Here is a 130,442-nt window from a genome sequence, read left to right as displayed (position 1 = left end):
AGAGGTGGGAGGATTGCTTGAGCCAGCTTAGGCAACATAGTCACACTCTGTGTCTACAGAAAATAGAAAAAATTACCTGGGCACGGTGGTGCATGCCTGTAGGGTGAGGAGGGAGGATCACTTGAGCCAGGGACGTTGAAGCTGCAGTGAACTGTGACCAGGCCACTGCACTCCAGCCTGGGTGACAGAGCCAGATGGTGTCTCAAAAAAAAAAAAAAAAGCTTACATGAATTTGAAGGCATATATAACATTGATCTATCCACAGGTGATAATCAATTGCATTCCAATACAACTAATTTGCATTTGTATGGACAAGAAACATTTGTATTATTTTTGGCTTTCTACAAATTATAGAGTTGTAAAATAGTTGAAATACAATAAAAAGTAGCAATATCATGGGAAGAGTATGCTATATAGAACATTCTAGAAAAGAAAATAAATCTTCAGAGAAAAAAGTAATCTTTTTTTTCCCACATTCCGAAGTCTTACACAATTTTTCTCAGCAAGAGTACATAATTGGAGCTGAAGGTGCTCCCTCAACTTTTTTGGGTCACAGAATATTTGGCAATGATGGAAACCAGGCCAAGAAAAGTGGAGGATTCTAGGAATATATCCAAGGTCATACTGCAGGCACTTCCGGTCAGGGTGCCACTGCTGCCATTGCCCTGCTAGATGCTCTCCACCAGCATTGCCAGATGACTCATGTTGCCACCTGACCCTGCATCTTTGCACTACATTCTCAAGTTTCAAAGTCTAGGAAAGGGGCATCGAGTTGACTCAGATCCCATGCCCTCACCCTAGCTGCCTAGACTGGGAAGAAGGAATATGAAACCACATGATTTCACTATGACAAACCAAGACCGACACAATGGGGATTTCTCGCCACAAAGGAAGGATACGTGATGTTGGCTAGTAAAAAAGAAAAGGCAAATATTTACTGTAAGCACTATACTAGGGATATAGAAAACCATCAGAGAGGATTTAAGCTTTTTCTGGAGAAAGATAACATAATGAAGTGGGAAGATTAAGAGCTCATCTCTACTAAAAATACAAAAATTAGCCGGGCGTGGTGGCGGGTGCCTGTAATCCCAGCTCCTCGGGAGGCTGAGGCAGGAGAATCACTTGAATCTGGGAGGCAGAGGTTGCAGTGAGCCGAGATCGCGCCACTGTACTCCAGCCAGGCAACGGAGACACCATCTAAAAAAAAAGAAAGAAAAGAAAAAAAGAGCTCTAGACTCATATATCTAGGTCTAAGCCAGGTTCCAACAGGCTGAGTTATGGTGGGAAAATTGCAAACCTCTCTGAATCCCAGTTATCTCATTTATGTTAACATTACTATCTGTCTCAAAGATGCTTACGACTGCATAATCTGGTCCATTGCTATTTCTATGACCTATCTTCTTCTATGACTTGTCTCCTTGCTGAACTCTGCTCCAGCCCTCCTAGCTTCCTTGCTGTTCTTTGAGCACACAAACATCCATCTGCTGTAGGCCCCTTGTACTTGCTTGCTCCCATGTCTGAAAAATGTTCCCCCATATGAAATTTGTTTTCTCACCTCCTTCATTCAGCTCTCTTCTTTCTCCCTCTCTTTTGAGACAGGGTCTCACTCTTGCCCAGGCTAGAGTGTTTTGGCACAATTCAGTTCACTGCAGCCTCGACCTCCGGAGCTCAGGTGATCCTCCCACCTCAGCCTCCTGAGTAGCTGGGACTACAGGTGCACGCCACCATGCCCAGCTAATTTTTTGTATTTTTTGTAGAAATAGAGTCTCACTATGTTACCCAGGCTGATCTCAAACTCCTGCGCTCAAGCAATCTGCCTGCCTCGGCCTCCCAAAACAGTGGGATTACAGGCATGAGCCACCACATTTGGTTAGCTCTACTCTCAAATGTCACCTTGGCTTTGGTAATACCTTCCCTGACAACTCTGACGAAAATTAGAACTTATTTTACCTGGCACTACCTTACTTAATTTTTCTCTATAACATTTTTTACTTGTCTGTCTCCCTTCTCTAAACTGTAAGTTCCATGAGAACAGGAAATCAAATCTGTTTTTACATGGCTGTATCTCCAGAGCCTTGAACAATGTCAGGAACATAAAAAGTGCTCAATAATATCTGTTGGATGAATGAATAATTGCAAAGTGCCTGGCGTACAGTAGACACCAAACAAATGCTGATTATTGCTATTTTTATCAGACTCTGATTTCTCTTCCCATACCCTAAGCTGACCTGCTTTCCCAGAGAACTTATGATCTAGTAATAAAATTTACCAGTGCAGGAACTCAATCTTCTAATTCAACAGAAAACAACTAGAATATTGTAGTGTTCATATTGGTGATCACTTCTGGGATTTCACACTTATTCTTTGTTTTTTAATGTGTCTGATCTATGGTGGTGCTACCAAATGATTTGTATTAGCAGCTGGAAAAATCTAATAAAATTACTTTGAAAGTGCCTTTTGGGCCAGGCGCAGTGGCTCATGCCTGTCATCCCAGCACCTTGATAGGCCGAGGCAGGAGGATTGTTTGAGTCCAGGAGTTCAAGACCAGCCTGGGCGACATAGGGAGACTCTATCTCTACAAAAAATAAATAAATTAGCTGAGCACAGTGGTGCCTTCCTGTGGTCCCAGCTACTAAGGAGGCTGAGGTTGGAGGATTGTTTGAGCCTTGGAGGCCAGGGCTGTGGTGAGCTGTGAGTGTGCTACTGCACTCCAGCCTGGGTGACAGAGTGAGACTCTATCTTAAAAAAAAAAAAAAAGAAAGAAAGAAAACGAAAAATCAAGGTGCATTTTGAAACACAGGAGAGTCAGAATTTTTTTTTTTTAAATTTTATCTCTAATAGGAAGACTATATTAGAACATAAGACTGCACATGACTGTGTCACTGTTTCAGTCAGCATTCTTTAGAGAAACATTAGTTATAAGAAGTTGGCCTAGGCAATTATGGAGGCTGGCAAATCCCAAGATCTTGGCGGGGGAGGTCAGTCAGCCAAGGTGATATCTGAGAGTAGAGGTGAATGAAGAAGGTGAGGGAGACAGTCATAAGGGAGGACATTTTTCAGACACCAAGGAGAGCCAATGCTTTAGTTTCAGCCCAAACCTAAAGTCCTGAGAACCAGGAGAGCTGATGGTGTAATTCTGATCTAAAGGTCAGCAAGCTCAACATCCAGGAGTTTGAGTTTGAGTCTTAAGGCAGGAGAAAAGCCAGTGTCAGCCAGGCATGGTGGTTTATGCCTGTAATCCCAGCACTTTGGGAGGCCAAGGCAGGCGGATCACCTGAGGTCAGGAGTTCAGGACCATCCTGGCCAGCATGGTGAAACCCCGTCTCTACTAAAAATACAAAAATTAGCTGGGCGTGGTGGTGTGCACCTGTAATCCCAGGTACTCAAGATGCTGAGGTAGGAGAATTACTTGAACCCTGGAGGCGGAGGTTGCAGTGAGTGGAGATCATGCCATTGTACTCCAGCCTAGGCGACAAGAGGGAAACTCCATCTAAAAAAAAACAAAACAAAACGGAAACAAAGCCAGTGTCCCATGTTGAAGATTGCCAGGCGGAAAGAATTATTTTACTTGCAGGAGGGTCAGCCTTCTTATTCTGATCAGGCCCTTTAACTGATTAGGTGAGGCTCACTCACATTAGGGAGGGTAATTTTTCCTTAGCCTATCAATTTAAATGTTAATCTCACCAAAAAACACTCTCACATAAACACCCAGAATAATGTTTGACCAAATATCTGGACACCCTATGACCCAGTAAAGTTGATACATAAAATTAACCATCACATTTAGGCTGGGCGCAGTGCTCACGCCTGTAATCCTAGTACCTTGGGAGGCTGAGGCAGGCAGATCACATGAGGCCAAGAGTCCAAGACCAGCCCGGCCGACATGGTGAAACCCCGTTTCTATTAAAAATAAAAAAAATTAGCCTGGCGTGTTGGTGCACGCCTGTGGTCCCAGCTGCTTGGGAGGCTGAGGCAGGAGAATTGCTTGAACCCGGGAAGTGGAGGTTACAGTGAGCTAAGATCATGCTACTACACTCCAGGCTGGGTGACAAAGTAAGACTCTGTCTCGGAAAAAAAAAAAATTAACCATCACATTCACTCTATCTTGTATATCTATCATCAATTCTTTAGTTGTCATGGAATAGTTGTTATAAAGGAAAGCTGTGGGAAACAACAATCTCTTGAGTAAAAACATGTGTAAGTCAGTTCCCACATGTAGATGGACCCATTCAGTGCATGTGTGAAGGCTTTTAATGCTTAAATTAGCATAGCGATCCCATTGACGATATAACATCAGGACTACAACAAGGTCTGGGCACTTGCATTCTAGTTCCTAGCTAGAGATTCAACTTTTAGCAATTAATTTAACCTTTTTGGATTTGGTTTTCTCTTCTGAAAGTTAGGGGGTAGGACTAGATGATTTTTTTTTCTTTTTTTTTTTTGAGATGGAGTTTTGCTCTTGTTGCCCAGGCTGGAGTGCAGTGGTGTGATTTCAGCTCACTGCAACCTCCACCTCCTGGGTTCAACCAATTCTCCTGCCTCAGCCTCCCAAGTAGCTGGGATTACGGGCACCCGCCATCACGACTGGCTAATTTTTTTGTATTTGTATTTGTATAGAGATGGGATTTCACCATGTTGGGCAGGCTGGTCTTGAACTCCTGACCTCGGGTGATCGGCCCACCTCAGCCTCCCAAAGTGCTGGGATTACAGGCGTGAGCCACTGTGCCCAGCCAACTAGATGATTTTTTAAAGATCACTTGTAGCCCTGGAATCTTTGGTTCTAGATAACAGAATAAGCTGTGAGGGAAGCCCTCTCTGCTGCTAGTAGTGTGACACACAGGGATGAAAACAACACATTTTTGGAATTATGTATGGCAGTGCTGTCTGTCTTGGCAGCTAAATGACAAAAATAATTTGGCCTGAATTTTATTTGTTCCCAGTTGGCTGAAAGTAAACGGAAGTTATTCTAGGAACAACTGTGTCTTCTTTATTCTCTATTTTTTTCTTTTTCTTTTGTTTTTTGTGTTTTGTTTTGAGATGGAGTCTTGCTCTGTTGCCCAGGCTGGAGTGCAGTGGCATGATCTCAGCTCACTGCAACCTCCACCTCCCAGGTTCAAGCGATTCTCCTGCCTCACCCTTCCGAGTAGCTGGGACTACAGGTGTGCACCACTACACCCAGCTAATTTTTGTATTTTTAGTAGAGACAGGGTTTTACTATGTTGGCCAGGCTGGTCTCAAACTCCTGACCTCAAGTGATCTGCCCACCTCGGCCTCTGAAAGTGCTGGGATTACAGGTATCAGTCACCGCACCCTGCTGTGGACTGTCTGGCTTCTCTATTCTTTTTTTATTTATTAGACAGAGGGGCTCGGGGCATTTCATGCAGTTACCAGACAGCAGTGAAGGTGCCAGGCTCCCGATCCATGAGAGCCAAGGTGTCTACTCTCAGCATCTTGCACAGTGCCTAGCACAAAGTGGCCCCCCATAAGTGAGACATTGAACAAATGTACATGTCTGGCCCCTTGACACAGCACATGAAACACCCTGGGGTACCTGACTTAGTTCGTTCGCACTGCTATAACAAACTATAGTAGACTGCATGACTTATAAACAACAGAAACTTATTTCTCACATTTCTGGAGGCTGGAAGTCTGAGGTCTGGGTGCCAGCATGGTAGGTTCTAGTGAGGGCCCTCTTCCGGGTTGAGGGCTGCTACCTTCTTCCTGTATCCTCATATGGAGGAAAGAGAGCAAGAAAGATCTCTGGGGTCCCTTTAATAGGGGCACTAATGCCATTCATGATGACTTCACACTCATGACCTAATCTCTTCTAAAAGTCCCACCTCCTAACACCATCACAGTAGGGATAAAGCTTCAACATAGGCATTTTGTGGGGACAAAAACATTCAGGCCACTGCACTGCTTGCACCACTTGGGAGATTGCAGTGGTTTGGTCAGTTGCAGCGCCTATGAAGCCCCTTTCTTCACTACTGCCCTGTGCTGTGCTTTTCTAACAGACACCAGATATATTCTACCCTCCCTTCCATCTCTGTTACTTTGAATCTCTGATATTGGTGTCAACAGCCCCCTTCCCCAGGTCCCAGGCAGGGTAGCCCAGACACTCAGTCTTCTGCTATACCTTGACTTCCCAGCCAAGATGGTGGAGGTAGGTATGAATAACTTTTATTAGTGGAGTCTTCAGCAGGAACCAGAAGAGTGGGAGTTTCTGAGGGTATTTCTTCATCCAGGCCTCTTGCCCCTTGTGGCCATTGAGAAAAGGAGAACTTTGGAAATCAAAGAGAGCCTCATGGAGGGAGTGAGAAACTGGGGGTCTAAGTATGTGGATGGAAAAAATTGCATTTTTATTTTCATTCATTTCCAACTTAAAATTAACATTTGCTTCAGTTATGAATATAAAAAACACATCACAGTGGTACTAGCAGTACCTATGACTCTCACCAATAGAAATCACAGATATATTCAAATCATATTAGTTACTGACAAATCTCACAAAATACTATCTATGCTCAGGCTGGGCGCAGTGGCTCACGCCTGTAAACCCAGCACTTCGGGAGGCCGAGGCGGGTGGATAACTTGAGGTCAGAAGTTGGAGCCCAGACTGGCCAACATGGTGAAACCCCGTCTCTTCTAAAAACACAAAAATTAGTCCGATGTGGTGGTGCACGCCTGTAATCCCACCTACTCGGGAGGCTGAGGCAGGAGAATCACTTGAACCTGGGAGGCAGAGGTTGCAGTGAGCTGAGATCGTGCCACTGCACTCCAGCCGGGGCGACAGAGCAAGACGTGGTCTCAAAAAAAAAAAAAAAAAAAAGCAAAACCCTAAAAACAAAAACCACCTATGCCCATCACTATGTGAAATTATGATAGTTAGATAACCTGCCCCTAGATTTTATTATCTGACGTGTTAATAAAGAAGACATATATTGTCTCATCACAAATTTGTTTTTTAAAAATTATTTTAATAACTATGTCTTAATATAATTGGTGTTCCTATAATTCTATGTATTAAAAAATGCATTGAAGAGATTTCTTCACTAGACTTCCAAGGGATCCATGATCCAAAAAAGATTGAGTCGCCTGTACAAGGAGAACCTTGCACTGAAAGAAATTAGTCATTGAGGTGGTATTGGTGGCATAGCATTTGCTGAACGAAATATCTTATTCAGGCATTTCATGAAATTGTTGTAATACTATTTAGCAGTATTTTGATAGCCGAATGGTTTCCGACTTATACTTAGTTCCTTATTAGGCTCAGCTAGTTTCAACATGTGAGAATCAATAAGTTAGACTATAAAACTATTTCCGACAACAAATTAAAATGTTTTCTTAGAAAAGTTTAACTAATCCATTGGCATCTTGACAGATACTTTCCCTCTTTGGTAAAGACACTAAAGACTCATTGAATGGCTTAGTATCTCACTTTGCCCTGTGTGTTGTGGGGTAGAATCATTTATTCCTTTAAATGTCATGTTATTTATTTATTTTCTCCGCATATAAACATTTCTGTTTGGAGAGCTCAGAAGATATAAATTATTATTGATTTATTTAGATAGAATGCTTTTATTTGGCTTTGTATACAAGCTAAGTGCTCACAAAAGGTATTAGATTAATGAGGCTGGAGACTAAAGTCTTCTGTTTATCTACTTATTTGGGAAGATCTCTAAGTCATTCAGTGTAAACATGCTTGCCCTATGTAGCTAATTGACTCAAAGTTGACTCAGGAAACTTTAGAGCTTCATCCAAGAAGCCATAAAACATCAGCTACCACTTTAAATCATTGTATAAGTAGCTTCTTCCTTCCCTTTCCTCTTCATCCTTTTACCTTTTCTTCTGGGATCACCGGGAAGCCACAGATTGGTATTCTAGACTTTTCCTCTCCTTTTTGGATCCAAATACTTAAGGTGCCCACAACAATCTCCTTTCTAGTCTTTCCTAAATTCATTTTATTCTTCTCTCTACCTCTTCTCTTAGCCCTGTGTACTTACTTTTCTCTGTTAGTTGTGTTTAGCAACTGCTTCCTGAATTAAACAGAAAAGTGGGTATGTGGATTTCCAGTCATATTCTGTGAAGCTCCTTACTGCATAATCTGACCCAGGAGGGGGAGCCTCTGGTCCTACCGGCCCTGTTTCTGCAAGAACAGTTTTTATCCATTATGTTTGTCTTAACACCCCTAATGAAATGTCATTTGAACAAAGGATTCTGTGGGTAAAGGGTTTGGAAATCATTGAACTAAAGAATGCTCTTGGCCTGGTTTACCATTATACTTTGGCTCTGGCACATGTTAGGAGAACACTTTGACTGTTCAGTTATCCAGTGATGTAAATCATGATAAATGTGTATAATAACAGTTATTATAACAAGATAATATATATAATAACCGTTACTCTGTTGGTCCCTGAAGCCACATTTCCATGTGGCCAAAAGGACAGAACTATGCAATTAGTTATTTGTCTTTGGAGCCTGTACTGGGTTGAATAGTGTTTCCCCAAATCCATGTCTACCAGAAACCTCAGAATGTAACTTTATTTGGAAATAGAGTCTTTGCAGATGTAATCAAGTTAAGATAAGGCCATACTGAATTAGAATGGTCCCTAATCCAATAACTGGTGCCTTAAAGGAAGATGGAAACTTGGACACAGAGACACAGACATACACAGGGAGAAGCCATGTGAAGACAGAGGCAGAGATTGAAGTGATGGATCCATAAGCCAAAGATCACCAAGGATTGCCTGCAGCCACTACAAGCTAGGAGAGGGACATGGGATAGTTTCTCCTTCAGAACTTCCAGACAGAACCTTTCATTTATCTCTCTTACTTCATTACCTGCTTCCTGAGATCATTTCCCAAATAAATTACCTGTACTTTTACTCAAGTCTGTGTCCAAGACAGTGAGTACTGGAAGTGGCTGTCAATGAGTGGTGGCGGATACCTGCAGCCATAGCTCCTTGGGAGGCTGAGGCAGGAGGATTGCTAAGGCCCAGGAGTTGAAGGCTGTAGTGAGCTATGATCACACTACTGTGCTCCAGCCTGGGCAGCAGAGCAAGACCCTGTTTCTTAAAAACAAAGAAAGACAATCAGGTTGACATTGCTCAGTGGGACTGAATCACTCAACGGCCAGATAGCAACAAGAACCCTGGTGCTGGTGGAAGTAGCATCATAATAACTAAGAGTCTCAGAGAAAGTCTTGGTTAGGCTGATGGGGAGCCCTTGGGGAAAGATTTCCCATTAGAGGAATCCTATGATGAGCAAGAATGGACCAGCTCTAGAAACTTTGCCATGTTTAGTCTTTGACCAGGACTATGTGGCCTTTGAGTGAATGCTGAGAAAGACCTCAAAGTTGAGGCAGCTGGAGGCTGTCAGATAACTACATTCCTCATGGCAATTTCTTCCTTTAAAGGAGATCTGAGTGGTACACCCCAACGGCTGGATGCCTAAGGCTCCGTTCTGTGTGGAACTGGGTTCTATAGTGTCAATTGTGATGATGGAATTCCAGAATAGCAGAGGTCAGGGTAGTAACATTTAACCATCAGCATCATGGTGGATGTAATTATCATGCCAGGTAGAAAGACCAGAGTTGCATCTGGGGCACTGAGTCCTGCACATATCTGTGGCAGTGTCTAATAGACTATATTTTCCTTGGGGCGAATGAGATAAAGAGTGAGCTAGCACATTGCTTGGCTTATACAATCAGAAAAAAAAAAAATCAAGAGTTGCTGTGAAGAAAACTGATATCAGCTACCATACTGGAAACCTGCAATCTCTGGTCCAGTTTCCAGCTTAGTTAATTCTTTTGATCAGAGACCACCAATTGGAGAGGCCGTGTCTGCCTAATGAAAGACCCCTCAATGTCACTGCAAGCATATACAATATACTTATATCAATCCTAACTCAAAGGAAACTATAGCTGTTTAACAGAGTAATTGTATGCTATAGAAAGAGGAAGACTTTTGAGAGCTTTTGGACGTAGGCTCTGAACTGATGCTGATATCAGGGGATCTGAAAATGCTTTCTTGGCTCCGTGATTACAGAGGAGACATGTGGAGTCTTGGCCTAGATCTATGTTACAATATGTAAAATGGGTCCAGAGACCCAACCTGTGATCATTTCCCCAGTCCTCTTGGGCATAACTGGGATTGATATTCTTTGCAATTGGAAGAATGCTCATATTGTTTCACTGACCTGTGAGTAAGAACCCTTATGGTAGGAAGAGCCAATTGGTTAAGGCAACTACTTGGCTTCTGCTATTCTAAAATCCTATCATCCCCGAGATTTTTTCTCCAAGCCAAGACAATAAATCAGAGCAATATTATATCCTGGGTGGAATTGCAGAAATTAATACCATTTTTCAATATTTAAAGAATGCAGGAGTGGTGGTTCCTATCATATTCCCATTCAGTTTACTGCCATCACCCCTGAAAAAAATCAGATGGATCAAGATGGGTGATGATGAACTGAGCCCAGTGGTAGCCTCCAAAGCAGTATCTTATTAGAGCATAGTATCACAGGTCCAGGTCCAGCCTCTGGCACTTGGTATGTGTTTGAGTAACTGCCCAGTGGGTTCACCTTGCCCACTCCCTAGACAGAGCTGATTTATCAAGACAGGGGAATTGTGATAGAGAAAGTAATTCACACAGAGCTGGCTGTGAGGGAGAACTGAGTTTTGTTATTACTCAGATCAGTCTCCCCGAGCATTTGAGGATCAGACGTTTTAAGGATAATTTGGTGAGTGGGTGGCAGCCAATGATTTGTGGATGCTGACTGATTTGGTCGGAGATGAAATCACAGGGAGTCGAAGCTGTCTTGCACTGAGTCGGTTCCTGGGTGAGGGCTACAAGATCAGATGAGCCAGTTTATCGATCTGAGTGGTGCCAGCTGATCCATTGAGTGCAGAGTCTGCAAAATATCTCAAACACTGATCTTAGGCTTTATAAAAGTCATGTTATCCCCAAGCGCAATTTGAGGAGATTCAGAATCTTGTAGCCTCCAGCTGTATGACTCCTAAACCATAATTTCTAATCTTTTGGCTAATTCGTTAGTCCTACAAAGGCAGTCTAGTTCCCAGGAAAGAAGGGGATTTGTTTTGGGAGAAGGCTGTTATCATCTTTGTTCTAAATTGTAAACTAAGTTTCTCCCAAAGTTAGATCAGCCTACACCCAGGAACGAACAAGGACAGCTTGGAGGTTAGAAGCAAGATGGAGTTGGTTAGGTCAGACCTCTTTCACTGTCTCAGTTATAATTTTGCAATGGCAGTTTCAGTTGTTGGTCTGGCAAATGTTTTCTTTTCCCATCTGGAAAGAGGATCAAAGCAGAGGACATTTATGCAGAAAAGATAGCAAAATATATTCCATGCTGCAAGGTTATGTTAACTCTTCAGGTTTTTGTCACAGTATAGTAGGAAGGAACTTTGTGTATCTTAACATTCCACAGAGCATCATAGTATTTATTATATTGATGACATCATGTTAATTGTGTTGGTGCAAGGAAGTGGGAAGTATTCTGGATACCTTGGCAAGACCCATGGGTCTTGAGTCATAGCCTGAGAGATAAATCCTACAATGATTTAGGGGTCTGCCATACTTATGAAGATTTTAGGGACTCAATGGTTTGGGCTATGCAGGGATATCCCTTTTAAGGTAAAGCAAATGTTTTTGTACTTCAAACTTTTCACCCCCAAAAAAGAGCACAGTAGCAATGGGCCTCTTTGGACTGTAGTGACAGTACATATTCTACTTCAGAATACTGCTTTGACTAATTTCTTAGGTAAGTTGGGAGACTATTTTGAGTGGAGCTCAAAGAAGGCTCAGAAGCAGGTGCAGCCTGTAGTGCAAGCTACTTTACTGCTTAGGCCAGAAGACCAGGCATATCCAATGGAATTAGGAGTAATCATGCTAGGTAGGGATGATGTGCAGTTTCTGGAAAGCCCCAGTAAGAGGTATGCAGTAAAGACATCTAGAATGAGCACAAATTAGCGTATCAGAGAGGTACTCACCATTTGAAAAACAGCTTCTAGAATGCTACCACAGCAGAAATTGAGTGCCTGACAATGGGAGTATCAAATAACTATGGGCTTTGTCATGAGTTAGATTCCCCAAGTCATAATGTCAGGAAGGTGAAGTTACAATCCTGTATGATAGAAATACTACATTTGGGTTTCATTCCTGTAATCCCAGCACTTTGGGAAGCAGAGGTGGGAGGGTCATTTGAGGCCAGGAGTTTGAGACCAAACTGCAACATAGCGAGACCTCGTTTCTACAAAAATGAAAAAAAACTTAGCTGGACATGGTGGCATGTGCCTGTAGTCCTAGCCACTCAGTGAGGCTAAGGTGGGAGGATTGCTTGAGCCCAGGAGTCCAAGGTTACACTGAACTATGATTGTGACACTGCACTCCAGCCTGGGTAAAAGAGTGAGACCCTGTCTCTAAAAAAAATAACTAAATAAAAGCACTTTAGGGAGCTTGTCAGGTGGCACAAATAAGTCACAAAATTCCAAGGACAAAGAGAAAAATCACAGATGTGTGAAGAAAGAATAAAAGAACATACCATTTTAAATAAAAATGTGATTGTTAAATGTCTCATCAACAAATATGGATACTGAGGACACAAGCAATACTTTCAAACTTTTGATAGAAAATGACTCTGTACCTAGAATTTGTTACCCAGCAAAACTATCAATCCAGTACAGGGAAAAAATAAAGACATTTTCCAATATTTTCAAAATAAAGTCTTTTTTTCCATTAAAAAAATTACCCAGGGATGTTTACTAGAAAAAAAATAAAGAACTTAAAAAGATACAGCATTCAGAAACAGAAATCAGGAGTTCAGTGGAAATCAGTTGCAGCCATCCTGCAGCTACATTTGGGATTCATGCCTGTAATCCCAGCACTTTGGGAGGCAGAAGTGGGAAGATCACTTGAGGCCAGGAGTCATCCTGCAACTGCTTTCCTTGAAAGCACAGAATGCGATAATAGCACATAATAGAACAGGAAGCACAGGCTCTGTAAAGAACATCTTTTAAAAAATGGTGTCCATCCCCAACTTGTGTAATTAAAAACACAGAGCATCTTAATATCCTGAAAGTGTATTTCTCTATAGTCATCAAAATAATAAAAGGAAGACAATTAGAAGGTAAAAAAAACTTTATGTCATGCATAGTCCAAATACAAAATGAAGCAAGGCCCACACTGCCCTTCTGGTTTGTACTGCAGTTTCTAGAGAGTTCTGCCTGGTCCTGTCTTGGTCAGAAGATGAGGCTTTCCCATTGTGATACTGTCATCCTGAGGCAAGAGAATAGGGCCTGGAGGCAGGGAACCTAAGGACTTCCTAGAACTAAATCAAATGAAACACTTTAGCTATGATAGGAAATATCCTCTTCATTTATATAGGGCATACACCAAGTAAATAACTTTGTAACTTCACTTTAGCTTCTTCATTTACATAGGGCACACACCAAGTAAACAGTGGAAACCTCTAGAGTGTATATAAACCCCGGAAAATTCTGTAACTGGGCTCTTGAGCTACTTGCTCAGGCCCGCTCCCATCCTGTGGAGTGTACTTTTGTTTTCAGTAAATCTTTGCTTTTGTTGCTTCATTCTTTCCATGCTTCATTTGTGCGTTTTGTTCAAGATGCCAAGAACCTGGACATCCTCCACCAGAACAATCTCACAACATGTCAAGTTTCCAGAGATTGGTGAGCATTTTCTCAAACTAAATACTCATTGACGATGGGTGGTAAATGCTCCTTGGATGTTAACGTGAGTGACAGCTTGGGTTGAGTCAGGTTCCACTCCATTCTTTTTATTGGGATGGAAAGGTCTTCCTCTACCCTTTCCTTGGGTTTTGTCCAGTTCTTCCTCACATTTCTGATAGGCCCTTCTGCTTTCTTTTACATCCTCTCCATCCCAGTCTTATCTACTTTCTGGGAGTAGAAGCATTGATACTGCAGGCACACTTCTGGATCTTTATGACTGGCATTTTGTCCAGTGGCTTCGATTTTACTCTGAGTGTTATAGACTTTGTGGCTACTTCCAAAGTGGGTAACTCATTTCTGTTATAACAAGATATACAAAGGAAATTTCCCATTGGTTCAGAATTTTAGCTAAACTCTCAAAGCAGAGGAAAATGGTTAAAGTATCCCCACATTCTTTTTTTTTTGGTGGAGTCTTCCTTTGTCGCCCAGGCTGGAGTGCAGTGGCGCGATCTCGGCTCACTGCAACTTCTGCCTCCTGGGTTCAAGTGATTCTCCTGCCTCAGCCTCCCTAGTAGCTGGGATTACAGGTGCCTGCCACCATGCCCGGCTCATTTTTTTTGTATTTTTAGTAGAGATGGTGTTTTGCCATGTTGGCCAGGCTGGTCTTGAACTCCTTGAGCTCAGGTGATCCACCCGCCTCGGCCTCCCAAAGTGCTGTGATTACAGGCACGAGCCACCGTGCCTGACCCATGTATCCCCACATTCTAAAGAGAAGTGTTAGAGATTCACTATTTGCTAAGGATTGGCTACTGGGCAGCCAGACTGGCACAGCTACCATTGCCCGCAACAGCTTACTTCACAGAAGGCTATTTGTGGAAGGACACATGACTGTGATGACGGAATCTCCAAGGGACTTCCCCTGCCATCATCAAGCCTAGAACCATCCTTGATGGATGCTCTCTGAGTTGTGGAGTCACAGCTCCATGGAACTGGAGTACAGTTTGGTGAGAGAATTATTGGGAGGGTTTTCTTCTTTAAATAGTTTAAATAAAGTTGTGGGAGTGCTTTCCTGGAGTTTGGGAGCATGCGTGACTCCAGAGACCGGTGCTTATTGGTCACCTCGATAATTTTAAAGACAAGGAGAGGCTGACTGAAGTTTCCTCTGGCAGCTGAGGGCAGCTATGAGGGAAAGCCGCATTTAGAGGACAGGGCATCAAGGGCTAAATGGATGCCAGGCAGGTGGCAAGGCTCAAGTCTGCTTGAAAGATCTTTGTCTTCCTGAGTGAGGAGGCCTTGGCAGGAAGAGGCCATGGGGTGTACTGCCAGAGGATAGAGTTGGGTGGGGGTGGCGATGAGATAACACCTGGAAGGTGATTTAAGTGCATTGTTCATGTCAGGAAAAGGTGCAATTTGGAGATCTCTGCAGCTTTGTGTGTGGCTTTTGTTCATCAATGCTGTCAATGAACACCTGCCACATTAAAGGGCCCGGGCAACTATTGTTGGCCAAAGGAGAACCACCAACATGACCTAAGTGAAAATTCCTTTGCTCCTTTCTCCTCTGATACCTCCTTTCCCTTCGTCTGCATCAGATGATCCTGCAGTAAGAAGGGAAGAAAATTGGAAAGAGCAAGATCATTCCATCTTTCTCCACTGCTGTCCTGAGTGTGGGTCAGGCCTGAACTGGAGGAAGGAAAAGAGCCTTGAAATGATGGTAGGATTTTGGTTAGACTGAACTGGACATTTTAACATCTAAGAACATGACTTTTCTAATATCTGAAAGTGGCAGCATCTGCTTGGGTTACCCTTAAAGAGTACAGAGGGTAAGTCTGATGAAGCATTTTTAAAAAAACTGTAGGTTTTATTATTATTCAGGTATGGTAAGGCCAACAGATTAGGAGATGAGGGTGATTGAGAAGATGGCTTGTTATACTCACAGATCCCAAGAGAAGAGGGCATGTCATGCCATGGGGGGGCCACCTGGGGAAGCACCAGCATTGGCCGGGAAGCTGAGAGAGGGAAGGGAAAATGGGTAGGAGCCTTCACTGTGATTTCCACAGGAAGGAATGGGTGAGGCAAGGTCAGCAGGTGTGTTTGGATTGGCTAGTTTAAATAAAGTGGTGGGCTCTGGGGCCTAGGGGCTGTCTTTGGTTGTCTGGTTTTTGGCCCTGGGGTAATTAGGGCAGAGGAATAGTGGCCCTGAGTGTGAGAGTGAAACTGCCTTTGCAAAATTATGACTGAGACAGTGACAGAGATTTAACCTAACTGACTCCATCTTGCTTCTAAACTTTAAGCTGTCCTCGTTCATTCCTGAAGGTATGCTGAACTAACTTTGGGAGGAGCTTAGTTTATAGTTTACGGTTTAAAACAAAGATGATAACAGCCGTTTCCCAAAGCAGACTTCCTTCTTGCTGGGGGACTAGATTGCCTTTGTAGGACTCCCAAGCCACAAGATTAGAAATTATGGTTTAGGAATCATGCAGCTGGAGGCTACAAGATTCTTTCCCTCCCTAAACTGCTCCTAAGATCAGTGCTTGAGAAATTTTGCAGACCCTGCACTTGACAGATCAGCTGGCACCACCCAGATCGATAAACCGGCTCATCTGATCTGTGGCCCTCACCCACTAACTGACTCAGCACAAGAAGACAGCTTCAATTCCCTAGGGTTTCATCTCTGATCCAACCAATCAGCACTCCCGACTCATTGGCCTTCCCCCACCCACCAAATTACCCTTAAAAACTCTGCTCCCCGGCCAGGTGCAGTGGCTCACACCTGTAATCCTAACAATTTGGAAGACTGAGGCGGGCGGTTCATGAAGTCAGGAGTTTGAGACCAACCTGACCAACATAGTGAAACCCTGTCTCTACTAAAAATACAAAAACTAGCCCGGCATGGTGGCGCATGCCTGTAATCCCAGCTACTCAGGAGGCTGAGGCAGGAGAATTGCTTGAACCTGAGGGTTGGAGGTTGCAGTGAGCCAAGACAGAGCCACTGCACTCCAGCCTGGGCTACAGAGTGAGACTCTGTCTCAAAAACAAACAAACAAACAAACAAACAAAAACTCTGCTCCCCAAATCCTGGGGGAGAACTGATTTTAGTAATAATAAAATTCCTGTCTCCACACAGCCCACTCTGTGTGAATTACTCTTTCTCTATTGCAATTCCCCTGTCTTGATAAATCAGCTCTGTCTAGGCAGCGGGCAAGGTGATTACAAGAGTTCAATAAAGGAAGTGATTAGGGGCAGGGGCTCTGGGTTGGTTGCATATGGAAGGCATGCTTTCAGGGAAGTTCTTTATTATCTCTAGATATGGCAAAATCTGGGAGGGGCACTCCCATCCCAGGTCAGCAAGGCCTAGATGCCAAACCTTCAAATACAGAAATGAGAGAATATGGTTATTACAGGAATGTTTGAAGGCAGTAGGAAAGGAATAAAAAGAGCTGTTCTCTGATGTTACCTAATTAGGTTCATCCTCTGTACTCTTTAAGAGTAACCCCGGCAGATCCCAACCCTTTCCTGCCACTTTCAGGTATTAGAAAATCATGTTCCTGGATGCTAAAATGTCCAGTTTAGTCTAACCCCAAACCTAACTGATCATCATTTCAAGGTTTTTGTCTCTTCCTCCAGTTCAGTTTAGTAAAATGATTAATTCATATGGTGGGCCAGAGTTGGGGAGGGAAGACAGACTTTAATTTTTCCTTTTATAAAATATATATACATATTTTTACCATGTTTATGCATTCCTTTTATAGACAACATGTACCATTTCAAAAAAACTCTTACAAAAGAAACATAAAAAATTGTTTTTAGAATCTATATTTTTGAATTTCCCATTACAAAAAAACTCTATAAAAATGCTACTGGTTGTATTTGATAAAAATTTTGCACTTGATTTTCCACTATTTAATTTAGTATTGATCAAACTCTTTGAAGGTGGCAAAGAGTGTTTTTCTTTCTTTCCATTTTCAGCTACTGCCTTCTTAAGCAGATTTTCAATGACCTAAGTTCCACTGGAAGTAGACCTAACATAACTAGGATGAACAGGAAACCTCTGAATGTGAAAGTGAACACTATTAATACTTACATGAAGGCAACAGGCATGAACTGGAACAACCTTGGCCATGCTGGGACGTATGTTCACCCTAAGCAAAGGTCTTCTTCATTGGATTCTGTTTGCTTTATGGATAAACTTCAAACTCTTTAGAAAAGCACACAGCCCTGTATAATTTGGCCCTAGCCTCTCTCATGCTACTCCATGCTTCCATTTTATGCTTGGGCAGAGTGTAACTGCTTGTAGAGCTATCCCTGACCCACCGGCAAGCTATGCTTAACCCTCTGCTTGTTTCTGGAAGTTGGCCCATTCTGCACCCCACCTGATTGACCTCTCTCTTCACAGGGATGATGCTTATCCCTACTCAACAATTTTGTTAATTTCCTGCAGAAGAGCCTTGAGGGGGCAGCCTGTGCTACCATGTGCTTATTTGTTTATTCATTTATTTACTTTGAGATAGGGTCTTACTCTGTTGCCCAGGCTGGAGTACAGTGGTTTGATCATGGCTCACTGCAGCCTCAAGGTGCTGGGTTCAAGATATTCTCCCATCTCAGCCACCCAAGTAACTGGGACTATAGGCACCACCATGCCCAAATAATTTTTGTATTTTTCATAGAGATGGGTTTCACTACGTTGCCCAAGCTGGTCTCGAACTCCTGGGCTCAAGCAATCTGCTCACCTTGGCCTCCCAAAGTGCTGGGATTACAGGTGTGAGCCATCGCACCCAGCTTATGTGCTTATTTTTATTATTCTCTGCCACATTGTTTATACTTGTCTTAGTAACTTACTTACTTAGGTCTTGGTCCCTCCACTAGAGTCTGAACTCCTCCATGGTGACAGCTGCCTCAGTCTGTTTTTAATCATTGGCCCTGACATTTAAATATTTGTTGAATGAATGAGTGAATTAATGAATAACACACTTCAAATCCATTTTCTTAAAAAGCCTACAGTCTTTAGAAGGCAGAATGACTTATTCTTGGACAGAAATTCATGGATGTATCTATCTAGAACACCCATGAATTTGATCTTGATATCATTAATGTAAAACTTGCTTATCAGATTAAATGATTACTTTGAGAGGATGGATATTAAATGCATTGAGATTTTAGACCTGTTTTGAAGATCAGTTCTTTCTTTTATATATTTGTATTCTTTACTTATTTAACTTTTTATGAAACTCCATCAGACAGGATGACTCAGGGCTGGAGCTCTGAGTTTTAATTTATTATTTTTTCCCTGACATCCTGCAGTTTGAAGTATAGTCCGCTACCCAGATAACTGTAGATAAATATGAAGACTTACCTGGATTTAAAAGAACTAAGATGATCTGTAACGCCTTATGGAAGATGTAAACACAAGAAAGGGACTATCATAAGGATGGTGGAAATGTTTTTTTTGGTTTAGAGTACAGGATGTTGCTACATAGCCTGGCCTCTGTTTTTATGACTCAAAGAGAACTCAGAACTCTTTGATCTCAATAGAGCACATAGTATCTGGAAAAGGAAATAATCTAAATATCCATTAGTAAGGCACTAGTCAAATAAATTATAGTAAATCCATACAGTGGAATATTAGGCAGCCATTAAAGTCAGTGAGGCAGCCGCTGAAGTCAATTTCTTTTTTGTTTTTTTTTTTGAGACAGAGTCTTGTTCTGTTGCCCAGGCTGGAGTGCAATGGTGCAATCTCGGATCACTGCAACCTCCGCCTCCCGGGTTCAAGCGATTCTCCTGCCTCAGACTCCTGAGTAGCTGGATTATAGGCACACACCACCACACCTGGCTAATTTTTGTATTTTTAGTTGAGATGGAGTTTCACCATGTTGGCCAGGCTGGTCTCGAACTCCTGACCTCAGGTTATGTGCCCGCCTCGGCCTTCCAAAGTGCTGGGATTACAGGCATAAGCCACTGTGCCCGGCCTGAAGTCAATCTAAGTGTGGTCAGTACTTAGATGTATAAGTACGTGTATAGGATGTATAAGATGTATACTTAAATGAGGGCAACAGGCTTATACAACATTTAGATGTATAAGTGCTGACAACATTCCATATATTAAGTGGAAAAGATAGAATAATACATAAAGAATAATACCATTTTTGTTAAATATATGCTAATGTGACAAGATACAAACATTAAACTATTCAAATTTTTTGTAACTTTTAGTTTTGAGATAATTGTAGATTTTCATGCAGTTGTAAGAAATAATACAGAGATTCCATATGCCCTGCACACAGTTTCCCCAGTCTTCTACACTATTGTACAGTATCACAACCATGAAATTGACATTAATACACTTCATCAACCTTAATAAGATGAAGCTATTTTTAATTAATTTTTATTTTTATGAAAATTAAAATTACCAAAGTGCAGTGGTGTGCACCTGTGGTCTCAGCTATCTGTGAAGCTGAGGAAGGAGGAGCGTTTGAACTCAGGAGGTCGAGGTTGCAGTGAGCTGTGATTGTGCCACTGCATTCCAGCCTGGGCAACAGAGCAAGACTCTATCTCAGAAAACATTTATACATGTACATAGTTCAAAATTAGTGATGAAGACTTATTACTACTAAGTATGAACAGACTAATGTCTCAATTGTCTATTGCTGCATGGCAAACCACCCTGATATGCACTGGGTGAAACCAACAACAATTTTATTATACCTCATGATTTTACAGATCAGGAATTCAGGCAGGGCTTGGCTGAGTGACTTCTCTGTTCCACATGGCATTGACACGGTATGTTTCAGCTGGTGGCTGGCCTGGTCTGGTGGGTCCAAGGTAGCTTTGTTCACATGCCTGCTGTCTTGGTGAGGTGGCCAGAAGTTTGGGCTGAGCTAGTTCTATCTCTCTTTTTCTGCAGTCTCAGGGCCTCTCCATGTGTTTTCTCGAGCAATGTGTTTGGTCTTCTGGAATTATGATTCATGGATTCAAGAGACCACGGTAGAAGGTTCTAATCCTCTTAAAAAGCAAGACTGATCATGGGAAACTGTCCTGTCCACTAGTACATTATTTGTAAGTAGTAGAGGCCAGCCCAAATTCTTGGGGAGGGAAGATGAGCTCCATCTCTCCATGTGAAGGGTGTCATTTGTGGCCATCTTTAATCTTCCACAGCTTAAATGAAAAACAGAAGCCCTCGCTCATCCTTCACTTCTCCTGATGCCTGCTCCCCTGAGGCAACCACTTTCAGCTGTCCAACTGCTTATGTTGGTGTTTAACGCCATGTTTTTGAACAACATGTCTATGCTGCCATTTCCCTGGATTTATCAATTTCAGACACTAGCTTCTTTTCAGAGTAGATGGGGTCTTACCTCAATCTTTCTCCTTCTCTCTATTGTCTCTCTCTGTATGTCTCTTTCTTGCCCCCTTACACACACACACACACACACACACACACACACTCTCACGTAGACACACACAGAGATACACACATACACAGACACACACACTTTCCCTTCTCTGATTACCGCAAATACAGCAATGTCATAATTTGGACAATATTATGTAATCTACTAATTCTATTTCCTCCTGGAGACCAAACCTCTCTTCCAGAGCTTTCTGCCCTCCTGCTGCAGTCTAGACTGGGTTCTCTAGGCCTGTGGCTGTCAGCTATCATGCCGGGCCTTCTCTTCATTCTTATTCTGGGAAGTCTCTTTGTCTCTTTCCTGGGTTGGGGCCCCTGTTTGTCTGAATGCCTTATTTTCTCTTTTTTGGTTAACTACCTTGTTTTACTGGAGATAATCTATTTTGGCCCCCAAACTCATCTTGGGTTTGTCTCCTTCCTTCCTTCCTTCCTTCCTTCCCTCCTCCTCCTCCTTCTTTTCTTTCTTTTTTCTCTTTCTTTCTTTTCCTTCCTTCCTTTCTTTCTTTCTTTCCCTCTCTTTTTTCTCTTTCTTTCTTTTCCTTCCTTCCTTCCTTTCTTTCTTTCTCTCTCTTTTTTCTTTCTCTCTTTGTCTTCCCTTCTTTCTTTTATTCCTTCCTTTCTTTCTTTCTCTCTCTTTTTTCTTTCTCTCTTTGTCTTCCCTTCTTTCTTTTATTCCTTCCTTTCTTTCTTTCTCTCTCTTTTTTCTTTCTCTCTTTGTCTTCCCTTCTTTCTTTTCTTCCTTCCTTTCCCTCCCTCCCTCCCTTCCTTCCTTCCTCCTTCCTTCCTTCCTTCCTTCCTCCTTCCTTCAAGCTTGCTTTCTTTATCTTTCTTTCTTCTTTCTCTCTCTCTCTGTCTCTCTGGAAGTCATTTGTCTTGTTGCGCATAGGAGGACGGTAGTAGTGAATGTTTGGCAACCTTCTTTAGCATGGAAAGCAAACCTCTCCCTTCTCTTTCAGAAATGGGAGATCTGGAAATACTGTTTCTGGAGAAAGCTCTTCCTGACCTTGAGGAAAGGAATCAATGCTCTGGGGTCCAGGTTTAATGGATTATCATTCCTGTTAGCCATTAATAGCTACTGTGTCAAAAAAAGAGAAAATAGAATTTTTCTGCAGCGGCAACAGGAGAAAGGGGACGTAGGTTAAATTGGCTGAGGAAGCGGGGAGAAGTGTATGTGTGGAAGTGAACACAAGGGCTAGCAGGGAGGTCACTGCCAGAGAAGTTCCACGACCCACCCTGATGGTCCTGGTCTGTATTGGGAGCTTCGGTGCTGGCCTTAAGCGTCCTGCAGGTGAACAACAGCCACTGTGGGTGCCCAGCTGAGTCCTCTTTCCTTTACTCTGCAGCAATCAGAGGAAGCTACACTCAGATTTGTAACCTACTTCGGTCTCCAGGACAACCATAAGACCAAAGGACTCCTTAGACACCTAGTCAGGAGGGTGGTGAGTTGAACTGAGCAAGCTTGAGCATCTCAAACTGAAGTGGACACTTGCGTTTTATACAGAGTAGAAGTATAAAGACACTTGCGCTTTATACAGAGTAAGGCCCAAATTGAATTAACCTGGAGTGAGTCTGCAACAAGCCTAGTGTCTGCATTTCTATAACTGACCTCAGCTAACACTGGAGCTACTTAAATTCCCAATGATTTTAGAAAACTATTTTTTTTAAAGTGTGTGATTTGAAGGTAAATGAACCTATTCCAATTTAACTGCTTTATTTTTGTGGTTGCATATATAATCATATTTAAGCAATTTAAAATCCAAACTCCCTTTTGGAGCTGTTTTATTTTCTGAAGGGTCTTCCTTCCTTTTTCTTATGCCCAAGATGGTGTCTGGGTGCAGAAGGAAGCTTATTTACCTTCCGGCTTTGGGGAAGGGCTCCTTACCCAAGTGATGTGGTTCTCTCGTTTCCCTGTTGATCACCAGCTAAGATATGTACTCACCTCACTTGACTTCTATCCTCACTGTGTCTGCTGATAAAATGTCAGTTTTGTCCTCCATTAGCTTTCTGGCCTACCTGTGTAACCCAAGGCCTTCAGTGTCATCTCATCTCTCTCTGCAGTGACCCAAAGGCAAGTTCATAGATTCCTGACTCTTGGCTAGCTTCTATGACTTTCTCTAGGAACAAGTAGGAGCTTCTAGCTCTTTTCTATACTGCAAGGGAAAGTGTAGTAAACTTGAGGATGGCTAATACAGTCCCCTCTAACAACTCATGCTTCTTTCTCCTCCACTGCAAACACACATGCTGGTTTAGGCCAGCAGGCACTATGTGTGGTGTGGTGGTCTGCCCTCTGTCCCAGACAGGAATTGCAGTGCCTGAGGGCCTTTTTCCACCCAGGGCACAACTCGCCAGTTTGAGGTTTCTAGCTTATCTCTCTTCTCTGCCTCATTTCTGGCTCCACATTCAACCCCTCCACTGGCTAAATCTTAGGGGTCCAGAGTGGGACCACTGAGATCCTAAAGAATACAGGCAGGGCGTGCACTTTGCTCCCTGCTAAGCTCTCCTGCTGCTCAGGAGGGGTGTGTGCCCTCTCCTCAATCTGGTAGATACTTCTTTCATCATTGGTTTTGAAATCCTCCACTGACGACTTTGTTGTTCTGGGTGTTTCCTCTGCCCTCTCCTCTCAAATCTTAATGGTGGATAGGGTTTTAGGGATTAAAAAATCTCTGGATTACTGAAAGGAAAAATGTTTAGAGAGGCATTTAAGATGATTTTTCTTATTATCACTTTTAAACCCACACTGAAGGTCTAGGTCCTATACCTGTTCTGTTGGAATCTTGGCCAATCTCACAGTTTTTCTGGTCATTCTTAGAATAGTTATAATGGCCTTTGTTTAAAAAACAATTTCATATGAAAACTAAAATATGCAGGTCAGCATAATAATCAAACCCTTATACTCTTACCTAAATGTCATTACATAGGTTTCCCCCAAACATCACCTCCTCAGGGAGGCTTTCTCTGACCATTAAATGTAGCCTCATGGAAGTTCTAGGCAACCTTTGCCATTTCCTATTGTAACACCTTGATTTAGTTCACCTAACGTATACATATTGGGGGCTTACTACGTGGCATCCAGAATTATTCTAGGCACTAGGAATATCACAATAAATAAGATAGAGCCGGTCCTTTACCTAGTGGAAGGACACAAGCACTAGACAAACAATTAAATGAGCAAGAAAAATATCATTTAGCAGCATGTGCTATGCAGATAATTTTTTTTTTTGAGACAGAGTCTCACTGTGTCACCCAGGCTGGAGTGCAGTGGTGCAATCTTGGCTCACTGCAACCTCCGCCTCCCAGTTTCAAGTGCTTCTCCTGCCTCAGCCTCCCAAGTAGCTGGGACTACAGGCACCTGCCACCACACCAGGCTAATTTTTTTTTTTGTATTTTTAGTAGAGATGGGGTTTCACTATGTTGGCTAGGCTGGTCTTGAACTCCTGACCTCGTGATCCACCCACCTTGGCCTCCCAAAGTGCTGGGATTACAGGTGTAAGCCACCACGCTCAGCCTATGCAGAGAATTTAAACAGAGTGGTATGATAGGGTGACTCGGTGGCTAGTTTAGATTGTAGGGTCAAATAAGATCTCTCCAAGGAGAGAGCTGAAATCAGGACAACCACCTTTAACTTGTTGCATACTGTGTGATCGACAGAGGCAAAATCTTGTAGGATTGTACACCATGCAGCGTAATTTCTGGATGAGAGTTCATGAGCATAACCAGAGAATAGTCTTTGGAGTATTCTGCAACAACCTGGTGAAATGACGAGTGATCTCACGCGTGGTCAGAGGTAATGCCATTATTTTGCCTCAACCAATTCATGGTTCAGTAGAGTATTAAGCTCCCATGATCCTTCTATATTTTGATTGAAAAAGACCTGAAATTCTGGGCTGATTACAAAAATGAGTGGCTATACCACCTAACCAAGTCCAAGGAGTTTTGCAATTCATATTGTAATTGTTGGATATTTAAAATGATACTGGATCTGAGAAATAGGGGGACAATGTAGAGAAAGTGGTGAACTCAGAATCCCTTCTGCCTGATGAATATTGAGGCCAAGTATATTTGGAATCTAGCACTTGGTGGAGGTGTGTGGGAGGGGAAGGAAGGAGTTAGAAAACAGTCTACTATTTTTTTTTTTTTTGAAACAGGGTCTCTCTCTGTCACCTAGCTGGAGTGCAAGTGGCACGATCTTGGCTCACTGCAACCTCTGCCTCCAGGGTTCAAGCAATCCTCCAACCTCAGCCGCCTGAGTAGCTGAGACTGCAGGCATGCATGAACATGTCAGGCTAATTTTTATATTTTTTTGGTAGAGGTGGGTTTCACCATGTTGCCCAGGCTGGGACAAGCTACTATTTTATAGATTTTCCGTAGACATACACAGGAGTGGAAGATAGGCACGTTAGACTGCCCTGGGGCTTCATCTCCTGCAGCAACCCTAACTGATAGATTTGGAACACTTAGAAAGACTCTTTAATGTGGAACAGCTTTGAGATTAGGACATATCTGTCAAATAAAAGATTAAGGGATATATGCAGATAGTATACACCTTCAGCTTCTTGGAAATGTATTTTCTCTGATTGGTTCTCTAAGAAAGCATACATATATAAAGAAAAGATTTTGATTTAACTTGGGTATATAGTGTATAGTCAACTGTTAAACTGAGGAAGTTTAAACATCATTATCATAAAAAATTATATATATATATATACACATATATATGTATATAAAGTGTGTGTGTGTGTATTTGACTGCCAGAGCAATGAATATTCCTTATAGAAAAAATCTGCACAGTTATGTTTCCACTGGTACACAAAAATAGCCTTGAGCATGACTGAGATGCCTTCTGACTCCAGCCCTAGGTGAGTCTTCCCCTAGTTCCCCTGGCTAGATGGTGGCCAAGGTAAAGTGTTCATACTGGTGCATTGGATGGTTATCTTTCCAGGATGCTCCTATAAGGCACTATTTAAAAAGGCACTGATATAGTTTAGATATTTGTCTGTGCCCAAATCTCATGCTGAATTGTAATTCCCAATTGTATTAGTCCATTTTCATACTGCTATGAAGAAATATCTGAGACTGGGTATAAAGAAAAAGAGGTTGAACGGACTCATGGTTCCACATGGTTGGGGAAGTCTCACAATCATGGCCGAAGGCAAGGGAGGAGCAAAAGCACATCTTACATGGTGGCAGGCAAGAGAGCATGTGCGGGGGAACTGCCCTTTATAAAACCATCAGATCTCATAAGCCTTATGAACTATCACGAGAATAGCAAGGGAAAAACCTGCCCCCATGATTTGATTACCTCCCACCAGGTCCTGCCCACGACATGTGGGGATTATGAGGGCTACAGTTCAAGATGAGATTTTGGTGGGGCAGACCCAAACCATATCATTCTACCCTGGGACCCTCCAAAATCTCATGTCCTCAAATTTTAAAACTGATTATGTCTTTTCAACAGTCCCCCAAAGTCTTAACTCATTTCAGCATTAACTCAAAAGTCCACAGTCCAAAGTCTCATCTGAGACAATGCAAGTCCCTTCTGCCTAAGAGCCTGTAAAATCAAAAGCAAGTTAGTTACTTCCTAGATACAGTGGGGTACAGGCATTGGGTAAATACACTCGTTCCAAACAGGAGAAATTGGCAAAAACAAAGGGGCTAAGTCCGAAATCCAGTGGGGCAGTCAAATCTTAAAGCTCCAAATGATCTCCTTTGACTTCATGTCTCACATCCAGGCCATGCTGATGCAAGAGGTGGATTCCCATGGTCTCAGGCAGCTCTGCCACTGTGGCTTTGCAGAGTATAGCCCCTCTCCTGGCTGCTGGCATTGAATGTCTGCAGCTTTTCCAGGTGCACAGTGCAAGCTGTTGGTGGATCTACCATTCTGGGGACTGGAGGCTAGTTGCCCTCTTCTCACAGCTCCACTAGACAGTGCTCCAGTGAGGACTCTGTGTGGGGGCTCCCACCCCACATTTCCCTTCCCCACTGCCCTAGCAGAGGTTCTCCATGAGGGCTCTGCCCCAGCAGCACACCTCTGCCAGAACATCCAGGAGTTCCATACATCCTCTGAAATCTAGGTGGAGGTTCTCAAACCTCAGTTCTTGACCTGTGCTCACCTGCAGGCCTGATACCATGTGTAAGCTGTCAAGGCTTGGGGCTTGCACCCTCTGAAGCAATGACTTGAACTGTACGTTGGCCCCTTTTATCCACAGCTGGGACACAGGGCATCAAGTCCCAAGACTGCACAAAACAGCAAGGCCTTAGGCCCAGCACAGAAAACTATTTTTTCCTCTTAGGCCTCCCTGCTTGTATTGGGAGGGGCTGCCGTGAAGACCTCAGACATGCCTGGGAGACATTTTCCCCATTGTCCTGTAATTAACACTTGGGTCCTTGATACTTATGTAAATTTCTGCAGCAGGCTTGAATTTCTCCTCAGAAAATGGGTTTTTCTTTTCTATTGCATCATTAGGCTGCAAATTTTCCAAGCTTTTATCCTCTGCTTCCCTTTTAAACACAAGTTCCAATTCCAAACCATATCTTTGTGAATACATAAAACTGAATGCATTTAGTAACACCCAAGTCACCTCTTGAACACTTTGTTGCTTAGAAATTTCTTCCACCAGATACCCTAAATCATCTCTCTCAAGTTGAAAGTTCCACAGATCTCTAGGGCAGGGGCAAAATACTGCCAGTCTCTTTGCCAAAACATAGCAAGAGTCAACTTTGCTCCAGTTCCCAACAATCCTCATCTCCATCTGAGACCACCTCAGCCAGGACCTTATAGTCCATTTCACTATCAGCATTTTGGTCAAAGCCATTCAACAAATCTCTAGGAAGTTCCAAACTTTCCCACATCTTCTTGTCTTCTGAGCCCTCCAAGTCTCTAGGAAGTTCCAAACTTTCCCATATTTTTCCGTCTTCTTCTGAGCCCTCCAAACTGTTCCAACCTCTGCCTGTTACCCAGCTCCAAAGTCACTTCCACATTTTCAGGTATTCTTATAGCAGTACCCCACTCTACCAGTACCAATTTATTGTATTAGTTCATTTTCATACTGCTATGAAGAAAAACCTGAGACTGGGTAATTTATAAAGAAAAAGAGGTTTAATGGACTCAGAGTTCCACATGGCTGAGGAGGACTCACAATCATGGCAGAAGGCAAAGGAGGAACAAAGGCACATCTTACATGGTGGCAGGCAAGAGAGCATGTGCAAGGGAGCTGCCCTTTATAAAGCCATCAGATCTCATGAGACTTATTCACTGTCACGAGAATAGCCTGGGAAAAACCTGACCCCATGATTCAATTACCTCCCACCAGGTCCTTCCCACAACAAGTGGGGATTATGGGAGCTACAGTTCAAGATGAGATTTGGGTGGGGACACAGCCAAACCATATCACCAATGTTGGAAGTGAGAACTGGTGAGAGGTGTTTGGTACATGGAGGCAGATCCCTCATGGTTTAGTGCTGTTTTCATGATAGTGAGTTATCACAAAATCTGATTGTTTAAAAGTATTGGAGATGAGTGAAGAGAGCTTCCCCCCACTGTCTCTCCCTTGCCCCTGCTTTTGCCATGTGACATACCTGCTCCCCCTCCACCTTCCACCCTGATTGTAAGCTTCCCAAGGCCTCCCTAGAAGCTGAGCAGATGCCAGCACCATGTTATCTCCTGTAAAGCCTACAGAACCAGGAGGCAATTAAACCTCTTTTCTTTATAAATTACCCAGTCTCAGGTATTTTTATAGTGATGTGAGAACGGCCTAATACAGGCACTTTTCTATGTATGGCACAAATAGGCCTTTGTCCTTAAGCCTAACATACAGACAGAGGACATGGAACTCATAGGAAATCCTATGCCTGGAGACATAGGCACCTTTGATCATCAGTGAAGACCTTCTTCCTTTCCAAGACTGCCATTTCCTCCCCCTCTCACCTTCTCTGGGAACTTCACCTATCAAGTATCTTTTTATTTTCATCCCTACACAATTTTTTCCTTTCACTGGTGTCAATTCTTCTGTCCTAAAAACGCTGAGGTTGTATTTTTCTTGAATATACATACACCTTTCCTTTGCCCCTGCTGTTTCCTCTGACTGCTGCCCGAGTTCCCAAGTGTTCTCACAGTCACACTCCTTGGACGAGCAGCCTGTGTTTGCTGCCTGCACTTTCCCGCCCACCCTGACTTAATCTTGTTACCTCTCTTACTGGTTTGCAGCTTCATAAATGACTCAAATTTTCACGTGACAGCTATTTGAGAGGGGCGTGTTCTGTAAAGGGCAATTGCAGCTGCTTTCTGGCATGAGTAACATTTGGAGACACAGAAACACCTAACAGTCATACCCGCTGAGAGTCTGAAATGGATTCCTACAGGGGTCGACGTGACTATCCCACAGAAAAGCCATGCTCTTTGACAGCAGCTGGGACTGCAGCTGTGGGGGAGGAAGCTTGGATTGTCAATTAGGAGAGATTTTAGTATATTACACTAAGATGGCCCAGTAAAGAAAGTGAAAGTAGTTTTAAATAGGAGCCCAAATTTAGTATGTTGAAGAATCTAACATGATCAATGTCTGGAATTTGTCATTTATGTTCAGCAGTGAAATAGAAATGTGTGTCTTTGCCCAGATTCTTCCTGAAGCTGACCTTGAACCAAGGATTTGGGTGTAAGTGGTTTGTTAAGGCACAGCTTCCAGAGGAAATTAGTAAGGGAGTGGAAGAAGTAGGCTGCGGGAAGGAAAGAGAGAAACTAAGTAAAGTTGAGATGTCAGGTGAAGTCCCAGACTCAGCCTGATCTCCAGGGTGCAAGGTGTTTACCCCACCTTGAGATACAAGAGCTGGTGTAAGTCCACACCAGTAAGTCATTGGCTATAGGTCGTGGTGGGGGTGGAGGAGGACATACAATTCCCAGGCAGTTCTTCTTACAGTCTAGGTGGGCTCCAGTGTCCAAGGGCGAGCCACCGAATGTTGCAGGTGTAAATATTAAGCAGTAGAAACACTGCTGAGCCCAGGAGTTCGAGACCAGCCTGGGTAACATAGCGAGACCCCCCTCTCTACTAAAAACAAAAAGTAAAAAAATAAAAGAAAGTCAGGTGTGGTGGCATGCACCTGTACTCCCAGCTACTCAGGAGGCTGGGGTGGGAGGATTTCTAGAGCCCAGGAGGTCGAGGCTGTAGTGAGCTGTGATCATACCACTGCACTCCAGCCTGGGTGAAAGAGTGAGACACTGTTTCAAAAACAAACAAAATCCAACAAAAAAACCCCAAAACATTGAAGCTGGAGATGAGTGAAGAGAGCTGGTAAAATGGATGCAAGGGGGTCCGGTCTGGTCTTTGACAGTGTCTGCTTACGTGTCCCTAACAGTGTATGCTCCTCCATCGTGATGGTTCCAGTGTAAAGTGGGGCAATTTCATGGCATCTGGAGCTGCTGAACTCTTCAATGATGGATCAACCCAGGACTAGTTTGGCCATTCTGGAGACATCCTGGCTGTAACTGGTGATATTAACTATGCACAAACCTTATGATCCAGCAGCAGTCCTGCTTACATCTCCCAGAGAAATCATGCAAATCCCCCTGGAGACTTGACAATGATGTACAGCACTGTCTTGTTTAGGGTAGCAAAGGACTGGATAAGTCAGATATATATCCCCATATGTATTAGTCCGTTTTCAAGCTGCTGATAAAGACATACCCGAGACTGGGCAATTTACAAAAGAAAGAGGTTTATTGGACTTACAGTTTTATGTGTCTGGGAAGGCCTCACAATCATGGCAGAAGGTGAAAGGCATGTCTCACATGGCGGCAGACAAGAGAAGAGAGCTTGTGGAGGGAAACTCCCCTTTTAAAAACCATCAGATCTCATGAGACTTATGCACTATCACAAGAATAGCATGGGAAAGACCTGCCCCCATGATTCAATCATCTCCTATTGGGTCTCTCCCACAGCATGTGGGAATTATGGGAGCTACAAGATGAGATATGGGTGAGGACACAGAGCCAAACCATATCACCATATATAGGGTTTCCCTCCATATATACATGGATTGTTCATTAATTATTGTTCTGTAAGAGTTTTAAAGACATTATTGACATATTTGATATATTCTTTTTATAATTTGAAAGGGAAAATTATTTTTAAAAACTAATAACAATTGATGAATGAACTGAGCTAAGTATGTCAAAAAGGAGCTGAAATAAGGAGTAGCAAGATATATAGACAAGTCTCCTTTCTTTTTTTTTTTTTTTTTTTTGAGACAGAGTCTTGCTCTGTCACCCAGGCTGGCATGCAGTGGAGTGATCTCGGCTCACTGCAACCTCCACCTCCTGGGTTCAACCAATTCTCCTCCCTCAGCCTCCCGAGTAACTGGGATTACAGGCACCTACCACCATGCTTAGCTAACTTTTGTAATATTAGTGGAGATGGGCTTTAGCAATGTTGGCCAGGCTGGTCTTGAACTCTTGACCTCAGGTGATCCACCCACCTTGGCTTCCCAAAGTGTTGGGATTACAGGTGTGAGCCACTGCGTCCGGCCAATTCTCCTTTCTTTGGGAAATCACCCTTCTACCCCCAGCTCCAGGGGTTGGCTCTGCTTGCTAGATGTAAGTTGGTCAGCAGAATTCCATTTGTCCCAATGGAATTTTGACTGAGAGTGAGGGAGAGTAATCCAGGCCTATCCCTATCAGGTTTCATAACATAGAGAAAAAGTTGGACCTATGACATTAATTTTTCATTAGGCACAAATGTATTCCCTTTACTTGCTCACACTTAGATGTTCTCATTTTAGGATATTTTAAAAGCACAAGCACTTAATTGAAGTTAACACTAAAAGTCATACTTTGAGAGAAATAGAGAGCTATAGTTCATGGAGAAATGGCATTATTCTGAAAAAAGCATGCACAAATGGAGTGAGTAAGAGGACGAGTGGGGTGGCTCACGCCTGTAATCCCAGCCCGTTGGGAGGCTGAGGTGGGTGGATTCCTTGAGCCCAGGAGTTTGAGACCTCCCTGGGCAACATGGTGAAACCCCGTCTCTACTAAAAATACAAAAAGTAGCGAAGTATGGTGACATGTGTCTGTAGTGCCAGCTACTGGGGAAGCTGAGATGGGAGGATTGCTTGAGCCCAGGAGGTCAAGGCTGCAGTGAACCGAGGTTGCACCACTCCACTCCAACCTGTGCAATAGAGTGAGATCCTGTCTCAAAACAGAACAAAACAAACCACCCACCCTGCAAAAAAAAAAAAAAAAAAAGAAAAAAATGCAGTGAGTCAGAGCTGTGCTCTGTGTGCTCTGGAGGTGCCTTGGGCCTGTGATTTGGCTGACAATGTGGTAGTATGCAGACCGCACAGGGTCATTACTCCCACCTGGGACAAATCTATCACACAACATCAAGTATACAGTTGTATCTACCTTCATAGAATCAAATTCAAGTAAAAGATGATCAGTTCCATTTAGATAAACTAGATAAAGGGCCTGTGGTTTAGGACTAAAAGGGAAAAATTTGTGGAATTCTCTATATTCCTCTAGGAAGATTCCATGACTCTTCCGATTCTAACTAGGGTTGGCATTGCTGTTCCTAATTTATTACCACCCCCAAAGAAATACAGCTGGTAGAATCTACTGAATAATATTGATGCTAAAAGCTTGGGAAAGTAGGAGATACAATGAGTTCTGGCTTCATCAAATCAAAAGTGAACTATTCTAGCATGCCTCATAGGGAAAGCCCAGTTTTGCAGTTACAATGCTATTTTCAATCTTTGATTCTTTCCTGATTCTAGGAACCCAAGTCTGTCCCCTTTCAGTTTTAAAAACAAAAAAGTCAAAATACATCAGTGCTGACCAAATATAGACCTTGGTTTGTCTTTGTTACTATTTAGAGAAAAGTATGGCAGAAACTTCTTCAAATGTAGGATTATTAAAAAAAAAACAAAAAACCACTGGGTTTTAATTGTGAAGACCCCATTGGAATTTCAGAAACATTCAACTGCATATGGTGAACTTGCACTCTGATTTAACTTTGCTTTGAAGTATGGAGTAAAATCAATAAATACAGGGCTGTACTCTATTATTTTACAAATAAAGAAATAGAAGACTCAGAATCATGAGCTTGCAGTGGTTTGGGAAGGCTGGCAGTACATTTCCCTTCACTCTACACATAAAAGGTTTTCCATGCTATCTCATGGACTAGTGATACTCCTAAGAATAACAATAGAGGTAATAGATTAGTCAAAGATTGACATTTGTCTCAGGTATTTCCTAATTATATCTAGGAATTGTGTTTCATTATTTTGATAATTTTAAATTACTTTTGAATGGAAAATAATATGTATTTACTGACTTTATAAAAACTCACAATGTAGAGACAATACTATATTGCTTATTCTTATGCCATTTTCCTAGAGGTGACATAATGTTCATGCAAAGTAAAATGAGAGTTGTGGAAGCAAAGGCCCTCATACTTGTCTGCTGATGCTCACCAACTGAAGTTAAAAGAATTTTGACTACTCTTTCCTTTGTGCCTTTACCAGCCTCTATGCTGACGTCTGTTGAGTCACCACAAAGCTCGTCACTGCATTTATTTATTTATTCATCTGATTTCCTGTTCCCAGCTATTAGCACAATGTAATATGATGGTTGTTCATAGTATTTGTGTTGAGTGAACAGATAAATCAAGAAGGGGATGGAGGGATGGATGAAATGATGCAGCACAGGGATTTTTAGGGCAGTGGGGCTCTTCTGAATGATACTGTAATGGTGGATATGTGATATTATACATTTGTCCAAAGCCATAGAATGTCGAGCACAGAGTGAACCTTAATGTAAACTATAGTCTTTAGTTAATAATATTGCATCCATATTGGTTCGTTTACTGTAACAAATGTGCCACACTAATACAAGGTGTAAAAAATAGGGGGAAACTGTGTGGAGAAGGGGGGAGAAAGGAGGGCATGTAGGAATTTTCTGTAATTTTGGATCAATTTTTCTGTAAACCTAGAACAGCTCTAAAAAACATAAAGTCTATTAAGTTAACGACAACAAAAGATAACTCAAGATAACTTAGATGAGATGGTCTTAGAATGTGCATATTGCAAGCAACAGAAAACCAGATTTAACTAGTGTAGGTGAAAAGGTAAATGTGTTGGTTTGTTTACTGAAGCCATAAGAAAGCATCAAGGAGAGCTAGAACTGGGGACTTTGATGCTCTTCTTCATCTTCATGACACTCTAGATTGACTTTCTTCATAATGCTCAACCACAGCGTCCAGCCACGCCCAGGCTCACAACCTCCCAGCCCTGCTTTAGTAGGAAAATAGCTCTATCTGACTTAGTTCTTACTGAGAAACTCCCAGAGGATGCTGGTCAGCCTCGCCTAACCTAATCACTTATGGGAGAGGAGAGACTGGCTCCAACTGGAATACAGCTGTTTATAAGGCTGGAAATGAGTAGGCATGTCAGGAGCCTATTGTGGTTATCCTGGCAAGAGAAGATGGTGCTCAGACTAGGGAGGTAGAGGCAGAGACAGAGAAGTGGTCAGGTTCTGGATATATTCTGAAGATAGAGCTCTCAGGACTTATGGAGATGTTGGCTAAAAGGTGTGAGGAAAAGGAATGAGCAATGACTTCAAAGTTTTTATCCTGAACAACTCCTAAAAAATTGGACTGTCTATAACTGAGCAGAGGAATATTAGGCAGGGTAAGCTGGAAAATATCAGGAGCTTCATTCCGCATATATTATGGTGTACTAGCCATCCAACTGTGGATGTCAAGTAAACAGTTGGATATATATGAATCTTTTCCTCCAGGTATCTACCTGACATATTGCTTATTGACTGTAATTGTTTATTGCCTAGAATGCAAGCTCCGTGGGATCAGGAACTTTGTCTGTTTTGTTTACTATGTCCCCAATATCTGGAAGAATGCCTGGTGCATAGTAGATGCCCAATTAAACTTACTGAAAAGGTAAATGAAGGAATGAATGACAGAGTTAAATGCTCAGTACAACAAAATAGGTTGGTTGAGAATAGAGGTAGGAAGTACCTGTTTGATAGTAAACTGCTTTCCAGGATATTACTAAGGAGAGGTTTGCAACAGGCATTATGTAACAAACATTTTCTATGGAAAACTATGTAAAAATGAAGAGACACTTGCAAGGTTTCTGTAAACTTTTATTTTATACTTATGGGCCACTGCCAACTCAGGGCCTTGGCTTCTGGCTCATTTCTACAAAGTTACTTGTTGAAAAGATGTAGTAAAGGTAGAAATTGGAAATATTCCTACTAGTAAACCACAGTTACTTACCAGTCCATAAATAAAATGCACGTTGAAGCCTTCAGAAATCTATGACTTTTTGAATTTATAAAATGCATTTTTTTCATATGAAAGAAACAAAGCATCTTGAAAAAAAGACAATTGTCTAAACAAAATGGTGTGAACCTATGGCTTATATTATAGGCATATATCACTGCATATGATGTGCCAGTGGAATAATAGATTTGACTGCTAACACACAAAAGGGCAGTACTTCTTAGCCTTGCAATTTAAGCAACTGGAACCTGATGTTATTTTACCTGTCCTAAAATATGGCCCAACAAATTATCTTACCTAATTTATTATCAGCAATCTGTCTGGTGAAGTCTGAAAGAAACATCAGACAACCTGGCAATTTCATCACCACATTGAATTGAGGATAAGAACAATATAATACTTCAAAGTGTAATGACTTTTGCTCCAGCACAGGAAACAATACGACCCCAAATACTGCTTTATCAAACCAACCAACCAAACAAAACCCTATATTGCTAGTCCACAGCTCATCTGCTTTCACGCTGCCTCTTATATCCCATTTGTAATGGTAACATGATTACAAGATTTATGAATGCAGAAGGTTGTTACAGGTTAAGATGGACTGAGGCAGGTTGTCATGATGAACAATCACCTAGATTTTACTCAGACTATGCACTTTGGCACAACTGCGGGGCACAATTATTAGATTAGATTAAATCCATACATACCATCACACACATGCATATATCACACACACAAATACATTCCACAGAGAGAGTCTAGAAAAATGGGCTAAAAGAAATTTACAATTGTTTATATATATACACACACACTAGTAAAAGATTTTCTGCTGTACTCACAGTCTGTAAACATCTGGGAAAATGCCCAGCAAAAGTCACTGTGGGCCCTTTGAAATGGTGACAATGTGGGAGGGAGATGTTGGGGTGGGGAGTTAGGTTCATACTGAAAACCCCAAGAAGTGAAGAATCATAAGTTCTGGTGGCATTTGTGGGTAATTATTTTTCACTGACATGATAAACTCATCTGGCCACTTCAAAATTATGTTTCCTATATGGAAAAGGGAATGATCAAAAAAGACTTACTGCCAGTTAACATTTTAAGAAAAATTAAGAGAATAGGAGGTGATATGTATATACATATATATGTCACTATTACAAATACCTGAATGAAAATTTCCAAATCATCTGAAAAATTCGATCTTTTTCTCTTAGGTGTGCTTTAGACTTCTATATACAGTGCACTGAAAGTCTCAGGCAGAGTTAAATGACACATACATTAACATTTTGGTACTTGACATTGATTTTTCATACAAAATTTACATGAAAAACAGATTGAACTTGTGAAAAAGAACTATCTGATTGAAGCATTACTTTTGAATTTAACATACAAAACATGTTCAAGGTCCCTTGTAATAAAACACCATTTAAAAAATAAAATACAGTTTTAAAAAAATTCTTTGAGTAACATCTATTAAACTGCCAAATGTGTCATCAGACTGTGCTTTAAGGGCCTGTAGTATTTGTTGTAGCTTTAGAATTTGTGTTTTAAAAAAATAAACAGTGACGTGGAAAATACTAATCTAATTGCTCACCTGAATACTATTTTTGTCTTTTTTTTTTCAAACTATGTGTAAATAAGTTCAAATAATCATGTTAGGCTATTATGCAGTTAAAAAATACTGGCACCAAATGACATTTCAAATAAAAGTGACTTGAGCCCATATTGTGTTTGGCTGAAGGACAAAAAAATCACTTAAAAAAAGTAGAAAATCTTGTCATAATCTCTAAAGTTTCATGGTGACCAGTTCCCATTGAACATTCACCAGAACTGCCATAAAAGCTAGCCATGTACTTGAAAGCTCTATTTTCATGCAAAAGTAGTAAATATCCTTCTGGTTTCATTTAACAGTCTTCATTCTCCCCCAGCTCCCACCATTTTTTAGTGCTGAATACAACACGCAGAATATGTAAATTAGATCAATTAAAGAAGTACGATTCGTAGATGTTGTGGGTGGATAAACCAGTCTACCCTTGCGGTTTTGGAAAGCATTTCTTCTTGGGTGTGGGAGTGAATTAAGGAAGAAGGATCAGAGAAGAGATTCCCGGAGTCACAGTTGCCTTGTGATTTTTTCTCCGAGAGGATTATGGGAGTACCGAGGAGTGCTTCTAAGGGTGGTCAGTTCATGCTATCCTTATGGCTGCTCCGGTCTGTGTTGTGGTTGTTTTGATCGTGGTTCTTCCACTGGATGCTTGTTCCGTTCATGGGGACCGAGGTCATCAGACTTTTGGACTGGTAACAGCAGCAGCAGAGGCATGACTGGGGGAAGGAACAGACTCGAAGTAAGGTGAGCCTACCAGCCCATTCCCGGCCAAACACAGCGGCCCTGGGCCATGCTAATGAGGGGCAAATGTCCATTCGCATTCGAGGGAAGTGAACCTTGACAGTAACCTAGAGTGGAGAGCCTGTTATCACCAGGCAGGAGTTACACTGTCCATTCCAGTGCAGAGAAATAGAACCCTTGTTTCTCTTTTTAATTTTATTACCAAGTGCAAGAGAAAGGGAAGGCACTGTAGGTGAGAGGAAGGGCTCTCCACAGCTTGGGGCAGGCATGGGTAGGGCTGGGCTGGTGGGGGCGTCCTAGCATTTCTTCAGTGTGCACCACCTGTGTGGCTCTCCACACCAGGTACCTTATCAGATCCTCACAACAGCCTTGGATGTTCTCCCATTTTATGCTATTCCCCCACTTTATGAATGAAGACAGTGAGGTCCAGAGAGGATAATGAGAGTTAGAACTGGAATTAGAACCCAGGACTCTCTAGATTTGGGCTCTTTCTCTTGGATATACTGCCTTTTTAGGAAGATTCATCAAAAAGTGAGGTTAATTTCTGATAATTTTTACCTTGATTTTCCCTCCCCCAATGAATATGTAAATTAATGAGTAAGTAATAATGAATTTCAGCTTATATAATGTACTAATTTTAACCTGCATGTTAGTCAATCCATTTTGGGCCGAGTGTTTTGTGACTGGCAAACATTTCCAAGAAGACCTCAGAAATACGGCCCCAAACTTCCATACCGAGTTTCATCTGTTTGTGTGATTCCTTGGTTAATATATGTCTGCCTCTGTTTAGACTGTAAGTTCCATGCAGGTCGTTACTGTGTTTTTCCTCTCTACTCTGTCCCTAATAGTAATCAACTCATATTGAGCACTTATTATTTCAAGCATTTTACATATATTACCCTCCTTATGAGAGAGATACTGTGATCATCCAATTTTATAGGTGAGGAAACTGAAAAAGCAAGAGAGGCACTAACCAGACCTGGGGTAGATAGTTAGCAAGCGCAGGGCTGTAATGTCCATCGAGGCTCTTTGCTTCCAGAGCCTGCATTCTTGACCTCTACCGCACTCTGCCTCATATGTACCATAAGCTAAAGTTAAACAGCCTGGTCCAAGATAACAAAATCCAGTGAGGATTAAGCCTATGCTAAAATGACTTCAGGAACCAGAAAATTACACATCAATAAGACAGGCTTAGAGCTTCTGAAGGACATGGGTGGCTGAGCTGGCTGGAGGTTTGAAAGCAGAAGGAAACTGATTTTGAATAAAATTATATTTGTTCAGATTCCCACAGCAATAAGCATTTACTTTCCTTGAAGATTCTATTACTAAGTACACAATTAAATAGCATTTAGTGAGACCTTTCTTTTTTTTTTTTTTTTTTTTGAGACTGAGTCTGGCTCTGTCGCCCAGGCTGGAGTGCAGTGGCGCTATCTCGGCTCACTGCAAGCTCCACCTCTTGGGTTCATGCCATTCTCTGAGTAGCTGGGACTGCAGGTGCCCGCCACCATGCCCAGCTAATTTTTGTATTTTTAGTAGAGACAGGGTTTCACCATGTTGGCCAGGATGGTCTCGATCAGTGAGAGCTTTCTTAACAATAGAGCTTATATTTTGTCAAGACTTTGGTTCAAGTCTAAGACAATGTAAGGTATGAATAGGTCTTATGTACTCTCTGTGGCCTGGAGCATACATTGAAACATTTCTCTCTAAAGGAGGGTTCTAAACTGGCATGCGATTTAGTCCTTTTGATTTTAACCTCTTTGTATGTGGTTGTCTAAATAGGAACTGCTTTTCTGTTATGCCGACAATCTGACTCTCTTTCTGGGTAATAAAACATGATTTTCACTTCACTGCTAAAAAGTAGTATAGCTGATCAAAGTAATATTACAACTGGAATTGGCTGTGTCTGTTGACTGTTTAATATACTCATTTTGTTGTCTTTAAAAAATACTTGAAAAATCATCTTACCTGGAAACAATTTTTAAATTTCTTGCTCACAAAATACAGAGCTATGGGGTTTATACATGAATTCATGGTTGCCAAGTTAATACCGATGTAATCCATGAGCAGTAAGAAACTAGAGCAAAAGAAAATGGTGTAGAATAATTAGAATATATTGTTTTAAAATCTGCTCACTAGCATTTCTTCCTAGAATAAGCATTTTTCTTGCCCAGAAGCCATTTCTTATGGGTGGCAGTTAGAATTTTGTAAAAAGTGCTTGTTTAAATGGCAGTTTCAGTTTTGCAGGACAGTTACAGATACATCACTAGTTGGTTAGCTCAAACCCTTATGCACAGCCTCAGGAGGGGAGGGGCAAGATAACAGATGTGGCTTGCACACATTTTGGGATCAGTTATAGGCTATGTCAGCTAAAGAAAAAAATCAACTTTGCAGTTTTAATTTTCAGGGCTAACGGGCATGTAGAGTAGCTGGTTTTGTAAAAGTATTATAAATATGAAAATCTGAGAAACTCCAATTTTCTAGCGAGTACACAGGATCATACCTAAGTAATTCACATCGGTTCTTGTCCATCTCATTATACACAGTTTTCTTCAATATACGGCTTAAATGAAGAGGGAACCAGCAAAGAGCAAAAATTACAACCAAGCAGAAAACTGTTTTTGCCACTTCTCGACGCTAAAGGAAAGTGAGAAAAAAATAGGACAACAAATTTAGTGTTTTTATACTAGATGCAAGAACTACAGTACCAAGAAGTAGCAGACACCAGAGAAAGAATAATTCAAAGAAGAGCCAGGAGAACAGCCTGGCTTACATTGCCTCTACCTCTTCAAGATTCTAAGGTCAGTGTTCTAACCAAGGAATTGCTAATGATGCTTCTGGGCAGCTTCCAGGAAGGATGGGGGCCTCAGGTTGGTTATTAGGGCCAGGACAGAGGTTATATGCCAGGAGAGAGGTGGAAACTGGCTGGAGGCGAGCCAGCTGAGTCTGCAGCTGTGTGTGTGTAGGTGGCTGAGTCTGCCTGTGTGTGTGTGTAGAGGGGTGGAGTGTGACTGCATGGGGGAAAGGGTTAGCTAATGACTCTTAATAACAGGTAACTAATTAGCATTAATGATGGCATGGAAGGCAAGGAGACTGAACATCACATGATATTGCATGGACAAATCAACAAAGACCTGGAGAAAACAAAATAGGAGTGGGGAGTAGAAAAGGAAAAGTCATAGCACTATGTTTTTTCCTTTTCCTGATCTTGAACATAGCTATTATTGGGATTTTTTGCTCTTTAAATTCTTTTCTTAATGACATGTAGTTTCTTAATGACATATAAAAATATTATATGTTGTTTGCAAGCAGAAGGATGAGGGTAAAGGATTATCAGCAGTGATGACTAGAAAATCTGAAACATGCTGACCTTGGACGGACTTCATGGAAGGTTTGCATGCCTTTCAGTCTGCTCAGGATCAGAAAATCTATAAATTAGGAATTATCTGCAACCATTCATTGGTGTGCATTATTTGAGTATTATATTGCATGCATTTAGAAGCCTGACTAGGAACACAAAATGCAACTTGTCTGTAACTGGGATCAGTTAATGTCAAAATAAAACTGATTAAAAACAGGGTCTGGAAGGGTAATGCTGGCTCAACCTGAAACATATAACATTAAGTCTGGGAAGCCTACAATAAACTCACATGATTGGCTGAGCCATTCAAAATATTCTGGGGCAGTTTTCATAACTCGCTACTCTAGCTAAAGGAACTGGGAGTTCTTTAACCTCTCATAGTTATTGGGCTAGCTGGGATATGGCTTTGGAGTAATGACTGAGGGAAGAAATAAAATATTCAAATCTTCAGGAATGGGGGCTCTTTTTAAAAGGGTCATTTTGTGTGTCCAGAAAGACACTGTGCCCAGAAAAATAGAAAAGCAGTGTATTAGGGGAGAGGTTACCTTTCCTGAGTGCATACTCAAAGACGATAACGCTTTTAAAAGCAGTATTAGTACACTGCCATGATAGTCTGATATTTGCTTAACCAATATCCATTCTCCTGTCTTCCTTACCATCACTCTGGTCTTGATTTGTTAAGGCAGCTGGGGAACCTGGCCTAATTATCTACATGGCCACTTGGCAGGGTTTTGACCCGTTAGATGAAATAGAAACCATTGCATGGGTTTCCGGAAGAGCTACTGAGAAGTATAGGGACACTCCTTTGATGCACACCCATGATGGGTTGTTTTCTGTTCTTCCCCTCTTGCTGCTTGGAAATCAGATATAAAAGTAGAGCTGCTGCTACTGTCTTCTGAGACTGAAGCAAAGATCAGCAAAACAGTAGACACCTGGCCTCTAACTTGGCTTGACCACTAAATCTTGATGTCTGAACTTTTTGCTATGGGAGAAAGATAAACTCCTTCTTGGTCAACTAACAGTTATTTTGGGTTTTGTGTTCCCAGCATCCGAACACAACCCCTACTTGATAAAACTGTCATCATTATGATGAGGAGAAATTAGAGACAACCAAGCAAGAAGCAAAACTATGAGCCCCACAGAGTATTAGTCAAGATGGCAAGGTTTTGTGCTCTATGCTGTTTCTCCCACAGTCCCATCTGCAGGACTTTCAGCCACACTTGCTCTTCTGTACTTAGGATTTGCTACAGATTTGAGTGGCACCAAAAGGAACGTTAACTGCATGAGGACAAAATCTTGGGTTCTAATCTCCATTTGGTTGAGCAAACCTCTAAATCACCTGTATAATAAAGAATATATAGCCTACTGATCTCAGAGGGTGCTTGGAGGAATCAAATAAGAAAAAGACATGGAAATGGAAATGCACTTTAAAAACTTAAAAAATGCTGTGTAAACATGAAGCAGCATATGACAATTATTTGTTTCCACAATTAAATAATTAATATTATTCCAAAATTAAATAATTAACTATTTAATTATTTCCACAGCAAATACCACTCATAGCTTAAACAGGCTCAATCATGGTGCGAATGCAAAAATCCATATTTTAAAACACTGTTTTTCACAAACCCATACTAACTACCTCCATTCCAAGAATGAGAGGAAATAATTGTAAACATATTAAGCAATTGGAGTATTAGAAACTTTCATGCCTGAACAAAGTCATACTAAGATTTCTCAATGTAATCTTCTTGCTAAATGTCAATGAAAGATAATAGCTACCATTTGTATGGCATGTTATATTTTATAAAGTACATGCATACACATTCATCCTTTTGATCCTCATAATACTATTGATTCATATATGATGCCCAATTTACAGATGAAAAGCTGAAGCTCAGAAAAATCAGTATAGTAGCTGAAGAGTTGCTGATGAGGAACTATGCTTGCACATGGTAATTATATAGAACAGATTTACAGACTCCATCAACAACTCACATTAACTTTTGGTGTAGTTGGCCACCATTATATACTTTTCTGTTGCAACAGGGAACTTACCTGAAGTCCTAGGTTTCCTCTTAGAATTAATGTAAATTAACATTTGCTTAATACCTACTAGGAGCTGGGTACTATTAGGCACCTTACATGTCTCAGGTAATCCCCATGATATATTATTACATACATATTATGAGAAACTAGAAGTTCAGAGAGATTAAGCAATTTGCCCAAGGTCAGAGAGCCAAGTATGAGTCTAGTTTTGCCCTTGAAAGCCCACAGCTTTATCTGTTCTAATTTCACCCAGGAGGGACCAACATTAGCCTCCTATTGACATGTTCAAATTCCTTCTAGAACTTTGGGTCCTCCAACACTTTACCTCTTCTAATGTACATGATCCCATTTCCTAGCATAAGTCTCACATTAGACATTGCTCTAGAGAGGTTCATCTCCTTTTTCCCATTCCCCAAATGCGTGGTTCCTATTCCACGTTCTAACTAGACTCCTGTTCTTCCACCTGAAATGCTCTCTGTCAACTTCTTCCCCATCAAATCCCACTTATCCTCCAAGGTCTGGTTCAATCCCCCTCATCCATGAACAGCTTCCCCATGACTCTATCTCATACCCTTCCTGGCTTTCCATAGCACAGGCTACTTTTACCACACCTGTGGTTCTATATTCCAGTTGTTTTGCATGCGTATTTTATTTCTACAACAAGACTGTAAATCTGCATGGGGAGAAAGTCACATGCTTCTTTGTGTCCTGGTACAGTTTCAAGCCCAACTGAATGCACGAACTCACATACACACATGCTCAGTACACTCTTGGCAAAATAGAGGGATAGTTCTTCTCTATTTGGGCCCAGCCTTCAGGACCACTTGTTTTACAAGCAGGTTTCCCATTTTTACAAAAGAAATTTCTAACACTATTACTATAAAGAAAACAGTTACAGGATACTATTTTTAATTTAGGAAGTCAGGCTAATTCTACTAAAGATGGTATTTGCAGGCCTGCTGCTGTCAAGGACTAACCAGTCCTGGCCAGATTTTCATGATGTTATGGGATTTACCTGCTTAAGATGTTCACTGAGGGCAATTCTCAAGCTGCCATTCCTTCTGTTCAACATCTCACAAGTCATGAGGGTGTAGAAGATCGCAGTGCACACCAAGGGCATACAGAAATAGAACCCGAAGAGCCACCAGTCCTTTACATCTTGGTAGAACTTCAAAGTGAAAAAAAAAAAAAGAGAAAAGGAGGAGCAGAGTCATGTCAATTAACCATGCTGTGCCTCTGGTAGCTTTAAGGTCTTTAAACTTGCAGATACATCTGTAAAATCATGCTCTCTGGTTGCAGTGATGGGTTTGGGAGTGGTCCTGAAAACTCAATTCAGTTGGAAGCTTCAGAAATTATCCTGGCTTTAAACAGCACATAAAGAAACTGCACTTACAAAAATTATCTTGACAAGGATACTTGATACTTTTCATAGATTGAAGGTTTCAACTACACAATGGAAGAGCCCTAATCAATAAAAATAATGTCCTTCTAAAGCTCATAAAACATGATTTTGAGACAAAAGAATATACATGTTTATCTTTATTTCTTGATGAACCTCAAAATTTTGTTAGCGCCTGCTTTACTTTTGACTATTGTGGTGAAAGTGTATTTAACCTGAAACAGTGAAGGTTATGAATGGCTTATCTGTGTAGCTTTGGTTAATAGGGGTTAACCCTCTGCCTGGTATGCCTGCTATGTGACCTTAAAGCCAGCCGCTTTGAACTTCAATAGCTATACTCTTCTCTCTCCTTTAATACTTACCACCTGGAAACTATTGAGGCAGCATATCTCAACTGAAGGCATATCTGGTATTATCTAACTGGGCAGGATTTATAAATACCAAGATTATTCGGTTTTACTTCTGCTTAAAGAGGAAAACTTAATACCCTATAAAAATGGAAAATGAAAAATGATATCTAAATTCTTCTTCCCACAAAATTAATCACCAACTTGGGACGAAATGCTTTTTCTTTCCTTATAGTGCTTCTTCAGATTGTTAATTTACTAAGGACAATGCAGTTCCCACAGTAAAAAAATAATCATGTTGCTCTGTAAAAAATGGGACAGTTTCTGAATATAGAAAGAGGCTAAGAGGGCTGCATTTATAACATGTCTATTAAAATAATCTAAAAATGGTTCCTAAAGACAAAAAATTTGGGGCAGGAGTTCTTGACTATTTTTATGCCGCAGACCCTTTTGGAAGTCTGGTAAAGACTATAATCCCTTCTGAGAATAATACTTTTACATGCATAAAATAAAATACATAAGATTGCAATGGAAACCAATTACATTGAAGCACAGCTATCAAAATATTAGAAATTAAATTTAGATATAGTAATATTGTGTTTATTCACAAATAACAAACCTAATGATGGTTCTAATAACTACCGAACTGTTGAAGTGTTGAAGTTCTGAAGAGCATAAATAATATTTTGAGATTATACAAGTGTTATATCATATGAAAATGTCTGCTATTTTTATTACTGAAAAAGTCATGATACTGGTAAACACTATGGTGATTTGTTGGGTACATTCATAATAGAAGGACATGATAAATTCAGTTAGAAGTTAGTGAAAATAAACATGTTGTTTCTTTTCCAACCAAGTTCACAGATCCCTGAATTCTATCCTCAGGTTAAGTGCAAACTCCCAAAGGAGTTGGTTTATTCTAAACTGCTTACACAAACATTTCCCTGTTCCCAACATACTGTAGAAAGATTTCAGTCCTGAACTTAAAAAAAGTCAGAAGCACTCTCTCTCTCTCTTTTGAAGTGCAACACAAACACTCCTTTGAGCACCCATTCTCCCTTCTTTTGTATCCTCTTTTTCCGGGTGCATTTGCTGGCTGGGTATAAATGATGCAGAAGCAGCTGCAGAGGGTCTGGAGGCTGACCCTTGAGAGGGCTGAATGGAGTCCCCTGCCCCCTCCATGGCAAAGGCCCACAGAGAAATGGATAATGCATCTCTTTGGAACTGACGTCATCAACATGGGTAGAGAGGGGCCTACCATCAGTCTAGGGTAAAGTTGAAGAGCAAGAATGGAAAAAAATAGGGGAAATAAATTTAGAAAAAGAGAACAGGACTTCAGACTTGAAATGAACTCTAAAAAATTATCTGTTCAACTCATACCCTTTACTGCAACCGTCTAGCCCGCCCATGCCTGAAGGGTAGCTACCCTTTACTTGAAAACGTCTAGATAGGAGACAGTCTTTATGAAACAGCCCATTTCATTTTGTCTGGCTCTAAGGATTAGTAAGCTCCTTCTTATAGTGAACCTCTTTTCTCTAATGTTTGCATCTGGAATATCTAGATTGCTTATTCACACTGCCCAAATTCTGACAATCTCCTACTGTCTACTTTGTTTTTCACTTTGAAGACTAACCCAGTAAGAAACTTCAATTTTAAGTTGTTAGTTTGGCAGTTTTCATGAGCACTTTTAATTTTAAAACAAGAATTTCCAAGCAGGATAACTGGTCAACTGTAAAACCATGAATTCTGTGAATTTTCCAAGTTGGGAAAGCATACCTTGAGATGTCTGTAAATAATTACATGTGGAATGTGACCTACATGAAACTTACATCAAAGCACTAAATTATACTGATTTAAGAGAAATAGTTATCCTTTTGGTTTTCCTCCTCAGTCCACATGTAACTAGTTTTGCAAAGAAAAGATGCATTTTAAATAGGTTTCCCAAAACAGTCATGTGATTAAGCTTTTCAGAAAAACATTAATATGGTCAGGTGTACTAAAAAAAGCAACAACTGAATTTGTTAAACCAAAATATTCTTTTAAAAAGTTCTACAATTTTATATTATTTGTATATTAGACATAGAAACCGTACTAATATAAGTACATGTAAGTACTACTCTCTACTTTGAATTAGTAAATCCATCTTTAAAGAATGTGAGAAATGTGCTTCTCCCCAAGTGACATAAGATAAACATCAGCACGTCTTCCAGATGGAAATTGTTGTGTTGTATTCATTATTATAAAAACAAATAACATATGTGTGTATATATATATACACACACACACACACATACACACACATACACACACACACACACATCTAGTCCCTCTTAGTAAATTTGCTTTGGTATTCTTAGTGGTTTGGTGCAGAATAACAGATGTGTCTACCATTGTGGTATAATACAAGAGTGAAAGCCAACATAACTGTTCTATTCAAGAATCTAGACACAGGTTTAACATCTGCTTTTCATGCAACTGAGGAATATTTGACAGAAGAAAGCACACTTGGCATTGTGGCGATGTCATCGAGTCTCAAGGTGGTGAAGTCTAACGGAGGCCCTCCTCCCTTCCCCAGTTAATTCCTTTGAAACGTTTAGTACCTCCATGAATTTTGATGTGGCATTGAGCATACAGGTTTTATGCTGTTCACCCCTATATTCAAAGGGTACCATGACGAAGCCAATCGCTTCAGGAATGGCCAGGATGAAGGACAGGATCCAGATGGAGACAATTTCAATGGCAGTTACCAAAGGAATCCCAATTCCCTGAACACGACTCCAGGAGGCAACTGCTCTGTACCTGAAAAAAAGGGTAATGGAACCAAGTTGTTAGGAAAATTTAAATGTATTTCAATTAAACAAAAATTGTAAGTGCTGGGAAGTTCCTCCCCATTGCCAATACCAGTAATTGTCTTTTTAGGAATTTTCTGAGTCTTGGTATGAAAACCAAGTGGGTTTTTTTTTTTTTTTTTTTTTTGAGGCAAAGTCTCGCTCTGTCTCTCAGGCTGGAGTGCAGTGGTGCCATCTCGGCTCACTGCAAGCTCTGCCTCCTGGGTTCACGCCATTCTCCTGCCTCAGCCTCCCGAGTAGCTGGGACTACAGGCACCTGCCACCACGCCCGGCTAATTATTTGTATTTTTTTTTTTAGTAGAGACGGGGTTTCACCATGCTAGCCAGGATGGTCTCGATCTCCTGACCTCGTGATCCGTCCGCCTTGGCCTCCCAAAGTGCTGGGATTACAGGAGTGAGCCACTGTGCCTGGCCGTTTTTTTTTTTTTTTTTTGAGACGGAGTCTTGCTCTGTCACCCAGGCTGCCAGGCTGGAGTTCAGCGGCAGGATCTCAGCTCACTGCAAGCTCTGCCTCCTGGGTTCACGCCATTCTGCCGCCTCAGCCTCCCGAGTAGCTGGGACTACAGGCGCCCGCCACCACACCCGGCTAATTTTGCTTTTGTATTTTTAGTAGAGATGGGGTTTCATTGTGTTAGCCAGGATGGTCTCGATCTCCTGATCTCGTGATCTGACCGCCTTGGCCTCCCAAAGTGTTGGGATTACAGGCGTGAGCCACCACACCCGGCCACAAGTGGGGCTTTTAAGAGTTCCACCCATTTGGAAATCAACTGCGTGGCAGGCCTGAGTCTGAGGTCTTTATCTGGTCTAGTGAAATCTTAGGAGAGTTTAGAATGTGGCGGTAACAGACAGTTGTGCCTATGTTTTTTAAGCTGGGAGAGAAATTGGATGGATGGGAGGGATCATGAAAGCTGCTGGTACTTGTTATAGTAATATGTTATTCCTCTTTATAAAATAAAAAAAGAAATCTTAAAGCATTATCTATGAAGTGGGCCTAGATATCCTTGAGTGAATAACCACCACAGATATTCCATTATTTCCTCCCTTCTTATATGAGCACAGTGGGCTTGTACCAGGTGGCAGTTTTAGTAAATACCTATTTGTGGTAAATGTCAAAGAGGGATTATATCACTCCCATTATGGCCCTGTGCTAGAGCAGATAAAACTTATTTAAAGATACTTTGGTTCCTAATCTTTAGGGTTTACAATCTAACAGAAAAGAATGGTTCATACAGAGTATATAACATAAATGTGACTGAATGATTATGTCAATCAAAAAACTGATAATAAGAAATTATGCTCACCCTATTTTTTACTTCACTATTTTAGTGATAATAATCACATTTAAATGTTATGTCTAGGGAAGGTTTGGTTTAGAAATTCTATGTTCTTTGACCTGATGTGAAGGTCTAATGCTAACTGCTTTTAGACTTACTATTAAGAAGAGACCTGTGACATGGTATGGTATTTTTGTGGCCTCATTCCTGAAATTTTTGTTGCTGCCGTAATGGAAAAGAAACATTTTCTTTTTATAGTTTTCATTAGATAGTGCCAGAAGGCTGTAAAACAGACCGAATGCATTGGAGACAGGTGCTCATGGGTTTGCAGGACATGCAAAGTAATGTAGAAGATTAATCAATAAAGCCAAGGCAACATACAAGCTACCCATATCCACCAAGACAAGCCCCCATCAGTTATATTTAGTGTACTGTCTCAGTACATTTACACAGTACATCTGTGAAAACACAACTCTTAGAATTATGTTGACTGTTTCTTCACCAGAATTCCCTAGAGATGAGCATGTACAGATTTGGGTATTTTACGATGATGCCACATGGCATATTATATAGCACAATTTACTGGAGAAATGTTTTATAAAATATTTTTAGGGTAAATAAGATTTGTGCACAATACAAATCTCAAAAAAGTCCAGATTATTTCAAAATGGGATAAAATACAGCTAGGCAAACAGACCAAGAAAATCCTTTTATGATATAATCAAGATTGAATTTTAAAATTTATGGTTATTTCCATAAATTGTCCAGTGGGATAAAAATCATTGTTTATTTTTCTTTGTTCCCTTGTTAAACTGGCAGCCTGATACCCAGTAAAGCTAAGAGGAATGGAGACAGGATGTCTATATCCCAAGGCTTTCAATGGAGTTACATCTATTTCTTCTTCCCTTCTTCCCTTCTCTCAAGTTGTTTACCAGGGAAGGTGATTTAAATAAAACACCCTATTTCATTAGAGAGTAAGAAAACCTGATTTCCTTGCCAGGATTTGGGGTGAAAAGTGGCTTAAGGAATAAAATATGGTCAACATGTTCTTATGATGAACATGTTCACAGACCAACTTCATTTTTATAAAGCGCCATGAGTTCCCAGAATATTACACATCCATAATCCAATGTAAATTCAACATTCACAAATAAGTAGAAGTCATTTTTAGAGTCTAGTTTAGCAAATAATTCATGATCAGTCTGCTCCTTCATTAACCCACTCACTGAAAATTAGAATATTTTCCATTTATAATCACACAGATCTCGATAACATCTCCATGAGATAAGGGGAAAACAACCATAAGAACAATTAGAAACAATCATTTGTGATAATGGAGGTGGGGAAAAGTATGGAAACCATGAAACACTGGATGTTTCAAAACTGATTTCTATTTGGAATATAATGGCACAACACACTGACACACAAATATGCTTTTCTCATGAGGTGCGATTATAAACAGCCTTCCATCTAGTCAGTATGTATATACATCTCTCTCTGTATATCCATGACATCTTCAGTTGTCATGGAAAATCTGCAAGTGTAGATTCCACCACTGACAACTGCTGTTCCAGAAAGAATCCCTCCTCTCTGAAATGCTTTCTTCACTTGGTTTCCACCACAATCTCCCAGTTTTCCTTCTGACTTACTGGCCATTCCTTCTCATTTACCTGGCTGGACCCCGCTTTCTCCACAAATTCTTAGTATTGGATTTGTCTGAGGGCTTAGTGCTCAGACGTTTTTTCTATCTATGCGCTCTCCTTTGGTGATCTCATCTAGTCTCGTGGCTTTAGTGTCATTTAACTATCCATCTAGCGGTAATTCCTAAATTTATACCTCTAGCCTGGTGCCTCACCTTTAACTCTAGACTTGTACCTCCAACTGCCTACTTGCGAGCTCCACTAGGACACCTAACAGGCATCTAAACACTCCCAAATCAGACTCCTTGTCTTCCTTGCGGCTAAACCTTTCTGCAGTTTTTCCCGTCTCTGGCCCCAAACATTGGGTTAGATTTCACTCCTCTTCCACCACACATCCAATCCTTCAGCAAATCTTGCAACAACTTCCTTCAAGATATATCCAAATGCAACCACTTTTCACCATCGTACCTGTTATCGCAGTGCCTTGATGATTGCCATAGCTTCCTAACTGATCTTCCTATGTCCACCTTGCTTTGCCACAGCCTCGTCTGAACATAGCAACTGGAGTGAGGCTGTTACGTCAGACCATAGCACCCTCTGCTCCAAACCCCCCAGTGGCTTCCCACCCCTGTGAGAATGCCTACAGGTGTCCTCAGAGCTGCTTCCTCACTTCCTTCCGATCTTTACTCAATTGCAGTTTTTCACAGAAGCCTTCCCTGGAGACCCTACTTAAGTTTGCCAACTCCCCCTCCAGAATTGTCTCTCTCACCCTGATTCATTTTTCCCCATAGCACTACAATGTGACCAACAATGTTCTATTTATTTATTTGGTTTATCATCTATGCTTTCCCCTCTCCTTTAGAATATAAGTTCCCAGCCGGGTACGATGGTTTATGCCTGCAATCCCAGCACTTTGGAAGGCTGAGGGGGGTGATCGCTTGACACCCTGGGCAACATGGTGAAATTCCATCTCTACAAAAATACGAAAATTAGCCAGGCATGGTGGTGCATGCCTATAGTCCCAGCTACTTGGGAGGCTGGGGTGGGAGGATCCCCTGAGCCCAGGGAGGTTGAGCCTGCAGCGATCCCTGATCATGGCACTGCACTCCAGCCTGGGTGACAGAGTAAGACCCTGTCTGAAAAAAAAAAAAAAAAAAAGAAAGAAAGAAAGAAAAGAAAAAAGTGAAGAAAAGCATATAAGCTTCATAAAGGCTGACATTTTGTATGTTGGTCACAATACCTAGAACAAGTGCCAAATAAATACCTGTTGAATGAAGTGTCTTTTTGTTGGCGTTTTCATGCCTGTTACCACGCATGTACCTTACCTCACCTTAATTGGCCAGGGAATTCTTAATCTCTAGGGAATTCTGGTGAAGAATCAGTCAGCATAATTCTAAGAGTTATGTTTACACAGATGTACTGTGTAACCTTACCTTACCTTAATTGGCTAAAGCTAATAGCACACTACATTCTGATCATTTTCCTATTTTTCAAGCTAGCCATGAATTAGGCCACAGATTAAAAGCTAATACTTTTAGAGGACCAGATTCAATAATTTAAAGGAGGGATCTATGGGCTGATCTTTCTGCCCCATATGTTCCAGTTGGGAACCTGAGAGCTGGCATCTTGTCGCATCCTCTGCCTGGTCTCCAGTGAACCTGGGGCGTCTGGACCATGGCTCAGGGCTGCCAACTCCCGGTAGAGCCTTTTCGCATTATATCACCTTGTACCCTGTCATGTGATAGGCCAAAATAAAAGTATAAAATATATATTTTATTCATGTAAAGATGTTTGTTAGTGCGTGTGCCTATAAATAGATTTTTACATGTTATTAGGGCCAGAGGCATTTAATGCATGTTTATTGAATCTTGAAGGTGTGGTCTGGGATAGTCATTAAGTTTAAAAATGTTTATTCGTGAAAGAACTTTAAAACATTATAAAATAAAACAAATTAAAAAGATACCACTTCGACAAAATCTATTTTTTTATTCTTTTCTTGTTTTGATTCTCACAGGCATAGTTTGAATAGACTATAATCATATGACTCACAATTTTTAAATTTTAGCTTTATTTACATTAAAAATACTCTCCTATGTTTCTACATGGGTATGGCCCTTATCGATTTAATGGCTACACAGTATAACAAGATTTTGATATAATTTACTGGAATCTTTTTTCTATGTTCACATCATTTCTAGTGTTTCACAGCTGTGAATAAGACACCTATAAGCTTGTTTGTACACATAATTTTTTTTCTCTTTCTGAATGATTTTTCTGGATTAATTATCTTGAGTGGGATTACTGGATCAGGGAATAAATAGGTGGCTGAAGTGCCTTAAGAAAGAAGTTTCTACCAAGTGCCTGTTAATGAATGCTTGCCTGTGTTAGAATTTATTATTTATTCTTATTTACCACTTCCATAAGGTACAGTGCCGCCCCTATCTTTACCTCTGCACATCTTTAATTAACAGCAAACTTGATCATTTGTAATGGTTGTTAATGATTTATATCTCTCATACCATATGGAGGTTTGGAAGCTAAATGCTAGCAGGAAGAATTCTTTTTTAGAGATAGGGTCTTACTCTGTCATCCAGGCTGAAGTGCAGTGGCACAATCATAGCTGCAGCCTCCAGAACCTGTGCTCCCTTAAGGGATCCTCCTATCTCAGGCTCCCTAGTAGCTGGGACTATTGGTGCCCACCACCATGCCAGGCTAATTTTTAAAAATATTTTTTGTAGGGACAAGGATCTCGCTATGTTGCCCAGGGTAGTCTTGAATTCCTGACTTCAAGCCATCCTCCTGCTTCGGCCTCCTAAGGCTGAGCCACTGCAACTGCTTGGCCAATTCCAATTTAGAAGAGAATCAGGTGTGGTGAATTAAAAGACAGCTGCAAATGCTTTACCACTTCTTCAGTTGAGTTCTTAAATTGAGCTGGCCTGTGACTACTTTGATCAATTGAGTGTGGCTAGAATGATGTTTTGCAGTTCCAGGTCTCGCCTCTGAAAGGAGCCTTGAGCCTGCTGGAGCAAAAACAGAGAGGACCCTGAGACTACGTGGAGGGGGAGATGGGCTCTGCTGAGCTCAGACATCCAGCCGTCCCTGCCAAGGTGCCAGGCATGTGAGTGTTGGACCTCTGACACAAGCTCAGAGTCAGCTGAAGTCCACCAACCCCAGGTGAAGTGACAAGGAGCAGAAGAATTGCCCAAATTCCTGACCTTCAACATGGTGAGATATGATAAAACGGTTGTTGTTCTGAATTGCTAAGTTTTGAGGTAGTTATCAAAGAGAAATGGGGTAGCAAAATTAACCAGTTGCCTGATCTTGACAATAGAATAAGACAAAAGAACAAATAACTCAGTACGATAGTGAACAGACTCCCAAATAAGATCCTATTGCCCTAGCCAGCCTTGGACTTTGTCCAGTTCCCTGCTCATGTCTTCTGGCTCAGACCCTTCCTCTGTGTCTTCACTATTGTCATAGTGCAATAGAAAACCATAACACCAGGAAAATAAGGAGAAACCAAGTCCAACTCAAACAAAGAGGTTTTTCTGAAAACCACCTTCATGTTTATTGAGTTAGGATATACCTTTGAGAATATCACAGAGACCACTGAGCAATTATTTGAAATGATGGGTTCAAGAACTGACATCAGCTTTTCAGCCATATAAAACAAAGCTGCCTCATTAATGGATCTTTGCAACTTTTCCAAGTATCTAATAACACATCACTCTGGAACAGTTGTTAAAAGAGTTTTATCTTTTTATAGCCTTCTTCCCCAGGCAACTTTTAACAAGTTGGATCTGTACCCAGACCTTTTTACTGGTCTGACCCCATCATCATCATCTTCCACTTTAACACGACTTTGCAAAGAACAACAGTGATCCCTCCTACCCCCCTCCTGCTGCTGCTTTTTTTTTTTTTGGCCTCCAAACAAACTCAAAGTAATATATAAAACTTGTCACTTTCAGCATGTAAAAATACCTATTTTGATAGCTGGTAATGGCTGGTTATTCATTTTTGTTGGGAAAAGTTTATTCATTATAGAAGTATACTGCCTTAGAATTAAAAAGATAATTCAACAAGAAAGCTGGATAGGGGTCAAAATTTGTTTCTGAACTTCTTCAGTTCCTGATTTGTCTTTTTCTCAAATGACCAAAGATGTGAAACTAGATTTGCGGAGGAATTATTCAAAAGGTTAAACTGAGACAAGTCCGTAGTTGAAATTAGCAATGAAAGCCTATCCATTCTGGCAGAAATCATGTGCTTTCTCTCAGTCCTGTTTACCTTATTCAGATTAAAAGCTGATAGTGAGAAAGCTAGATCTTTTCTTTGATCTTACATCATTCTGTAATCATTGATTAATGAAGTAATAAAGAAATCCTATAGAACTTGGATGTAAGGTTTCTCTCATTTTCTTTCAAACAACTCTGAAATGTGAGATAATTATGTTTTTAAAATACTGTGTAAAAAAATCATGGGAACTCTTTGTCCTGGGCCATAATTTATTCAGCTCATAAAATGAAAGCAGGGATTCACAAACTGCAACAGGTTCCAAACTCCCTTTTCATTCCTTGTTTCATTTTAAAAAGTGTTTTTTATTTTTTATTCTTATTTTTTTTGTAGTAGTAGAATATAATGCAACCAAATTAAGAGTTAAAGCAAATGGAATCTTATCTTCAGGAATTAAGTGTGAATGATTCATTCTCTCGTGTGAAAGCTTTTGAAATAGAAATGTCAAATAGATTCCCTACATACAAGTCCTGAAGCTGAGGGTCAATACCAAATGAAATGTAAAAATAGTAAAGTGTGTGTCTAGGGAACAAAGAATGATTAGTTTATTTTCAAGGAAAAACCTTTTGGATTAAGGCTGATTTTTGTGAGAGTGGAATTTTAAAATAGTTCATCTCCTTGATCTACAATTCAGATCAAATCTTAATGAGATAGATTCTTGGCATCATGTTTTCTTACTTTCTTTTCTTTTTTTTCTTTTCCTTCCCTTCCTTCCTTCAGTCCTTCCTTTCTTTTTAACTAAGAATGACTCACATTTCATTTGATACACAACTATTTATCGTGATGGAACATCTTATTTCTTTTTCTTCATGCATGAGATGAAGAGAGGAGGTGGTATGGGTGAGGTGACCCGACACTAGATATAGGAATCTATGACCTAACTTTCCCACTATCTCCCCGACTCAACACTGGGCATGATTGAAGCTCCGCATGATGCTCCGAGATCCCCCCAAGGAAGAAAGAGGAGGCAGAACAAAAAAGTGAGGAGGAACCAGCTCTGCCCCCTGGGCCTGTGGGAGGAGTGACAATTTTTCCCAGCTTATTACTTTTTTTTTTTAAGTTTTATGAATGTTTAATCCGAAGGTTTTAAAATACTATATCTTAAAATACATTTATAATTTTATCCAGCATTTCTACCATTCTTTTAAAGTTCAGAAGGGTCTTCCTTCCCTTTCCAGAGATCAAAAAGATAGTCTATTTTCTTCTGCTCCTTTATGGTATAAACAAAAATAAAATTCTAAGCCCCTCAAATGACTGAATGGACCCCTCCTCTTGGCCAAGGGGATTTCAAAGAAACCTAAAATACGAGTTCAGGCCATGATGGGAAGGGGATGTCGGACCTGCCTCTTCATACTTTCCTCTCTTTGGAATTTAGGCACAACAGGCCAGCATTAACGTTAGAACAGATCTTAAGACTAACAAAACAGGACGGGCGCGGTGGCTCATGCCTGTAATCCCAGCACTTTGGGAGGCCGAGGCGGGTGGATCAGGAGATCAGGAGATCGAAACCATCCTGGCTAACACGGTGAAACCCCGTCTCTACTAAAAATACAAAAAATAAGCCAGGCGTGGTGGTGGGCACCTGTAGTCCCAGCTACTCCGGAAGCTGAGGCAGGAGAATGGCGAGAACCTGGGAGGCGGAGCTTGCAGTGAGCCGAGATCAAGCCACTGCACTCTAGCCTGGGCCACAGAGCAAGACTCCATCTCAAAAAAAAAAAAAAAAACCTAACAAAACAGACTCTCTGTAGCAGTGACATACCAAATCCCAAGCACACTCTAGTATAGCATCACATGACAGAGAGAAGGCCCTGAAAGAAATAGAAGTATTTCACTCCAAAATATATTTCTTTGACTTATTTTGAAATGGCCCTGTATAGGCATCTCTTGTGGAGAAAATTTACATTCTGTAGATAATTCCTTTCCATTTCCAGGTCTTTTCCTGATCCAGGAGAGATTTAACTAAGAGTCTGGCACCTTTTAAGATCTGATAAGAGGCATTTACTATCTATTCTCATACTACCTGGAGGCTTCATCTACATAGAACCTTGGCTTCCACAACCCCCTTATCCTAACCCCAAGCACTTCTTGTCAGCATTTGCTGACTTCAAATCTTTAGACAAAACTTAACTCTTTCAACTAAATGCCAGTCAGGAAATCTTTGAATCCACCTGTGACCTGGAAGCACCACCCTGCCCTCCTCACCCAACCTCCATTTCAAGATGTCCCATGTTTCCAGGCCAAACCACTGTAAACCTTACATGTATGGGTTTATGTTTTTGCCTGTAACTTCTGTCTCCCTAAAATGTATAAAATTAAACTGTAACTCAACAACCTTGGGCACAGGTTCTCGGGACTTCCTGAGGCTGTGTCACGGGTCATGGTCTTCACATTTGGTTCAGAATACATCTCTTCAACTATTGTTCAGAGTTTGGCTTTCTTCATCAACAATGGTTTGAGTTTTTATGTGCTTGAGTATAGTGGTTAAGAATGCAGACTACCAACATTTGATTAGTGGCTCCAGCACTTAGTAGCCATGCTGACTTGGTTAATCTCTTTCAACCTCAGCTTCCCTATCTGTAAAGTGGAGATAACACACCAACTATCACAGTTACATAAACAAATTTTTTTTTTTTTTTTTTGAGACAGAGTCTCACTCCATCCCCCAGCCTGGAGTGCAGCTGCTGTTGTCTAATCTCGGCTCACTGCAACTTCCACCTCCCGGGTTCAGTGATTCTTGTGCCTTAGCCTCCCAAGCAGCTGGGACTATAGATGCCTACCAGCATGGCTGGCTAATTTTTGTATTATTTGTAGAGATGGGGTTTCACCTGTTGGGCAGCCTGGTCTTGACCTCCTGGCTTCAAGTGATCTGCCCACCTTGGCCTCACAAAGTGCTGGGATTACAGGCATGAGCCACCTCACCCAGCCCTAAACTAATTTTTGTAAAGTATTTTCAATAGGGCCTAACACTTAGTAATATTCAATAAATGGTAATAATTATAAATATTATTATTGATACGTACAGAAGACTTTAACATGCTTTTTCCCTCAGATGGCTAAATAGCATAATTTATTGATAAATCTTTCCTCCCCCGATTATATTCAAAGTGATTTCAGCCTATATTATTAATACATTCTTGTGTATTCCAGCACCTGAGTCGAGTTTTCCCACTGATTCGTCAGTGTGTTCATGGGTTTGCATTACATTGTTTAAAACATTGTAGCTTTATAGCATTTAAAATGACCATATAGGCCACTGCATTCTAGTCCGGGTGACAGAGCAAGACCCTGTATTTTAATAAAAAGAAAAATCATATAGGAAGAACATGTGTGTAGGACACATTGTTCTTTTTTCAAAATGTCATGATTATTTTCCCATTTCTTTTCTCTACATGAATTTTAGAGTTATAACTAAAAAATTTAATTAGATATTATAATGAAAATACATGGTTACATCTCTGAAAGAAATGTAACTTGATATGCAGCTTGATGAATACAGGAAAAATTTTACTTGTATTAGCAATGTAATAGGTGCAATTTAATGCTTTTAATTTTTAGATAACATAACATTTTGAATGAAAGAAGAAATGATGTTGGGATGCTGGCAGTGGGAACATCAGAGTGAGAATTTATTAGTGAATCAAATCCACATCATAAGTGTTTATTCAGCTTTTTATGGTCTAAGGTACCATGATCTCGAGATTATACAGTGGCCACCTATGGTATGTAAGTGTTTTTATGCAGCAGCCTTTAACATCTAATATAATGTAAGTGTAACCCAAAGAGACCCTAGACTTTCCTACAAATCACTGAAGGGTCTTATTAATAGATGATAAAATTATTTCTGATCTTTGTGTTTACCATTGCAATGGGAACATTTTTGTCAAAGGTATGATTGTGTTTTAAATTACTAATGAAATTATTTTTTGTGTTTTATTTTTAATAATACATTTTTATTTTGTGTTTCACAGTTATAGTCATTTATTTATTTATTTATTCCTGGGCTCAGGTGATTCTCCCACCTTAGCCTCCTGAATAGCTGGGACTACAGGCATGCATCACCATGTCCAGCTAATTTTTTGTATTTTTGGTAGAGATGGGGTTTTCCTATGTTACTCAGACTAGTTTCAAACTCCTGGGCTCAAGAAGTCAGCCCACCTTGGCCTCCTAAAGTGCTAGGATTACAGGTGTGAGCCACCGTGCCCAGCTGACATAAATTTATATCAAGGATACCATTCTAATTTTCTAATTGCTGATTGAATGCACATTTTTATGTTTTAACAGTAACAATTTTTGTCCTAACAATAATTATAAATGTAAAATAACAGAATATCTGTAAACTCTTTAATGTTCTTTAGAAGAGTGAGACTTTTATTTCTATAATGAGGAGACTCAGGTTCCCTGATAAAGTGATTGTCAGGGAATGAGTTAGAATGAAAACCTCTTCTAAATTGTATGTAGGCTAATTAAATAGGCCATTATACACCACTTGTGTGAGATTATAGTAAATATAACAGAGTGCCACAGAATATGTTATAAAGTTCCTAATTTCATTCTTATAATTGCTGCTATGAAAACCAGAAGGTAAAGAAAATACCATCTAGAAGTTCACAGAATTCAGAAGGGCTTCTTTAGAGAACGCTTAACAATCATGCATGCGGATTCTGGAAAGACTTCGGGACATTTGATGGAGTTTTCAGAATTGGATAAAGGGATGCTTCTGGTGTTGCACTCTTTTTAAAACTTATGAAACATTTCAGTCTTTCAAAAAGGCAGGGTGAAGAACATAGCAATATGGTGCACTTACCTCTCACTCAATTAATTAAACATTACAGATATAATTGAACAGTATCTTTTTTTATGATAAATTTACCAGGTGAAATATAGGATTTGCATATCCTGGAATCTCCTTTTCACAAAGTTTATTCCATCTAATATGTTAATTTTCACTTTATTGCCAAAAGGGCGTCAAATGGGTATTCTTGATAAAATGCTCTAGGTACATGATTGTCTGAGCCAAAGATGGCTAATAATCAGCAAATGTGGAAGGCAATTCTAAACAGCAAAGGCAAGATGGTTAATGCTTTAATTCACTTGAAGCTAATCAACAGCTGTCCTGGGCACCAATTCTCTTGACTTTTCTTCTTTTTGAGAAAAATGCTTTTCTAAGCCCAGCCAAAGAGCAAAGGGAAAGAACCACATTACCTGTCAACACTAAGAGCGCAGAGGTTGAGGACGGTGATCCCCACCGAGGACTTCTGCAAAAAGGGGAACAGCTTGCAAAGAAATACGCCAAAGTCATTGTGATCAAAAGGCCAGCGCCCAGCCAGCAGCTGAAAGAAGGAGACACAGTAGTAAGAAATGGTAGAGCTGGCACGGAGCATGTGGGCACTTACAGTTTTAGTTATGCGTCCCAACTTCTAAATTTTATTCACAGTGCTTTTCAGTTAGCACTGTAGCAAAAGAGTATTACAATTGTTATTTTTTTCTTTTGTATTTTAAAGCCTCAGCAATTTTTAGTCTGGAAAGATATAGAGATATAATTTATTATTATTAATATGTAGTAACATGAATATATTGTGATATATATTTAATACATAAAATTAATATAGTGTATTAATATAATACATACTTATATATTAAATATATTATAGTTATATAATACAATTTAATAACAGAAGAGATGTGCCTTTGATCTCACATCAACTAGTCATGCTGCCTACTTTTCAAACAGTAGTAAAAGTTTGGGATTTTGGGAGACAGCTCAACCGAGAAGCAGACAGTGGTTTTTTATCTGTGCTTACTAAACCATGAGTAAAGCAAATAATTTCAACTACTGGAATTGGCAGATTATATTGTCGCTGAAATTAAGAATGAAAGGTTAGGGAGAATACTGGAAAAAAACAAAGTGGTGTAGAAGCTACTAATTTTGGCAGCTAGCTAACACCTAAAGCCACTTTGAACTTACATTTTCCTCTGTGCTTAAGGGGCTGACTCTGCTTCAGTAGATGTGATGTAAGTGGCTTTTCTCTATTTAGGCTCAAACTTCCCCTTACTATACAGAAAAATGTGGTTACCTTGATCTGTTGGTATCACATGCAGAAAAATCTGTTCTTCCATGTTGACAATTTCCAACCTTGTTTGCAAGGCAAGAGTGGACACCCTCTAGTGGCTGTGCTGGGTAGCAGACACATAACAATAGCTACCAGTACTCTGTATTTGTCTAATTAGGTATTATACTAGGAGCATGGGCTTAAATAATAGCGCAGCTACCTAAAAGGGGGAAGGAAGTTCCTGCTGAACATATGATGCCTTTTCAAGTGTGAAAATGGTATTGATTTCCTTTCTAATTTTTTGCTTAGTGACTCAATTTAAACTTACTCAACTCACTAGGAAACAGTATCCTACTAACTTGACAAACTCCTTTTTCTTTTTTTTGAAAAGTTCTTTTTGCCATAGTAACTCTAAGCTAAGCTTTGAATTTCTTTTCTACTATTTCCAAAAGGTGATGTGAGGTTTAATTCCATGGTCAGTGTGATCCATAACACGAGTCCTTTGAAAGAGTTTGGGAAACCAGTACCCCGTAGATAAAGAATGAGAACTTGGTTACACAGGGCAGTCTCTCACTCTGTGATTTTTGGCTAAGACCCTATAAAACTTCATTATAGAAGTTTTCTCTCTTTAGTTTTCATGATTACTTCCTTTCTACTAAATAGTTTTCGAAAAGAACCTTTTTCTTCAATCCAATAGTGCCTCTGGTTTCTTCTTCATCTCACTATAAACAGTCTCGATTGGTGTCTTCTCAAAATTTCCTCATAAACTTTTGTCCAAGGACAACCACAAAACTCTTTGCACAAACACTGCCTTCATTTCTTATGGTTTTCATGAAGCTGACAAATAATTATGCCATTGCTGACTGCTGGTTATTAATGCTTGGTGCAAGTAAAGACATAAAACACTATTTCTGGGATGAATCACCCTATAAAAACAAGAAAACCTGAAAACTACTTTTTATAGCATAAGAATGTAGAATTCTGGCTCAGAATTATAATTCTTCAAAGACCACAGATATGTAATTAAAACAGTGTAGGCACGGTTATGGGATATACTCTGGAACAGCTGAATTGTTTGTTTGTTCATTCCCGGAGATTAAGAGGACCCTGATAATCCACATGAATGGATTTCCCAATTCACACATCTAACAATGAAAGAAAAGAAAAAGATGTTCTTGCTTAATAAGGGAGACTCTGAAATCCTGTGAAGGTCTCAGTGGCAAGTGCTAAGAAAATGATCCAGAAAAACCACAAATGAACATGGATTCTCTCAGATTCTTCCAATCTCAATTACATTTTTTCCTTTTACATGCTTCCTTAAACTTTTAACTAGGATTAGGTTAGGGTTAGGCATAAAGAAGGACAGAGAGGAAAGACATCATGGAATCAGTGGGAAGCAAAAAAGATCATGGAATTGTCTTTCTTTGAGACAAATAGGTGTCGTGTTGGTGGTGGTGTTCTTTTTCCTTTTCCTAGGAGTGAGCATTGATTCTTCTTGGGAATTATAGATAAAGGGGAAGGAAAGAAATCACTGGAGAAAATTATTAGGTGTAGTCACTGTGTAGACTTCCCTAACTTGTATCTCCTTCATTCTGAAAGGATGTATGGGTAGTAAGTGTCCAATGCTGCTAGGAGGAAATTAGGTCCCTGCCTGTAGGCAACGTCCCCCTCTTTTCCTTTTCCTCTCTGGTTCCATGTGGCTTCCTCTAAGAGGCCCTCATTAACTATCTAACCTCAAGTAGAACCTGCTTGTTAATCTCTTCCATGGAACCAGTGTTGGAGCAGTCCTACATTCAAAGTCTCCTTTCAGCTTGCTCTGCTGGAGCAGGAGCAGGAGCAGGAGTCCTCATGGAGGCAAACAGTGGGGCTCACCGGTTTTCTCTTATTTAGCAGAAGCACTTGGAGCTTCTGAAGGACTACTGGGAATGCATCCTGTTATTTACTAGCACTTAAAATTAAAAATATAATACATAAGATGGTAAAAATTAAGCTGTATAAAAGCTTATATAATGCAAAGTTAAGTCTCCCTTCCAGTCAAGGCCCCCAAACTCCCTGCCCAAAGGCAACCACTGTTAATTGCTAAGTGTGTTTTCTTCCAGAAAACATCCTATGTACATAGAAGCATATGCTTTTTTTTTTTTTACAAAAAGAAAACAAGTGGGAACATATGGAAATAATATATTTTAGTACTCCATTATGATCTTTTTTTCCCGGAGTAATTTTCTGGAGAGCAATTCTATTGCTTAATCAAAAAGTTTTGATTTTTAAAAGCATGTTAATGAAATAGACTAGGAGAGGAATAAATAAGTAACTGTTTAAGAGAATACATCCTAGACCATGGCAAAGAACTCACTGATTTCACTAATGTTAACAAGCTACTGTCAATTCAATGAAAAAAACAAAAAAAACAAGACAAAACAAAACCCAAAAGAGTCTGACAAGCTGACGAGTCGTATTGGTTCAAAGGGTTAATCAGGCACCTCAGATCAGTCATAGCTTATTTTTGCTACAAAAGAGTCTATGTACCCTAATATTTATAATTTGCCACCCTCATATTTATAATTTCCAAGGACATTACACAGTACCTAGCACATAGTAGGTGCTGGATGAATGGATGATGCCAACTCATTAAATCAGATCATATTTTCATAGTTTGAAATGAGACAGTACCAATTTTGCCCTGAAAACACATTCACTTTGAAATTTATTTTCTATTTGAAAGTTGTTTATCAGTGTCTCAAAGTAGTGCTCCCACTCTTTATGTTGAAAGAAACCTGCCATTGAGTTGTTTGAGGAAGTGGGAGAATACTGTGCTATTTAAGAGTCTAGGCTGAAGAGAGGCTGCCATTTACTCTTTGCTTGGAGACATCTCACTTTGGGCTGTGATGAGACTGCCCACCTTCCTAAGAGCTGCAGGGCAGGCCCTTGGAGGTGAGGCACATCCCATGGTCTAAATGTACATCATGTTCTCCTCTTCTCAAGCAGATCACAGAAGAACACCACAGAAAGAATCGTGGAGACACAGAAGGCAATCTGCTGGGCCAGGATTTTACATGCCTTTGTTCTAACTCAGGGAATTTTTCTATAATTGAAATATAGTTAAAGCCCCTGATCCCCACCTGAAAATGAAAGCACTTCTAAACGGCACAGATTAATATAGGAATTTTGCATTTGTGTGGTTGATTTGGATAGTATCAAAATCAACACCATAAAATTGACAAGCTGCATGTTTTAACCCATCAAAAACAGATTTAGGGAAGAACTTGTACCATATGATACACTGATATGCACCCTGTTTGTAGAATGGATAGAGCCAAATGCAGGATGTACATTCACCACTATATTTAGTGCAATGCAAGATCTCATTTGGTTGGGACCTCTTAAGTATGGGGAACATATCTGTTTACATTAGTTTTCTGGAACACACCTGACAACCAGAAAGTAAACAAAAATGTAAGGAGCCAAAAAGTTGTGAAATTTATGCCCTAAAGCTCATGTGCATTAGTCCTCAGCAAACTGCCTGAGTCTTCACCACAGGGGGACTGATTCTCACTCTACACCCAGTGGTGTAAAGCTTAGCTCTTATTGTGCTCTAGCCCATTGCACATCCAGAGCTGTTCATTAACAGAGACTCTCCAGAGGCATAGTTCTCAGTGTTGCCTGTATATTAGAATGATTTTGGGAGCTCTTCCATATCCCAGTGCCTTGGCCATCACCCTAGGCCAGTGCTTATCAACCAGGGGACAATTTTGCCATCCCCCTTCCCCCCACCACCGCAGGGAACACTTGGCAATGTCTGAGATATTTTTAGTTATTACAGCTGGGGGTGGGTGTGCTACTCGCATCTAGGGGTAGAGGCTTGGGGTGCTGCTAAGCATTTTGCAATGTACAGGACAGACAACCCCAACAAATAATCATCCCCCCACCCAAATATCACTGGTGCTGAGGTTAAAAAACTGTGTCCTAGACCAACAAAATTAGAATCTTCGGAGTTCGGACATAAGCATTAGTAGTCTTTAAGGGTCCCAGGGGATTCCCAAGGACAGCCAAGGTTGTGAATAGTTGCTGTGGAGCAGCAGCTCCCAAGACTTAGCAGCTGCAGAATCACCTGGAGGGCTCATTGAAACACAGATGGCTGGGCCCCATCCCCAGAGTTCCTGATTCAGTAGGTCTGGGGCAGGGCCTGAGAATTTGCATTTCTAGCAAGTTCTCAGGTGATGCTGATGCTGCTGGCTCACCAACCATACTTTGAGGATCACTGCTCTAGAGGTGCCATGGTCAGCAAAAATGACAGCTGACGGTCAAATGGAACAGGAGGAGCAGAAAAAGGTATAAAATACAGTCACAAGAAATAAAAAATCTTGGGCTGGGTGCAGTGGCTCACACCTGTAATCCCTGCACTTTGGGAGGGTGAGGTGGATTGATCACTTGAGGCCAGGAGTTCGAGACCAGCCTGGCCAACGTGGTGAAACCCTGTCTCTATTAAAAATACAAAAATTAGCCAGGTGTGGTGGCACGTGCCTATAATCCCAGCTACTTGGGAGGCTGAGGCAGGAGAATCACTCGAACCCGGGAGGCAAAGGTTGCAGTGAGCCGAGATCATGCCATTGTATTCCAGCCTGGGCAACGAGAGTGAAACTCCGTCTCAAAAAAACAAAGAAAAAGAAAAAGAAAAAGAAAAAGAAAAAGAAAAAATCGTAATGTTTGGGGCCATGTAGCCTGCATCCCCTTACACTCTTACCCAAAGACAATAGTCCCTAAAGACATCAGCACATAAAGTCACAGTACAATAACAGATGTTCTACTGCCCCAGGCCTCACCAGCTTAGCACTACAAAATAAGGCTGTTCTCCCCTATATTCAAGATGGGTTGTGAACCTATAAGATTTAGGTTCAAGTACGAGATTGACCTGTTGCTAACTGTGTGACCTTGGGTAAGCCAGTTCCCCGTTGTAAGTCTGTGTTTCTGTATTTGTTAAATGGGGGTAGTTCTCATACCTGCCACAAGGATATGATGCTCATTTGGGGTGCTCAAATGGCTTAATGCATATGAAAGAATCCTGCAAACTGAACATATAACACGCAAATGTTATTTTGAATTGCTATAATTTGTAATCATAAACTGAAACGTACCATTTATGCACAACCATGAAAATATAAATGAACTTATGCCTCTTTATCCATTCCAGATGTTAATATCCCCTGCTACTTAATCCTATTACTTGTACATTATTTTTTTTTATTTTTTTTTTAAAAAGACATTTATTCAGCGTCACGATCAGACTATTACATTTAGCAATCAACAGCATGGGGTGCAAAAAAAAAAATCTACATTAAAACCCTTTGTTGGAATGCTTTACACTTTCCACAGAACAGAAACTAAAATAACCTGTTATACAATTAGTCACAAATACAGTCCTCGAGTTTTTTGCCCATACACATGAGTATTTGTCTAAAACATGTCTTCTTTGTAGCAGCTAGGCCCTGCCACCACTGTGCTTGGCTGAGTTCACAAATCTGTTGTAACCTGTAGCTTCCCTGTCACTTCTCTGGCTCTCCTCTCCTGCTAAGCTTTGTTTCCTAATTAAAATCTTCTGCCACTGCCATAGCTACTGCTGCTGCTGGAACCGCCATAGCCACCTTGGTTTCGCGGTTTTGCAAAGTATTGGCCTCCACCGCCATAGGGGCCAGAGCTTCTGCCTCCAAAATTTCCTCCCTTCATGGGTCCAAAATTTGAAGACTGATTGTTGTAATTGCCAAAATCATTGTAGCTTCCACCACCTCCAAAATTGCTTCCACTACCACCGCCAAAGCCGCCTCCGCCTCCGTTGTTATAGCTGTCATAGCTGCCACTCCCGCCATAGCCACTGCCCTGGTTTCCATAACCCTGTCCACCACTTCCATAGCCTCTGCTTCCTCCAGAGTAACCAGGGCCGCCTCCTCCATAACCACCATCATTACCAAATCCATTATAGCCATCCCCACTGCCACCATATCCACCACCACCACGGCTGCCACCAAAGCCACCACAACCACTGAAGTTTCCTCCACGACCGAAGTTGTCATTCCCACCGAAACCACCTCCACGACCGCCACCAAAGTTTCCAGAACCACTTCGACCTCTTTGGCTGGATGAAGCACTAGCCATCTCTTGCTTTGACAGGGCTTTTCTAACTTCACAGTTGTGGCCATTCACAGTATGGTATTTCTGAATGACAATCTTATCCACGGAGTCATGGTCGTCGAAGGTTACAAAGGCAAAGCCCCTTTTCTTGCCACTGCCTCGGTCAGTCATGATTTCAATCACTTCAATTTTTCCATACTGTTCAAAATAATCTCTTAGGTGATGTTCTTCAGTGTCTTCTTTAATGCCACCAACAAATATCTTTTTCACAGTTAAGTGGGCACCTGGTCTTTGAGAATCTTCTCTGGAGACAGCTCTCTTTGGTTCCACAACTCTTCCATCCACCTTGTGTGGCCTTGCATTCATAGCTGCATCCACCTCCTCCACAGTGGCATATGTGACAAACCCAAAGCCCCTGGAGCGCTTGGTGTTTGGATCTCTCATTACCACACAGTCCGTGAGCGTTCCCCATTGCTCAAAATGGCTCCTCAGGCTCTCATCAGTTGTTTCAAAGCTCAACCCTCCAATGAAGAGCTTCCTCAGCTGTTCGGGCTCTTTAGGAGACTCTGACTTAGACATGACGGCAGGGTGAAGAGAGACTTTAACGATGCTTCTTCGGCGGCGTCCACGGGCAGAAAGGCACTTGTACATTATTTTTGTTATTGTCATGGCATCTTAAAATGGTACAAATAAAACTAGTGGCATATTTTTCTTTGTGTTAATTTTCCTTTCACCCCATGCTGTGAGGCTGAAGGGTTCTTCTCCTCTCCTTCATCTCCTGTCTGTCCTAGATAGGAATGAGGGATTTACAAATACAGTCTGTAATAGCTGCAAACCTCAAAGCAAGGAAAACCTTCTCTTCCCTTCAATATGAATTATTATAGGGTCACTTAGAATTGGACATGACTGACCAGGTATCAGGCTTTAAAAACTGAGGTTCTGAGGTTTTTCTTTCTTTCTGGGGGAGGGACTGGGATGTAAAAGTTGGTACATAGTTGACTCAGTAGCAAACAAAAACATCTTCCAACAGCACAGACTGAGATGATTATAAAGCTTGTGATGCCCAGGACAGGCCATTTATGAGAACGTGCTCTCTGGACACTGCAGATCTCAAATCAGATACTACGAAATAAGTCACTGTGTGTGACCAAGAATAGATTTTGTTCTTCTGTTATGCATTAATTGCTTCAGGATTGAGACAGAGCATTCATACAAATGTCATAAAAGCTATGGCCTCTCCCTATCCCCTATCCATACACTTTTTCCTTTGAACAGGCTTTTCTTGCCTCCTGACCTGTCCAAGAATTCAGGATGTATGACAAATGCAGAGTAGAGCAGAAATTCCATATATGGTTTTGACTCTGGCCTTAGGTGCCCTCCCTGAGCTGGGGGGATGGAGAAGCCCTCCTTTTAATCAAGGCAGCTGGCTTGGCATAGTAGCTCAGAGCGTGGGCCCTGAAGCTGGATTCCTTGGGGCAGACTGACCCCAAGTTCTGCTGTCTTCCTGATCTTGTGACATTGGCATGCTCGTTAACCTTTGTGCCTGTTAGTTTTCTCTTCTATAAAATGAAGATCATTCTGGTAGCTACCACAGAGGATTACTGTGGGCCAGCGAAGAGAGAATCCAGAGGAAGGGCTTGGCAGAAGTCAGAATATGGAAGTGTGAGCCATAACTATTGATGATTCATGGTTATGGTCACCCATGGTCCAGGTCACCAGGTGCAGGGTGGTGGCAGGCCACACAAGAACAAAAGACCCCACCAGAAGATAAGCAGAAATAACAGCTTCTCAAGAAGCTCTAAGCAATCTTCCCTGGGAGCTCCACAGAAGAAGAGGGTGGTGTGACCTAACAGTAAAGAGAACAGGCTCGGGTGACTTTGTCCCCTGGTGTGACTTAGACATGTTAACTGTTCCTCATGGAAAACTGCAGATAAAGAGAGTGCCCATGCATATGGTTGATGTATTAAATGGGTTCATACATGAAAAGCACTTACAGCAGGGCCTGATCTATAGCAAATCATAAATGTTAGTTCCCATAGGAGATGGATTCTGAGGAACTGCTTCTTGCTAAACTGCATTTAGATGGAAAGAGATGGAATTGTTGCTACTCACTAACCATATCTTTCACTATTGAATATTCGGTGTTTCAGTCTCTGCTGAGGTCTTCACTTTTTAGAATCTGAAATACATAGATGTTAATAACAACAAGGTGGATGAAAGGAAACAAGGAGAAAGAGAACTTTTTAAAGCCAGAGTTCCAGAGCCATGAAGATTTTTTCCTTTGAGGACAGATTATTCACCCAAGATATGGGCTTATCACCCCTGAGAATCTCAGTCACCTGAAGCCTGGGAATCAAGAGGAATATCTCTTTTTAATAACTCTCTTTGCTGTAAGAGTACCAATCCAAAAGTGAGGGACTTGAGGCTTTTACTTATTTTGTAAGCATATGACCAAAGGATCATTGGATAGAGAAGAATGGAACTTTAGAGAAGAAAAATTAGAGAGCTTCAATATTGAAATTGCAAGGTTTGTGCTGATTGTGTGTGTCAATACTTTAAGGTTTAATTCATAATGGAGAGGAGATTCATGCTAGAAAGAAAGACCCTGGTTTTCCTGGAATGGAGAAAAGATTTTCCATGTGTTGTGAGTGGAGCCCTACATCTTGTCATAAAAACATACAAGCACAGTTTTGGGCCTTATTGTGTGTCTGGGTCAGAGCTCCCATCATAGAAATGGGGTGCTCTGACCCGGACAGACAATAAGTCCCAAAACCTAATGGAAAAGTTTTATAGTTGATTTTAATCATCAGTCTCTATGGTCAGACATGCTAGTGCCTATTTAAAAGAAACAGGCAGGCAAAACCAAAGCAGAACAAAACAAGATAAAACAGAATAGCAGAGATCCCCACATACAGATTTAGGTAGTGGATCCCAAAATCTTATCAGTGATGTAGGTGATGATGAATAGGAAAAAGGGAAAACAAATGGCATATTTGAAAGTATGCAGCTGATTTAATGATCTAATTTATAAGTTCTGAAGAAACTTAAGTTCTTTATTGTAAAATATGTCATGTGGTCACAATTATCCCGAGTGTAGATGGAAACAATGAGCCAACAAAGATATGGTATGCAGCATGAGCAAAATAATACCATATGTGTGTTTCGGGAAAAAAAGAATAAAGTAGAATAAAGTTGATGCTCTCACTGACTTGATAGTGAATAAGACTGAGGTGATTTTGAATATTTAACAACAGAAATTCATTAGAAAATAAAACTTCCCAATTACTCATAATTGAGGCATAAAGCAAAATAGAAGACAAAGTCAGGATGGCTGGCTTACTAATCATATTATGAAACTTCAGATAAGAATGGCATACATTTGAATAATTCACTATAAAGTTTTAGAAGCCAGGCTGTCTTCTAGGGAAATGCAATTTGTGGTGTCGAGAGTATTAAAACCACAAGAGTTCTATTGAATGCAGAGATGGAAGGATGGAACATACTAAAGGAGAAGTTAGAAATGCTGGCTTCCAGTCTAGCTCTGTCAAAAATCTAGAAGATTTAGCTCCCTCCTCTGCCAAACAAGAAATGTTAGGCTAGAACTAGATACTCTCTGAATTCTCTACCAGCTCTGAAATTGTACATTATTTTCATATCAGAACTCTAGTCTGTAACTAGTTTATCTGAAACTCTTATTAACTCCATTTATCTCTAAACTAACCTGCACCCTTCCCTGTACTGTATATGATTAATTTTGCTTTCTCAATTTCTTTTCATTCTTCCCGTGAAAGAGTGCTTCAGTCCCTTTTTTTCTACCTAAAAAGATTAAGGATGTCAGAACTTGGAGAATCCCACATATTGAAGCCTTGAGACTATTTATTTACCTTGAATATATGAACACGATTTCATTACTCTCAAAGGAAAAGCTAAAATGTATAGTAAATTTGCCCAGTGAGCTGTAAGCATCATATTGTATACACAATTTGAATTACATATAAAATGTAGAAAAAATATCAGTTAAGTGGAGATTTTAAACTTCCAACCACGGGTCTGTTATAAACAATAATGTAAAATTAAAGCTTTTTGAAAAAGTTGTAAAAATTAGTTTGATGTTACTTTATGTCTTATGGTCATTTGGAAATGAGATAACATTAGGTTGTACTAGCCTAGAATGATAGATTTTTACCTAGTTTTACTTCTAGTCTTGAAGTTTGATATATGTTGTATCTCCACTATAAGCATTTTGTTTATTTTTAGTAGAACAAAAAATATACAAATTTGAGGTCTAATACAATCAGCCTACAGTGACACTGGGTTCCTTTCCTAGACACCTGCAAACCCAGAGAGCCTTCTTTTGCCATTTTCTTGAGATTAGGACCAGTGTTCTATTTCCTTTCCATCTCTCTCAAAGGACTAGATACATTGTTCCACATGCAGCAATTGCCTAAGAAATATTGACTGCCAAGAAAACCAGCCATTTAAGTAAATTTTGTAAAGTCAAATCTGATCAACACTGTTCATCTTAGGTTTTAAAAATTATAGCATTTTACACTTGGATGGGAGCTTAGAGACCATCTAGATCAGCGGTCCCCAACCTTTTTGGTACCAGGGACTCGTTTTGTGGAAGACAATTTTTACATGGACCTGGCAGCGGGGGCAGGATGGTTTTGGGATGACTCAAGCCTATTACATTTATTGTGCACTTTATCTCTATTATGATTACATTGCAATATATAATAAAATAATTATACAACTCACCATAATGTAAAATCAGTGGGAGCCCTCAGCTTGTTTTCCTGCAACTAGATGGTCCCATCTAGGGTTAATGGGAGACAGTGACAGATCATTAGGCGTTAGATTCTCATAAGGAATGCACAATCTAGATCCCTTGTGTGTGCAGTTCACAAAAGGGTTCATACTCCTATGAGAATCTGATGCTGCTGCTGATCTGACAGGAGGCAAAGCTCAGGAGGTAATGCGAGTGATGGGGAGCAGCTGGAAATACAGAGGAAGCTTCACTCGCTTGCCTGCCACTCACCTCCTGCTGTGTGGCCGATTCCTAACAGGCCATGAACTGGTACTAGTCTGCAGCCTGGGGGGTTGAGGACCCCTGATCTAGATCACTGGTTCTCTCAGTGTTGTATGCAGACCACTGGGGAACCCTGGGAACCTTCCTTGAGGTCTGCAAAATCAAAATAACACTCAGAGATTATTGCCTTTTTTCACTGGTTGACATTTGCACTGTTAGTACAAAAGCAATGGTAGGTAAACTGCTGGTGCCTTCGCATGAATCATGACAGTGGCACCAAACTACCTAAAGGTCATTGTACTCTTCACCATCACACATTCGCAGGAAGAAAGCTGATGCTGCAAAAGGAATAGAACTTGAACAAAGTCATAGGATACAAGATCAATATGCAGAAAACAACTGCATTTCTGCATACTAGCCATGAAAAATCTAAAAAAAAAAAAGAAAAATTCCATTCAAAACTGTACCAAAAAAGAATAAAATAGTTGAGAATACATATAACAAAAGAAGAATTGATATTATTAAGATGGCAATTCTCCCCAAATTCACCTAAAGGGTCAATGCAATTCCTATCCAAATCCAAGGAAACTAACAAATTCATCTTAAAATTTACATAAAAATATAAGGGATCTAGAATAGCCAAAACAATTCTGACAAAATGCAAAGTAGGAGAACCTATAGTACTTATTTATTATATAAGTAGTTATATACTAATAAGTAATTATACACTAATTTATTAACAGTAAATTAATATAAAGCTCCAGTAATTAAGACAGGATGGTATTGGCATAACAATAGAACACAGGTCACTGGACCAGAAAGAAGGTCCAGATACAAGCTCTTATATTTATTGTCAATTGAGTTTTAATAAAGGTCCAAGGCAATTCAATGAGAATAGTCTTCAAAGAATGGTGTTGAAAAACTGAGTATCCATATGCAAAAAAAAACTTAGATGCCTGCCTCATATCATACACAAAAATTTAACCAGAAAAGATTACACAACTGAATGTAAGAGCTAAGCCTCTAAAACTGTTCAAAGAAAACATAGGAGAAATTCTTTGTGATCTTGGGTTAGGCAAAAATTTCACAGATAGGACACTAGGGCATGATCCATAGAAGAAAAATTTGATAAACCGGATTTGATCAAAATAAGAATTTTTGCTCTTCAGGCTGGGCATGGTGGCTCACGCCTGTAATCCCAGAGCTTTGGGAGGCCTCAGTGGGTGGATCACCTGAGGTCAGGGGTTTGAGACCAGCCTGGACAACATGGCGAAACCCCGTCTCTACTAAAAATACAAAAATTAGCCAGGCGTGGTGGCGCATGCCCGTAATCCCAGCTACTCTGGAGGCTGAGGCATGAGAATCGCTTGAACCCGGGAGGCGGAGGTTGCAGTGAGTGGAGATTGCCCCACTGCACTTCAGCCTGGGTGACAGAGCGAGACTCCATTTCAAACAAAAAATAAATAAATAAAATAAAGAATTTTTGCTCTTCAAAAGACATGAAGAAAATAAAAACAAATCCGCTAACTGGGAAAAATATTTGCAAATCATACATCTGATGAAGGACTTCTGTCTAGAATCTATAAAGAACTCCTACAACTAAAATAAAATAAATACTTAATTAAAAATGTGCAAAGATTTAAGTGAACATTTCACCAAAGCAGATACATAAGTAGGTAAGGACATAGAAAATGCTCAACATCCTTAGCCATTAAGGAAATGCTAGTTAAAACCACCATGGGATACCACTATACACTATTAGAATGGCTGTAATGAAAAAGACTGACAATAGTAAGTGTTGGGGTGAGGATGTGGAGAAATTAAAACCTTCATATAAAGCTGGTGGGAATGCGAAACGGCACAATTTCTTTGATGTTGATATAATCTACCAATATTATTTTATTTCCCCAGTTTCACATATACTAATTTGTGTGCATTTAGCTCTATGCAATTGAGTAACATGTGTAGGTTTGTGTATTTATCACCAGTCAAGATACAGAACAGGTTTATCACCGCAAGGATCCCTTTTGATGTCCTCTTCTACCCATATTTCCCTTCTCTCCCCTTCCCATTCCTAACCCCTGGCAACCATTAATCTGTTATCCATCTCTATAACTCTATCATTTCAAGAATGTTATATAAATGGAGGAATATAGTATGCAATCTTTTGAGATTGACTTTTTTTCACTTAGCACGGTTCTCCGGAGATTCACCCAGATGGTTGTGTGTATCAATGACTTGTTTCCTTTCATGCTGAGTAGTAGTCTCTGGTATGGATGTACCATGGTTGGTTTGACCACTCACATTGAAGAACATCTGAGTTGTCTTCAGGGTTTGGCTATTACAGGGGAAACTACTGTGAGTGTTAATGTACAGGGTTTTTTTTTTCCCCCCTCAAAATAAGGAACTTTGGGTTTTTATTCCTTTTAAGAATTTCTGTAGTTGACTGTTTTTTTCTTGCTATATTATTCTCTTTGATTCTGTACTACCTCAGCTCCTCAGAGATACAGCAAGGGCAGAGAGTCCTCATTTAAAAACCGTTTCCTAATTTTACATGCTAAAAGCTAATATTTAAGAGAAATCCTCTTAATCCTCCAACCCTTATTCCCATTGTGAATAGCCTGGTTTAATACAAGTTAAGTCTATAAATAAATTTGTTCTTTCTCCTCAAAAAACACTGAAGAAACTTTACAATAGTTATAGGTTTAGAAAATTTACCGAGAGAAAGGAAAGTATTGCCACTTAGCCCCTATTAACATACGGTGTTCAAGCCTTCCAGTATCAATGCGTTTTGCTTAGCATCACGGTTGTTTCACTAACATGCTGGCTAGGAGCCATCTTAATCACTCATTTCTTCTCCTTGGTGATGTCTGTACTCTGGTTTCAGCTCCCACGTGTTTTTGTGGATCTCTTTTACATTCTGAAGACCAATTTCTTTTAAGAGTTCCCTCAGGTATACCACAGGTTGTTTTGTGATGTCCACCAAGTCCTTAAGATGATAATATTGATATTTCTAAAGGCTGAAAATAGCATGTCTGAAACGTGTCGTTTATTAGCTGGAGCTTATTTTCCATCTGCTTTCTCTTTCCTTTCACATTCAGTATTGTATTGATTAGCAACAGGTTCAAAACTGGCTGTTACAACTTTGTCCAGTTGTTGTGATAGCCTTACAGGTTTGGAAGATTCCTCTATTTGCAATCTTTTTAATCTCATGTACTTTTCACTGGCAGTCTGTTGGCATTCAGTTCTTTGTACCACTATTCCTTCCGAAGACAGCTTATCTGATGAGCTCTCAGTAAATATTGTTCATATATGGCCTCCAACATTTTGCAAGACAAATGGATGTTCTTTATGAGCACTGACTGAAGCTGCTTTTCGGCCAATATCATGAATATTTGCAAGATCTTCATTCAAAGTAAATGACACCTCAGTCCTTCCTTGAGTCTTGGCAATCCACAGTTTCCCAACTTCACCTCTTCCAGGGGCTTTAGCTCATTGCTGTGACAAATATTCAGGAACCTGCCAGGATACTGGGAACCCAGGGAAAGAGCAATGTACAGGTTTTTGCATGAACATAATTTTCACTTCTCTGGGATACATGCTCAAGAGTGCAACTGCTGGGTCTTATGGTAATGGCATATTTAGTTTTATAAGAAACTGCCGGCCGGGCGCGGTCACTCACGTCTGTAATCCTAGCACTTTGGGAGGCCAAGGCGGGCGGATCTCCTGGTCAGGAGATTGAGATCATCCTGGCTGACACGGTGAAACCCCGTCTCTACTAAGAATGCAAAAAATTAGCTGGGCATGGTGGCGGGCACCTGTGGTCCCAGCTACTCGGGAGGCTGAGGCAGGAGAATGGCGTGAACCCGGGAGGTGGAGCTTGCAGTGAGCCGAGATCGCGCCACTGCACTCCAGCCTGGGCGACAGACTGAGACTCTGTCTCAAAAAAAAAAAAAAAAAAGAAACTGCCGGCGGGGCAGGGTGGCTCACGCCTGTAATCACAGCACTATCGGAGGCTGAGGTGGGTGGATCGCCTGACGCCTGGGGTTCGAGACCAGCCTAACCAACATGGTGAAACCCCATCTCTACTAAAAATACAAAAATTAGCAGGGCATGGTGTTGCACACCTGCAATCCTAGTTACTCAGGAGGCTGAGGCAGGAGAGACTTGCTTGAACCTGGGAGGCGGAGGTTGCAGTGAGCTTAGATCATGCCATTGCACTCCAGCCTGGGCAACAAGAGCGCAACTCCACCTCCAAAAAAAAAAAAAGAAAAAAGAAACTGCCAAACTCTCTTATAGAGTGGCTCTACATTCCGTTTCCACCAGCAGTTTCTCTTCATCCATGACAGAATTAGATGTTGTCTCTCTCTCTCTCTCTCTCTTTTTTTTTTTTTTTTTTTTTTTTTTTACATTTTAGCCATTCAGATAGGGTGTAGTGATATCTCACTGCGGTTTGACTTGCATTTCCCTAATGGCTAATGATATTGAACATCTTTTCATGTGCCTATCTGTCATCTGCATATACCCTTCAGTAAAATTTCTGTACATGTCTTTTGTCCATTTTCTATTTGGATTATTCATTTTTTTACCATTGAGTTTTGAGAATTCTGTGTATATTCTAGATATGAATCCTTTTTTTTTTTTTTTTTGAGACAGGGTCTCACTTTGTTGCCCAGGCTGGTATGCAGTGGTGCAATCTCGGCTCACTGCAACCTCTGCCTCCCAGGTTTAAGTGATTCTACAGCCTCAGCCTCCAGAGTAGCTGGGACCACAGGTGCATGCCACCATGCCTGGCTAATTTTTGTATCTTTTTTTTTGTAGAGATGGAGTTTTGCCATGTTGCCTAGGCTGGTCCTTAACTCCTGAGCTCAAAGTAATCTGCCTGCCTTGGCCTCCCAAAGTGCTGGGATTACAGGCGTGAACCACCGCACCCGGCTGTTGTCTTTTCATCCTCTTAACAGGGTCTTTTGCAGAGTAAAAGTTTTTAATTTTGATAAGGTCCAATTTTTTTCTTTATGGATCATGTTTCATGAGTTTCCCTTAAGATATCCCTGTTGAAGCAGCAGAGAAATTATAAATTTTTAATATATCTTGAGCTTAGGTACATGTCTTTTTAATATTCCATGTGACAAAGGATTGGTGGTGATATTAACGAATGTAGTTTTTTGATATTATATAATTAAATAAGGCAACATTGAAAAGATCCTTATAATTGGTAAACTAGTAATTCCTAACGGCCAATATCTGATGTTGCAAAACCATGCTTATGTAAACGATCTATGCAAAGTACAAGAGAGACAACATATTTTAATGTAATAGTGTCTGAAAAGTATATTAATATGGTTTCACATTACACATTGCAACTAATCTTTACAGAACTGCCAATGGGAGAGTTTTGATGTAGTATCAAAGAATATTCGCAATTATCTGAAAAGACGATGAAAATTCTCATCCTTTTTTAAACTACATTTTTTTCTGTGAGGCTAGAGTTTTTTCATATGCTTCAATCAAAACAACATAGTACAACAGATTGCAGAAGCTGATATGAGTTTTAGCTGTCTTCTATTAAGCCAGACATTAAATAAACAGATTTGTAAAAATGTAAAACAATGCCATTTTTCTCACTAAATAATTTTTTTGTTTTGGAAAATATAATTTTTTTTCATAAAAATATATCGTTTATGTTAACATTTAATGGGGTTATGTTCATGAAAATTAATAAATATTTTTTATAAAATGATCAGTTTTAACTTGTAACATCATAAATATCCATCAACATACATGAAGAAAAATTTGTTGTCCTCAATGATTTTTCAGAGTATAAAGCGGTGCTGAGAACAAAAATTCGGAGAAACACTGATCTAGATTAATACTCTGTTTTGACGATGAAACTCTGAAGGTCACATATCTTGTCAGAAGCATCTTTATAATATTTTTAATGTTTAATTTTCTTTGCTGGTATAGCAAAAAATTACAATCTGTATTTCTCTTCCTTTCAAAATTTTGGTAATCACTTTTTTGAAAGAGGTGGTTGCAATTTCTAATCGACTGCAACTTATAATGATTTCTATCTACAATGAAAAATATAGTGGCAGGCATCAGTATGGTTCAATACAGAGGCAGCTGAGCATTTGTTTCTACACACGGGAACTAAAGGATCTTTTCCTGCTCTTTCCTGCTTCCTGTTCCCTGTGATTTCTGCTTGTCCTGGGAGCTCTGCCTAGATGCTGGAAGCTCAGTAGATTGAGAGTCTTGTCACTTAGCTCGGTCAGGACAGGACTTGCAACCAAGGTATTCATCCAGTTGAGTAGATTATGTATTACCTACATTAATTTAGAATTGGCTTTCTATTAATTTCTGCTAAAAAGAAGTGTGTGTGTATGATGAATTCAACAAAGTGAAGCCTCATATCTATAAATATTTTGTACAAAATAAATTTTAAAATGTACCTGAAAAAATATAATGGTGTTTTACAATTCTCCCAAATTTTAAAATGACATTTCTCTTTTTTATCCAAACTAAAGCTCTCAAAACAAACTCAAGGCTGAACAAAAGAAAATGTAAAAAGATTATTTTATTTACTGGAAAGCCATTGTTTTCTTAAAAAAACCAAACCTATGAATTTAGGTACAAAATTTAAATGTCAATTTCAGGCTGAATTCATACTACATGAAGTTATAAACTAAATAAATGAAAAAAAGCAATCATATCAGTCCTAAAAATATAAAGTATTTCAGCAATTAGGCTAAATACATATTTTTGAAGAGATACCTCCCACTCTATCATCCTAGATTATTTCCAAAAAAGCTACAGACATGTTATCACATGACATTAACAGTCAGTTGTCACCGTAAAGTTGTCATTCAGAACGTCTGTCTCAGTCCTCAACTACTGCCTGAACAGTGGAAAGGTCTGGGGTAAAGTTTGGATATTGGCTTCTAGGTTTTTCATTCTGATCTGTGTCAAAAAAATGGGAGTTGAAGCTGGATGGAACTTAGCTACTTCAATTCATAAATTAGTTTTCAAAACTGTAATATTTGGAAAAAGTGCAGTTCTTCAGACTCAATGCACAGGCTTATCTTGGTTTCAACCTGAAATATCAAAAAGCTGTTCAAGTTGAAGACGAAAATAATTGGTTCCATTATGAGTACTTTTTTGATATATAAATGACTGGGAAAAAGTGGCACAAATGCTTCACAAATCCTTCTTCTAAATATCAGTAATTTAATAATTAGAGTTTATATATTTGACAATTTTCAGGTGTATGAATTCTGAAATAATTTAGTGTATAGAATCCACTGACAATCAGTGATTGCTTCAGAGTAGAAAAAATATCTAATTTTCTATGATACTTTCTTGAATTAGTGTCCTCTTCATTATGGGTAAAAATGTATACTTTTGCAAAATAAATGACACATTAAATTATCACTGGGCATTTGATTCAGTGACCCAATACATTTTCCAAAATTAGTTTCCTATTTTTTCACCATTTTTTATAGGCAATCTTAGCGTATAGGAACAAAGAAAGACTTCCTCCCTGACATTTTCTATTTAAGATAATCCAAAGGAAAGAGAAATGCCTAATCTAAAAATATGTTTAGGCAATGGGGAAATAGGAACTCCTACATTGCTAATGAGAGTGCAAGACAGCACAACTATTATGGGGGACAATTTGGCAATTTATATCAAAGTAATACAGACACTTGACCTATGGCACAGGAATCCTATGTGTGGGAATTTGTCATATAGCTGTACCCACAGATATAAACATGACATGCATATGGTTACAATTGTAGCATAGTCTGCAAAAACAAAAGATTGGATCAATTGATTATATAACCTATGGCACTCTCCCACAATGGGATACTATGAAACTATTTAAAAAATGAGGCAGCTTTTCATACATTGATATTCAGAGATCTCCAGGATATACTGTCAATTGAAAAAAGCAATGTACAGAACATTGTATAATAAACAGGGGAGAGAACAGAAATATATATTTGGATTTTCTTATATTTGCATGAAGAAACACTGGAAAGATACAGAAGAATCTTTTAAAGGTGATTCGCTATAGAGGGTGGGAGTGGGGAAATTTGGTGATCAGGACTGGTCTAAGAGGAAGACTTCTCAATGTGTACCTTTTTCTACTTTCTTGATTTTTGATCCATTTGAATATATTCCCTATTCAAAACATGAAAAATTAGGATTTTCTCTAATTTATACAAAGGCATAAATGTGTGAGACTGTACCTCCTACTAGTGTGGGAACTGCCCCTGCACGGGCATGTTCTTAGCAGAGAAGAGGTAGTCTAAACAGAATATGGCATGTATCAAGGATCACAACCTAAAAAGTAATTGAAGGACAAATATTGAGCCCTCAGGCACTTACTTTTCTCCACTCATTCATTTATCCAAAATTTCTGAATAAGAAAAATATACTTCATTAGACATCTTTGGTTCTAATACCAGCTTTTTCTTCTGGGCCATTTCCACAAATAAACTAAATGTTTATCACTTCATGAGGGTTCACTGGAGCTACTGCAAACAAGTAAAGAATTTCAAAACCACAAGAGAGATGGGCTTTGGTGTAGATACTGAGAGGCTCTTACACCAGCCTGTTTGGAGGGCCAATTCAAATGAGTGCCTCTGCAAAAATCATGAATAGGTCAATGCTCTGGTTCTTCAAGCTGCTTTCACATAGTTGGAAATACATATTTTGACTCCTCACATTTTGAGAGTCCATGCTCCCTCCCTTTCTTCCTCAAATATATGAAATGTCACCTGGGTGCTGGCAGAATGACATGGTTGAGTCCTAAGGATGGGTCTCCACTACCCAACTCTGCTTTTTTTTTTTTTTACCTCCATCCCCTGTGGCTCCCCTGTCCTTTCCTCCCAACATTTTTTTTTTTCCTTCCAAGCTGCAGTGCAGTGGGAGCAATCATGGCTCAGAAGCCTCGACCTGGGCTCAAGTGATTCTCCCACTTCAGCCTTCCAGTAGCTGGGACTGCAGGCATGTGCCACCACACTCAGCCAATTTTTGTATTTTTTGTAGCAATGGGGTTTCATCATGTTACTCTGGCTAGTCTCGAACTTCTGGGCTCAAATGAGCCTCTGGCCTTGGCCTCCCAATGTGCTGGGATTACAGGTGTGAATCACCACACCTGACCGCTAACAGTTTGGAAAAATCTAATGTAAACAGAGAACATCTGTGTCACAAAAAATAACATGTATGCATACACACACACCTAATGTTAAAAAATGGAACATGAGATATTTCTTATCTTATCCCCCACTTTCCCCTTTGTCTAAGACATGGCCTTTCTGTCCATTATTAAAGAAATAGTCCCTGATTTTTATAGCATAGAGGTAAGAAAATTCATCTGTTTTTAGTTATGATCGTGTAACTCAATTGGTCCATCCAAAGAAATATAAAGTGTTGTGATTTTCTGACTGAGTAACTTCAAGTATGTAAAGCTTTATCTTTAAGACTTTTAGAGGCTGGGTGTGGTGTCTCACACTCGTAATCCCAGCACTTTGGGAGGCTGAGGCGGGCAGACCACCTGAGATCAGGAGTTCGAGATCAGCCTGGCCAACACGGTGAAACCCCATCTCTACTAAAAATACAAAAATTAGCTGGGTGTGGTGGTGGGCACCTGTAATCCCAGCTACTCAGGAGGCTGAGGTAGGAGAATCGCTTGAACTCGGGAGGCGGAGTTTGCAGTAAGCCAAGATTGCATCACTGCACTCCAGCCTGGATGACAGAGTGAGACTCCGTCTCAAAAAAAAAAAAAAAAAAAAAAAAAAAAGACTTTTAGAGAGTAACTATATTTTCATGTGAAATTTCTCTAAAATAAATGAAAAATCTTCATCATCTCCTTTTCCTTTTTCTTTTTCTTAACTGAAACATAAATGGCTACCCAAAAATCTAGCCACCTGGCTTAGTGCTGCTTTTAATTACCCAAAAGACGATGTATTGAATATTTCTAAGTGTGTGACAAAGAGTTTAAAAATTGTTTAATTTTGATTAGAAAACATGTGAATTGTGGTTGCCAAGACCTCTCATGAGACCAAAGTTCTGATGCTTACTAACATAAATCGAGACAACGAAGAGACAATAGACCTTGGTTGTTGTAACTGATTTGGCTGTCAGCTTAGGAATAAGCCTACTTTATGTCATTATGCCTAGCGGGATACCATGAAATGGTCCCTTCATTATATATTTTTTTCAAATATAAAATAATGACTTCAGGCTGGGCATGGTGGCTCACACCTATAATCCCAGCACTTTGTGAAGCAGGAGGATCACTTGAGTCCAAAAATTTGAGACCAGCCTGGGCAACATAATGAGACCCCATCTTTACAAAAATTCAAAAAATTAGATGGGCATGGTGGCATGTGCCTGTAGTCCCAGCCACTTGGGAGGCTTAGGTGGGAGGATTGCTTGGGCTCAGGAGCTTGAGGCAGCAGAGAGCTGTGGTTATGCTGCTGAACTCCAGACTGGGTGGTAGAGTGAGGCCCTTTCTCGAAAAAAGAAGAAAAAGAAAAAGAATGACTTGGGAGGTCAAGTGATTTATTCAAGATCAGTGACAAACCATTTTAAAAAATAAAACATATTTTGATTTCTTGAGATTATGCCCATTTACTTCTTGGGGTTAAGGCATTAGGCACTTAAAAATATCAAAGGTTATGAAGTGTCTGGAAGCAGTGGCTCATGCCTGTAATCCCAGTATTTTGGGAGGTTGAGGTAAGAGAATTGCTTGAGTTTAAGAGTTCAAGATCAGCCTGAGAAACAGTGAAACCCCATCTCTATTAAAAAGAGAAAAAGGTTATGAAGCCTTATTCACATTTCTGAAGTTCAGATCTTGGGCTTTGACTGCCTGTGGGTCCAAATGGAGGTAGATGAGAGCCAGGGATGAGAGGAAGGGGCAGGGCAGTTGGTGAGATGCCACCAGGCTTGACAAACTTTTTCCATAAATGGCCAGATAGTAAATATTTTAGGCTTTCTGGGCCATATGGTGTCTGTTGAAACTACTCTCAAAAGCTGCCATAGAAAATACGTAAGCAATAGGTATGGCTGTGTTCCAATAAAACTTCATTTACAAAAACAGGCGGTGGGCCAGATTTGGCTCACTAGCTGTAGTTTGCTGGGCCCTGGGTGAGCGAATCAAGCAGGAGAAAGCAGCAGTGCTTGAAAGTGGGCTCTGGACGGTCACCTTAGTGCATACCACTCCCTCTGGGTTGACTTCCTTTATGATGGTACAGGAGCTGGAGATGATTCTGAAGTCACTCCATACAATTAATGAAAATATTACCGTGAAGCTATTTCCCCAGAACAAAAAGCAGGAAAAGTGTCAATGACTCAGATTTAAACTCTTATTCATAAGATTGCAAAAATGCAGTGCTCAGACATTTCACAGAGTTCTGAATGACTTCCTGGGAGTGTTTACATTGTAAGATGATTCCATTTCATATGTGGTCAGTGGGTTTTCATAAATAAAATTTCTTTTTGGGATGTTGCAAATGCAAATTTTGCTGATGATATTAAGATAAATTTTTCTTTTAGTTCTGTCTTCATGTGTTCCAATTTGGTAAATTTCTATGACAACCATCCCTACCCTGGCAATCTTGTATTAAGATGCCAATCTTTCTACTTTCAATGAACATTTTTAGAGGTATTTCACATTAAAAATAGTATCTTTGTGTTCTTTGGTTTCAAAAAGTCCGAGAGAGGCTGGGCGCGGTGGCTCAGGCCTGTAATCCCAGCACTTTGGAGGCCGAGGTGGGTGGATCACGAGGTCAGGAGATGCAGACCGTCCTGGCTAACACGGTGAAACCTCGTCTCTACTAAAAATACAAATAACTTAGCCAGGCTTGGTGGCGGGCACCTGTAGTCCCAGCTACTCGGGAGGCTGAGGCAGGAGAATGGTGTGAACCTGGGAGGTGGAGCTTGTAGTGAGCCAAGATCGCGCCACTGCACTCCAGCCTGGGCGACAGAGCGAGACTCCATCTCAAAAAAAAAACGTCCAAGAAAATACTTGAGTATAAAACTCCGCTGGTATCCAGGCTAACTTTATTGGCTATTTGCTTGTATCCTCAAATAGAACGTCAGCAACTTGAAGGCACGGCTAGCCTAGATTCCTCTGTGTTTTCTACAGGTACTTAGTCAATGTGTGAGTTGATCTGGGAATTATCCATTATGAAGGCAGATAACAGATTTTCTTGAAAGGCAAATAATTATCATGGACCAAATTCATACACAGGCCACACAAGACTTAAAGCTTTTAGAATTAGAAAAGAATTCTGGGCCAGGCATGGTGGCTCATGCCTGTAATCCCAGCAATTTGGGAGGCTGAGATGAGAGGATTACTTGAAGCCAGGAGTTTGAAACCAGCCTGGGCAACAAAGCAAGACCCCATCTCTAAACAAAAAAAAAAAAAAAAAGAAGAATTCTATTGCCTAGTTCTTAATTCTGTACCTTAACCTAGTGTAATTCTCCAACATTACTGAATAGTAAAATATAAAAGGTTATGATCAAGAAAAATTAAATAAGAAGTATATATTTAGATATATTTAGTATGCAGCTATCTATGTTGATACATAAATATGACAGATATCATTATGTACACAGCTATAGGTTTTTATATCTATATACTTACATATTCAACATATATATGCACCAAAAAGATGCATAGGAGAATGTCCACAGCTGCACTATTCAAAATAGCCCAAAACTAGAAACTACTTAATAATGCCCATCTTTAGTAGAATTGAGAAAGTGCGATATTCACACAGTGAAGTGCTATACAATAATGAGAATGACTGAACTACAACTGAATGCAACAATATGGATGACTCTCACAAACATAATGTTGAGTAAGACAAGCCAGACACAAAACAATACCTACAGGCATCATAGGATTCCATATGCTAGAAACACAAAAACAGGCAAGCAAATTCATGCTGTTAGAAGTCAGGAAAGTGAGTGGCTTAGGGGTTAGGATAGTGACTAGGAGACTTCAGGGTGCTGATAATGCTCTGTTTGTTGATCCTGGTTACACATGTGTTCATTTTGTGAAAATTAACAGAGCCGATGCTTAGGCACATTATTCTATGTGTATGCTACATTTCAATAACATATTTAAAAGTTTAAAAAGTATTATGACTGTTAAATGATATAACATAACCCTAATTTTCATAGATTTCACTTCTTTAAGCAAGTAAAATTTATGGAAACAATGAAAATATGCAGAGAAATACCCATACTTATGACATCAATGACACCATTTTAAAAGAGAAACTTTGCTGTATTCTAGATATTTCTATTTGGTGAAAACTGAAATTTAAATATTCTTTCAAACTAAAAGTTCACAGTAGTTAGAGATTTTTTTTTGTACAGACATTTTGCAGAATTACTTTTGTGGCATAAAACTTACGTGGGATGCAGTGTAATGTGTTATTCAATATTTTGTTAAGAAACGTGTATCCATTACCTTTCATATTTTGATAAGCAATATTTTGGACATTGAAAAAATGTTCAATAATGTTTCCTTTATTTGTTGCTTTTAAAATTAGGAATTAATAATGAAGTTCCTTATGCATTAGATTTAATGGAAAGGTTTCACAAAAGGTATGTTTTATATGCAAATCTTTAAAAATTGAGGATTGCTGGCATCTTTTTAATGATCAGTTTAGACATATCCACAAATGTCATCTGTTATGCTTCCACATCCTCCTTTTAACTCCTGTGCATCTGGTAAACCCCCAAGGAGAAAAGTCTAGAAAAGCAACCTCTAGCTTTATCAGTCAAGCCTGATGTTTCTAACCCAGCTGAAACTATGGGCTAGCCATAGACATTCATTCTTCTGTATCCTGTCCACAGACAAATTGCCTCGCCTTTCAAGTGATAACTAGACGAGCCATTCGTTTGGCAAAATGCATTTCTCTGAGCAGAGGTGTCGAGGCAATCAGTCCATCAAATAACTCAATCTTTCCTCTCAGTTTATTTATTTTTTATTTTCTGGCTCTCCTTCTGTCAGTTGACCTCACTGACATGACAATGAACATAGGCTACACAAATCCTGTTCACCAGATGTCCCAAGGCCATCTGCAAGACTTACAACATAGATGCTATTTTGGAGTGCAATCTATTGTACATTTTCTTTACAATGTGTTACTTCTGTCTTAAAGAAGGAACTAATGAAGCTGTTAGATTTAGTGGAGAAGATAAAGGAAATGATTTTCTTCTTTGAACAGTCTTTGAAAATCTATTTGTGTTAGGGATGACATTTTGGTAATGATAAGGTTTGTCTTACGAGGTGTGTGGAAGAACAGTACGGCAGGCTGGCTAACAGCACAGCCTCTGGGATCAGGCTGGATCCAAATCCTGGACCTGCCATTTCTAGCTGTGTGACTTTGAGGAAGTTACTTAACAGTCTGGGACTCACTTTTTTCATATTATCATTCAGGCAACAGTAGCATGTCATAGATTTGTTGAGAGGGTCATACGACTTAGCTTGGCATAGAGTAAACGCTACACTTTAGGTAATATTCTCATGTTATATATTAGTATATATAACATATTTTAAGATTGCATATTTTCCCTTCATTGATTTAGGAAATACTTTTCAACATAGCAGCCAACGCCTAGGCTCAAGCTATCCTCCCACCTCTGCCTCCCTAGGTGTTGGGATTACAAGCATGAGCCACTGTGCCTGGCCAGAATGTTCCTGTTAAAATGTAAACAAGTTCATGTCACTCATCTGGACATAACTTTCCAAAAACTTCCCATCTCATTCAGAGAAAAAAGCCAAAGACTTTTAAAGGTGTATAGGTTTTCCTTGTTTACCCAGGACAGTCCTGGTTTATGCCTATTGTCCTGACATAATAGTGTCTCCCTTCACTCTCAAAATTGTCCTGTTTGGACAATAGATGATATAGTCACCATACTATCAGGCCCTATGTGCTCTACCTCTCCCCTACTCTTGCTCCACCCTCATATCCTTGTGATCTCATTTGCCACGACTCTCTCTCTCCCACTCAACCACCATGGCCTCCTTGCTCTTCCTTTAACCCTCCAGGCACATTCCTGCCACAGGGCCTTTGCACTTGATGTTTCCTCTAATGGAATGCTCTTACCTTACATAGTGGCATTGTTTGCTCCTTCATCCCTTCTTTTACTCAACTGTCACCTTGTATTGAGGTCACCCACTCAATATCTCTCTTCTTTCCACTCTCTTTCCCCATTGTACTTATCTACTTAGCACTTATCTTACATACTATGTATTTACTTACTTATTTCCCTTTTTGTCTTGCTCTTCTACCAGAATCCACAAGGGCAAGGATATCTATCTGTTTTGTTTGCTGCTATTTACCCAATGTCTTTATTGAATAAATGAAGAGCAGCTAGAGAATAAATACCTTATATTACTGAGTAAACAAGTGGTGAATGAGTTGTCATCTTTATTGCCTTCTAGAATAAGTTTGATCTAAAATAACAGGAGTCTCATGTTTAGGGCAAGTATGAGATGCAAGATTTGACTTGCTTCCTCTCTTGGTACTAGTCTCCAAGGAAGTTGTTTTAAAAGTTAGAATGTCAATAAAACTCTTAGAGGTGTTTAAGTTCTGAGAAGCGACCTCTAAATGTGCACAACCTAAAATAATATTAAGTCTTTCTGAGGGCACATTTGATTTTAGGCTCCTGAGCCCCAGAACATTGAAGGCTTCAAACCTTCCAAATTTATTTATTTAATTTTTTTCCAGGTTGCTCTTCTGCGAAAATGTACCAAATTTAAATAGATGCTTCAGAGCATGCAGTTTTGCATAATATTTGATGTTCAAATATTATGTTTCAAATTGAAACATAAGGCTACCAAAAATTAATGCTGAATGACACATTCAGTTTTATTATTAAATTTAATTTCAACTATTAACTTTTAATCTTAGGACAGTTTTTCCAATAAAAACTAGACCTAGTTAAAAATAAAATTGTAGCTATAGAAAGCAGTAGTTCTAACTCCCAAGAGAATGTGGTAGATCCAGAAGGCAGTTGTAGAATTTCTGGCAGTATATCAAATTTATTTTGATGGAATTTCTTAGAACAGCCTTTATTTAACCACTCCAGTCTCAAAATCAACTTCAGAGGCAACACACTTGATTCCTCAGCCCCCTTCATTTTAGTTTGCACACTCTTTATACTAACTGTGTATACTTTGTATAATAATCAAGCAACTCATAAGACTACCCTATAGAAATACTTCAGGATAAAATGGCCTGAACTTCTGCTTTTATTGATCAGAATGCTGGAACCAGAGCAACATTTACACACACACACAAGCACACACACGCATACACAATGTATCATGTGAAAATTATTTTCTTAAACCTAAAACTTTCCTGCATCATTATTTTATGTTAAATTTAGAATATAGCAAACTCTTCCTATGAGCTAAATGAACTCTTTGATGGGGGAACATCATTAGCCATGAATCTATTTACATCTCAATACGTTACTAACAAGAACAGGACTGAAACCATCTCTCCCTCCTCAGCCATGGGAACAGTCTTGCAGTGATGGACGGTTTCCATCCCCCATCACTGACGCGGGAATAACTGTGCTGTGAGCCAAATGCCGAGGGTTAGCAGAGTAACCTCACATGAGAATAATTACTTAACATGACCATGAGAGAAGGCAATGAGGTTCCCAGACACAGGAAACGAAAAGTCAGAAGGGGAGGTAGAGCTGGACAGGGTTCTGAAGCCTTTCCAGACAGCAACTTCCTTATAACAAACAGCAAATTGGCTAATAAATTTGTCACTCTGTCATTTTATATGTACGTATATTCTTAAGCTAGCTAGTTAGCATAATGTTTTGCAATGTACATATATCTTAGTAATGGCAGAAAAATCAACCTATTTTGTATTCTCTCAAGAGCAAAAAAAAAAAAACTTCTGTGATATGAATGTTTATTTTGATATTCCAAATCACTTATAGGTTAATCTTTCAATCAAAACTACAGTTACAACTATGCTTAAAGAATGCACAGAAAGAGTTAACACAATGCCTGAACCACGAGACAAGAACTCTTGACCCCTAGAGACAAAAGGAAGGGGAAAATCATCTTGCTGTTATGTGCTGCTCTGCTTCCCACGAGTTTCTCACAGATTTATGGACCCTGAGATATTCTGATTTTCAGAAAAAAAGGTAGAAATTCAATAAACTCAATAAGAAGGTCTGCTTGTAGATCTGGAATTGCATGGGAGAAAAACATTCTAATAGGGGCAACTATAGTACATTTTCTTTTTTCACTCATTTACCTAATATTTTTAAAGCTGGGCACAGGAGATACAGTGATAAATGAGAATGATGGCAGCATGCCTCAAGGAACTTGCAGACAGGCCAAGGAGCTGGCAAATACAATGGAGTATGTTTTAAGTGCCAGTACAGGGTTAATAAAGGGGGTCTTGGGAGTGGCACTAACCCAGTTTGGATCATGGATACTTGCCAAAGAGATGATTAAGCTGAGATCCAAGGAATAAAGTGGAAGAAGCCAGAGAAGGCCTGAGGAAAAAATATTCCAGGTAGAAGGACCATATTCCAGGTAGAAGGACTCAGATAGATAGACCAGGTTAGCTGGAGTATAGAGAGGTAGCGGAAAAGCATGGAAAGAGAGGTGCTCGCAGAGGAGGCAGCATCAGAGCTACCCTATGGGAAAACATCTAGCTGGAATACAATGCACCAGTGAGGAATAGAGATCTTGGTCAAGGGACACATTTTCTCTCTTAAAATTTAGAGAATGCAGTTTCTATAGCTAATTTTATGATGATAGCATGATTCTTGGAGTACATGAGAAAAGTGTGTTTTTATTTGCTTGATGATGCGGTAAAAGGGAAATATGCTTATCACATGCGGAATTTGGTGGGTAACTTGACTAAGTTGGGGAATAGTATATGCATACCACTGATAATGTCTTCTGCCTTGTCTATAAATGAAGAATCCCTTTGACAAATCATCATCATCATCATCACCACCACCACCCCCACCTTCATCATCATTTTAATTTGAATATCTCAGATTAATCTGATTTGAAGTTAATTTAAGAGTGAAGGCCCTTATCAAATCAAATCATAACAACAACCATTACTGAACATCTACTATGCTTGAGGCATCTAATCTGTAAGTTGTGACAATTTATTTTTAAGACACAATTTGCTGTGGTGATTTGATATGTCAAGAAGCAACTTTTGTAAAGCTGCCCCAGAAGGATGGATCCCAGTTGCACAAGATGTCAAAGGCTGTGTGAACATGGAGATAACTGGCTCTATGTGGATGTCTCTCATTTCCACATTGTTCAGATCCTCTGCCAGAGCAACATATTGAGAGTCTTGACTTTTCATTGCAAAATATTCGTGGTAATTTCATGCAGAAATAAGATGTGTTTATTTTTCATTGTTGTCCTCAATAAGGGGTGGTTGCTTAGGGTAGACAAAATTAGTAATCAACAGAGTTACCGGCTTCTATCACTGTTGTTCTCACAGATCTGCTTTGTGCCACATGCTAAGTGGAGACGTGATTTACGTGGCATATTATCCACGGCATCAACTCCCTGCTATGCACATCAAAAGCGTCTATGGCAAGCCATTGGACTGTACCTCTTACTTCTTGCCCTTACTCCATCTCTCTCATACATACATCTCCCTGCATTCTTGTTTCTGCTTAAGAGATGAGGTACAGTGATATATGGAAATGTCTGTGTGTGCATAATGGTGGAGCTGTTATCCTGAAGCTACATGGTGCCAAGCCTTGGCTCAGGCACAAATATCACTTTTAGGGCTTCCACTCTGTTCAAAATTATAACCCATCTCCCTACAGACAACACTCTATGGCATACATGTAATCTCATGAATCATTAAATAATATAATTATTAAATTCTATACTTATCTATTTTGTCATCTAGTAATCAGGGGTTATTTTCGGTCTCCCAACATGGAGACAATGTTTTAACTATTTTGCCATTCTAACAAATGTAAATATCCTATGTACAGATTAATTTACTTGGCTAAGTTTTTGTTTTTCTTGAAAATTTAGGATATCAGATAATGTAATTTATTGACAAGAATGAATCCACCAGCAGTATGGGTTATAAGCTTGGGTATATGAAAAAATCTGCTAACTCCTTTCCCTTCCTCCTTCCTGCTTTTGTCAATCTTCTACTGCAATTAGTAATATTATCCTTATTTTGAACAACTAAAAATCAGTTATCCTTTGATAATCTTAGAAATAGTTTTTTCTTCAACATTAGCATTTGCAAGGCCCTTGTGTTTGAAAACCAAGAAGGCAACTGGCATTCATTGGCTTGCCTTGGTTCCTTCTGCCTTGCGGATTTTACTTTCTTAGATTGCTGAGTTTCTTTTATCATCAGGTTGTGTGTGTGTGTGTGTGTGTGTGTGTGTGTGAGTGTATGTAAGCAAGGGCTATAGGAACTTCTTTTCATCTTTTGGGTTATTTCTGTTTGATGCAACACATATAATTCTAGGCCTAACTCATTTTTCAAACTAGGATCTGTAAATGCTTCAGCAGCAGCAATTCGGTGATTACATTCAGTCTCTCTGAGAATGTTATTTAGGGCAAAGTATGTTCCTTGGGGGTAGTGATAGCGTTTTGACAGAGCTGAGCCATGCATTTTGGGAATTAGTAGGAAGGAGGTGAAGTATGGCCAAAGTGTGGAGGGCCTTGATTGCTAAACATGGGGGAAAAGGGGGACAGGTGGGAGCTCCTGGGTGCTTTTGTAGAAGCAGTGGCACTTGACAGATGGAAGCAAAGTCCCGGATATGTTATGGGGAAGAAGCTCTGAAGATAGGGAGATCAATTAAGAAATTAAGAAATTTCTGAAAATTTAGGGGTGGAATGACCCCATCCCACCTTCCATGCCACAGGCCATCCAGAGCCACCAAGCAACAGCTACACAGGTTAATGACATCCGAAACAGCCCAGCTGTTTGATACCTGTTATGTTAGTTTTCAGTTGTGTTTTATATCACATTGATCTATGAAACCGTTTCAGTACAATCTTTTTCAAAGTGAGAGAAAGGGAATAAAACGTTAATAGGAAGAATACTTTATAGTGCCTTCTTCTTCTTCTTGTAACATTATTACAGTCTTATCAGCAATTCTAGCTTGCCTCAGATATTAATACAATCTTTAAATAGTCTACTTCCACTTATGCTGACTCTGATATGACTCAAAGCAATGTTGTCTGTCTGCAGACACCTTAGAACTGAGCATAAAAGCAACTAAGAGTGGATGATGAGAAATTTCAAAGTGGGTACAACGTATATTATTCTTGTGATGGATACCCTAAAAGCCTTGACTTCACCACTATGCAATATATACACGTAACAAAACTACACTTGCACCCCATAAATTTATACAAATTAAAAAAGAAAAGCAATTAATATAATTGTTAAACACAAAAATAGGTGTGATTCAAAACTCATCTTTCTTTGAAGAGCATATTAGATACTTTCAACTTTTTATTCTTCTTTCAACCTAATCCTTCTAATAGGGAAATAAAGAAGGCTCACATATCCCTTTAACTGAATATTCTCCAATTGTATGCATTATTTTCATAGCTACATAAATGTAATGGTAAAGTGAGATGGACAGCTGCTACCTTGCCCTGCAATACAGAGGTAGTGAACTTGATATGGTTAGAGGAATCTATAGGTTTAATATGTGACAGACTCCCACAGAATTTTACTATGGGAGGCAGCTATGGGGGAAAGGGATGGGGGCCTGTGACTCACACTGCTTGGAAGGATCTCTTGAGTAACCTGCTTAGAAGTCAGAAGAACAGCAACATGTATGATCTCATGACCTAGAGAAGAGGATGACAGAAAGATGTGGCGATTGCTCCTAAATACTGTGAGCCTTTTTAGCACACTCCAGTGCTTTTTTCTCTTTTCCTCTGGAAAAAGATTGAAATAACTAAAGAGTATTTTTTTTTTTAGCCGAAAGGTTTACTTTCTAAAATTAATGATAGTTAAATGACTCATTACATGAGTTTTGGAAAAACAGGAATTACACAAATGTACTCCTACCTATGATGTAAAAGTACCAGTCAAACTGTCCACATTATTTAGAACTACAGTAAGGTATACAAAGTATTGGATTCCCAGGAGGGGAGAACAATATGGTCAAATAAGAATATGTTAATTTTTATTCATTGCTAGGTGAATGTAAAGCAAAGTTTTATTTGCATTTTTACCAAATCTGGAGACATCCCAGATGGTCTGACTTAAAACGTTGCCATGGAATAGAAATGATGTTTAGTCTGGTGATTGGCAGTAGCACCGCAAAGAGATAAGCAGGTATCCTTGCCAGCAGTTGTGGATATTGATTGGCTAAGAAGCTGCTTTGCACATGGCAAGTCTACATAGTGTGCTTCAGGGTGAACAGCAGCAGGGAGTTATTAATGCAGAGATGGTTAATTATTTTCTTGAGCCATGATGGGTTGGTTCACTAGTTCGTAAGTTTGAATAATCAATGTTTGATACTCCACACTCTGATGGCTGAAGAGTCAAAATTTGAATTTTCCAATTTATCATTAAGGAGAAATGTCAGGAGAAAGTCAAGTGGTTGTGAGCACATAGTATATCATAAAGAGAAAACTTTTTAAAAGAAAAGATTAAAGTTATGTAGCATATGCTAAACATTTTAAATCAATTACACATTTTCAATTTTGCATCATAGTTTAGTTCTAAATTCCTATTTTAAGCTCTAATAGAAAACACATGTATTTATGCTATCCTGTGGAAAGAGATGGTAATTTTTTGATTGTTCTCTAATCTCTTCAATTTTGGAAACAGTGTACTGGTGTAATTTTGGGAAGTTTTTATTTGCAATGTCAAAATTGTAACCATTGTTTTCATCTATATTATCAGACCACTGATTTTTCTGCTAGGGTAATATAATTTAACCACAGCTTAAGTGTACTTATTGGAAACTGTGAGATTACTGTTTTACTTAAAATGTGTTGTATCTTCAATTGACAAAACTTGCCATTTAAAGTAATATTTCAGAATATTACCTCTTAGAATAGTTGCTTTCTATGCATAATACATAGAAGGAAAAAACAAGGCTGAGGAAAATACTCTTCTTGGGTTTAGAATAAACACATTTCATAAAATCTGGCATAGATCAGGCCATTTCATTTGAATTTTAGTATATCTGAATTCTTGCAGCAATTTTTCCCTCACAACAACTAGACCAAATATGGAATATGTAATTCCTTCGGCTTTAGTTTGTTTTGGGTCTAAGTAGTCTCTGATATAGTTTGGATGTTTGTCCCCTCCAAATCTCATGTTGAAATGTAATCCCCAATGTTGGAGGTAGGAACTGGTGGGAGGTGTCTGGCTCATGGGGGCAGATCTCCCATGAATGGCTTGGTGCTGTCCTTGCATTAGTGAGTGATTCTCGAGACATCTGGTGGTTTGCAAGTGTGGTGCCTTGCCCCCTTCTGTCTTGCTCCTGCTCTTGCCATGTTACGTGCCTGCACCCCTTCTCCCTCTGCCATATTTGGAAGCTTCCTGAGGCCCTCACCAGAAGCAGATGCTGGAGCCATGCATGTACAGCCTACAGAGCCGTGAGCCAATCAAATCTCTTTTCTTTATAAATTACCCAGCCGTTTTTTTTTTTTTAATAGCAATGTAGAAATGGCCTAATACAGTCTGTAAGCAAGGTTAGTTATCTTCCTCTCACACTGAGGCACTGACTTTGTTGTGTTTCTTTTTGGTTCCTTACTGCCTAGCTCAGGGGTGGGCACACAGTGGGTGCTCAATAAATGCAGACTGAAGAAATGAAGGAGACCACAGTAAAGCAGGCCAATTTTAAGTGGTATTAGTTAGTAATGCTGCTCAGCAAGGTCAACAGTGGCCTGCTATCATGTGGACCCCATTATCTCTAAGTCACCCATATCACTGAGAAAAGCCAGGATGCCCTTTAGCTTTAATCATTAATCTAGACAGTCAAAATAAAATAAATACAATTCATTTCAAGCTGGACTGTAGATATCTGGCTTCTGAACAGCATCATATTCAACGGTAACTAAACTCAAGGATATGTTTGTTTCAAGTATTTTCTGGGCCCAGTAGCTCTCACTCTGGAAATTGCATTTCATAAAAATCCAGGGATCTTGCCAAGACAGCCTATCCAACCAGCAAGCCCAGGGGTGGCATGAGAATCCAAGTCATGAAACACCATGATTTTGAACCATCATCCCTGAAATACTATTTTGTTACAATTAAGGTAGAAACTAAGTGTAACATAAGACAGATAATAAAATTTGTAAATCTTAAAACTAGTAGTTAGAAGACAGCAGAAATAGCTCTCAGTAAAAACACAGATAAAATTCCAAAGGTCAGAAAAGTCTGCAGCAACTCTCCACATGGAATCAGAGCATGGGTTTAAATTTGCAAATACATTTGTGGTTACTTCCTACCTTAAATACATTGATAGGGAGATCAATGACCACATAGATAAGGTCTCCAAGGGCAAGACTGGCTATCAGCGCGTTGGGGCCATTCCTCATACATTTGTTCTGGTAAATGATCCTGAGCAGAGTTGCATTCCCCACCATTCCCACGATGAAAATAGTACAAGATATCACAGTGTTAATGTATTTGAAAGCTGAAGTAATTTTAGTCTGCTGTGGGCAATAGTTGTGCATTGAGCCATTGCTGGGTAGGACCAAATTAGTGGGTTGATGAGTGGTAACCAGGAAGCTGAGCTCTGTGCCACGAAAAGTGGTGGAATCATCCACATGATTGCTTAGATTTGTGCTGTATCTCTCAGGATTATCACTGATTACACATCCAACCAGTGCCAGCCAAAAGGATGCCCTGAGGCAAAGGGTTTCCATCTTGAGGCAAATTTGAGGAAGTATCTCTTATTGCACTTGTGCTGCTTTTACACCTTCACTTTTTTTTCACCTGAAACAAAAGGAAAAATAATTTTTGTTCCAAAACCCAGTTGCCAAAAAGATCATAGTCAATGATTATTTATTGATTCAATTAAAATGCAGGATATATTTGGTGATTAGATAAGATATATGTATATCAGGTTACCCTATGACAGAGCAAAACCAGAAAAAAACTGAAGCTCTATTAGGGCAAGCTCTATCTCCTCTATGTCAGTCTCCATCTCCATCTCCATCATCTCCATCATCTCTGTCATCTCCGTCTCCGTCTGTCTCCGTCTCCATTTCCGTCTCTATCGCTATCTATCTCTGTCTCTATTTCCATCTCTAGCTCTATCTCCATCTCCCTATCTCTCTAGCTTTGTCTCTCTCACTGATCTCTATACATAACTATACTTATATCTACATCATAATATGGATGAGGCTATGTCAGTTTTTCCTTTAAGTAGTAGTTACTTCTTTCTCTACATTCAGGCTGATAAGAACCTGAATTACAAAAATCTTCAAGAGTTGAGATACAAACATATTTTTTAATGAAAGAGAAAAGGCATTATATGCTGAGTAGAGGGTACAGAGTATTGAGGCATAAAATAAAATTATCGAATGTAAAAATTGAATCTTCTAAAATGTGTGCTGTCTTGCATATGATAAATAATGAACATAGGGATGAAGTGCAGCACAGGTAGCCATCTAAAGTGTTATGAAATGTTAATGAGAACTCTGGTTAACACCATTAACACATCTAACAATTTTAGTTTCAATTAAGAATGAAATAATTGATAAAAACATTTGTTTTGAAAACCTTGATGATTAATGTATAAAATCTAAATTTTTTACAGGAGTTTTTTTGCTTTTTCATTTCTCAGAAATTATCATCACAATACGGTATTTGCCGATGAATGAAATGGGAGTAATGAACTTTCCCAGGCTAGTCATAGTATTTTGGTTTCCAAGGGACACCTGTCCCCATGCTATCTTTTAACCATCCTATATAGCTACATTTATTTTATGCCAGTCACTGTACTCAGTACTATATGTGCATGATGCCCTGTAATCCATACAATGGTCCTGTGGGGTAGATCCACGGTTCAGTTTTGAAGATAGGGAAACAGAGGCCCAGGAGGGTGAAGAAGCTTGTCAAGGCCACAGGTGATGGGTGGCAACACTGCGATTCTAAGGCAGGTCAGTCCAACTCTGAGCCGGAGCTGTTAACCACTAAACCATCCTGTCTCTCATTCTTGTGCTTTATTTGTATGTAAAATATTTTAAAGAAGTCTCCAGAGTTTAGATGAAGCAATAGACTCAGGAGGGTGGTTAGACATTTTCAAAGACCATCTGGTGTGGTTTATTTATTTATTTATTTATTTATTTATTTATTTATTTTTAAGTCACTTGCAGAGAGCAAGTGGTCCTTCCTGTCCAGGAAGTCTAGGAGACCTTAATAAGGAATAATCAAAGATAATTAAAAATAGCTCATCCTATTTCAATATTTTATATATTTCCTTTTCTGTAGGCTTTTATGAATCTTCAAATGAAGACATAATCTGATTTATGCAGTGGTGTGTGTACGTGTCTGTGATGTATATACCCAGGTCATAATTTAATCTTAAAAAAATTGAGTTCTGGTTGGGTGTGGTGGCTCATGTCTATAATCTCAGCACTTTGGGAGGCCAAAGCAAGAGGATCACTTGAGCCCAGGAGTTTGAAACTAGCCTGGGCAACTTAGTGAGACCCTGTCTTTACAAAACATAAAAAAGATTAGACAGGCATGGTGGCGTGTGCCTGTAGTCTCAGCTACTTGGGAGGCTGAGGTGGGAGAATCACTTGAGTCCAGGAGGTTAAGGCTGCAGGGAGCTATGATCGAGTCACTGCACTCCATCCTGAGCAGCAGAGTGAGACCCTGTCACCAAAAAAAAAAAAAAAAAAAAAAAATTAAATAAATAAAAAGTAAAAAAAAAATTGAATCCTTTTTCTGAGTGTATTCAAGGTTGATATTAACCACTTTTAGGAATTTTGACAATTATCTTGGGAAATCAGTAAAGCTTAGGTTTGGCCAATATGTGGATAAAATAAGATTTATTCAAGTTGCATAGAAAGTATAGGGTATATATAAAGTGCGAGTATTGGATACTTTTGCCTTCCCCAGAGATTTCCCCCTGAACTCTGAAATAATAATAGTATTTACATATAGTAACTTATTATATATGTATCTGTTATCTGCCTTGAGCTTTACGACTCTAGGTAGGCAGGAGCAATATCTCCATTTTACTTATAAGGAAACCAGAGTCTTGAAGAAGTATTTAGGTCAAGGTTTCAAAGCCAAGAAATGGCAGGACACATAATTTTGCTTATAGGACTTGACTCACTCTGATTAAATGGGAAAAATATCAATTTTTCAAGGCTAGAGGCAGGCCATGTATTTGTCAGCTCTGACTAGACTTAATTATAAACAGTTTGCAGTTTTTTCCTGCTTCTTATAATCTGGAGTGAGTATCTGGCCAAAAATTGATAGACCTATGAAATGACACCATTTCCATTCCAAAGGGAACACCAGGACTCCAAGAGAAAAGCTTCTTGTCATCCTCCTTTTTGGATCACAGATACAGGGGGGAGAAGAAATACTTTCATATCTTGTGCTGTTTCGTGACTAACGTCTTCCAGCTTCCCAAATGAAAGGGAACCTTCAATAACAGCTTTCTTAAAAATGAGAGAGAGAAGGCCTTTGCAGAAATGGAATGGCTCTCTGCCGGTTACAGTCGGCTGGGAACTGACCTGTGAACTGACCTGGCTACGGTGGGTACTGCTCTACTCATCAGAGGTCCTGTGGTGCTTTGAACGTTAGCATGCTGGTCTGCTTGGTTAGCTGATTATGCCAGGAGGTAAGGCCAACGCTGTGGGTTCTTAAGGCATGAGAGCCAGCTATCATTAAAACCCCCTTCCTTCCTCCTCCAACAATGACACCACTACAGAAATCATTTCTGATGACTTCTCTATCAGCTCTCCACACATGTTAAGCTGCAAAACTAAGGGATACTTGGCAAAGGCCTGTGGATGTCATATTATCATTGGCTGAAAAGTACAAAACCAAATGAAAGAAGCCCCTCAACTGCAGGTTCTTCCAAGGTGGGTCTGTAGCTCATTTCCAGGAATCTGAGTCAGGCTGTGCTTTGAATCATCAGTCATAATCAGTCATAGCGCTAGTGAAGCATCTCAGGTTCAGACCTGAAGGACATGGTCTATAGATTCAGCATTCTTCCTGTTTGGAATCTGAGAGTTTGGGGAGTGCAAAAACTATTATTAAGAAAGAGGACTGAATCCTTACGCTTACACTTTAACCATTTAACATATGAGACTCTCAGGATCAAAGTTCACCTGTAATTGGTAATTTGGAAATTCAGACCTTATCAAAATGGCATGAGTTTAGAGCATTCAATTTACATGAAATGACTGCCAAGGTGTTTCTCAATTAGCTAACACATAGACAACTACAGGTGGAGGAAAACACAAGTAAAAGTAGGAACTTTTTACAAGTTTTCTGAGGTTTTGCTCTCTGGTTAAGAAATGAGCAACTCTCCTTAGAGACAACGCCTGAGTTTAATATGCCTCCCACCCCCAACTCTATCAGGGGAAAGCCATTAGGATGATGTAAACAGAGGGTGATTATCTAGAAGCAGCCCTTGTTTTCTGCACGTGAGAAGCAACAAGTGTCCTTTAAAGGCGAGCACAGAACAAAACGCCCAGACCTCCACAGGCAGGTTTCCAAAACTAGCTACACAGGGGGTTTCCCCAAACACCTCAGTCCCTCACACCGAGTGCCCTTGGCTACCCTTGGCATACCCAGACCCAGATGTGGGGGAGGAAAAGCAAGCCAGTAAGAAAAGGCTGTGGAGCCAACTTCACAAGTAGGCGCTGGAGCAAGCCACAGAGCTTGGCGTTCCTCAAAGTTCTTGCATGCCTGGGGAAAAGGGGTCACCCAGGGAAAACTATTGGGCTTCCTCTTCCTAAAACTCCGAATCCTAAACCCTAACGTGGAGAGGTGAAGTTCCCCGAACCCTACACGTTTCCGCAGCGCACCCCTCACGGAAGGCGCCCGCCTCCCCGCGCGCCCTGGGGCAAGTGGGTGCCAGCCCCTGCTGTGACGGGTCGCCCAAGCTGCAGGGCGGTCGGGCCAGAACGTTCCCAGCTCTCGTCTTCTCCCGACCGAGGGGCCCAGGCAGCGTCTCCGCCATCCCCGCACCCGCCCCAGTCCCAGTCCCCGATAAGAAAGACTTGCACCGACCGTGGAGCTCGGCGTGCGCAGACAGCTGCCGGGTCCGCGCGGCGCCTGGGCCAGAGGAAGCCGGAGCCGGCGAGGGTGGGTGGCGCGGAGGGTGGCCGGTGTCCCGGGCTCCGGCGCGGCGGCGGCTCCGGCTGCACAGCTACCCCGGCTTCAGAAAACTTCCTGGGCACTGCTTCTCCCGGGGAGGTCTCGCTGGGACCCCAATCCCCGGCGACGACCGGGTGGGATGGATGAAGCCTCTCCACCGCCTTTCCACAATCGTCAGACCAGCGGGATGACTGTACGCGCGCTAGGGCTCGCACGAAAAAGAAAACTCCGGAGGAACACGCCTCCAGTCTGTCCTCCCCGTCTCCTCCCAAAGCTCCAGACCTTCCACTCCACTCTGGGACCGCAAGAGCGTCCTAACCTTCCAGCTATCCTGGGACGCGGCCACTAAAAAGCACAAAGCTGCCGCCCCCTTCCAGGCCCTGAAGGGCAGGAGTCTTTTTTAACTATTTCCTTCCTGAAAGAAGAGGTGGGGGATGTGGAGGAGAGAGGGTAGAGTTTGACAGACAAGACTCAGAATTCCGAAAGGCCTTGCAGAGGAACCCATCCTCTTAGTGCAGGCAGATTTGATCTGTGATGGAACAACTGGACACAGAGCCAGGGCCCACGAGTGGTTTCTTCTCCGTCTTCCCTGCCGGCTTTGCTTGGCTTGCGTGCTCCCTCTTAAGCTTAGAGGCCGTTGAGGAGCCGAAGTGGACAGCAGTTTACTGGATCAGGTGGTTTGCTTCTATCTTGTCCCTTGTAGCCAGCATCCCATGGCTACAGACCTCCAGCCCAGGGCAAAGAAGGACCCTCAGGAGAGACTATGGAAGGTTCCAGCGCGTGGCTCCGTGAAACCTCAAGAAATTCAAACAATGAGGAAGCAGACCTTACAGAAAGTGGGTCTCAACGTCTTTATCACGGCAGATACTTTATCCTAAATTGGGGGTGGGAGAGGAGATGAGGGACAAAGGCCACTGCCTGTGACATGTGAGTAAAAACTGGGGTCTCCTCAGGGAAGGCCTGCCTTGGAGTCCTTCAGGGCACTGCTAGAGTCAGCACATTGTAGAAGTGTGAGGTTGGAGCACTGGTCATGTTATATCCCATGCTGTTCCGGTTATCTGTTGCAGCTAAACAAATTACTATAAAACGTAGTGGCTTAAAACAACAACACTCATTTACTCTGCTTATCAGTCTGCAGTTTGGGCAGAGCTTGTCTGGGACAGCTCGTTTTTGCTCCATGTAGCAGGGGCTGGAGGATCCACTTCCAAGACAGTTCACTTGCTTGGTGTTGAGCGTTAGTTTTTCTCCACGTGCGTCTCTCCACAAAGACTTGTGGAGACTTGTGGTTTGGGCTTCCTCACAGCATGGTGGCGGGGATCCAAGAGTGAATGTCCCCAGAGACAGAAAGTGGAAGCTGCCAGTTTCTTAAGGGCTGGGCCCAGAAACTGGCACCGTGTCATTTCTGCTCCATTCTATTAGTCAAGCCGTCACAAATCCCAGATTGAAGGTGAGGGTATATAGAGCCCAACCCTTAGTGTGAGGAGTGTCAAAGAATTTAGGGACTATTTTGTAAAACCATCGAAGAGATCTACAGAAAACCACCATTGAAAGAGGCCTTAATAGTCATCTAGTAGGGTTAGACTAGGTATTACCCTGTGCACTAATCTTACAGCTTCTCTATGAGGGAGAATCAGCCAACCAGAATAACTAATAGCTTTTATAAGTGCCATTGTTTACATTAAAAAAAGGTGACCCTTTGGGCATGTGGCTTGGCAAGCTGACAATATTTTCGGGAAAGAAAAACTTACTGCTTCCTCCCAAAAGAGGCAGTTCACATCTTGGCCCGTGAAACATGTGCTGGATTTCAGCCCTTATTCACTCTGTGGCCAGACACACTTGGACAGTGCATCACCTGCATATCTGAATGTGTCAGTCTGTCCAGTCTTTGCTAGAACACATCCATCAGGACCTACCTATTGAGACAGCTGATCTCACTGTGGTGTAGGACTAGTTACTAAAAATTCTTCCTTCACACCTATTAGGATAGCCATTATAGTAAAACAAAAGCAAAAACAGCAAAGAACAAGTGTTGGCAAGAATGTTGAGAAATTGGAACCCTTGTGCATTGCCAGTCTGAATGTAAAATGTAGTGTAGCAGCTGTGGAAAACAGCATGGCAGCCCTCCAAAAATTAAACATAAAATTACCCTATGATCCAGCAATTCTACTTTTTGGTATTTACCTAAATAATTGAAAACAGAGTCTCAAACAGATATTTGTACACCCATATTCATAGCAGCATTATTCAGAAAAGCCGAAAGGTGAAAACTAGCCAAAAGATGGAAACAATCCAAATATCCATCAGGGGAAGAATGGATAAACAAAATGTGGTATATACATGTATGTATATGTGTATAAATACATGTACATAACACAGAACATTATTCAGCTTTAAAAAAGAATGATATATGCTACCACATGGATGAACGTTTAAGATATTATGTTAAGTGAAATAAGCCAGACATAAAAGGAAAGATAGATATTTTATTATCCCACTTAGATGAGGTACCTAGAATAGTTAAATTCATAGACACAGAAGGTAGAATAGTGATTACCAGGGGCTTGGAGGTGCCGAGGGGAGAATGGGGACTTACTGTTTCATACGTTTCAGAGATTTAGTTTGGGATGATGAAAAAGTTCCAGTGACGGATGGTGATGAGGGTTGCACAACAATGTGAATGTACTTAATGCCAATGAACTGTACACTTTGAAATGGTTAAAATGGTAAATTTATGTTATGTATCTTTTACCATAATAAATTCTTCCTGACATCAAAATGAAATCTGCCTCTATACATTACCTGTTGATCTGCCCTCTAAATTCGTAAAATGAGTTTACTGTCTCTTTTAAGATCTTTAAACATAAGTAAGTGTATTTATGTGAATCATCAGCATAGATCTGCCTTTGTAAGAGAATATGATTGCCTCATTCTAGATGAGAACAACATAAATGTTCTTTAGCTGTTGGAGATTTATATCCTCATTTTCTCAGCTTTACTTGGGGAAAATGACTTCAGGGGACTCGAACCAGTTTTTAGTCAAGTTAACTTTACCTCCAGTTACCCTTCTCCCCATAGATAATACTTTATATACTTGCCCCAACTCTATATTCCATGCTTTTTACTTTCAAAGAACATATAATTAATATATTTGACTAAGCTTTTCAACTTGACTTCCAAAAGTTATTTCTTTCCCCTGGAAAGTGGGTTGGATGCAGATTTGCAGGTTTTCTGGGTTTTGGGGAAAGTATCCTGATCACACTTGACTTCTGGTTCAAGTAGCTCACTAAGTGGAGGATTACTGTAATGAACTTATCTTGGCATCATGTTAGTATTGTATTGATTTCATGAACAAAAAGTGCTGAAGATTAAGAAGTACTCAATATAGCACTTAAAAAACCATTTTTTCATGTGTCCTTGGGGCAAATGTTCTTCTGAATTTAAGTTTCTTGATTTAAATTTGTAAATCCATTTCACAGTTGCTAACTCCCAAGATCCTCAAACTTGAAATGCAGTAGTGGTTTTGAGTCTCACAGTATTTGCTAGAGATGTGTTCATGGTTAAGCTCTCTAGGAGAAATGAAACCTGAAGTTTTCAGAGAAGAACCACAAAGACTGGTTGTGAGAGTAAAGGCAGAGAAATTGGGGAAATGTATGTCAGAGACCTGAAACTGTCACTACAGCCTTCTCATTGGTTAGTGCTGTGGCCAAGACTATTGGCAGCAAACACACCTGTCTGGAGATGAAAAGACAAGCCCTATTAGTTGAAGATCCATTTTTAATTAAAACTGACTAGTGGCAATTTGTTTTTGAGGTAAACACAGTCATATGCCACATAACATTTTGGTCAATGGCAGACCACACGTGGTCCCATAGGATTATAATACCTAAGTTGCAAGAGATTTGAGAAATATGCTTTTAAAAGAAAAGAAGAAAAAAGACTGTAATACTATATTTTTTTTACCATACCTTTTCTATGTTTAGATATGTTTGGATACACAAGTACCATTGTGTTACAACTGCCTACAATATTTAGTACAGTAACTTGCTGTACAAGTTTGTAGCCTATGAGTAATAGGCTATACCATATAGCTTAGATGTGTAGCAGGCTCTATCATCTAGTTTGTGTAAGTACACTCTATTATGTTTGCACAACGATGAAACCACATTTCTCAAAACATATCTCCATCATGAAGACACATGACTGTACTCCAAAATTAGTCTATAGATGAGCTGCTGGAGATTCTAAAGTGCTTATGCATTGCAACAATGTTGCACATGGTGGTTTAGACCAGGTTATCCCATTAAAATATATTTAATATATCAAGTAGCCCAAAGATTTTTTTAAATTGCTGGTGGCCCCATTGGAGAGCTAAGAAATCAATAAATCTTAGTATTACTAAAGATAGGGTAACCAGATATTAAGTGTCCACTGATCATATATTCCATCCATTTAAAAATGTTTCAGTTGAATATAATCAGGTCTTCAGCTGTAACTTCCAGTTTCCAACAAAGATGGGAATAGATGAACAAGGTAAACAAATACCATGAGGATGCAAATAAACAAATCTGGAAGTTACAACATTTTACAGGGCAATTAACCTGTCTATTCAACAAGCCAAGCAATGAAAAGATGATTATCTTTTTCTAGGTTGAAAGAGATTTAAAGGAACACAACATCCAGTTGTGCTGTTCTGGACTGGATCCTGGTTTGGCTAAAACAACTATAAAGCTCATTTTTTTGTGGAGGCAGCTGAGAGCTGAGAATACTTGGATTTAGACTAGGTGCTAGATGCTATTAAGGAATTATTAATTGTATTAAATGTGAAAATATTATTTTGGATATATAGAAGAATGGTCTTATATCTTAGAGATTCTTTTAGGGGGAGATATAACATACTTTTAACTACCAAGGCACAAGCAAACAAGGTACATGTGTCTTAATGATGGAGATATGTTTTGAGAAATGTGGTTTCATTGTTAACATGACATGAGTTTTAAAAAAAAGTGAAAAGTACAATGAAATACAGTGGTGGACAGGCATAAGACAGACATTCTCATTCCAAAGGGAGACATAGGCAGGACCATAGGGCTATTCAGCTGCAAACGTGCGTGGGTTATTCTTTAAGGAAAGGGAAGAATGGCCCCAAAGGTGATTCAGAGATCATCAGGGCTGCCACTCCACCCGTGGGCCTGGGATCAAGGCTGTTTCCATCTCACTTTCAAAGGGTGGGATTGCCTCTTGGTTTCAGCAGGCCAGGATGGCACCTTCCAGTGCCTCAGGAGCAGGGTTGCCCCACAGAGCAACAGGGTGACATTTTCATCCCAACATGCCTGAAGGGCAGAGTATGGAACTAAAGAGGATTATTCTCCAGTCTTAAGATCTGGTGGGATTTTCCCTGCTAGGTTTTGAATTTGCTTGGGAGCTATCACTCCTTCCTATCTTCTGATTTCTCCCTTTTGGAATGAGAATGTCTATCCTCTGCCTGTCCACCACTGTATTTTGGAAGTATGTAATTGCGTGGTTTCATAGGCACACACACACAGAGAAATTTTGCTTCAGCATGAATTGTACCTTGAACCTCTCCCATATGTGATTTAGATGATTTTTAAAGACTTTGGACCTTCCACTTTAGAGTTGAAGCTGAAATGAGTTAAAACTTTGGGGCTGCTGGGGTGGAATGAATGCATTTTGCAGGTGAGAAGGACATGAATTGTGAGGGGCCAAAAATAACAAAAATGAATGTCATTTTTGTATCCTCCCAAATTCATATGTTGAAGCCCAAGCCTCCATTGTGATGCTGTTTGGAAATAGAGCCTTTTGAAGGCAATTAGCGTTAGATGAGGTCGTGAGAATGGGGCCGTCATGATGGGATTAGTGCCCTCATAAGAAGATACACCAGAAGGCTTGCTTTCTCTTCCTCTGCTATGTGAGGATCCAGTGAGAAGGCAGCAGAAAGAGACCCCTGAACAGAACCAGTCCTTGCTGGCACCCTGATTGTGGGCTTCCAGATTCCAGAATTGTGAGAAAATAAACTTCTGTTGTTTAAATTGCCTGGTATAAGGTATTTTGTTATGGCAACTGACTAAGACACCAATTTTGCTTCTATTCGTAAATTTATTTCAATGTTTCTGATTGCTTATATGCATGTGGGTTTATTGAATTTTCTTTTGAACTTTTAGTGGAAATGTTCCCTATGGCCATATTTCTTCTACAGACAGTATTATTTAGTTAGAAGTCCTTTTCCTTATCTGGATAGTTGCCAAAACATAACAATGCCAGTAGAATGATCCCTTTAAAATAATAATAATAAACACTGTTTTTACATTTACCACATGCAAACATGGTGTTGAGTGCTTTGTATGTGTTATTTCATGTAATTAATACAACAGTACCACAAATTACTGTTTTGATTCCCAGTTTACAGAAAAGAAAACTGAAGCCTAAAAAGGTTAGTTGACTTGCCCAAGGTTATAAACTTAGTGCCATGGTTTGAATGTGTCCCCTACAAAATTCATGTTGAAACTTAATCCCCACTGTGGTGGTATTAAAAGGTGAGGTATTCTGGGAAGTGATTTGGTCACGAGGGCTCTACTTTAATGAATGGATTAGTATTCTTCTAAAAGAGGTCAGAGTCAACTAGCCACAGCCCTTTTTAGCCCCTCCATCCCTTCTGCCATGTGAGGACAGAGCATTCATCTCCTCCAGGAAGATGCAGCAACAAGGCATCATCTTGGACACAGAGAGCAAGCCCTCCCTCTTGGATTTCTCAGCCTCCAGAACTGTGAGAAGTAAATTTCAGTTCTTTATGAATTGCCTAGTCTCATGTATTTTGTTATAGCAGCCAAATGGACTAAAACATTTACTAAGTAGCAGACAGGTGGAAATGATGTTTTTGGGCTGGAATGAACCTTAGCAATCATCTATACCAACTCCCTCATATTATGGAGAGGGACAGAGTGTAAGTGGATTAAGTTTCCCAGTGATGGCAATGGTTGCTTAGTAATTAAGGTTCCTAATATCTGGCAAGTACTCTAATAGTCCACTAACAAAACATCATGGAAAGTTATTGTGTTGCCTCCAGTTGCAGTAAATTTTCCATTGTATCATATTTAATTGACTCCTACCTACATTTGCCATTAGTCTCTTTTCCCATGCCACTTACTGCTGCCTCTTTGCTATCTTTTATTATGCTCCCAGGAAACTTCATCTGTTAATTCCATCTGCATTAGTCCATGTTAACCAAAGAGTGGAAATCTCATTTTCCTTCATTTTGTAGGCATATATTGTAATTCTTGCTCTTTTGAAGCTTCAAAATCTTCCTGCTGTGATGGCAGTAAATCTTTGAGCAGCAAGAAACTTAAAAATCTACAGACAGCTTACATTCTTTTTCTTTGGAAATAAAACATAAAGTAGTATCTGTGGCTAGCAGAAAGGCTTTATTATAAAATTAATTGCTCCATTTCAATTAATAGAAAAGATAAGAGAGGTTTTGTCTAGACATAGAGAAAATGAAATCCAATTAAATACATTAAGAAAATTATGTAGACACAAAAGATAAGTATAAGTGAAGGGAAAGAAAAGTCTCCAGGCAAAAAAAATCCAACTCTTTGATGTGTATTTTGCTGTTATTGATAGTGTCTGTGGCTGTTAAATTGATTACAGCATGACCAGAGTGGGGTCATTCATGAGTCTGAGCCCTAGAGAGCCTATTAAACTTGTCTTTGTCATTGTTCTGGAGTTATATTGGCAAATGTTTTTTGGAAAGGACTGGATGTTAAGTATTTTTGGCTTTGAGGGCCATATGGTCTCTGTTGCAATGACCGAACATTGCCTTTGTACTCAAAAGCAGCAATAGAAAATATGCAAACAAATGACCATGGCTATGTTTCAATAATACTTTATTTATAAAAAACAGATGACTGGCTGAGTTTGATCCATGTACTGTAGTTTGATGACCCCTAATAGTAAGGATCAAATATTAGTGGGCTAGCTTGCAGATAGACAACATCACTAAGAAAAACAAAAAGCCATTTATAATGTTCTTTGTGCTTCCTCTTGGGTGATGGTGGTGGTAGCAGTAGTGAATTCTTGTCTCACCAAAAAAAATTTTACAGGTAGTGCATAGATATATTGTCACTTCAAACGATACAGTAGTATATAAAGATATTGTCTCTTAAAAAGCCTAAAAAATACAGAAATATATAAAGTAAAACATAAAAGGGCTTCCCCATCATATTCTTTGATTTTACCCCCCTCTCTTCAGGTTGTAGCTTTTAACCATTTAGCACTTATTCTTCCAATCCTTCTTCTACTAATTTAGAAATATACATACACACATCTTTATACCTACACATATATACACATATACTTTTTCACTTTTTTGTTTGCTTATTTTACATAAATGGGATAATATTATATCTTATGTAATGCAGTATGTGAATTGCTTTTCTATATAACTATATATCTTAGCAATTTTTTTATTTCACAGATACATAATTCTATTAAACAGTACTTTGTATTATAGATGTACCATAGTTTGTTTAATCTATCCCCTGCTCATGGATGTTTAGGTTCTTTACAGTTTTTTCCTTTTATAAACAGGGTTTTAATGAACAACTCTGTATATTTCTTACTGTAAAAGAATATACAGTGGTACGTTTGTATATTATGTGTAGGTTATTCCTCTAGGATTGCTAGTTTTGAGTGGCAGTTGCTGTCTTCAAAGAAGGAATGACTGACTCACCTTAGAAAATGGTAAGCTCTAGATACGAGATAACAGCTGACAGGATTCAGAGGTGAGACTGAAGATAAAACTTCTCACCATCATGGTGAGAAGCCCCTGTTCCAAATGAACACTGTCTGTGGCTATAACTTTTAAAGTAATGGAGAATCTGGTCTTCTAATGTAGGAGTCCATTCAATAAGAAAAAGTTTTTTTTATAAGTGTTTATAGCATATCACAATTAAAAGAGAACTAGAATGAAAATTAGGGAATTCAAATTCTAGTTCACTCCTACTGTTAAGTAGCTGTGTAATCTCTGGCAAGTTCCTTTGACTTTTTGAGTCTCAGTTTCATCACATGTAAGGGGAATTTGTAAGATTAAATGAACTAAAAGCATTTTCATGATTTGTGATTTTATGGTTTATTTCTCATGGCAGTTCTCTTACAATGGTTTTAAGATCAAAGTAAATGTTTTGAATATAAAAATAGGCATTTAGGATATAAAATTGACTTTATATTTAGAAAATAAAATACCATTGCTTATCATTGATCAGGATGTGGTGAAAGAAAAGTTTTAGGATGATTAATTTGGCAGAAGTGTTTTATACACCTGAATAGAAGTTAGAGGTAAGGGTGGAGCCAAGATGGCCGAATAGGAACAGCTCCAGTCTACAGCTCCCAGCATGAGCGACGCAGAAGACAGGTGATTTCTGCATTTCCAGCTGAGGTACTGGGTTCATCTCACTGGGGAGTGCTGGACAGTGGGTGCAGGACACTGGGTGCAGCGCACCACGCGTGAGCCGAAGCAGGACAAGGCATCGCCTCACCCGGGAAGCGCAAGGGGTCAGGGAATTCCCTTTCCTAGTCAAAGAAAGAAGTGACCCAATGGAAAATCGGGTCACTCCCACCCGAATACTGTGCTTTTCCAATGGGCTTAACAAACGGCACACCAGGAGATTATATCCCGTGCATGGCTTTGGAGGGTCCTAAGCCCATGAAGCCTCGCTCATTGCTAGCACACCACTCTGAGATCAAACTGCAAGGCGGCAGTGAGGCTGGGGGAGGGGCGCCCGCCATTGCCGAGGCTTGAGTAGGTAAACAAAGTGGCCAGGAAGCTTGAACTGGGTGGAGCCCACCACAGCTCAAGGAGGCCTGCCTGCCTCTGTAGGCTCCACTTCTGGGGGGAGGGCACAGACAAACAAAAGGCAGCAGTAACCTCTGCAGACTTAAATGTCCCTGTCTGACAGCTTTGAAGAGAGTAGTGGTTCTCACAGCACGCAGCTTGAGATCTGAGAATGGGCAGACTGCCTCCACAAGTGGGTCCCTGACCCCCGAGTAGCCTAACTGGGAGGCACCCCCCAGCAGGGGCGGACTGACACCTCACATGGCTGGGTACCCCTCTGAGACAAAACTTCCAGAGGAACGATCAGGCAGCAGCATTTGCGGTTCACCAATATCCGCTGTTCTGCAGCCACCGCTGCTGATACCCAGGCAAACAGCGTCTGGAATGGACCTCCAGCAAACTCCAGCAGACCTGCAGCTGAGGGTCCTGACTGTTAGAAGGAAAACTAACAAACAGAAAGGACATCCACACCAAAACCCCATCTGTATGTCACCATCATCAAAGACCAAATGTAGATAAAACCACAAAGATGGGGAAAAAACAGAACAGAAAAAACGGAAACTCTAAAAATGAGAGCACCTCTTCTCCTCCAAAGGAATGCAGCTCCTCACAAGCAACGGAACAAAGCTGGATGGAGAATGACTTTGATGAGTTGAGAGAAGAAGGCTTCAGAAGATCAAACTACTCTGAGCTAAAGGAGGAAGTTCGAACCAATGGCAAAGAACTTAAAAACGTTGAAAAAAATTAGGCGAACGGCTAACTAGAATAACCAATGCAGAGAAGTCCTTAAAGGACCTGATGGACATGAAAATCACGGCACGAGAACTACGTGAAGAATGCAGAAGCCTCAGTAGCCGATGCGATCAACTGGAAGAAAGGGTATCAGTGATGGAAGACGAAATGAGTGAAATGAAGCGAGAAGAGAAGTTTAGAGAAAAAAGAATAAAAAGAAACGAACAAAGCCTCCAAGAAATATGGGACTATGTGAAAAGACCAAATCTACGTCTGATTGGTGTACCTGAAAGTGACAGGGAGAATGGAACCAAGTTGGAAAACACTCTGCAGGATATTATCTAGGAGAACTTCCCCAATCTAGCATGGCAGGACAACATTGAAATTCAGGAAATACAGAGAACGCCACAAAGATACTCCTGAGAAGAGCAACTCCAAGACACATACTCGTCAGATTCACCAAAGTTGAAATGAAGGAAAAAATGTTAAGGGCAGCCAGAGAGAAAGGTCAGGTTACCCACAAAGGGAAGCCCATCAGACTAACAGCTGATCTCTCAGCAGAAACTCTACAAGTCAGAAGAGAGTGGGGGCCAATATTCAACATTCTTAAAGAATTTTCAACCCAGAATTTCATATCCAGCCAAACTAAGCATCATAAGTGAAGGAGAAATAAAATACTTTACAGACAAGCAAATGCTGAGAGATTTTGTCACCACCAGGCCTGCCCTAAAAGAGCACATGAAGGAAGCACTAAACATGGAAAGGAACAACTGGTACCAGCCACTGCAAATACATGCCAAATTGTAAAGACCATCAAGGCTAGGAAGAAACTGCATTAATTAATGAGCAAAATAACCACCTAACATCATAATGAGAGGATCAAATTCACACATAACAATATTAACCTTAAATGTAAATGGGCTAAATGCTCCAATTAAAAGACACAGACTGGCAAATTGGATAAAGAGTCAAGACCCATCAGTGTGCTATATTTAGGAAACCCATCTCATGTGCAGAGACACACATAGGCTCAAAATAAAGGGATGGAGGAAGATCTACCAAGCAAATGGAAAACAAAAAAAGGTAGGGGTTGCAATCCTAGTCTCTGATAAAACAGACTGTAAACCAACAAAGATCAAAAGAGACAAAGAAGGCCATTACATAATGGTAAAGGGATCAATTCAATAAGAAGAGCTAACTATCCTAAATATATATGCACCCAATACAGGAGCATCCAGATTCATAAAGCAAGTCCTTAGTGACCTAGAAAGAAACTTAGACTCCCACACAATAATAATGGGAGACTTTAACACCCCACTGTCAACATTAGACAGATCAACGAGACAGAAAGTTAACAAGGATATCCAGGAATTCAACTCAGCTCTGCACCAAGCAGACCTAATAGACATCTACAGAACTGTCCACCCCAAATCAACAGAATATACATTCTTTTCAGCACCACACCACACCTATTCCAAAATTGACCGCATAGTTGGAAGTAAAGCACTCCTCAGCAAATGTAAAAGAACAGAAATTATACCAAACTTTCAGACCACAGTGCAATCAAACTAGGACTCAGGATTAAGAAAGTCACTCAAAAGACTGCTCAACTACATGGAAACTGAACAACCTGCTCCTGAATGACTACTGGGTACATAGCGAAATGAAGGCAGAAATAAAGATGTTCTTTGAAACCAATGAGAACAAAGACATAACATACCAGAATCTCTGGGACACATTCAAAGTAGTGTGTAGAGGGAAATTTATAGCACTAAATGCTCACAAGAGAAAGCAGGAAAGATCTAAAATTGACACCCTAACATCACAATTAAAAGAACTAGAGAAGCAAGAGCAAACACATTCAAAAGCTAGCAGAAGGCAAGAAATAACTAAGATCAGAACAGAACTGAAGGAAATAGAGACACAAAAAACCCTTCAAAAAATCAGTGAATCCAGGAGCTGGTTTTTTGAAAAGATCAACAAAATTGATAGACTGCTAGCAAGACTAATAAAGAAATCTAGAAGAAATGGATAAATTCCTCGACACATACACCCTCCCAAGACTAAACCAGGAAAAAGTTGAATCTCTGAAAAGACCAATAACAGGCTCTTAAATTGAGGCAATATTTAATAGCTTACCAACCAAAAAAAGTCCAGGACCAGATGGATTCACAGCCAAATTCTACCAGAGGTACAAGGAGGAACTGGTACCATTCCTTCTGAAACTATTCCAATCAATAGAAAAAGAGGCAATCCTCCCTAACTCATTTTATGAGGCCAGCATCATCCTGATACCAAAGCTGGGCAGAGACACAACAAAAAAAGAGAATTTTAGACCAATATCCTTGATGAACATTGATGCAAAAATCCTCAATAAAATACTGGCAAACCGAATCGAGCAGCACATCAAAAAGCTTATCCACCATGATCAAGTGGGCTTCATCCCTGGGATGCAAGGCTGGTTCAACATAAGCAAATCAATAAATGTAATCCAGCATATAAACAGAACGAAAGACAAAAACCACATGATTATCTCAATAGATGCAGAAGAGGCCTTTGACAAAATTCAACAATGCTTCATGCTAAAAATTCTCAATAAATTAGTCATTGATGGGATGTATCTCAAAATAATAAGAGCTGTCTATGACAAACCCACAGCCAATATCATACTGAATGGACAAAAACTGGAAGCATTCCCTTTGAAAACTGGCACAAGACAGGGATGCCCTCTCTCACCACTCCTATTCAACATAGTGTTGGAAGTTCTGGCCAGGGCAATCAGGCAGGAGAAGGAAATAAAGGGCATTCGATTAGGAAAAGAGGAAGTCAAATTGTCCCTGTTTCCAGATGACATGTTTGTATATCTAGAAAACCCCATCATCTCAGCCCAAAATCTCCTTAAGCTGATAAGCAACTTCAGCAAAGTCTCAGGATACAAAATCAATGTACAAAAATCACAAGCATTCTTATACAACAATAACAGACAAACAGAGAGCCAAATCATGAGTGAACTCTCATTCACAATTGCTTCAAAGAGAATAACATACCTAGGAATCCAACTTACAAGGGATGTGAAGGACCTCTTCAAGGAGAACTACAAATCACTGTTCAATGAAATAAAAGAGGATACAAACAAATGGAAGAACATTCCATGCTCATGGGTGGGAAGAATCAATATCGTGAAAATGGCCATCATGCCCAAGGCAATTTATAGATTCAATGCCATCCCCTTCAAGCTACCAATGACTTTCTTCACAGAATTGGAAAAAACTACTTTAAAGTTCATATGGAACCAAAAAAGAGCCTGCATCACCAAGTTGACCCTAAGCCAAAAGAACAAAGCTGGAGGCATCATGCTACCTGACTTCAAACTATACTACAAGGCTACAGTAACCAAAACAGCATGGTACTGGTACCAAAACAGAGATATAGATCAATGGAACAGAACAGAGCCCTCAGAAATAATGCCACATATCTACAACTATCTGATCTTTGACAAACCTGAGAAAAATAAGCAATGGGGAAAGGATTCCCTATTTAATAAATGGCGCTGGGAAAACTGGCTAGCCATATGTAGAAAGCTGAAACTGGATCCCTTCCTTACACCTTATACAAAAATTAATTCAAGATGGATTAAAGACTTACATGTTAGACCTAAAACCATAAAAACCCTGGAAGGAAACCTAGGCAATACCATTCAGGACACAGGCATGGGCAAGGACTTCATGTCTAAAACACCAAAAGCAATGGCAACAGAAGCCAAAATTGACAAATGGGATCTAATTAAACTAAAGAGCTTCTGCACAGCAAAAGAAACTACCATCAGAGTGAACAGGCAACTTACAAAATGGGAGAAAATTTTTGCAACCTACTTATCTGACAAAGGGCTAATATCCAGAATCTACAATGAACTCAAACAAATTTACAAGAAAAAAACAAACAACCCCATCAAAAAGTGTGCGAAGGATATGAACAGACACTTCTCAAAAGAAGACATTTATGCAGCCAAAAAACACATGAAAAAATGCTCACCATCACTGGCCATCAGAGAAATGCAAATCAAAACCACAATGAGATACCATCTCACACCAGTTAGAATGGCAATCATTAAAAAGTCAGGAAACAACAGGTGCTGGAGAGGATGTGGAGAAATAGGAACACGTTTACACTGTTGGTGGGACTGTAAACTAGTTCCACCATTGTGGAAGTCAGTGTGGCCATTCCTCAGGGATCTAGAACTAGAAATACCATTTGACCCAGCCATCCCATTACTGGGTATATACCCAAAGGATTATAAATCATGCTGCTATAAAGACACATGCACACATATGTTTATTGTGGCACTGTTCACAATAGCAAAGACTTGGAACCAACCCAAATGTCCAACAATGATAGACTGGATTAAGAAAATGTGGCACATATACACCATGGAATACTATGCAGCCATAAAAAATGATGAGTTCCTGTCCTTTGTAGGGACATGGATGAAGCTGGAAACCATCATTCTCAGCAAACTATCGCAAGGACAAAAAACCAAACACCGCATGTTCTTACTCATAGGTGGGAATTGAACAATGAGAACACATGGACACATTACACACCGGGGACTGTTGTGGGGTGGGGGGAGGGGGGAGGAATAGCATAAGCGGATATACCTAATGTAAATGACGAGTTAATGGGTACAGCACACCAACATGGCACATGTATACATATGTAACAAACCTACACATTGTGCACATGTACCCTAAAATTTAAAGTATAATAATAATAAAAAAATAAAAAAAAGAAGTTAGAGGTAAAAAGACAAGTTGGTGAGTTATTGTAATATGGAGCATAAGGGTGGAGGATAATGTGATGATGCATACTGCTTTAGTGGTTGGGGTAAAGTTTAAGGTACAAATCCTAAAGATGTTTATAATGAAGAAGATCAATGTAGCAGCTAGCCTATGCTGTATAACAACCCCCCACACCCCCCAAAATATTGGCTTAAAACAGCAATGGTTTATTAGCTCATGATTTTATGGGTGAATGATTTGGGCTAGGCTCAGCTAGGTGGTTTTTTGCTGGTCTTAGCTGGACTCATTCATGCAGTGAGGTTTCCTTATGTACTTGCAATCAGCTAGCATTTGATGGCTTCACTCATTTCTCTGGCTCTTGGCTAGAGTAGGGGAGTAACTGGGAAATGTATCTTTCATTATTCAGCAGGCTAGCTTGGCTCTTTCACCTGGTGGCACCAGAGTTCCACATGCAGCAAGAGAGGTCAAGTTCCAGTGTTCACATACCCTTCAAATGTCTGAATGCATCTTATTTGCCATTATTCCATTGGCCAAAGCAAGCAACATGTTGAAGTCCAAAAACAGTATTGGAGGGCACTAAACAAGGACAGAGAGAGAGGCAATTATTGCAGCCATTTTTGCAAATGATCTAATGCAACAAATAATTTTTTTAGGGGGGCAGGTTGAACCTAGGGGATATAGTGAGAAGAGTCAAAAGATGACTCTAAAATTTCCTAGAGGGAGTTCAAAATAGTTCAAAATTCCTTGAGTAAATACTGTGTACCAGGCACTGTGCTAGGTATAGAAATAAAAAAAAAGACTAAGACTTGACCCTATTCTAAAGAAGCATAGAGTCTAATGGGGGAAAGACGTGTGAACTGCTTAAAAACAAATTACTAAATGTTAGCATAGAGTTGTCTGCTAGATAGGAGGTGAGAAAATATTTTCTGTAAAGGACTGTCTAGTAAATATTTTTGTCTTTGTATATCATCCAGTCTTTGTCAAAACTACTGTACTGTGCTGTCATAGCACAAAAGGAGTCATAGACAATATGTAAAAAAGTGGCTGGGTAAGAAAAATGGACAGCAAAGGAGGTTTGAAAGGAAGCCAGATTTGGAAGGAGTGCAAAAGGGGTTTATGTGGGAAGGAGAGCAATTCAATTCTGAAGCCGTTTGAAAACATTCCAGTGGAGATGGCTGATATCTGATGGCATATGGCACTGTAGGCCTAGGTGAAGACTTCAGGTTTGAAATATGAGAGTGTAGTAATTAGTAACTGCAGCCAGGAGTTGGATGCATTTGATTTAGGGACAGAATCTGAAAAAGAAAAGGTCAAAGAGACCAGGACAAATCTCATACAAGGCATGCAGTTAGGATAAGCAATGACTAGAAGCTTATCAAAAAGAGATGGAAACGTCAGAGAAAGAGTCAGGGAAGGGTAATGTCTGCATCACTAATAAAGAGGAGAGTCTCAGGAATGAATGGGTGGCCGGGAGAGGGCAAAGGTCACGAAGAGTGAGGACAGGCCATGGAGGGGCGATGAAGGGTATTGTTCTAAGGGTGACAAGCCTCGCCTTTAGGCAAATTCTCCTTTCTGACACACATTGAAAACAACTTAGTAATTAGAAACAGTGCAAAAAACATGCAGAAACATTGCTTATCAGTGAGAATAACTCTTTCTGCTAATTTTTTTTTTTTACTTATTTTATTGTGTAATAAGTGGACAATTTACAGTTGTATAAATTTATGGGATACAAGGTGATATTATCATTTATGAATGCAATGTGAAAGAATTAAATCAAGCTAGTTAGTGTATCTATCACCTCAAGTACTTAACATTTTTATGATGAGAACATTTGAAATGTAGTCTTAGCAATTTTGAAATATAAAATACTCTATTATTAACTATAGTCACCATGCTGTTCAATAGAACTCAAAAAATCTCCATATTCCTCCTCTTTAACTGAGACTTTGTATGCATTGACTATCATCATTCCATTCCCCCCTAAGGCTCTAGCCTTTGTAACCACCATTCTACTCTCTGCTTCGATTGTTTTAGATTCCACATATAAGTAACAATGTTAGGTAGTTGTCTTTCTGTGCCTGGCTTATTTTACTTAGCATAATGTTCTCATTCCATCCATTTTGTTGCAAATGATAAAATTTCTTTCTTTCTTTTTTTTTTTTTTGAGACAGAATCTTGCTCTGTCGCCCAGGCTGGAGTGCAGTGGCACAATCTCGGCTCATTACAACCTCTGCCTCCCAGATTCAAGTGATTCTCCTGCCTCAGCCTCCCAAGTAGCTGGGATTACAGGTGCCCACCACGATGCCCAGCTAATTTTTGTAATTTTTAGTAGAGATGGGGTTTTACCATGTTGGCCAGGCTGGTCTTGAACTCCTGACCTCAAGTGATCTGCCTGCCTCCGCCTCCCAAAGTGCTGGGATTACAGATGTAAGCCACTGTGCCTGGCTATTTTCTTTGTAAGAGCTGAATAATATTTCTTTATGTTTATATACCACATATTCTTTATTTATGCGTTGATGGACACTGCAGTTTGTTGCATTTCTTGGCTATTATGAATAGTGCTGCAATAAACATGGGAATGCAGACATCTCTCTGACCAACGGATTTCAAATCTTTGGGTAAATACTCAGAAGTTGGGATTACTGGGTCATACGGTAATTCTATTTTTAGTTTTTCTATTTGTGGAAGAAAAATCAACACCATCTATTGTTAGCATGTGCTACATTAGACTTTTTCAAGACTTCTTGGTAACTTCTGGAAAAGAAATTTTCTTAGGAAGCAATTCTAATTATATTTTTATATGGCAGTGAAAAAGAAAGCAGTAAAGTTGTGAGATAAAGCTTGAAGCAGTGCTTTTTTTCTAATTTCTAATTTATATTTTTAAAATTTGAAGATGTTTTTCATTACCTTAGCTGAATTCTGAGTTTAAAAAGCAATAATAGCCGGGCCTGGTGGCTCACGCCTGTAATTCCAGGCATGAGAGGCCTTTGAGAGGCCAAGGTGGGAGAATCTCTTGAGCCCAGGAGTTGGAGACTAGCCTGGGAAACATAAGGAGACCCTATCTCTATAAAAAGTTTAAAAAATTAGCTGGGTATGGTGGCATGTACCTGTGGTCCCAGCTACTTGGGAGGGAGGATTGTTTAAGCTTAGGAGTTTGGGGCTGTAGTGAGCCATGATTGCACTACTGCACTCAAGCCTGGGTAACAGAGCAAGACTCTGTCTCAAAAAATAAAAATATTTTAAAAAATTTTAGAAAGGCTATAATTGAGACTTTCAGCTCTTAATGTAATTTTCAGTAATGTAAGTTTAAATAATGTCTAATGAAGAGTGTGTTCTGTAGCAAAGACTTACAATTTTTTTCATCATTGTCAACCAAGGCTTTAAGACTACAGTTCTGAAATAGATGGGTTTTGTGCTGTAGAGAATTTTGAATCAAGATTTCAGAATTGTGTTCTTATTGTACCATCTCCAGCAACTCAGCCATCTTCCATGGATATCCAGTGTTCTTCTCAGGCATTCTTTTTGTCCTTCAGTTGGAAGACTGAGAGGTAGCCTTGCCTAAAGGATGATGGATAGATTAGATGGTATCCCAAGGACCTTTGTCTACAGCTTTCTGACTGAATATATTCGGGAGGGCGTCTGTATTAGTATGCAAGGGCTGCTGTAACAAAATACCAGACTGGGTGGCTTGAACAACAGAAATTGATTGTCTCACAGTTCTGAAGGCTGGAAGTCTGAGACCAAGATGTCCCCAAGTTTGGTTTCTTCTGAGGCCTTTCTCTGTGCCTTGCAGATGGTTGTCTTCTTCCTATGTCCTCACATGGTCTTTTCTCTGTGAGCATGCATGTCTATCCTGTGAGTGTCTGCGTCCTAACCTCCTCTTCTTTGAAGGACACCAGTCATATTGGATAGGGCCCACTTATAGCCTCATTTTACCTCAGTTACCTCTTTAAAGGCCCTATTTCCAAATATGGTCTCATTCTGAGGTCCTGGGGGTTAGGAATACAATATATAAATTTTGGGGGACATAATTCAGCCCTTAATAACATCTACACTTGCTTTCTATGGCTTGAAATGACATTTTGCAGACATTTTTGTACACACCGCTCTGCTTTGGGCTCTGTAGCTTTGTTCCAACTTGCTGCCTCATGAATTGCCCTTTGGGCTTGAAAGAATTAAAAAATGTTCACAGTTTGCTTTATATGCTTCATAAAGGTATATATTTCTGTGGAAGTACTGTAAAAATTATAGACATCATGACATTCACCCCTAAGTAGTTCATTATATATCTCTAAAATATAACAACATTTTCCTACTTAATTTATTTGTGATTCTATTCAATGTTTATTTCTTCTCAAACTGAATTCAGTTTTGATATTTTCTGGAAGCATTTATTTTTTGCTCTTTCTTAATCAAATGTGCATAGTATCTTCTAGGTTGGTGTTTTATCAACATTTTATAATTCCTAAAGCATTCTGCAGTTAAATCACATTAGGAAATGCTGATATGGGTGAGTCTTGAGGATGTGGTTATGCGTTACTACTCATCATTTTAGTGATGCTATGTTGATGTTAGTCACTCCAGGTAAGGTTTACTCATGCTACAGTTTGTAATTTCTGTCTGCATGAGACTTAAAAAAATCATGCCTTGAAGATACTAAAAAAGTATCATGTCTTGAAAATACTAAAGTTTTAGATGTTGTTTTAAACCAAATTATTGAAGATACTGAAGTTTTAGACATGGTTTTAAACAAAATTCTAAACTCTTTTATATGAAGCCCTAACCTGCTTTATTTATTGGAGATGTTCTCTTTTTTTTTTTTTTTAGTTCTGGTTGTGGTAGTGTTTCTCAAGAATATTTATTTTCTTTATCCTTAATACCTCATAGGAATTAACTTGAAAGTTCATATGAGAGACTCTATTCCCATTCCCTCTTTCTATCTTTATTCAAAGCCAGTTCCAGAATTCATAGAGCCGCTATGATATTAGCTTCTTAGTCCATTTGGTTTGCTCTCACGAAGTACCATAAACTGGGTAACTTGTAAAAACAGAAATTTATTTTTCATAGTTTTAGAGGCTGGGAAGTTCATGATGAAGGCACTGGCAGATTTGGTGTCTGGTGAGGTGTTTGGTTCCTGGTTCACAGATGCTGCCTTCTCTCTGGGTCCTCACATGGCGGAAGGGACAGCCAAGCTCCCTCAGGCCTCTTTTATAAGGGTGCTAATCCCATTCATGAGCAGTCCACTCTCATGACCTAATCACCTCCCAAAAGGCGCCCCCCCCACCGACTCCTAATACCATCACCTTGGGGTGAGAATTTCAACATATGAATTCTGGGGAGACACCAACATTCAGACTGTAATGGCTTGTATCTACACCCCCATTCCAGAACCCTGCAAGGATATTCACTTTCTTCCACCCTGAACTACATTAAACTAAAACTTCTGGTGGTATCATCTCTCCATCAGCATTGCAAATTGAAATTCTACTTGATTGTATTTATTATTTGATATAGGTAAGTCTCATCCTTGAGCCTGCATGCTCTTTAAGTTGAGTCAGAAAAATATATTTGATAGCTTTCATGCAAGTTTCACCCTCTCTTCCCTCCAAGCCTTCACATATTCCACTAGCTCTGACCAGAATACCCTCCCAATTCCTTTTCAGAAACACTCTCATTGTTATATCACAACCTGAGTCACCTCACTAGTGGGCTATCTTCAGATTTGGCTGGCTGAGTCCACTTACACTCATCTCTCTAGGGGTTAGACTATATCCATTCTCTCTCTTCTAGATTACTTAAATGATTGTTAAATTATGTTCTTTTTTATTTTCCTTATTTGGATTTTATAATGGAAACACATATTACAGGTATAATCTTTGGTCCCACAAATTTTAAAAGCCATGTATAGCATGCTGGCCACCTTAGGATAGAATATTCCACAGTATGAACTGAATTTTTTTATAGTAGTTTGCATCTAGTTCACTTAATTTTTTCAAAATGCAATTATAGCCAACATTTTTAGTTTCATACTATTCCTGTGAGAAAGGTAGAAGAGGTATAGGCATATCCCATTTCCTTACCAGTTTCTCTGAAAAGTGCATCATAAAGTGAAACACTGTAAGGAGATCCTACTTTCCTGAAGGGTCAATGTTAATTTGAGGGCTATGTACTTTAGGAAAAGCTCCCACTTACCTTAGAGCTATTCTAAAACAACATAGTGGGTGCCCAATGACAAACCTGGCAAAATGCTTTCACATATTTCTTCTCATTGACAGTGTTCTTTAAAATAAAGGACCAACCCAAAGAGTGTTACCTTTATCCTCTCCAGCATCCTCAATTCATTCAAAGGTACAAAAGTAGTTGCCTAATAGCAGATAGATGGAAGATTCCCGTCCTTCAAAGATATTGGACCTCCAGACACTTTGTTGACAGATATCAGATACCAGAATTCCTCACACTCAATGATAACCTGTAAGTTGCATTACTAGGGTATAAGACCAGAGTTTTAAAATGAAACATTATTATAATAGTGCTACAATTGGAATAAGATACTGTCTTAATTTAAGAATATAGACAGTTTTTGCTTGTTTGTTGACAATGAATTGTCCCCTGAGTGCCTGCATGGAGCCCAGCACTTCCTAAAACATGAAGGCGTGCGCATCCCCGGGGAATACACTTCCTTCCTGGCTCCCATCTCCTCCTCCAAGCTGTACAATGAGGTCTGAGCCTGTAGGGAGAAGATCTGTGACCCTGAGGCCTAGTTTGAGATGCCTTATGTGGTACGACTGCACAACCTCCACCAGCTGTCTGCATCCCAGCCCTGTTTCACCTTCAGCCATCCCAACACAGATCCTACGATTGACAACAACTGCTACTGGACCTTGGAGTTTCCCGTGGAGGTGAATACAGTACTGCATGGCTTTGCAGGCTACGTTAAGATGCTTTATCAGGACATCACTCTGAGTATCCGTCCAGACAGACACTCACTCTCCTGGGATGTTCTCATGGTTTCCCATCCTCTTCCCTATTAAGCAGCCCATAATGGTGGGTGAAGGCCAGACCATCTGTGTGCATTTCTGGTGAGGCAGCAATTCTAAGAAGGTGTGGTATCAGTGGGCTATGACAGCACCAGTCTGTTCTGCTGTTCACAATCCCACAGCCTGCTTATATACCATTGGCCTCTAGCCCTGCGTGCCAGTGTCCAGAGCCTTGGAAGCAGCTTCAGGTTCTGCTTCTGTAGCACAGAAGATGCAGTACATTTATGGGCTGTGATTCCCCTTGCCCACCAAAGAGGAGCATTTCAATCTGCTTTCCTGCCTTATATCAAGGTGGGCAAGGGATTATAATTAATTGCAGGGCTCAAGCCACCAGTCTTTGAAGACCTCAGGCCAGGTGTTGAGGAATTAGTGCTGGATTTGAAGCTGTGCACTCAGCCTCAAGAGCTCCCTGGAATATGCCTGAGAACATGGGGTTTGAACAGATTTTCATCCCTTCTCTGTTCTTGTTTTGATGGTTTTGTGTAAGAGGAAATACAAATAAAGTTATAGCCCTTTCCTGCACTAAAAAAAAGAATATAGACTTTAAAAAATTATTTATTTATTTAATTTTTTAAAATTTTACTTTAAGATCTGGGATACATGTGCAGAATGTGCAGGTTTGTTGCATAGGTATACAGGTGCCACGGTGGTTTGCTGCACCTATCAACCCATCATCTAGGTTTTAAGCATGGCATGATTAAGTATTTGTCCTAATACTCTCCCTCCCCTTGCCCCCACCCCCTGACAGGCCCCGGTGTGTGATGTTCCCTTCCCTGTGTCCATGTGTTCTCAATGTTCAACTCCCACTTATGAGTGAGAACATGCAGTGTTTGGTTTTCTGTTCCTGCTTTGGTTTGCTGAGGATGATTTTTTCCAGCTTCATCCGTGTCCCTGCAAAGGACATGAACTCAAAGAATACATACTTTGGATAGTGGCAAGTATGGATTACTAAAGGCTATAAAATTAATGCGTGTGTTAATTATCATTGCTTGAATATATCATCAACATCACTGATTTCATAAACTCAATTTTATTTTATTGAACTTCTGTAGGCCAGGCAGTGCACTGGGTAGCAGGCAGGAAGAATATATTTGCCTTTATGGAGCTTATATCCTAGAGGAGGAGAGAGATGATTGACAACTGGACAAAATACACATATAAAACAAAATTTTAGTGATACATGTAGTAAGAAATGTAAATCAGGGTAGGTAAAGATTCTGATGGGTTGGGGGCTCTTTTAAAAGAATGATCTAGAAATGTCTCTCTGTAGTATGGCGTTTGAGCAGAGACCTGACTGAAAGAGGGAGTAAACCATTTGAAGGTCGAGAGTAGAGCATTCCAGGAGAGAAATCAGCATGCACAAAAGGCCTGTGCAAAACCACTTGGCAAGGGACAAATGAAGGGCAGTGCTGATAGAGTAGTATTTATAAGAAAGAGAGAAATAAAGACAAGATGGACAAGGTGTTCAGGAAGAAGATCACACAGAGCCTTGTGGATGTGCACGTTGGTCTGGGCTATGCAAGCATCAGATATGAAGATGAGATTAAAAGTGGAAGCTACTCGGGAGGCTGAGGCAGGAGAATTGCTTGAACCTGGGAGGTGGAGGTTGCAGTGAGCCAAGATTGCGCCACTGCACTCCAGCCTGGCAACAGAGCAAGACTCCGTCTACAAAAAAAAAAAAAAAAAAAAAAAACAAGTGGAAGGATTTTATGAAGTGAATACCTGGGTGACAGAAAATAGGGAGAATCTAGTGAAGGCTAAGAGAGCCATGAGACTGTGATACTGTGATGTTAGTCTGCCCTGGGCAGAGGAGAGAGGAAGATTGGGTGGAAGTTTGTGGACTGCAGAGCAGTGTGAGGAAGGTGCAGCAAGATCATTGATGCTTCCTTGAGTTCTGGTTGGCCATCAGAAGAGTATTGTGATTCCCAGGAATTAGTTTGATTTAGTATTAGTCACTGGCTGGGAGGAGTTGGTGGAAAACATGGCTTTGGTGCAAACACAGTGATGAATCAGAATGTTCTGAGAGGCAGGGACCTTTGGGTAATTATGGTCTCTGTAGTCGGTGCGTTCTGTGGTAGCCATAGTGTGGTAAATAATTTGGATTTTACTGTAAATAGGAGGGAAGCATTGGAGAGTTTTGAATAAGGGGAAAATATAATCTAATATGTATAAAAATGTCACTCTGACTCATTGCAGGACTTCAAATGGAAAGACAAGCACTCTGACTAGGATAGTAGCAACAGAGATTATGAGATGTGGTAAGATCACGGATGAATTTAGAGGCAGAGCTAAGGAGCTGCCAATGGATTGAATGTAGGTAGTGAAGAGTTAGGGATGACTTCTAAGTCTTGGGATGGAGGAAGTAGGTGTATATTCTCATTCACTGAGATGTAGAGCACTAGGGGAGGCAGGAGCTACATCAAGGGTTCAGCTTTATGTATACTAAGTTTGAAATACCGATTTCAAATTTAGACATCTAAATGGAGATATGTGGTTGGTAATTGGACATACGGGTCTGAACAGCAGAGGAATTGTCCTGGATAGAGATATAATTTTTTTTTTGGTGGGAGGGGGATCATCTGTGTTATTTAAAGCCATGAAACTGAATGAGGTCATCTAGAAAGAGTGTGGTAGTGAGGACAGGAAGCTGAGGACAGAGCCTGGGCCACTAGCTCTTGGAGTTCAGAAAGAGGTCCAAAAGAGGAAGAGCTGGGAAAGGAAACATCAAAGAAATAGCTACTGATGTGAGAGGAGAACTGGGGGATGTAGCGTCCCAGAAAACATGGGAAGACAGTGTTTAATGAAAAAAATGACCAATTTTGGCATATGCTGCTGAGATATTGGTGGGGACTCTCAGCAGTTAGGCAAGATGAGGGTCTTGATGACTTTGATGCAAGTGGGTTCATTAGTAGGAAAAAAACCAGATGGCTCAGAGGATGGGTACTGATCAAATGCAGACAGTGAATGGAGAGAGTCCTTTGGAGGAAACTGCAATAAAGGGAGCAGAGAAGGGAGCTGTATCACAGCATGTTTGTATTTTGATGGGAATGATTCAGAGGAGAGAGAGAGAGAGAAATTGAAGATGCAGAGCAAGGGGCTATACTTGCAGGAACTAAACTTTCAGCCGGCTTCTGGAAAAGGGCTTCATAGCACAGGTGAATGATCTGGCCTTACATAGGAGCAGGGAGGGATTGGTCATTGTAACAGGAGGAAAAGTTGAATGTAGACGTACTGGCACAAATGCTGGTGGATTCTGTGGTAGAACAAAGAGGAAGCTATTTTCAGATCACTTCTGTTTTCATAGTGAAATAGGAGGTAAAGTTACTAGTTGAAAATGAGGATTGAGGAGGAATTGATGGAAGTTTGAGAAAAAGAAGGGGTGAAATAATTGTCACTAGTCCCAGACTCCAGGAGAGTATGAATGATTGACTAGGGTATAATATAAAAATATCTGGCAATATAGAGGGCCCATCTCAGATTTGTGTTACCAATATTGCATTGTGGCAATGTGCACCGTTGAATGTACTTTATCTTTCAATTGTTCATAGCAGTGGTTCTCAACTGCAGGCAATTTTATGCCAAGGGGACATTTTTGGTTGTCACAGCTGTGAAGTGGGGAGGGCAGTTCTACTCATATTAGGAGTTGAAGATTTGGGTGGCAGCCACAGCACCAGTAGAGAGTTTAGATTTATTGTAAATTCACAGAAAGTCATTGAAGGGTTTTGATACTATGCTTGATCTTAGCTGAAAGGCCGAGAAGCTATCATTGAAGGGTTTTGAATAAGAGAAAGAGATGATCTGATTTATTTATAAAAACGAGGCTAGGGATGTTGCTAACCATCCTGCAATGCACAGGGCAATCTCCTACAACTAAAAATTATATGCTTTCAAATTCAGTAGTGTCAAGGCAAGTGTTTTCTTAGGTCCTGATACGAGGTCAAAATTCACGTGTGCCTGAAGAAAGCACACTGTGTCTGTTCCCTCATTAGAAATTTGATCTTTATGGATAGTTTATGGATATGATCTTTATGGATATCATTTGATCTTTATGGATACTCCACAGTGTATTTAAAATGTTCTTAAATTGCACAGTCTCATCAGCTTCCAGGCTCTAGGGGTTACTCTGGCTGATCCTGATGCACTGAGGGTGCAAGGGTAAAAAGGCTCTATTTATGTCCTGTTTCATAGATTTCCTTCACCATTGTTGATACTGGACATATCCTGGAGGAGCCTGTGTGTTTGTCTGTATGTATATCTGTATCTATATCCATGTGTACATCGATATAGCTATATTTTTAACATGGATTCTGTGTTTTAATTAGCATGGCATTATAGTTTGTTTTAATATTTGTTAGGGCAAATTTCTCATCTTTTCTTTATTTTTAAGCACTTCTTTTGGCGGTCAGATTTACTATTGCAAGTCAACTTTAGAATCAACTTTTCAAGTTCGTTTGAAAATAGTTTGGATTTTAGTCCGAATTGCATTGAATTTATAGATATCAATGTGGTCAAAATCAATATTTTTACCAATGGAATCTCCCTATACTCAAAGGAATAATGTATTTTGATGTTTATTAGGATTTTTTTACAAAAAATTTTCAAAAAATATTTAATAGTTTTCTTACACTTCTCATTTGATTATTCTTAAATACATTATATATAAATTTTAATTGTTATTATAAATATGCAATTATATTGCATTTAATGGGTCATTGTTTTATAGTAATGGCATTATTTTGGTATACTTACCTTGTATCTTGATCCCTCAGGAAACTCTCTCATTAGCTCTAATAATTGTAAATTGAGTATCTTCAACTAGAACTCTGCTCCCTTTGTGTGTGTGTGTGTGTATGGTGTGTGTGAGAGAGAGACAGAGAAAGAGAGAGAGACAGAGTATGTGTGACAGACAGAGAGAGAGAGAGAGAGAGAGAGAGAATGTGTGTGTGTGTGTGTGTGTGTGTGTGTGCATGTGCCAATTGTGGATGTCTGGAGTTACCTCAGAGTCTGCTGTGCTTCTGTTTCCTGCCTTATTTTAGCAGTCCTGCCCAGCTAGAGTCTCTAGAAGTGAATAGTCCAGCCAAAAGATATCCATAGACAGGGAGAAGAAGGGACACAGCTGGCTCGGTTGTTCTATAGGTATTTCTTTGTTTTCCTGATGATTTCATCATCCACTTTGCCCCACCCATATTTGTGTATTTAGAGCTTGCAGTTTCTCTCTAGCAGAGTCTCATTCACAGATGTCATTCCCACACCTGTTGTGTGTTGTAGTTTTCTCTGCCTTGAATTTTCCATCAGTTTAATACTATCTGCTTTTTATTTCCTCAAGATTTCTGGTCTATTGGTTATACTTTTTCTTGTTTCCAGTGCTGTTAGGGATTTATTCTTTAAGATGTATATTTTCATATTTTCAAGTGGGGTTTGGGAAGGAATAAGAAGTAAATATATGTGTTTAGTCTGTCACCTTAGACCGAAAGCTTTGTAAGCTCTGTATAGCAAATGCTGTTAGTTTATTAGACTCTTGCATGGTCTCTTTCCTACCAAACATATGCTTTTTTTCTTCTATTGTTGATGAATTAATATTAGAGATTTTTAAAAAATGTTTAACATTATGGTATTGACTATAAATATTTCTTTTAATCACTTCTAAATCTTTAGCGTCTTTATTATGTTAGAACCATTAACTTAGCCTGGCCAAGATGGTGAAACCCTGTCTCTACTAAAAATACAAAAATTAGCCGGGCATGGTGGTGGGCACCTGTAATCCCAGCTACTTGGGAGGCTGAGGCAGGAGAATTCCTTGAACCCAGGAAGTGGAGGTTGCAGTGAGCTGAGATCGCTCCATTGCACTCCAGCCTGGGTGACAAGAGTGAAACTCTGTCTCAAAAAAAAAAAAAAAAAAAAAGAAAAAAGAAAAAAAAAAACTGTGGTCTTTATGATAACCCACTCAGTAAGGCCAGTCTGGAATTCAATCACTAAATCAATTGGCAAAGGATTGGTATGTAACCCCTCAGAAAGGGATAGTATTGGGAGATCTACTGTCTTCTGCTTACTCAAATGGGACATTAAGTGGTGTCATGAAAGAACCATTGGGTTTGGAGTCTGGAGTCCAATAATTGGGTTTTGCCTTGGGCACTCATTGGCTGTGGCAACTTGAGCAAGTCCTTTAAATTTCTGAACTCAGTTTCCTCATCTGCAAATGGCAATGATTATACCTGCCTTACCCTGTCTCCTACATTTCTTGTGACAATCAGATATGATAGTGAATGTGAAGGTCCTTTAAGAAACAAAAGTTAGGTAAATGTAAGTTAGTGTTGAGTATTCTCATACCTTACCAATGATTATCTTCCAACAAAGATCCATATTTTTAAAATCAATAGAATTTTCGATCTCCTTAGAGATGACTCCTTGTATTCAAATATTTATTGTTTTTTATTGTTAAAAATAAGACTTTAATGTATGGGAAATGACAAACGCAGAATAAGAGGTTATTTGTTTAATGAAGTAGACCAATTCATTAAATCTGATGAAAAGTAGAGTTTGCATTAATGTTTCAAAATTATGGTTCCCAAAAGGAACTAATTTGGAGATGTTTTCACAGAAACAACTGGATAGTGGGTTAGAAAGTCTTAGAATGTGCTTGTCTAAGTATACTTAATTTATTTTGACTGGCTAAGACTTTTTTCCTAGAATTCTGGATATTTAGTAGTCACCTTCCCTTGGTTAGTTCCTTATAACTAGTATCACCTGAAGAGACTCACTTTTTTCATCAGAATGCCAAATCAGGAAGTCAGATTTGAGTGTGTGAGTCAGTCTTCAACTTGAGAATTCTGCCAGGCAGGGAATTGTAAAAGAAAAATTTTTGAAGTTAGACCATGAAAAAAACTGTGACTGGCTAATTTGCCAGGGAAAATAACCTTGGGGCATATTTATTGCAGAAGAAAATTAAACATTCTAATCAGGATTAAGCCTTCGGGAAAAGAGAAGGACTCATTATCAAAACAATCCCTCTCTCCTATCCAACCTTCTTGTGACCTGAAACTGTGGAAACAGAATACTCGGCAGAACAAAACCTGTTGAAAGTTTGTTTGTGGTGGTTGAAGGGGAATGGCATTCCATAGAAGTGGAACAGAATAACAGATGTGGAATAGAAGGCCTAAGACAGCCCTGTTTTCCAGTGGCTAAAACTCTAGACATTTAAAAACTGATTATATTGGTCTAAATATACTTCTTAATTTACCAAACTCTTTGGGATGATAGATTGCATATGTGCACATTCAAATGTAGAACATAGCGGAATAAGAATGTGAATTAATTTAAAACACCTTAATGTTTTTGAGCATCATAAGCTCTCTCTCTCCATCTTTTTTTTTTTTTTTTTTTTTGTAATACAGTTGAAGCATGCTGGTCCAGTCAGGCAGGGATTTTTTCAAGAAATATGGTCAGTACAGTAGGCCCTCCCTATCTGCAGGTTCTACATTTGCAACCAAATGCAGCTTAAAAACAGAATACACAGGATGTGAAAGCTGACTTTGGGACTTGAATAAGCATGAATTTT

General features: G+C 40.0%; 3 protein-coding genes and 1 pseudogene across 3 annotated transcripts; 1 reads left to right on the top strand and 3 right to left on the bottom strand.

Moving 5' to 3' along the window:
- The first annotated feature begins 11,506 nt into the window (after window positions 1-11,506).
- Window positions 11,507-22,474, top strand: LOC134730292 (uncharacterized). Its single transcript, XM_063603960.1, has 3 exons — window positions 11,507-11,651; window positions 13,642-13,705; window positions 20,604-22,474. The coding sequence occupies exon 3, from the start codon at window positions 21,040-21,042 to the stop codon at window positions 21,988-21,990; it is 951 nt and encodes a 316-aa protein (XP_063460030.1). The 5' UTR covers window positions 11,507-11,651; window positions 13,642-13,705; window positions 20,604-21,039; the 3' UTR covers window positions 21,991-22,474.
- A 12,752-nt stretch (window positions 22,475-35,226) lies between these two features.
- Window positions 35,227-101,098, bottom strand: EDNRA (endothelin receptor type A). Its single transcript, XM_034959222.3, has 8 exons — window positions 100,389-101,098; window positions 95,633-96,122; window positions 60,139-60,266; window positions 47,484-47,682; window positions 44,150-44,302; window positions 40,228-40,361; window positions 39,693-39,801; window positions 35,227-37,702 (listed from the first exon to the last, which is right to left on the bottom strand). The coding sequence occupies exons 2-8, from the start codon at window positions 96,050-96,052 to the stop codon at window positions 37,562-37,564; spliced, it is 1,284 nt and encodes a 427-aa protein (XP_034815113.1). The 5' UTR covers window positions 96,053-96,122; window positions 100,389-101,098; the 3' UTR covers window positions 35,227-37,561.
- On the bottom strand, window positions 61,358-72,286 carry LOC100969159 (heterogeneous nuclear ribonucleoprotein A1). The gene is made up of 2 exons (XM_063603959.1): window positions 72,148-72,286; window positions 61,358-67,896 (listed from the first exon to the last, which is right to left on the bottom strand). Exon 2 carries the CDS (start codon window positions 67,776-67,778, stop codon window positions 66,570-66,572), a length of 1,209 nt encoding a protein of 402 aa, XP_063460029.1. The 5' UTR covers window positions 67,779-67,896; window positions 72,148-72,286; the 3' UTR covers window positions 61,358-66,569.
- On the bottom strand, window positions 74,978-75,738 carry LOC103785623 (general transcription factor IIF subunit 2-like; annotated as a pseudogene).
- Window positions 101,099-130,442: the final 29,344 nt, after the last annotated feature.

Source organism: Pan paniscus, chromosome 3 (assembly GCF_029289425.2).
Source record: "Pan paniscus chromosome 3, NHGRI_mPanPan1-v2.0_pri, whole genome shotgun sequence".
NCBI classification, from domain to species: Eukaryota; Metazoa; Chordata; class Mammalia; order Primates; family Hominidae; genus Pan; species Pan paniscus.
This window is presented reverse-complemented; position numbering and strand designations above follow the sequence as displayed.

Coding starts and splice junctions, on each gene's coding strand:
- EDNRA (XM_034959222.3), bottom strand. CDS start 96,052: ATGGAAACCCTTTGCCTCAGGGCATCCTTTTGGCTGGCACTGGTTGGA. Junction 44,303..47,483: donor CCACATCAAAATTCATGGAG/GTACTAAACGTT, acceptor TTCACTTTGAAG/TTCTACCAAGATGTAAAGGA. Junction 39,802..40,227: donor AACCGATGTGAATTACTTAG/GTATGATCCTGT, acceptor CTTTTGCTCTAG/TTTCTTACTGCTCATGGATT.
- LOC134730292 (XM_063603960.1), top strand. CDS start 21,040: ATGGGGTCTTACCTCAATCTTTCTCCTTCTCTCTATTGTCTCTCTCTG.
- LOC100969159 (XM_063603959.1), bottom strand. CDS start 67,778: ATGACAATAACAAAAATAATGTACAAGTGCCTTTCTGCCCGTGGACGC.